The sequence below is a fragment of the Nelumbo nucifera genome, chromosome 2, assembly GCF_055504915.1.
Source record: "Nelumbo nucifera cultivar China Antique chromosome 2, China Antique-T2T, whole genome shotgun sequence".
NCBI lineage: Eukaryota > Viridiplantae > Streptophyta > Magnoliopsida > Proteales > Nelumbonaceae > Nelumbo > Nelumbo nucifera.
In genome coordinates, this window is record NC_142650.1 from 66,074,582 (window position 1) to 66,205,245 (window position 130,664).

General features: G+C 39.7%; 5 protein-coding genes, 1 long non-coding RNA gene and 2 pseudogenes across 8 annotated transcripts; 3 read left to right on the plus strand and 5 right to left on the minus strand.

Moving 5' to 3' along the window:
* The first annotated feature begins 6,862 nt into the window (after positions 1–6,862).
* LOC104601373 (Nuclear transport factor 2 (NTF2) family protein) lies at positions 6,863–10,393 on the plus strand. Of its 3 annotated transcripts, none has more exons than XM_010264671.3 (7): positions 6,863–7,134; positions 7,297–7,402; positions 7,932–8,015; positions 8,681–8,720; positions 9,191–9,259; positions 9,383–9,492; positions 9,877–10,393. In XM_010264671.3, the coding sequence occupies exons 1-7, from the start codon at positions 6,876–6,878 to the stop codon at positions 10,010–10,012; spliced, it is 804 nt and encodes a 267-aa protein (XP_010262973.1). In that variant the 5' UTR covers positions 6,863–6,875; the 3' UTR covers positions 10,013–10,393. The 3 variants fall into 3 exon arrangements, with proteins under 3 accessions (XP_010262973.1, XP_088755567.1, XP_019053972.1); XM_019198427.2 differs by having other exon boundaries at positions 7,084–7,220; XM_088899441.1 differs by lacking the exon at positions 7,932–8,015.
* Positions 10,394–20,685: 10,292 nt separating this feature from the next.
* LOC104601374 (NDR1/HIN1-like protein 10 pseudogene) lies at positions 20,686–21,561 on the minus strand (annotated as a pseudogene).
* Positions 21,562–34,814: 13,253 nt separating this feature from the next.
* Positions 34,815–41,314, minus strand: LOC104601498 (NDR1/HIN1-like protein 10). The gene is made up of 2 exons (XM_010264854.1): positions 40,887–41,314; positions 34,815–34,965 (listed from the first exon to the last, which is right to left on the minus strand). Exons 1-2 carry the CDS (start codon positions 41,312–41,314, stop codon positions 34,815–34,817), a joined length of 579 nt encoding a protein of 192 aa, XP_010263156.1.
* Positions 41,315–53,542: 12,228 nt separating this feature from the next.
* On the minus strand, positions 53,543–56,810 carry LOC148802293 (uncharacterized). Its single transcript, XR_016083102.1, has 2 exons — positions 53,890–56,810; positions 53,543–53,786 (listed from the first exon to the last, which is right to left on the minus strand). It is a non-coding gene; the product is annotated as an uncharacterized LOC148802293 (long non-coding RNA).
* A 346-nt stretch (positions 56,811–57,156) lies between these two features.
* On the plus strand, positions 57,157–68,289 carry LOC104601499 (universal stress protein PHOS32-like; annotated as a pseudogene).
* Positions 68,290–74,844: 6,555 nt separating this feature from the next.
* LOC104601375 (NDR1/HIN1-like protein 1) lies at positions 74,845–75,864 on the minus strand. The gene has a single exon (XM_010264674.3). It carries the CDS (start codon positions 75,776–75,778, stop codon positions 75,146–75,148), a length of 633 nt encoding a protein of 210 aa, XP_010262976.1. The 5' UTR covers positions 75,779–75,864; the 3' UTR covers positions 74,845–75,145.
* Positions 75,865–88,271: 12,407 nt separating this feature from the next.
* On the plus strand, positions 88,272–89,276 carry LOC148802294 (uncharacterized). Its single transcript, XM_088897860.1, has one exon. The coding sequence runs from the start codon at positions 88,272–88,274 to the stop codon at positions 89,274–89,276; it is 1,005 nt and encodes a 334-aa protein (XP_088753986.1).
* Positions 89,277–113,204: 23,928 nt separating this feature from the next.
* LOC104601376 (NDR1/HIN1-like protein 10) lies at positions 113,205–114,426 on the minus strand. The gene has a single exon (XM_010264675.3). It carries the CDS (start codon positions 114,228–114,230, stop codon positions 113,451–113,453), a length of 780 nt encoding a protein of 259 aa, XP_010262977.1. The 5' UTR covers positions 114,231–114,426; the 3' UTR covers positions 113,205–113,450.
* Positions 114,427–130,664: the final 16,238 nt, after the last annotated feature.

Below are 130,664 nucleotides of genomic sequence, written 5' to 3' on the forward strand. Positions count from 1 at the left end.
ACACCTTGATGTCATCGGTTTCCCATACTGATATATCTGAGGATTCAGGCAAGCGGAGAGATTTGGGGTGGGTTAAAGGGGAAGGAATTCAGGCAAGTGAAGAGAATTTAATTGTTTTTGAAATCCACACTGAGGTTAATAAAAAGACGTGGTCGGGAGGGGACAGAAAATTTTCTATCCCTAGGGCAGTATGGGACATCTATATATATATTTATAAACTGGTCCTGCCATGTCAGCATAAGCTCTTCTTGCACGAAACCCCCTTCCTAATTTTCTATTTTTTGAATTTTTTATTTCTTTTAGTTATACATAATTATCCATTAAACTAATAAGTAAATCACATATACCTAACTATTTCTAACAACCATAAAGCTTTTCTAATGTTTAGCCGCCACTTTCCCCCACTTCCTCCTAAATTGTCTCTAATTCCTATTTATCTCTTAAATTATCTCGAACTCCTATTTATCTCTTAAATTATCTCTAATTTAGTAGAGAGATTCTCTCCTAAACTATCTCTAAATCCTATTTATTCTCTCCCCCACTTTTTATCTATATCTATCTATCTAAAGAAAGTTTCAATTAAAAAAAGATTTAATAATATTCATATTATTAATAATTCAATGAAATTATGTACAAACAATAAAAATTATAATTTTACGAATTATTCAGTTTAAATGTTATTCAACTAATAAGAATTTAACATTAAAAAATAAAACAATATTTAAATATTTCAATAACTAAAAATCTTAGATAAAAAACATTAAAAATATCTAAATAATATAACAAAATATTTAATATTATGTAATAACATTAAAACAAATAAAATTCAAATAACGATTTTTTTAAATATTTTACATATTATTTAAATATTTAAATAACAAAATATTTAACATGAAAAAATTTTCAATAGTTAAAATAATGAAATTATGTAATAAATTTAAAAAAATCTTAAAAGTAGAAAAATAATTATAATAGAATTCATAATATTCATATTAATAATAATTTAATATTATACAAAATTAATAATGATTTATGTAATAATAGTACAATTATAATTTTATGGATTATTAAATTCAATAAATAATTAATATTTTAAGAACTTAAATAACAATATTATTTAAATAAGTAACTAATATTGTAAATAACTAATTTCAATTATATAAATTAATACTTATAGAAAATAACTATCAACAAAATTATATTATTAGTAATAATTTTACAATAATAGTGTATATTCATTATATATTTATATTTACTACAATTAATATTTATTTTATTTTTAGTAATTATTTATTGCTTTTAATAAATATGCTTTCATTAATTATTTTTAAATGTATTTTTATTTTGTTATTTAATAGAAAATTATCAATAATTATTGGAGATTAAAAAATTATTATTTAACTTTTGAAATTTAATTTATCTTACTTATTATATTTTTGTTATAAATTTATTTTTAGTAATTATATATATTTTTTTAATTTATAGATTAATACTTATTAGAGATTAAAATATTATTTAAGATTACACTATTTATTAACTAATTTAGTATATTTTCAGTATTTATTATATTTTTATAATTATTGTATTTTTATTATATATATATTATATTTTCATTATATACTAATTTTCAATGATTGTGTACGTTTGCTATAAATTTTCAATAATTATTGGAGATTAAACTATTGTTATTTATTATATATTAGACTATAAATTTAGTTGGAATTAGGAGTGTTCAATGATTGGTTCAGTTCAGTTGCAGGCTGTTTCGCCAACCAAATCGATCTGGTCAAGTCCACAGTTTGTCACTCGAAACTGATTTACCATTAGCGAAAACCCAACAACTCAGGTTGTATCGATTTGGGTCTATTTTAGGTTTAGCTTGTTTGTTCAAAACATTTAAACTTAAAAAGTTAACTTTAAATTTCATAAATTACAATGATATTATTAAAAAATAAATTACAAAAATTAAATCTATGATATAAAATATTTTAGACTAACTTTAAATTTAATTATATTTTAGGTTTAGACCCAAATCGATATTATTACAATGATATTATTAAAAAGTAAATTACAAAAATTAAATCTATGATATAAAATATTTTAGACTAACAAATAGGGGAATTTTCCTACTTTCCCGTATTAAAAAAATTAAATTTAAAATATAAAATATTAATATAAATTTATTAAACCAAAGCCGATCTGAAATACTAGAAAATCGACTAACTCAGGTTGAGTTTGATCGGATTGTTTGTTAAAAATTTCAAATATAAAACAATTACTAGTACCCGTGCAATGCATGGGAAAAATCTGAAAGATTTATTAATTTTATTTTTCATTTAATGTTGATTTATAAAAAATAATAATTGTTAATTGAATATGAATAAATATTTTTTAATAAATTTAGTTTTATTAATAATTTGTAGTAATTTTAATAATTTTTATTCTTTTATTATTTTTAAATGAAATTTTGATTACTTTTAAAATAAATATAAATAATTATAAAAGCTAACATCTTTATTAATTCCACTAATAATTAACAATTATATAGGAATGACAAAAGGGTGGATTCAAGGTAAGGCACCCCATTCCCGCCCCATCCCCAATGTTACGCGGGTTCAGGGCAAGGTAACCACTCCTTAATGTCGTGCAAGTTCAGGGGCAAGGCACCACACTCGTCATCAAGGATAGAGAATCCTCGAATTTCCCTGCCTTGTCCCCAGTATTGGGCGAGTTCAAGTAAAGGTGTAAATTGGGTCGTGCTGGGTTGGCACGACACGACTTGACCCACATGTGGCCCGCACAAAGTGCGAGTCATGTCGTGCTGGCTCGTTAGGTGTCTCGGGCCGTGCCTCCCTCTTCTAGGATAATTTGGGGGTTGGTTCGGCCGGCCCACGACCTACGGTTCGGCATGACCCATAGCTCAAATATAAAACAATTATATACTCTTATGTATTTCTATTGTTTAACTTTCTCTTAACAAAGCATGGTCCCCGTCAACATGCCTCTCCTTCCTCCATTATCCCCACCTTGCATTCTCTTTGACTTTCTCTCCTCTCCCCTTCCCACCACTCCCATTAAGTCATGTCACCCAACTACCTAAAAATATTCCTATAATCTCTCTCATAAGATATCTCATTTAAACTAATAGGAAAGTATCATGTTGCCCCACTCCCAAATGAATTCCTAAAATGTATCCCCCAATCTATATCCACTCTCCCTCATTTAAAATATTCATATTAATTAATAAATAGTTAAATATGGTTAATATTTAATCCCACCCATATTCAATGAGTATTAAATAGTGTTATTACCAAAAGTTAATAAATACACTTAGTAAATGACCAAAAAATTAATAAATATTGTTATTAATTAACTCAATAACAACATTTTATAGAAATTGAAAACTCTTTAACTAATTCCTATAAAATTGAGAATTATATTTAACAATTATCAAAAAGTATAAATTTTTAATTATTGTTATTATTATAATTAATAACCAAATACAAATGGGGGAACACAATATTATAATGTTAGAAAATGAAACTATTAATTAATTTATATAAAAAAATAAAAGATAAATTAGTGTAATTTTGTTAGTAAACTACCAAATAAAAATATATATTTAATAACAATTAAAAAATTTTAATAAATCCCCATAGTTACACAAATGTAATAAATTTTTCAAAAATTTTCATAAAACTATATTTTCATAAAATAATATTTTTGAAATTAAAATATATAAAGTATTTGAAAGTTCATTTAAAATGCATTAAATAATTACTGAAAATTATTAGAATATTTTGGAAATTTATTACCTTTGATAGATTTTGGAAAATCATTGAAAAATTATGTAATTTTCATTGAAAATTATTAAAGATAAATGACTATGGGAAATGAAAAACTATAATTTGAACAAATAATTACACAAATTATTAAGATAAATTAGTATAATATTGGAAAAAGGAAATTATTGGTTAGTTTATATTAGAAATTATAAGATACATTAGTATAATTCTGTAAGTAAACCATTTAAAAGGAAAATAAATTATTTAATATAAATTTAAATAAATTTGAATAAATTTCCGAAATTACACGAGTACAATAAATTTTCAAAATTTTCATAAAACTACATTTTTGAATATTACAGACAATTTAGTGTACTTTTAGAAATTTACTATGTGGTTGATACTCAATATATCATTTTGATCATTTCTATTATCAAATTGAATATTGAGTTGACAGGGACAGTGTTTTCAAATCTAGATCAAACCAGATGGTTAGACCATAAAATTGGGAACCAAACATTGTTTCTCCTCAAAACCTCTTTTTGTCCAAAAACCGTTTATTTGGTTAGCGAACCACTGACCTGGGCGGGCGAAACGTCAACCCAAACAACCGTTTTTGGCCTTTTTTGTTTTTCTATCTTTTTTTATTTTTTTTGTTAGAGGTCATCCGTTCCCTATCCGGTCCAATTTTAAAAACCGTGGATGGGGAGTGGGTGCCTTGCCTTGAGATTGGCTTGGGGTGCGGCATGGCTTGGCCCATGGACCAGCTTGACCCACAGCATGGCACGGGCTCGAGCCATGGGCCGTGCTGAACCAACCCCCCAAATTATCCTATAGGAGGGAGGAATGGCCCGGGACACCTCGTGGGCCAACACGACACAACTTGCACTCTGTACAGGCCACATGTGGGTCATGTCGTGCCGACCCAGCACAACCCAATTTACACCTCTACTTGAACCTGCTCAATACTAGGGACGGGGTAGGGAAATTCGAGGATTCTCCATCGTTGATGAGGAGTGTGGTGCTTTGCCCCTGAACTCGCTCGACATTGAGGAGTGGTTACCTTGCCCTGAATTCGCATGACACTGGGGACGGGGTGGGGGTGGGGGTGGGGTGCCCTGCCCTGAATCAACCCCGCTGTCATTCTTATATAATTGTTAATTATTAGTGGAATTAATAAACATATTAGCTTTTATAATTATTTTTATTTATTTTAAAAGTAATCAAAATTTCATCTAAAAATAATAAAAGAATATGTTATTAAAATTACTAAAAATTATTAATAAAACTAAATTTATTAAAAATATTTATTCATATTCAATTAACAATTATTTTTTTTATAAATCAACATTAAATGAAAAATAAATTTATTAAATCTTTTAGATTTTTCCCGTGAATTGCACGGGTCCTTGCTAGTTGGAAAACTACAAATCTGATTCAAGCCAGAGATAATATATCCTTAGCATTCACATCAATGGCTCAACTTCGCAGGACCATCTCCTTTGGATGGCTTCCAACAACGGTTCCTTTACAATTAAATTGGCCTACTCTGTCCTCCTACAAAATGACAGAAGGGAGGAAATAGGCGGAATCAAATGGTCAAAAATCTGGACCAACAAAGCCCCGCACAGATGCCAACTGTTCATCTGGAAATTCCTCCATGAAGCTGTCAAAACCAAAACCTGGGGAACTCTTAGAAGCAACGACACAAGCTGCGCCTTTTGTGGCAACGAACCGGAGACATAGAATCATCTCTTCCTTCAATGTCCATTTGCACGGGCGGTCTGGCTGCAAGCCCAAATAGGCCTAAAACTAGAAGCCTTCTTGCAATCAAAATCAAGAGACATTCTGACATGGTGGTTAACCTACAACAAAGACACCATCAGGCAAGAAGACTGCAAACACTATCAGGCATACATCATTTCTATCATCCGAGCAATGTGGGATACTAGAAATGTAGCAATCTTCACAAACAACAAACCGACCCCATTGACTGTTCTTAGAAGAGCCAACCAGTACTACAAGTTGCAATATGCTGATCCCCTTGAACAGCAAACCCCAGGTCAGGAGCTGAACGTAATTAATCTTCTTGATGTGCATGAAGATATTATATTGGTTGATGGATCCTGGGATCCAAACACTATGGATGCCTCTACATGATTTTATTTTGTTTCTCATACTATAAATCACCTTTTTTGCAGAAGGACAACCATGTCTGGCCGCTTCCTCAACAGTAGCGGAAATGTGGGCAATTGCAAGAGGGCTAAGATATCTTCTTCAGCAGAACATTACCACAGTGGCCCTCCTCTCAGATGCTAAAGCAAGCCTCTCTTCTCTAAAAGGAACCAGAGCAAACATGAACGGAAATGCCCAGGCCTTACAAGAACATATCAGACATCTGCTCTCTTTTTTTGTCAATATCAAACTGATTTTTGTTAGTAGATCTGTGGCCATGAAAACATTAATACCTACTTTTGACAGTTGTCAAAATATTTGTCAAGTATTCATTTAAGGTGGTTAGTTTATTGTACCTACTAGATCCGGTTCCCCCATAGGGACAGACAATCTGAACTCTCACCCAGCAGCCGTGGTTTTCTATCCCCTAGGAACAGATAACGTGTCATTTGTATGCGTGTGTGTTTTTCTTCAATATTTTTGTTTTCTTCGACTGTGGTCTTGGCCAAAAAAGACTGAAAGAGTTTGATAAGGATATCTTTGGACCTGATTTGATTCACTTCTCTCCTGTTCTTTTCTGTTATGTTAAGGATTCATGAAACCATAGTTTTGAAAAATGGACCGGACCGATTGACCCGAGAGTTTTAATTTTCTATTTTTTAGAACGGGCTGTTCATTTGAAGCAGATGCTCAGCCCGTTTGACTTAAGAACCAATGGCCAAAACGTTTCCATCTCAGATACGATTTTCAAAGCCTTGCATGAGCATGAAACAATGAAGTTCATATATTGGCTTTTCTTGGTCGGGCAACATGCTGGTAATTAAAAGCTAAATCAAGTTCAACTGTCCGGTCCCCCTGTGGCCCTGAAACAAGACCCGACCCGTTGATTGCTCTAATCGACTTATTAAGCATCAAATGATCTCAAAATTTATAGTTCAAGTTCTAAACCCGCTTTCGGCAGTTACCCAGTTGGTTCCTCTTGGTCTCTCTCAGCCAAAACTCAAGAAGGCCACGAGGAAGGTCGTTGCAGGGGGTCGAATGGTCATGCTTTTGCCACGAACCCGTCTCTCAACCATCATTCTGGTACCTTCGACGTTGCAGTTTCAGCTTCGGTCTTCAGTGCCTCGTCTCTTTCTTTACAAGCTTGATTCATCCATGCCTGAACTCGCACCAGGTAAATGATATATGCCCATTAAGTCTTTCTTCTTACTTTCTGCTCATTTTCTTCAGGAATGCTTTCTTCATACCGAAAGAATCAAGGTTTTTTCTTATAAACCCTCAATTTAGCCTTTCGCTCAAGTTTTTTTTTTTGATGTCCGATAAATTGGTTCTGAAGGTAAAGTGGAGATGGATCAACTCAGAGAACAGAACCAGAAGGAGTCAACCGACTCTAAGGATTCAAAACGGCTTTCAGGTCACATAATCCCTCACATTCTCAACTTGTAAGTCTTTCTACAACTTCAAGAGCTTAAATTCTTCACCTGACCCACCAGCCTCAGAAACGGCTTCTGTTGTTCAATAAAATTCATCAGAAGCCACTTCAGTCTCGGCAAAACAAGCCCAGTACTAGCTACAAGAACCCACCAAGTTTAAACAGTTTGATTCGTTATGACTCGTCCGAGTGTGCTCATACTTGTTTGTCTCTGTAATTTGAACTTTGAAGTAGTTATATTTTCATGGGCAGGTTATTCAAGGTTGCAACTGCTACATTTCTAGGGTTTCTATTATTGACTCATTTAGAATTTAGCCTGTATTTGATTTCTAGTATATTTCTATTACGAATTCATGACTAGCCATGAAATCTCAACTCCATGGTATTAGCTCTGATATAGGAGGTTGACACAGTAAATTCATTACATGGTGCTGATATACAAGGGATTTTTATTTGATGTCTGGCTTCTGTAAATGCTCATGGAGATTAATCCCTGTTTCTGTTCATGGTTTTTGTGACTTCTATCCTCACTCTTTTAGATATGGATCTTCTGCAACACCCCGGGACTTTGAAATCTATGCTCCAAATGCAACTTTCGAGGACCCACTTATGTGTGCCCATGGGTATGTCCATGCGATTCTTTCTCTAACAAAATAAGGTCCAGGAGTTACGAAACAGAATGCAAAATTGTATGTAAATAGTCTGTACATCAGGACAGAGGAACAAATATTTGATGGGTATTACCCAGGAGCAAGGGCCCATACAGGGCATATCTATCGTATCTTTGAGTGCAGATACACCTGTTTACAGGTGTTTTCAGGAACTCCGTTTTTATTAAATAATATATAAAATTAAACTTAAAACTGAAATTAAAAAAAAAAAACTAAAAAGAAGGTGCATCAGTTAAAGTTCCCATACACCTCTGCCGATACAGAGAGGTGTATGGATACTTTGAACCTTGCACAGGAGCTGTAGGCTACAAACCTACTTGATCTAATGATCGTTGGCATCTGGTCAAACGTGCTCCTTTGTTGATTTTCTTGGGTATTAATAGGTAGAATAATCTATTTTAGGATAGGTCATGCTCCTCCAATGTAATAGTTTATGCATCTAGGCCATTTTTGGCTATGACTATGTTCTACAACAAAATCCATCTTTACATGTCATCTCTTTGAAATCTATAGATTAATATTCAAATGTAGTAGCATTTCCAGGTGAATATTTCTTCCTTGACTCTAAGATGGCTGTTTTGCCTATGGGTTTGACTTGAAACTTACATTGCTCACAGGGTGAACCAGATCAAATCTGCATTCTATTCCGTTTCAAAGGTTGTGTGGACTTCACCATATAACCTCTTTATGCTTTGATTTTGTTCAGAATACCTTTTCAAGTTGTTTTCGTGATGATTCCTACTCTGATACCTTCCCCCTCCTCTCTATTTAGCTTAATCATTTAGAACAAATTTTCTTGGTTTGCATTATAGTGATTACCTGCCTTTCCAGTCCAACTCCTATGATTGCTTCGGGCTTGTCTTGGTTTGAAAGACAGGGCTTTGCTTCTTGTCTTGTCAATCAAACTCCCATGATCATAAGATGGACAATAAATGGAACTTTTCCTATGATTGTAGGAGTTGATTGCTCACATTTGTGGTACTTACCCATCTGCAGCCATGGGTAGTTCCTGTAGCTATTTGGATTCTTATGATCAACCTGTACCATAAACCTTAATACTACTATAATGTTCCATTGATTTCCTCGTACAGGTAAACAAAACTCTGATTTCTCATCTTCCCTTTCAGGTCTTCAGTGAATCAAAAATTGTGGATTATAGCATAGAAGAAAACGTAGTTGCACCTGGGAAAGGAGAGGTAAGATTTCTCAATAGCAGATAGCCAGATACCATAGGAATTATTAATGTCTACGCTGTTCTTTCCATTTGTTTTCCTTCAGCACTTCATTTATTACTTCCAACCTTTGTATTGAACCTTTAGGTACTAATTGACAACAAACAACATTACAAGTTCTTGGGGAAGGACTTAGATGTGATTTCACTAATCAAGCTACGTATCGAAGAAGGGAAAGTGGTCCGCCATGAAGATTGGTATGTATATTGCCTTAGAATGCTCTTTCTTAAGTAGTTTATTTAGCCTTAATTGGATAAAGAAAAGAAAATGTCCTTCAAGATTGAATGCAATTCTTTTATTTAAAGTAGAACCCTAAGATGCAGTAGACCCATGTAGTTGGGAGTGGGACAAGACTTTGCTGAAAAGAGTGGAGAACCCCAAGATGCAATCTCATTTACTGCCTTATTGTTGGGATAGTTATGTAAACCACAAAACCAGATTTGGATTTCGTGATTTCATCAAAACCAGATTTCAGTTGTTATCCTTCTTTACTTCTCCGATTGAAATCTCTGTTTTAATTATTTCTGTATTGAACTGCATCTGTGAGAAATGTAAAACCAAATTCTCTGACATGTGTACAGGTGGGACAAGAAACCACTTTGGAACAGAGACACTGTTAAACTTCCATTAGTTGGTCGAGTTTTAGAAATGACCCGCAGGGGATCAATGCTAGCAACTCATGTTATGATGGGATTTGGAAAGGATCCAAGTCTGTAACTGTTTTATCATGTGTCAATGAGACATGGACGAGTGATGTTTCTCACTAAGTTTGTAATTATACTTTTCTTTCGTTAGTTTGTCTTCTCATCTTTCAAAAATAATAGTGAAAGTAAACTTGTAATGGATGCAATGCACTAATTTGAAGATAGGTCCTTCCTCCATTCCCACTTCTCAGATCAAAGGACTATCAAGAGCTGTCTAAGGGCCAATACCCAATATTAGTCCTGGTTTTGTGGCATTTTTCTGGGTCTTGGGAGGGGTGGAATAGTACAATTATTTCTATTTGTGTTATGAACGCACACGAGTTGATGATTTTTAACTTCTTGTGTCTAGGATTGAATGAATTGAATTGTATTTATATACAAAGCTAATTTGAAATAACAATATGCGGCAATTTACAGATATAATATAGTTAAATTTAAGGCAAATCTATGGTGAATCTGTTGCATAGTGTCCATAGTGTAGCAAAAGGCATCATTGGTCGAACATGATGGTACGAGACCGGATCTGCTCCTCACACCTGGCGCCTCACACGCACATCCTACCATGCATTGGGAACATCTCCCACACTTATTGGTTATTATTCATGGGAGGTGCTCCCAATGCACAGTGGATGTGCCTGTGAGGCGCCCGTTTGTGAGGAACAGATCCCGCTTCTGATGGTATGTATACATTGTTAAGCATGTCAAACATGAAAACATATTTTTTGAAAAGTAAACTAATGAAAAATAAGTAGATTTTAACATGATTGGTAGAGATTTGGATTGGGAGTTCACATCTGCGCCCCATAACGTCCCACAGAACATCCCCGCCATGTACTGAGAACATTTCCCGATGATGTACCAAAAATGATGATGTCATCATTGAGAGGTGTTCTCAATACACGGTGGGGATGTGCTGTAAGACGTTATGGGGTGTTCCCTTGTGGGGCGCAGATCTAAATTCTTAACTGCAACCAATTATAATGAATGCACGGTAGTTGAAAGTCGAAAATAAAATGGATACATCCATTTTTATTATTTCACTTTTCACAAAGTGTACTTTAATGTTTAACGTGTAACCAATATCAACGAATGCATCGTAGTTGGTGGAGCTTTGGATTTAAGCGAGTTTAACACCTTCAAGTAAGCTTGTTTGCTTTATGTTTATCAGCACAAAAATCACATGGATACGACTTTTTTCTCATGACTCTATCTGACATCCCTCTCAAATGATGAAACTAAAATGGGCACAACAATCATACACATTGCCGAGGCGAAAGCTAAGGGTTTTGGAAAATATTTGGTTTCTACTTGGTTGGAGGATATGCCCTCCATTAAATACATTTTATACCTTAATTTTAAGGTTCGGGATTAGGATTTATGGTTTAAGGTTCTGAGTTGTTTTAGAGTTTAAGATTATGGTTTAGGGCTTAATTAGGATTTAAGTTTAAGTGTGAAAACCAAGAGGTAGGAGTGAAATAAAGCACCAACCATGATAGAAGCGAAGCCTAAGGTCTTTACGATTAGGCTGTATTTGGTTTGAAAGAAGAAACAAGAAACTTGTACAAAACTTGTATAGGTTTCCCTTCCTTTCCTTCAAACCAAATGCAGCCTTAGTGGCCACATTTGTGATTTGATTATGAGCTTGAAATAAACTGAAAAAGTGACTTGGGTACAACTTGTTTGGGCATAAAGCAATAATCACTTGGCATGAGCATGAACAACTCCGAGGCCCCCACAAAATCACAACAAAGAACGGAAGCATCAAAGGAATAAATATGTTTTCATTTAATGAAAATTAAAATATTAATTAATATTATAAAATTTGTAAGATATATCATGTGCAAATTTATAAATTTTAAGTTGTAAGGTAATTATTCCAATATTAATATTTTACTTGTATAAATTTTTGAGATTAAAATCATCTTTTGATGTAAATATATTTTTTTGGGTACTCGTTTTGATGTAAGTATAGAATTGATAAGATTATCTATTCCATTTATTTATAAAATACTAATTTTAAATATTATTTATTTTAATTTTTCATTGGGGTTGTTAAACATAAATACTGATTATTTATTTGGATAGATATTAACAAAAAATGTGTTATTTCGTTAAATATCATAATGCAGGCATGGCCAAGTTGTTTGATAGAGAGTTTAAATTCCGAGTTGAGATCTTGCTATTAGCAGCATTTGCCTTTTTAATCAAAGACGTTGTGTATCAATTTTTATCGGTGCGCATCAAAAGATATAATGCGATACGGGCCGATACACACTCGTAGTGGTCCGATACGTGTGATTTACAAGATATGTTTCTATTCGTAATGTATCTTGTATTGCCCTAATCCGATACTGATACAATACGCCTCGTATCGGACGTATCATATCGATATTTAAATCCTTGGTGCCACTTTGGTCTTTGAACTGCCATTAACCACCTATTAACCCCGTTAAATGGCATTTAAAAAGGGACAAATACCCTTCAAGTGTCATTTAATTCTCTTTATCAACCATCCAAATGTTGATAAAAAATGAACAATCCCAAATCCTTGCCTCATCTATTCAAGAAAGTTGGGGTCATGTCCGGATTGGTTAATGGAAAATACTGGGTTGACACGCTTTGAAAGTTTGGGGACCAAAGTGGCACTAGGCCCAAAGTACAGAGTACTAATCGAAAATTTTTCCCTTTTTAAAAATTCAATAAAAAAGAAAGATGAATAATTTAGGGAGCTTGGATCTACTGTTCACACGAATGTCTTTAGGCATTGTCTATCTCCTCCAAGGGGTGATCATTTTCACCCTGGCCTACCTGTAATTCATATGATATATATATTCTCGAATTTTCACAAGACATTTTCTACCCTCTTATCTAAGCATATAGTGGGCACAAACAGGACATATGCATCCTTCACTCTCACTTCATAAACCACCCACTTATAATCGTTCAAAAAACTGCTCACTTATAATCGTTTAGAAACTGACACGTGCAAATGCACATACATGGAGTCGAAACTGGTCGACTATATGCCTTGGATCGAACTTTTCCAATCGGTTTCTCTCTCAGAACTGAGAAAGAAGACCTTATTTCCCACAAAGTCTCCCACTACTATGTTTCATTTGAGAAAGAAGACTTAGAATCTAATCGACTTCTACGAATTCATTTTCCACTTCGCCTTAAATCTAATCAACTTTTGCATTTTTTAGGATTTCATCTCCCACTTTGCCCTAAATCTAATCAGTATTTGCATGAATTTATCTCTCACTCCACCCTATATCTAATCCACTTATGCTTTTGCATGAAATCACTTCCCACTAACTCCAACGAAAGAAGGTTTTTATTCCCATAACCTCGAAGGTTCTTCAGTCACGATTGGGGAGTTTGGTTACATTTGGAAATCTATATAAATGGATGTTGTGATTCCCTTGGAGTACGCATAACTCCAACAGAGCAACCAGAGGAGTCTTTTTTCAAAGAGGAAAGCAATAGGAGGATTGATTATTCGAATAGGAGAGCAACCGGAGGAGAGCAACTTGACGAGAGCAACTGGGGAATCTATAATGGTAATGTTTACTATTAATGTCCTTAGTTTTCATTATTGTCAGTTGTTCATGTAATTACAACATTTAGATTTATCAAGCAAATTGAAAACAGCAGGTTCCATTTTCTATTCAATGTATTGTAATTTATTTTAAGTGTTACAGCATTTAGATTTATTAATCAAATCTAAGGAGAGCAACCCGTTTGCACACCTGGCAATATTCAGGCCCAGTTTGGTTCATGGGAATAGCGGTCAGGAACCATGATATAAAAACACAATACATTAATAATTTTGGTATTAATTAATGTACATTAATAAATTGGTTCATGTGCATAGGCCCATTTTAGTTCATTAGTTATATAGAGAGGATGGAAATTAGATCTTGGGACATATCATCCAATAATTGGATAAAAAACCATAATAATTGAAAAGTTGAGATGATTTGTTTTGGAGAGGATACAAATCTTAATGAGAGGGTATTTTCATGCTATTGCAATGTTTATGGTACTAAAAATTTTAATTCCCATATTTATTATCTCTTGGAGTTTATTTTAACTTCCAATAAAACCTTCTTAATCATATCATTTGAATACTGTATCGTTATGTTATTCAAAGATTTAGGATTGTCTCTACTACACGGTTTTGATATATTAATATAACTAGAATAGTGTTAAATAATTAATTTTCTTAGCCTCACCTTTTTTTTTTTTTTTATTTTTCATTTAGCACACAAATAGAAATACTAAACCCGATGAATATCTCATTTAAGAACGTACTTAATGAGTTCTGCTCCAAATTGCACATGTCCCGTCTCATATTCTTAGTTGAAGATGTGGGCAAGGATTTCAAGGCTTCTATTCTTATAACAATCTGAAATTTTATGGAAAGGGATCTACTTCTAAAAAGGAGACGGAATAAGATGCTGCTAAGAAGGCAGTGAAAAAAATAGTTGAATACTTCAACATGAAAATAGATGATGTAAACTATGAAGAGTTGTAGTACTATATGCATAAGTGCTCAAAGTTAGAAATGTACATTTACGATTTGAAATCGGAGTTGTGGGAAATGAATGCACCCGAAGAGGAAGAATATTTAGTTGGAGGGAACTAGTTTTTAGTGGTTTTTCTTGTGTTTGGTTTATCAATGATGTTAAAGTCAGTGGTAGTTTTTAGTGCATGTTTAAAGTTTTATTAACAAGATTGCTCATGTTCTAGGACAATATATGATAGAATTTAGATTTATCATGTTATTTTTAGATAATGAAGTGTCTCTAAATTACTAAATTTGTCGTATTTGGATCCATTATCTGTGATGATGAATGGAGTATATAATGATTTCATAAATTACTGAATGAAACATAAAAAGATTGTATATTCACCACCTGAATTCTTTATACAACTTGTGGATAGGTCGATAGTGATTCAATATATGCAAATATATCAGAAAATAGGTTGGTTCTCTTCGATGTAAATATTGAATGAAGTGACAACCACATGTGGGTTGTCTTTATTTAATATGTAAATATATTTATTGTTAACTCCTATGTAAATATTCATTCAGTAGATTAATGTTAATATATGATGTAAATATATTGTCACTTCATTGTAAATATAAATATATATATATATATATATATATATATATATAGTTACAGATTCTGCACCTTAACTAAATTTATAAATTGGTCAAAATAACTTCGATCCCGAAAACTTATTGGGAAATTGACCATTAGATTACCAAATTCACCGGTTCAACTATCTGATTCTATATATTTGATGTTGATAGCATTTATCCATAGAGTGAAACCAATGCATTGTATCAGTTCAGCCTCAGCTGCTATCAACACCAAGAGAACTTAATGGCATGGCCTTACAACTTACAAGAGTCAAACTCAATTTTATCAAAATTTCATTAAATTCAAAACTAAGCGATTAACTGAAATTTCGCATTGAAGATCCTTTATAACCAGAAAAATAAATAGCAAATTAACAAATTGAAAGAAAGGTAAAAGATTTAAAATACCCTTTAAACATAGATTTTCCCTTTAAATATACCTTAGGTTTTCAGAAATTGACTTGAACATACAAAAGTTTTATAATAAATTTAAATATACGGGGTTGACCCCACTGGACTTGATCTCCATCATAAAAAAATTGAAAAATTCTATTTTAACCTACTATACATCTCAAGAGACTTGTTCGAAAATCTAAAACCTTATTTTCAGATTAGACATGGCAACAAAGTATCTCCTCATAACTCAAAGAGTTTTTGGGTGAAATCATCTGCCTTGAATCACACAACTCAAGCTCAAAATTATTAGAGTAATAATATCTTTACATCAACAATAAAAATTAAGTATGAATTAGAGAACTTTAGTACCATATTGGTAGGGGTGTCAATTGGACTGGGTTTGGTCCAATCCGATCCAGTCCAATGTGAGTTCATTACAAATGAATCAGGTCCAATCCAATTCAATGAATATTTTGGACCATTTTGAAACACTCTAATTCAATGTCTAGACTTTCCAATCTGTTTAAATTCTTTTTAATTTAGATTGGTTTCAACCCAAACCCAGTTCATTGACATTTATATTCTTATTTTATATCAATGGACTAGATAGTAGCTTAATCCAACCTAATTCAATGTAAATTTATTACGTACGGACCAGGTCCAATGCAATCAAATAAATATTTTGGATTGGATTGGTCAAGTCCAATATATCTTATTGGTCCGTCCAATCCGTCCAAATTGATTTTAAAATAGATGGTCCAGTCCAATACCGGTCCATTAACACCCTTTCATCTTGGATTGCCTCAACCGGTGAGTTGTATTAATCATGATTTTAATCTACAATCAAGAACAAAGAATACATAGGAATTGAAGATCACAAAAACCTTTGCTCATTGTTGTTGAACAAAGAGGAAAATAGTATAGGAGACAAAGGCTCAGCCTTTACGTTCAATTGATTTGGGATGGGAACCTACAATAGTTTCACTTTGATTGCCAATCAGTAAGGCTATGCTTGGTTTGAAGAAAAAAAAGTAGGGAAAGGTAGGTGTTGATGCTTAGAATGAGCTGAGGACAACTCTGCAGCTTCGCTTTCCGGACGAGCTGGCAGATGGAAGAGTCCAAGGGATGCTGAGGCCGAGGACCAATGGAGTCTAAGGTCTACTATGGTCGAGGACCTATGGAGTCCGAGGGCTGGCAAGGGCAAGGACTAGTGGAGTCTGAGGTCTGCTGTGGCCGAGGACCAGTGGGGTTTGTGAACTGCTAAGGCCGAGGACCAGTGGAGTCCAAGGTCTACTGCGGCTGAGGACCTGTGGAGTCCGTCCTGTAGGGAAGGGAACGTCAGAGGCCTCGGGTCGATGCCCGATGCAGGGACTCTGACGGTCAAGTTAGTAGGAGTGTGGCAAAGAGGGCGGATGGGACTTGACTATAGTAGCTCAAACGAGGTCGCCAAGAGGCTAAAGAGCTTGGGGTAGTGGGTTTCCAGCTGAGATTCCAAATGATTACCTTGAGGAGGTTTGCTCCCATTTATACTTGAGACTGCCTGGAGGTAGATGGGCGGGGACGGTTGGGATGCGATCTGACCTTGGGAGCAAGACCATTCGAGGTTGCCACGTGTGGTTGCGCCATTGGTCCCATGCAGCGCACCGCCCTTCGTGTGTCGGCGTGCTACTGGCCTACCTAAAGTGCCTAAATCATTTGCCCCCCACTCTCGAGGCCGCGGTGGAGGTCTTATCTGAGGACCTTGGCTTCGGTCGAAGAGAGTGTGTCATCCTTGCTGGGAGGCGTCGAGTGACCTTCTATGGCGAGGGCCTCAACAACGATTGAGCTGGTGAGAGCGGTCTTCGGGCGTGGAGGTGTTGGCCTTGATTTTGGAGATGTTGAGGATAACCCGACTTGGGAGCATGGAGACGTCGACTTTGGCTTATGCTACTATGCTATCCGATGAGCAAGTAGATGTTGTCCGAAGTGATGATGCCTCGAGCAGAGGAGGTGAGATCTCTGGAGAGGAGGGGTGCATGTCCGTCGAGAGGTGGGCAGAGGGAGCCGCTGAGGTGTGGCCACTGTCTGTGACAATGCATCAAATCGAGGAGGTGAGATCTCCGGTGAGGGGGGCGCACGTCCATCGAGAGGTAGGCCGAGGGGAACGCCGAGGTGTGGCCACCGTCCAAAGTGATGATGCCCTAAGCCAAGGGGTTGAGATCTCTAGCAAGGAGAGCGCGCCTATCGGGAGGTGGGCAAAGGGGGCCGCCAAGGTGTGGTCACCGTCCAAGGTGTGGCCGGCTGGCCGCCATCTAAAGTGACGATGCCCCGAGCCGAGGCAGGCAAAGGGGGCCACCGAGGTGTGCCCACCATCCGAAGTGACGATACCCTAAGCCGAGGAGGTGAGGTGTTTGGCGAGGAGGGGTGAGCGTCTGTCGAGAGGCGGGCAGAGGGGGTCATCGAGGTATGGCCATTGTCTGAGGTGACAATGCCCTGAGTTGAGGGGGTGAGATCTCTGACAAGGAGAGGTGCTCGCTCGTCGAGAGACAGGCAGAGGTGGTTGCCGAGGTGTGGCCGCTGTCCAAAGTGATGATACCCCAAGCCGAGGCGGGTAGAGGAGGCCGTGGAGGTGTGGCCTCCGAGATGTGGCTGCCGTCCAAAATGACGATGCCCCGAGCCATGGAGGTGAGATCTCTAGCAATGAGGGGCGTGCGTTTGTCAAGAGGTGGGTAAAGGGGCCCGCCGAGGTGTGGCCTCCATTCGAAGTGATGATGCCTTGAGTTGAGGAAGTGAGATGTCTGGTGAGGAGGGGTGCGTGCCCGTTGAGAGGTGGGCAGAGGTGTGGCTGCCGTCCGAGGTGACGATACCACAAGCCGAGGTAGAGGTAGCCGCTGAGGTGTAGCCACTATCTGAAGTGACGATTTCCTATGTCGAGGAGGGGCACGTTCGTCGAGAGGTGGGCAGAGGGGGCCATCGTGGTGTGGCCACCGTCCGAAGTGACGATGCCCTATGCCGAGGTGATGAGATCTTTGGTGAGGAGGGGTGTGCGTCTGTCGAGAGGCGGGTAGAGGTGTGGTTGTTGTTCGAAGTGAGGATGCCCCGAGCTGAGGTGATGAGATCTCTGGTGAAGAGGGGCGTGCATCTGTCGAGAGTAGAGTAGAGGGGGCCGCTGAGGTGTAGTTGTTGTTCGAAGTGAGGATGCCCCGAGCTGAGGTGGGCAGAGGGGGCCATCGAGGTGTGGCCACTGTTCGAAGTGACGATGCCTCGAGTCGAGGAGGTGAGATCTCTAGCTTGGAGGGGTGTGCGCCCGTCAAGAGGCAGGTAGAGGGGGCTGGCGAGGTGTGGCCGCTGTCCGAAATGACGATGCCCCGAGCCAAGGTGGTCAGAGGGGGCCACTGAGGTGTGGTCGCCGTCCGAAGTGATGATGCCCTGAGCCGAGGGGGTGAGATCTCTATTGAGGAGGGGTGCCGAGGTGTGGCCGCCATCCGAAATGATGATGTGCCAAGCCGAGGCGGGAAGAGGGGGCTGCTGAGGTGTGGCCGCCGTCCGAAGTGACGATGCCCTGAGCCGAGGGGGTGAGATCTCTAGCGAGGAGGGGTGTGCGTCAAGTGTCATTGTTCCCTTCAGCATGTTTGTTCTGCCATGATTTGTGCTAAGCGGAGGGTCGATGCCAGCTCTTTAGCCCGAATAAGTACTTGCTCACTAGGAGGGTCTTCCAAGGATGAGGCTAGTATCAAGGGCCGCCCCGTTAATTACAGCCAAGGTCCCTTAGATCCCTTGCAAAAAAAGGGCGAGCAGGTGTGTGACCTCTAGAGGGTCATATGCCTTGGGTTGATGTCCAATCCCGGTGTATAACCTAGGCTCTTTAGCCTGGATAAGTACTAGCTCAGTGGTAGGGTCTTCCAAGGATGAGGCCAATATCAAGGGCCGGCCCCTTAATTGCGACCAAGGTCTCTTAGATCCCTTGCAAAAAAAGGGCGAGCAGGTGTGTGACCTCTAGACGGTCATATGCCTTGGGTCGACGTCCAATCCAGGTGTATAACCCAGGTTAAGGTTGTGTGCCGCGGCTAGTCGTTCAACCAAAGGCTGTATGCTTGGTGAAGGTTGTGCCTTGGACTAATGTCCAGTCCAAGCGTGTAACCTTGGTGAAGGTTGTATGCTATGGCCGGTGGCTTGATCAATGCAAGAACGCATACACTAAGGGTTTGAGGTGAGGTGAGAGAATCTTGCTTTAATACAAATTATGGGTACTTCTGTTGTTTTTAGCCATTTCATTGGAAGCTTAGCCGTGGATTAGGGGAACTCTTAGCAGTCGTTCCCACAGACGACACCGATTGTTGATGCTCAGAATGGGCTAAGGACAACTCTGTAGCTTCGCTTCTCGGACGAGCTGATAGATGGAAGAGTTTGAGGGCTACTGAGGCTGATGACCAGTGGAGCCCGAGGTCTATTGTGGCCAAGGACGTGTGGAGTTGGAGGGCTAGTGAGGCCGAGGACTAGTGGAGTCCGAGGTCTACTGTGGCTGAGGACTTGTTGAGTTCGGGAACTGTTGAGGCCGAGGACTAGTGGAGTCCAAGGTCTGCTGTCGTCGAGAACTTGTGGAGTCCATCCTATACGGAAGGGAACGTCAGAGGCCCTGGGTCGATGCCTGAGGCAGGGACTCCGATGGTCAAGTTAGTAGGAGTGTGGCAAAAATGGTGGGACGAGGCCTGAGTATAGTAGCTTAGATGGGGTTGCTAGGAAGCTAGAGAACTTGGGGTAGTGGGTTTCCAACCTAGATTCCAAATGATTACCTTGAGGGGGGTTAACTACTATTTATACTTGAAATCGCCTAGAGGTAGACGGGCGCAGACGGTCGGGATGCGATCTGGCCCTAGGAGCGTGGCCATCCGAGGTCGCCGCATGTGGTCATGCCATTGTTTCCGCACTGCACACCGCCCTCAACCACGTCCGCGTGTTGCCGTGCTACTTGCCTGCCTAAAGCACCTACATCAGTAGGAAAACCTATACAAGGTTCTTAATTGTATTTTGATTGAACCCTATATTTTCGTGAGTTGCTAGGATCTTGCTCTTTTGATGTAGCAAGAAAAATAGTATTGAACACGGGAGATTGTTTTTTGTTTGGTTCATTTTGAAAATTTGAAAAGAAATAAAGGGCAAAAAAGTGAGAAGGCATGTTATAGTCCTCTTGAAAAAACGAGGTTATATGTTTAAGTCTTTTACCCTTGAAAGAATTACATGACAAGTGTATATAAATTATTCCTTTCCTTGTAGCAAAAACCATCAATAAATATCGTCATTCATTTCTTTACATGTTGTAGTTTCGAACGCTCCGGCGAAGCTGCGATTAGAAGCCAGAGGAAGCCTTAATTTGCAAATGACCTCTGGAGTAATTGGCCCGAACTTCAACGATCCCAATTTGCGCATAATCTTAAGTGGGAACTTAAGCTGCAATTCAAACACGCCTGCGCTCTTCTCCCGCCTGAAATCCTCAAGTTTGGAGCTATCACGCAGCGCCCATGATTGGCCCTGAAAGACTGGATTGAGCATGGAAGTGTTCTTCTTGCCCTGGTAGAAAGGATCCATGCTCACTCCACCGAGCTTTTTTCCACGGTAGTAAGCATCAACGGAGATCCTCTCGTAATAAACACTGTGTTTCTTGTCTGGGTTTCTGAAAGCCATGTTGAGAGCCAGATTGTAGCGAACAATATTATCGGTGGTGAGATTGAATTCAATTAGCGATGCATTAACCACTCGGTATTTGAGCTTTGCTGGGCCAAGTACTGCCATGACGATTGCTAAAGGATAAGCAGGATTGCTGCTGTTGCAAGAATGCCTATTAGAACCTTCCAAATCATCTTCATCCTAAACACCCGGAGAGGTAGAGAGAGATGGGATTGTAAATTGTAATGGTGAGTTTAGAGTTTAGACTTTAGAGGGAGCGAGAGGGGATAACTTATAGCCCTTAGCCCTTTTTTATGTATTGGACTAAGAATTTGTGAATGCCACCGGTGGGCGGTGGCCAATCTTGAAGCTACCATGAATCTTCAGTTGATCCTATAAAAAAATGGAAAGAAAAATGTGCTGAGAATTAATCGCGTGGGAGAAAACAAAAAATTAGGAATGCTAACACCTCGATAAGTCGAAAAAGTTTTATTTGGCTAGTTGCAGACCAAAGTTCAGCGTATAAAGGATTCGATTATAATATGAAAAAGATATGATATCCGAAAAATAACTGACCAATAAAGTAGAATCATAAACCTGATAGCAAATAAAGTTCGATCTTTGTGGAGTCCCCTCCCACCCTGAATGAGGCAGGGATGGGAATGATTTTCTCCTATTGGGATGGAAAAATTTTTGTGGGACAGGGAGTATTCCCTTGCTTATATATGTATGCAAGTATGTATGTATATTAATATTTTTAAAATGTGATTGAATATATTTAAATTTTTTTAATAAGATGGATAAATTTTATTTTAATTTTTTAAATGTAATAAAAAATAAAAATAAAATAATTAAAATCATAAAAAAATTACAGAGAGTAAGGATGGGGAGGAAGATAGGGTAGGAATTTTCTTGGAGACGGAGATGGGGAATGGCTCCCCATACCCGCCCTACCCCGTGCCATTCCTACTATAAAACGCTTGAGTAATAACTAATAACATCAGCTGTTTATAATTAATAGTTTTGCTAGTCGTGGGGCTAGCATTTCTTAAGAAAAATAAATTAAGATGCATTGTAGTAGGTGGGCCGTGGGCCTTCCGCCTACACGCTAACGCGCACGATGTAAAGTTTCAAATTCAAACTCTTGTGTTTTATTGTTGGGTCAAGGTATTTAGACGTTGACAAAGAAGTCAAGGCATTACTGCATTAGCATGAGTCCGCGTTCTGTGGGTGCACAGGACGCAAAAATGCAACACGTCGGCTAGCTGAAGAAACCGAGCTCGCATTCTGTGCACCGACCGAGTGCACCCGCGAATGAGAGACGAATATGTGTTAATTACAAATTAACGGAAGTTTTATCCGTTATTAATAATTTGACTGGTTGAACCGACTACTGTTTATTCTCTCCTCCACCGAATGCACTTAGCAACGACGAGACGAGCGGAAATCGTTGGGCTTGCCATTGTTGAAAGCTTGCCTCTACGAGAGTCCATGAGGGCTTTATCCTCCGATGGCCTGGGACTCGAAGCACTCCCCCACCTCCTAAAAGAAAAAGCAAAATTGCAGAAAAAGAAGAAAAGCAGGGAGCGAGTGAAAACCAAGGGCATCATCAACATAAACAGATCCCGCCGTTCATCTCACTAAGCCGATCCAGAGAGAGAGACAGCGATGGTGGTCTCCGTCTCAGTTTTGGCCATCGTCACGTCCCTCTATCTCGTCGCCTTTGTACTCGCTGTAGGCGCCGGATGTTGTCGGAGCACAGTAACAATCTAGTCTTCTTCACAGGGGCTTCGAACGTCCCTCCATTTGGATGGAACGTTTTAGGGGCCGAACGTCCCTCCATCTCTTCTTCACGTCGTCGGGCTACAACAAGAAGGACCAAAAACACGTCCCATCCAAATGCTAGACATTATAAAGAAGAATTCAATGAAGAGGGTGCCGAATGGGAGGGTTCCAGCTTCTAGGACTAATAGCCAAGATGGGTAATTCTGAGATTGAATTTCCCGAGGGATCTGATTGGTTTGAACTGGACACTCAATGTGAGGTGCTTTGGCCCCAAAATACCCACTCAGTCACCCACAAGAGTAAGGGGTACTCAGATGCAGAACCAGAGCAGAATGAGAATAACGAACAAAGAAATTGGAATGAGCCCTGTGCTGTAGGTACCCCACAAAAGGAAATTGAGAGTGGTTAGTATCAGGAAAGCAATACCAGGGAAGAAGCAGGAAACACGCCATGAAACAGAAACCCAGAACATAAGACACTTGTGGGATGTGAGATTGATAGGTTTGACAACTGAACTATAAGTCTCTTTATAATTGATCCCTTCACCATAGGCATACCCTTTCTCTACAAGATGTGCTTTGTAGCGTTTAACGGTGCTATCTGGGTTGTGTGCATTAAATTCTTCATCCATGGCATTATGGCAATGATCATGTTTCACTGCCTAAGAGAAACAATTGACGAGATGCAGCCAAACTAATTAAGTAGAATATGGGGCTTACGAATTCCATGCTTTGATTTAATCTCCATGGGGTGAACATTAGTAATGCCATTGGATATATCCTCATTTGGAGGAGAATAAGGAGATGGTGCTGCAATGGTGGCATGAGAGGAAGGCATGCTAGAATCTGCCATATCAATGGGTAGAGCAGAGGGGAAAATTGAAGGAGGGATGAGAGAGAATAAGGAGGAATTGATAGAATTAGTTCTTTGAGATGAACATGTAGCATGGGCAAATGGAAAAGCTAACTCATTAAACATAACATGATGAGATATGAAAGTTTTCCTAGTGGTAATGTCAAGGCATTAAAATACTTTGTAATTGGGTGGATAACCCACAAAGACAAGAACAATGGTAGTATGACGAACAAATAATGAGGTATCGGCAGCACACATATTGAAGCCAAGACGAAGAATAAATGAGCTGAGTCGATGATACCATGCACGGGGAGCCTGTTTGAGGCCATACAATGCTTTTTGAAACTTGAAAACATGATGGGGATGAGCTGGATCTATGAAGATAGGAGGTTGAGCCATGTATATAGTTTCTTGAAGATCACCATTTAGGAAAGTAGTAATAACATCAAGCTGTCCAACACTGCCATTAGGATTATGTTTGATATGAAATATCCATTTACAGCCAATGATGTTTGCATTGGAAGGTGGAAAACAGAGGGTCCAAGTGTTGTTAGTAGTGAGGGCAGCCATTTCTTCTTGCATCGCAGTCTGCTAATGAGGATGATGCAGGGCTTGGGTTATGGTTTTGGGTTCAATGGAGGTAGGGGCAGAGAGTAAGAGGAGGCAAGGAATAAGCGGGGTTTAAGTATCCCATCACGTGATCTAGTGATCATGGCATGGGTACGATGAAGTAGGGGGAGCTTACGGGAAGAGGAATATCAGTAGGGTGGCTGGGTTCAAGTGGATTGGGAGATGGAGGTGGCTGGTGAGGTGTTACAGTTGTGGAAGGGAGGAAGCGAGCATCATGAAGAATATCAGATAAAGGACGAGTTCATTGTGGAGGTGAAGATGTGAAATGGGGCAAAGACTGTGAAGATGATGAGATCGGTGCTGGTGTGGATAATAGCTGAGAGGGTATATGGGGAGATGAAGGGAAGTGACAATGGTGGTGGGGGAGGTTGTGATAGTGGCAAGGGAGCTGAAATGATGGAAGGTGGTCCAATGGGCATTGATGGTAGAGTAGAGGGCTGAGGTGGCAGATTTTGTGGGGATGAACAATAATGAAAATTGAGTTCATTGAATACCACATAGTGGGAGATGTAAACCTTACTAGAAGGTATATGTAGGCATCTAAATCCCTTGGATTTGTCACAATACCTGATGAATACACATGAGAGGCTACGATAATTAAGTTTGTGAACATTATAGGGCCTTATATATAAGGAAAGCACTCATAGCCAAACGCACGAAGTGTTATATAGTCAGGCTTCTTGTGAAAGAGATATTCTCATGGTGTTTTATGATTCAATACCTTGGTGGGCAACCGATTGATGAGGAAAACAACAGTGTGGAATGCATCATACCACAGAGAAGGAGGCATAGAGGCTCTGGCCATGAGTGTGAGCCCAAATTCAATTATATGCCAATGTTTATGCTATGCTGAACCATTTTGTTGAGGCATGTGCGGACAAGAGGTTTTGTGAATAATACCATGTCATTCAAAGAAATGCTTAAGTGGCTTCTTGTGAAAGAGATATTCTCATGGCATTTTATGATTCAATACCTTGGTGGGCAGCCAATTGATGAGGAAAACAGTAGTGTGAAATGCATCATACCATAGAGGAGGCATAGATGCTCTGGCCATGAGTGTGAGCCCAAATTCAACTATATGCCAGTGTTTACGCTATGCTAACCCATTTTGTTGAGGCGTGTGCGGATAAGAGGCTCTGTGAATAATACCATGTCATTCAAAGAAAGGCTTAAGTGGCTTGTACTCAGTACGCCTATCAGTTTGTAGGATTTTGATTTTTTCTTTTCAACATATTTTCAACTTGATTTTTAAATATTATAAATGTAGAAGCAACATCATTCTTATGAGCAAAAGGAAAAATCCAATTGAATTTACTAAAGGTATCGACAAAACTGATATAGTAATTGAAACCATGTCGAGACATCACAGGGGCTGGTCCCCATAGATCAAAGTATAGGAATTCCAATGGTTCTACTGCCTTGAAAGTGCTAGGGAGAAAAGGTAAACAGTAACTCTTGCCTAACTAACATGCTGAACAGAATGATAAATCTTTATTGGAAGCCACAAGAAGCTTATTCTCAGATACGACTTGCTTTACTGTTCTGATTGCCAGATGCCCTAAATGTCGATACAAAGTATTCAGTTCTACTCTTTCACTGAAATGTGCAACATGACTGATATTGTCTTTTGGGAGATGAAGTTTGTAAAGTCCATGGTCAGTGGTTCCTTCCAATAGAGTTTTCCTTGATTTCCGATCCTTCACATAGCAATTAGAGGGATGAAATTCAAAGAAAACATCATTATCAGTGGGGAACCGTGCAACATATAAGAGGTTCTTAGTGATATCCGGAACATGAAGAGTATCTTTGAGAACTAGATTCCTATTAGAATTTGGAATAGATGAAGTACCAATATGATTAATTTTCAAACCTGTGCCATTGCCAATTTTTAGTTGATCTAGACCCATGTACTCTGAGTGAAGTTTAAGATTGTGCAGGTCATTGGTGATGATGGATGATGATTTGGCCCGACCTCGTAGCTCGGATACACGTGGGCGTGACCTTGCTCAAACAGTGACTCAACATGACAGCGCAACGGGCGTGAGCACAACTCGGAGGGAAAGTCCCGCCGAGTTCAGCACGACAACTCGACAAGTAAACTACTTGCCGAAAGCTGCCTTGCCCGCACCTCCTCCCCGGGGTTAAGGCACTTCGGGGGGTCCCGAGTTTGGGGTACCCTAACCCCTTTTGAGACCCGAGCTCCTCCCAATGGGCCTCAGGTCATTCCCAAGCAAGAACGCACCGATTCATCTTCGGACGCCCCGAGGCACAAAGACCTCGGGTCGGATAGCTTGGCATAACCAGCTATAGGCAGCCCGTCACTCAAAGGACAGCCCAGCTCAGGGTAATTCGCAGGAGAACAGTTCGGTATACCATAGGAGGGCTTCCTGTCCGACCGTTGTACCTGACAAACCTGTGGACAGCAGGCATGTCCCCTAGCCGCGCCTGCCACCTTTAGAAAGGCGTCCCACACCTGACAGACACGCACCCTGCACGACGGCCCCGCGCGTGCCACCTCAGCTCTGCCTGTAACGGCTGTGGCAGATTGACAGTGGCGGTTATACCTGCCCTGTCAGAAGTCAGAGGGTCTGAAGCAACGGAATTCAGTTATAAGGAACTTATTCTCAAGGAACAAGGTATCTGGAACCATTAGCGCAACCTGCACTCTTAGCTTTCATTTTCCTTCAGCTTCTTGCACACAATACTAATTTAAGCATCGGAGCGTTCCCGCTGGGATACCCCCCGGGAGTTCTTCTTCTTTCCTCTCGTTTCAGGTACCTCTCAGGAGCCACGCGAGCACCAGCCAGGAGTGACCGGATTGTGCTACATCATTTGGAGCTGTCTGTGGGAAATGCTTCAAAAGGCCTTTCTCTCCAAACTCTTTCAAATTTTTTCCCTCCTTGAAACAATCCAACGCTCATGGCTTCCTCTAGCAACGTCGGACGAAGCTGGGAAATGGATAACTCCAGGGAACGACCCCAAATTCCTACTATCTGTATCGGGCAGTTCACTGTCCCCCTCTCAGCGGACGGAATCCCCAGCTTGAACATGCCCCTCACAATGGCACATGTCATCGCCCCACTCCCTGCTACAGTCGGAACGACGTTCACAGAACCTTCGGTCGTGCCCCCAGCGGCCAGCCTGAACTAGCTGGAGGGCTTGATGCAGTGCATGAGGGCCATGCAGGCTCAAATGCAACAGTTCCAACAACTTCAGCTCTACCAACAGCACGTACTGCACCAGGTCTCCCAGTATCAGTATCAGCAGCAATTCCCCCAACTGCCCCAACCTCAGCTTCAGCTCCCGCCTCAGCGCCCAGCCTCGCAGCAAGGCAAGACTCGCAGCCAGAGCGAGCACCCCTCCGGCCAAGGAGAGGCCCCCCAAAATCTCCCAAAAAATTAGGCCTGCCCCACAGCAGACGGGAGAATCCGGCTACCCCAATCTCGCCGCAGGTGGACAGGTCGGGAGGACCTTGGCTCGATAGGTCTTCGTCACCTCGACAGTCGAAGTTTGGAACCCCGGTCCTTGAAAACCGGTTCGAGATCCTGGCAATAGACTCCAAACAGGACCCCTCTGTCCACAGCCATCACCAGTAGACCAGGCTACTCCATGCGCAAACCATTCCGGACAACGTAGAGGTGAGCAGCACGAACGCCAAGCCCACCAAGAAGCAGAGGCGTCACCGCCGAGCTCGCCGATCTGTCACCCGCGATTTGCCTAAGCTCATGGGCAAAGAAGAGGTAAGCTCGGTGCCCGCAAACTGAAGAAAGCCTCTTCAACATAGCGCAAAGAGAGGGAGAGTCCATCCAGAGCTATATCAAGCGGTTCAACGACGCTTGTATGCAGATACCGCACCTGGACCCCGCCGTACACCTTGCAGCAGCCAAGAAGGGCATGACGCACAAAGAGTTCAAATGGCACATGGTCGTCAACCAACCCGCGACCATAACTGAGTTTCTGAAGCTTGCGGACAAGTTCATAGCCACCGAAGAAGAGATCAACCAGAAGGGTGAGGGCGCACCCGAAAAAAGAAAGAGAGAAGGAGAGCCTTCCAGTCAAGGGGACACTCAAAAAAAAAAAAAGGAAACAATTCGGGGGGCAAAGCCGGGTCAATTGTTCCGAGCTCCTGTAGCGGACTGAGCTGATTACACCCCACTGAACACAAAGCGGGCCGAAATCCTGATGGCGATCAAGGACGCCCCGTACGTGAAGTGGCCACCCCATCTGAGGGGAAATCCCAATGAAAGAAACAAGAGTTTGTATTGCAGTTTTCACAAAGATCATGGTCACAGTACCGAGAGTTGTAAAAACCTCCGCGACGAGATAGAGGAGCTCATCCGTCGTGGATATTTGAGAAACTTTGTACAAAATAATATTAACAATGGTAATAGAACATGTTGGCAAGGGGAGCATGGTAAAGATGCTCCCGAGTCCAGCAGCAAGCCGGCCAAACAACCGTAGAGGCAGCCTCCAGAGGAGAGGCCAGTTCGGGGGACCATCCACATGATAGTGGGAGGTTCGATCGTTGCGGGTTGCACTTCAGCAGCAGCTCGGACGTTAGTTCGTGAGGCCACCCGGGAAGGGCAGAACCCCCCAAAGCGGCCAAAGACGGGAGACCCAATTTTCTTCACAGAAGATGATGCGCGAGGGGTCCACTACCCCATGATGATGCACTCGTAATAAAGCTAAGAATCAACGACTTCGAGGTCAGGCGCGTACTCGTGGACTCAGGCAGCTCAGTCGACATCCTTTTCAAAGTTGCGTTCGACCAGCTTCAGTTGCAGAGAAGCGACCTGAAGCCTATGGACACCCCTTTAGTGGGCTTCAGCGGAGAGGAAGTCCGCCCCCTTGGGAAAGTAACAGTACCTATAGAGATCGACACATGGCCTTGTGTGGTCAGATTCGAACACAACTTCCTGGTGGTAGCGACCCCCTCCCCCTACAATGCCATAATAGGTCCACCGATCACCCATGTCCTATGGGCGGTGGTCTCCACTTACCACTTGGCTATGAAGTTCCCAACAAACTTCGGTGTGGGAATAGCGCGGGGCGACCAACTCGAGTCCCGCAAGTGCTACGTTGCCGCCCTGAAGGGGAAAACCAAGGTGGCCGATGACCTCGAACCGGAATGACCCACGGAGTAAGGCGAAAAGCGAGCCGCACCTACGGAAGAAATAGTCGCGGTCCCGACCTTAGCATCAGACCCAGCTCGGATGCTTCAGATCGGCGCTTCCATCCAGGAGCCCCTACGATCCGAACTGGTAAGCTTTTTACTTCAAAATTTAGATATTTTTGCATGGTCCGCGGCAGAGATGCTCGGTATAAACCCCGAACTCATAACTCACAAGCTGAATGCTGATCCTGTAGTTAGGCCCGTTAGATAGAAGAAACGCAACCTAGCCCCGGAACGGTGGAAAGCGGTCAACGAGGAAGTCGAGAAGCTCCTCGCAGCGGACTTCGTAAGAGAAGTCCACTACCCGAGCTGGGTAGCCATCCCCATCCTGGTAAAGAAGGCCAATGGCAAGTGGCGTATGTGCGTCGACTACACCGACCTGAACCGGGCTTGCCCGAAAGACTGCTTCCCGCTCCCCATAATCAACCATTTGGTGGACGCGACCTCAGGGCATGAGTTGCTAAGTTTCTTGGACGCCTATTCGGGCTATAACCAATTCAAGATGGACTCGGAAGACAAAGAAAAGACTGCCTTCATCACGGAATTTGGCCTGTACTATTACAAGGTTATGCCCTTCTGTTTGAAAAACGTAGGGGCAACCTTTGAAAGGCTAGTAAATAAATTGTTTGCGTCATTAATTGGCAGAAAAGTAGAATGCTATGTAGACGACATGGTCGTCAAAACTCAATTCTCACATGAATTAATACAAGACTTGCATTATGTTTTTGAAATTTTGCGTAAGTTTAATATGAGATTGAACCTAAACAAGTGTGTGTTCGGTGTGACCTCGGGTAAGTTCCTAGGATACATTGTTAACCGGCACGGCATTGAAGCCAACCCGGATAAGGTTAAGGCCATCTTAGACATGAGACCACCCCGTAAGTTGAAGGAGGTTCAGAGGTTGAATGGCCGCATAGCCGCCCTGAGCCGCTTTATGTCCAAATCGGCGGACCGCTGTTTGCCATTCTTTAAGGCAATCAAGAGCAAAGGGTTTGAGTGGACCCAAGACTGTCAGCTCACGTTTGACGAGCTCAAGAAATACCTCGCTAGTGTGTCAATCTTAACCCGGCCTAAGGAGGGCAATATTTTAGAACTGTACCTCTCGGTGAGCGACGAAGTGGTCAGTTCGGTATTAATAAAGGAAGCAGATCGGGTCCAACGACCCATCTATTATGTTAGTAAAGTATTGCAGGGAGCAGAGACGAGATACCCGGAGATAGAAAAGCTAGCGTACGCACTGGTAATTGCAGGTCGGAAGCTCCACCCGTACTTCCAGGCTCACACTGTTATTGTTCTCACCGACAAACCTCTAAGGCAAGTCTTACTTAAGACCGAGGTCTCTGGTTGGTTGACGAAGTGGGCCGTTGAGCTCAACGAGTACGATCTCCAGTACAAGCCGTGAACTGCCATTAAGGCCCAAGCCTTAGCAGATTTCATCGTCGAGTGCACATTCAACTCTGAAGCCCCCAGGCCGGTTGAGCACGAGGCCCCCAACTCGGGTGAGCCCGAAGCTCCCAGGCTGGTCGAGTCCGAGCCCCGTGAGGTAGCAACTAGTGTGGCATCTCTCCTAGTTCGGCCAAGCCCGAGCTGTGATGAGGAGCCCTGGATCCTTCACGTGGATGGCTCCTCGAACCAATAGAGCAGCGGAGCCGGAATAGTTCTGCACGGCCCAAGTGACACGAAACTAGAGTACGCGCTACGCTTCGAGTTCGCAGCATCTAACAATGAAGCGGAGTACGAGGCATTGATAGCTGGTCTAGCTCTAGGCAGAGAAGTAAAAGCCAAGCACATCGTTATCTGCAGCGACTCCCAACTTGTGGTCAACCAGGTCACCGGCGAGTACGAAGCTCGCGAGCCAACCATGATTGCTTATTTAGCCAAAGTCAGAAAGGCCCTGCTCAACTTCCGGTCACACTTTATCAGACAAATCCTTAGGTCAGCGAACGCTGAGGCCGACGCCCTGTCCAGGTTAGCCAGCACCAGCGACATCACCATGAGAACCGTGTACATAGAGGACCTGCCTCGGCCTAGCATTCTCAGGGGGGCAGAGGAGGTTGCTCCCGTCGTTCAAGCACAGATGAGCTGGATTGACCCGCTCACGAGCTTCTTGCTACACGGGACCCTCCCTGCAGACCGCAATGCAGCTAGAAGGGTGCAGCGCCAGGCAGCCAAATATGTCATGATAGACGAACAACTATGCCGGAGATCTTACACGCTCCCCTACTTGCGTTGCTTGCAACCTACCGAAGCCAAGCTTGTACTCCGTGACCCCCATGAGGGTCTGTGCAGTGAGCACTTGGGGGGCAGGGCCCTTACCCAAAAGGCACTCCGACAAGGGTATTATTGGCCAACAATGAAGGCAGACGCTATTGAGCTCGTAAGAAAATGTGACAAATGCCAGAGACATGCCAATATTCACCACCAACCCGCTGCCGACCTCAAGTATCTCACCAGCCCGTGGCCCTTTGCGCAGTGGGGCATCAATCTACTCGGGTCATTCCCGCCAGCAACGGGTGGAAGGAAGTTCTTAGTAGTAGCAGTGGACTATTTTACCAAGTGGGTAGAAGCTGAACCCCTTGTGACGATCACAACCTGAAATGTCCAAAACTTCTTTTGGAAGAATATCGTGTGCCGCTTCGGACTACCTCGGGTATTGATCTCCGACAACGACAAGCAGTTCGAGGACATCAAATTTCAAGACTGGTGCCGAGACATGGGGATCCAACAGAATTTTACTTCAGTCGTGCACCCTAAAGCAAACTGTTAGGCAGAAGTCACGAACAAAGCCATCCTCCGCGGACTAAAGGCACGGCTAGACCGAGCTAAGGGATTGTGGGAAGATGAACTACCTAGTGTCCTATGGGCCTACCGGACCACGGAGAAGACCGCCACGGGAGAAACACCATTCAATCTCACCTACGGCACCGAAGCAGTGATCCTCGCAGAGATCGAAGTACCTACGTTGTGGCTAGAAACATACAGTGATCAGACAAACGAAGATGAGCTACGTACCAACCTCGATCTACTTGACAAAGTAAGGGACCTCGCGTACATTAGGACTGCAGCCTACCAGCAGAGAGTAGCTCGGTACTATAACGCCAGGGTCAAGAAGCGAAACCTCCGCGTTGGCGACCTGGCCCTTCGTAAAGTTATGGTACTTGAGCCCGGCGTTGGCAAGCTCGGGTTCAACTGAGAAGATCCTTACCGAGGGAAACGAGTGCTCGGGGAAGGAACATACGAGCTCGAGACCCTCGAAGGGAAACAAGTACCTCGAGCATGGAATATTGTCAACCTAAGGCAATATTATCTGTAAGAATCGAGTAGGCCACGAGCCACTCCCTAAGCCAAAGGGCCAGAACACCGAGCTAACATGACCCTGGCACAACAGGACCCAACCACCTCTATGGCATGAGCAGACCCCGAGAGTGGGCCACGAGCCAACTCCTCCAGCCTAAGGGCTAGAACGCCGAGCTAATGAAAAGACCTCGACAGCGTACAGGACTTAGTGGCCTCATCAGCATGAACTAAGTACTTACAATGCCCAAAGTGCAGGCGGTTCGGGCACGAACCTTGTAACGAATAGCCCGCCCTGGCATGCAACGAGTCAAACTCGTTAAGGACAGCCGATGTCAACTTAGCTCAAGTACAGACAGGTCGGGCATGTACCCTACTTTGTCACTCACTTCGGGTGCGCAGCTCTAATAGCTTGGGTGTTGAGATCGCCTTAGCAAAAATAAAGAGTGCGCAAGGAAAGGCCAAGTGCCACTCCAGCATGGGGAAATTCAGGAACGGACTACGAATCCCTCCCGAAGCCTAAACGGCCACGAAACACCAAACTGACGAAACCTGGTTATCTCTAACCCTTAAGGGAAAGACAGCTCGGGTATGAACCCTACGGCGTCTACACCCCTGCTGCTCTTACGCAGCTCGGGTAACCTATACATTAAATAAACCAGCTCGGTGTCCACTCACACTTGGAAGGGTTTTTGTACTAAGAGATACTCGAAAGAAACTATGTTTCATTAAAAAGAGAGTTCAGGTACAAGAATTTTTACCCGAGCTCAAAGGCTCAGGATATGTACATTCACAGTTTAGAAAGGAAAAAGACTAAGTTACAAGAGCAAACTACTTCGGGGGCTCGCCGCTTCTATCAGGGACCCCCTCGGGGACAGTGTCTGGACCGGCATCCTCTGCTCCATCTTCGGGACCTTCATCCTCGGAATCGGGGTCATCTTTTGACTAACGCACGATGTCGTCAGTAATCCGCGAAGTAGTAAGGGCGCTCGTGTCCAGCTCGGGGTAGAGGTGCCTGATCAGCCACCGGCTGAGCTTGAAGCCCTTACAGTAGGCCTCCGTCTTCACATCGTCGAATCCCGAAGAGTTGACGTAGTAAATGACGGCCTGGGTCTTGGCCTCCTCGAGAGCACCTTCGAAGATTGCAGTCTTCTCCCTTACGTCCTCCTGGAGGTACCCCACTTCATGCTCCAGTTTTCCCTTCACCTCCTTGAGGCCTTGTACCTCGAGCCTCAGAGCATCCCGCTCAGCCTTGAAGCTGCTCACCTCGAGCCCTAAGGCCTCCTGACCGACCTTGAGACCATTCACTTCGGCCCTCAACTTGTCTTTATCTCGAGCCAGCTCCCCCTTCTCTGACATTAACACCTCGATGAAACTCCTTTGAGCCGAGGCGTCGCTCTCCAAGCGGTGAACCTAACAACGAGCTGCCCTCAACTCAGTATGGGTTGCGCGAGACGATTTCTTAGCCTCCAGAGCCCGCCTTAGATGTCGATCTGATTGGAGGGTCAAGGCTCGGGCGCCGAGCTGACCAGGAGTGAGTTCGGCCCACTTGATGACCTCCCCCGAGTATGCAGCCAGCTTACTCTTCTTGAGGCTACACTTGGGGTTTAGGACGGTTTGGCTCCCCTGACCCTCCGAGCTGGAAGCCGTCATCTCCACATCGTTAGTAGAGCTCTCGGAGACCTCGGCAGCAGCTTCGGCAGGATGAGCCTCGACAGCAGTAGCGTTGGTCTCGGCAACGCTTTCTCTAGCAAGTCTGGTGGGCTCGGTAGCAGGCTCGGTGGGCTTAAAGGTAGGTTCCACCATCACCTCGGGCCCCTTAGGCATAGCCCCCTCTTCCAAGTCGATGACGGGCGCGACTGCCACCTCGGGCCCCAGGGCAGAAGTCTACGGAAGTCGAGGCTTGGCTGAAGATTGCGGGGACCCAATGCGCGCCTTCTTTGCCACGCGTTTCTTCCTCTTCATCTGGTGGAAGAGCTTCTGGTTGTTTATTTTTTCCACCTCCATGGGACCTATGGTGAAACACGACGTCAGCAACCTGAAGCAAATATATGAGCAGAAAGCTGAAGTGGGGAAAACCTACCCGGACTCAAGCCTGCTCGGATGAGCTTCTCCTCAGAAGTGAAGTCTTTATAATGCAACCCGAGCTGAGCCAATGACTGGAGCTCCTTCTTGGTCTTCCCGTCCAGGATGACACCAGGGTCTTGAACTGCTATCCTCCAATCGGTGGGGAAGGGCCACCCCGTACTGCTCCGGACTACGAAGTAGTCCTGCTTCCAAGCTGGGACTTTGCTCGGGAGCTTGTGCATGAGTTTGAAACCCGGGTGGGGGGATAGGTAGTAGGACCGCCTATGCCCAGGGAGAGCGCCCGAAGCACTCTTCTTTAAAGCCAAAATTGTACTAAGAACATCTAAATCTATGGAGGTGTACCAACACCTCAACAATCAAAGGGTGAAGTGGAAGTCTGAGCCCAGCTATCAGTTGCTCCCTGAAGATCACGATCTTGTTGGGACCGTGCTCCCATGGGATGTTGCCGGTGGGTAGACTATATGAGTACTCGCTAGGGAGGAGGAACCTCTGCATGAGGTCCTGAAGCCTCTCCGAGGTCATTATGGAAGGCCCGAACTGATCTGGTTCCCGACCTCGGTGGGAGGTGGATGCCAGATGACCCGAAGCCACCTGTACTTCGGACGGCTGGGCAGCAGAGTGGATATCCCGAGCCGAGGTACCTACCTTGGGCTTGTCGATGAGACTGTCTACACTAGACGACATACCAAACTAAAAGAAAGAAACGAACTAGAAGGGAAAAGAAAGCTCGGGAGGACTCACCAAAGAACCGCAACCGGACTGGAAGAACAGAACGAATTGGAGGACCTGAGCTAGGAGACCCCTGGCACGAGCTCAAACGCTAACGACGAAAGCTTTGTGGCGAAGAAAATGGCCAAGGGACCCCCTATTTATAGCCGCGACCGTGGGTTCTTCGAGGCGAAAACGATTTAGCGCATTTTTGACGTCCGTGAAGTCCAAGTCGCGTGAAATCCGCGCGTAATCTAGACGCGACTTGAATCTCTTTTTCGATCGAGCCGGGTGCTAGACCGGTATAGCTGGACGGAACGCGCGACAACACAGCATAAATACCGACGCCAAATCCACCCGCCATGTCATGGCCTCCCCGTGCTGGGTCAGCGTCGCCAACGCAGGGAGTGGGGGGCAATTGATGGAGGGTGATTTGGCCGGACCTCGTAGCTCGGGTACACGTGGGCGTGACCTTGCTCAAACAGTGACTCAGCATGACAGCGCAACGGACGTGATCACAACTCGAAGGGAAAGTCCTGTCGATTTCAGCACGGCAACTCGGCAGGTAAACTACTCGCCGAAAGCCGCCTTGCCTACACCTCCTCCCCGGGGTTAAGGCACTTCGGGGGGTCCCGAGTTCGGGGCACCCTGACCCCTTTTGAGACCCGAGCTCCTCCCAATGGGCCTCGGGTCATTCCCAAGCAAGAACGCACCGATTCTTCTTCGGATGCCCTGAGGTACAAAGACCTCGGGTCGGCTAGCTCGGCATAATCGGCTACAGGCAGCCCGTCACTCAAAGGACAGCCCAGCTCAGGGTAATTCGCAGGAGAACAGTTCGGTATACCATAGGAGGGCTTCCTGCCCGACCGCCGTACCCGACAAACCTGCGGACAGAAGGCATGTCCCCTCGTCGCGCCTGCCACCTTTAGAAAGGCGTCCCACACCTGACAGACATGTACCCTGCACGTGCCACCTCAGCCCTGCCTGTAACAGCTGTGGCAGACTGACAGTGGCGGTTATACCTGCCCTGTCAGAAGTCAGAGGGCCTGAAGCAACGAAATTTGGTTATAAGGAGCTTATTCTCAAGGAACAAGGTATCTGGAACCATTAGCGCAACCTGCACTCTTAGCTTTCGTTTTCCTTCAGCTTCTTGCACACAGTACTAACTTAAGCATCGAAGCGTTCCCGCCGGGAAACCCCCCGAGAGTTCTTCCTCTTTCCTCTCGTTTCAGGTACCTCGCAGGAGCCACGCGAACACCAGCCAGAAGTGACCGGATTGTGCTACATCAGGTGATATGGTGTGTCGCTCTAGAATTAGGGTACCAACAGAGATCAGCAAATGAGTGTTGATTCGATGGAGTTTAAAAAGCTTCAGTGTTGTAAACAAGTGCTCGTTTGGGGGTATATTTGATAGATGCATCATACCTGTTGAGACATGTAAGAGTAGAGTGATTGGGTTGTTTGCAGATTTGGCAAGGACTACCTTTGTATCTACGATTTGGATTTGAGTTGGATTTTTGGTTCTGTTCTTTTTCAGACCTTTCAACTGGAGTGTTGGAGTTGTTGGGCCGATTTCCTTTGTATTTGTGTGCCATGTTGGCTGAAACTTCAAGTTCTTGAATCTTCTTCGTTCGCTCAAGTTTAAGATCATGTTGTAAAAGTAGGTTGTGCAGAATGCCATAAAAAATACCATGTGATCGGGTGAGTACTGTTGTAGTAAAACTTTCTTATTCAGATGGCAAACCTTTTATAGTCTGATAAACAAGATCAGAGTCAGACAAGGGTTCTCCTGTTGTTGAGAGTGCGTCAACAATATTCTTTATTTTAAATAGATAATCGCTCATGGACAAGCATCCTTTCTTTAGAGCATTTAACTCAAAATATAGTTGCATGATACAAGCCTTTGATTTTGGTGCATAAGTGGTTTCTAGTAAAGACCATACCTGATGAGAAGTAGTGCATCCTACTATCTGAGAGAGTACATGTTTTATGAGAGAGGATAGGGTCCAACTTAGTAGAAGTTGGTCTTGGGACGCCAAGCTTTGTAAGCTAGGTTCTCAATTTGGTCTCCTGTAGTGCTAGAGGGGGAAGTGATGAACTGAGCAGGACACTTGAGAGATCCATCAACATAACACATTAGTTGATGTCCATCAAGTATAGGGAGCATTTGAAGGCGCCACAAAAGATAGTTGTGACGATCAAGCTTAACAGAGATAAGTTGAGTCACATTGGTTCAAAGATTCACAAGTTTAGGTATGGATAGAGTATTTTGAGTAATACGGGTTTAACTGGAAGTGTTGGAGGTCAACATGGTTTTCGGTGAAGAGTATTCATGCGTTCTTTTGCTCTGATACCATGAAAGAAATAGAGAGAAGAATTCTCTGATGTATTTCATTCAATGTTCTGTACAATATTTATACATGTTGTATACGTACAGATAAGAACAGAGTAACAAGATAAATAGGATAAAACAGAGATAAATACAAACAAAAGACAGGATAAATACAAGAGATAAATGTATTCGGTTACAACAGTATAGGAGTTTGTTGAAATCTCAAATACTAGGTAACCGATTATACTAACAATCACACTCAAAGTGGATTTGCATTTTACACAAATCAATAGCCAAGCATCAATCGGTTTTGCACTCAAGTTCAAGTAGTAAAAGTAGGATTTTATTGCTCTTAGAGTTCCACAAATTTTGTAAGGAGAGAGAGCAATTTCCTGCAATAGTTGGCAGAATGATTCTTACCACCATAGATCTAGCATGGGTTCTTACTGTATTTGGAAGGCTTAGAAGCAACATTAGTAGAAGGAGAGATATCTATAAATGAAGAACAGTTCTAAAGTAGACGACCCTCAAAGGTGAGCAACATACCTTGTAAAGAAGAGAAGGATGATTCATTAGTACGTGTGGTGACTACCGTAACAAAGGAAATCCGTGCCCAAGCCATGTAACACATGATGAATCAATTGGGAGTTAGTGAGTGGTTCGCAATTGCTGCTAGTAGAATAGAATAAATCTTAGCTTGTTGCAAGTAATCTGTGATTGAGGATTCATTCTTGTAAAGAGCACTGAGCTCGTTTCTTCTCAAGTTAACAACAATACTTGCAGTACCTTTGGGGAAGTACAAGTGTTCTAAGGTATTCCAGACCTTGTTGTTGGTCTTACACCCAACAACTTGAGCTAATGTAGTTTCAAACAAAGAGGCAAGCAACCAACTGAAAGTAAACTATCTTGCTTAACCCAAGAGGAGAAGCCGCATTCGAACCTTAGGCTGTGTTTGGCTGTAGTGCGATTTTATTTGCACTAGTACAAATGCATGGGAGTGCAAATGAAAAAAAAATGCAATATTTTGTTTAATTTTATTTTATTTTGCTTCATGTTTTACTTCACTCCATTTGTATTGCAATCAAACAAATTAAATACGCTAAAATTTGAAACAAAAATAGGTTAGAATTTACACAAATAATTTGCACTGCTATAAATTTGCATCAGTGCAAGTTTATTTGCATTGCAATCAGACACAGCCTTAGTCAAGAGTTTGGATCTCTTGCACTGGAAGTATGTGGGCGGGGGTGCACTTCCAATAACAAATGAACACGTCTTGTGTTCAGAGTGTGGACCCCACCCACATGCGTGGAGTGAAATTAAACGGTAAAACTTTTGTTAAATTAATATTTTATTTTTTATAATTTAAGAAAAAGATTTAAAGTGAGCAAAAAGGAGTGGAAACTGACCCTGGACTCCAAACGATGAAACCCTCATTGAAGCTAATCTTGAAAGATTCAATTCGGGATGAAGAAAACACCTGTGACTTGTTTATTTGAATCTCGCTCTTGGCCGTAGATGGAAGAAGAAAACTCAGTCTTGACGAAACAAGAATAAAACTCAGATTTGTCTTGAATGAAACCTCCAAATGCCGCTTTTGATCTTGACTAAGGACGGAAGAAGAAATATTGAATCTCACAGTTCAAAAGGTTTCACTATGAAGATTCAAGGAACCAACTCGCAAATGAGTGCTTTCATATAGACTTTTCACCCTTGGCTGAAGCTCGGAGGTCTTCTTCTGATTGTTAATGGCTGAACCTTGAAGAAGGGTTTCATCGTTTGGAATCCAAGGTCACTTCCCACTCCTTTTTGTTCACTTTAATTATCTAAGTTTAAAAAAATAAAATATTAATTTAACAGAAGTTTTACCGTTTGGTCTCACTCCACGCATATAAGTGGGGTTTATATTCTGAATAACACAAGACGTGTTCATTTGTTAATGAAATTGCGACACAAGAAAGGAGGTTATAGTGAGGTGGAAAGTTTACTCTCCTTAGATGAAGTTGGCGAGGCCTTCAGGTTTGGGGAGTCCAGATCTCCTACACTCGAAGAGTGTAAGTATGTGGACGGAGTGGAGTTTTACGTCTTAAACCGATGTAAATGTTCATTAAAGCAGAGTTTTACATAGATTATCGAAATCGATGTAAAACTCCACTTTATCAGCACAATTTTCGAAATTCAAACAGTTACTTTATTAACGGTTCGGAGTAAGATCGAGCCGGAGGATTTTCATATCGCGTTTTGACAAGAAGTAGCTGAACAGAATGGCTAATTGCTTTTTATTTTTATTTTTATTTTTTTATTTGTTGAAGAAGGTAAAGAATGACTAATTTCAATCTATGCCCTTATGATTCTCTAACCTGATAAATTCATTAAAAAAACACATTAAAATTCGGTGGTAAAGCAAACGGATGGATTTCTTGTCCAACCTTCCAATCCTTAATTAAAATTTAAAAGTATTTGGTAAGATTTGATGAGTTAGCCATATATAAATCAAGGAATTTGTTAGTTAGAACATGGGCAAGGTCTATCATGCAATCGTGTGATATATTACTTGCAGAAAATAATAAGAATTCTGGATATAATGTTCCTTTTACATGCAACAAACACTTTAAAATATAATAGAAATAGAGATCTAATTATGCAACAAATTAAGGCTTTCTATGCAAAATGAATGCAATCTGATCTGGGTTATTTGCGACAGTGCCGCTTCATGCATGCATCAGTTCATAAGGCAAGCCCCAGCAGTGCTTCTAGTTCTATTCAAATGAAACCAAAATTTACAGTTGATCTTCTCGTGTTGATGCGTCGTGTAAAATCTTAACTTGTACCTATTCCAGATGTAGAGCTTAACAACAACTGTCAAAGTCCCTTCTTTCTCTTCCCTGTTGAACTCTTCAATTATGGAACTCTGGCCCAGTTGATCAGTTGAGTTGCCATGGAGAACGGCATGGAGATCGGTGTCTGTATCGCCTTGGTAGAAAGGTCCGAAGGTTGCATTCCCCAACGTTACGCCATGATAATAAGTTTCAGCTTCGATCTGATCGTAGTAAACACTAACCCGCTTGTTAGGTTTCTCAAAAGTGATGTGGAACGTGAAATTGTAACGAAGAATGTTGTCTTTTGAAACACTGAATTCCACGAGATGGGGTTTGTGAAGATGGTATTTGACCACTCCTGTAGGGGGAAGGAATTTCCATAACAAGATCAACTCACCAAGAAAAATGAGCAAGACGCAGAAGCAAGGACGTTCAGCCATGAGAGAGCTAGAGAGGGAGAGAAGAGTAAGAGGCAATTTGTGATAGTGTGCAATAGGATATATAGAAAAGGAATGATTTATAGATGGGCTAACTAAAAAGGGAGAATCTTAGTGGTGGTTTATTTATTAATATAGAATGATTAAATCCAAACAACTTGTTTGCTTCAAGAGATTAACAATAATACTTATTTGTGTCAAAGATTCTTTTTAATGGAGGCTTCCTTTTCAACGATTGGAATTTCTAGGTCAATTAATGGTTATGGGATGTTGTATTGGTGCCTTAGATTTCAGTTACAAATTGGCCTTATGCTTTGACCTGATAAATCTGATAAAGTTGAGAAAAATCTGAAGGCATGCAAAATTCCATAGTGTTCTATGGTGAAAGCTGAGTCTACCTCTGTTATAGACTCACAATCACAGTTGAGTCAATTGCATTTGGAACTCGCAAGTTATCCAAAACCATAGACAGGTGAGAATCATATGGCATCTGTACTTCTGTACTCATATGACTCTGGACTGGCCTGTGGTCTGGAATCTCAAGTTGGGCTCACAGATCCTAGAATTATAGGATTCTGAGATCGGATTCAGTCCTCACAAAACCGTACTTACACTGTATGCCCTCACAGTTACAGCCACTTGCAACAGTCTCCTCATGAATAAAAGCATACAAGTACGGAGATAATCTTAATACACGTTGCAAGTGATTGTGAGGATGGTGTGAACATGGTTTTGTGAGGACTGAATCTAATCTTCAACCTGATTTGTGGTTTCTCATAACCTTGTATGGGTGGATGTGTGGGGCAGTATGGAAACAAACCACATTATAAGAAATTTCAAAGAAAAGAACAAAAGCCGACTAAACAAGAAGAACAACTCTTCACTGAATAATTAAGAGAAAATCAACATCAAAACTGTCATAACTTTGTCCTATCTATCTTTTATATAGACTTACACCATTATGGCTCCTACAAGAAAGTTTTATAATCCATAAAAACACCCCATAACAGAATCCTACTAAAACTCATCAAAAAGAAAGTTCTAATTGATCAAAAAATCAATTATCAGCCTCGTCATGAATTGGGCATGGCCAAATACTAGTAGCAAGATCAAGGATGCTACAGGTATTGGCCCCATATACTATGTCAAATGGGTTGTATCTCGTGCTCCTATTTTTTGACCTATTGTAGGTGAATTTGGCTTGTGTTAATAAGAGATGCCACTGTCGATCATGACTACCTACCTACAAGGGTTCTCAAAACATTTCCCAAACTCCTATTGACTACTTCTGTTTGGCCATCATTTAGGGATGATATGAACTACGGAATTGTAATGAGGTACCCATGAGCCTCTAAAGACTTCTCCAAAAGTGTGTTATGAACTTGAAGTCTCTATTTGAAGTTATCGAAGATGGTAAGCCATGGAGTTTGACAATCTCCTTGAAGAATAAACTAGCAATAAGTGACACATCCATTGTCTTCTTACATGCCATGAAGTGAACAATTTTTGAAAAATGATCTATGATTATCATTATAGAATCTACTTATCGCTGGTTACGTGGAAACCTGAGAACAAAATCCATGGATATATCTACTTAATGTCCTTTAGGAACTTGGAGGGGCATGTATAATCTAGTATTGATTATTGTCTCCTAGAAGCATGGCATATGTGACAATATTCTACAAACCTCGTGATGTCTCTCATCATCTTGGGCTAATAGTAACTTGTTGAAACGAATTAAATTGTTTTGTCTTACCCAAAATGTCCTTTATTGTGAAGCTCTTTGACAATTTTCAGCTGCCATGAGCAATTAGGTATACATAGGTGTGTTCCCTTGAATAGGAAGCCATCATATACAACAAAGTCCGTCCTACTACCTACTTGCACATCCTCCATGATACTAGCAAAATAAGGGTCAGTGAAATAATTCACGGAAAGTATCAAACCTTGGTACCTATGCTCAGAACATGGATAACATGGCCTTCCTTCACCTGAGCGCACTACAACTTGATTGTGCACACCCGACTTGTGTTTCAGCATAAACGAATATTCTTAGAAGTATGCTACACATTTAGCATGTCTTGCATTCAATTTATGTTGGCCCCCAATATGCTTAAGTGCTTCATGATCTGAGTATACGATGAATTCTTTAGAGATGAGATAATGTCGCCAACACTAGAGCGCTTGTACCATAGCATAAAATTCTACATCATAAGTTTAGTAGTTGAGGCGTGATCCATTTAATTTCTCACTATAATAGGCTATGGGCCAACCACCTTGGCTGAGAACAACATTGATTCCAACCTTAAAGATATCACAATCAACGTCAAAGGGTTGTTCGAAGTTGGGAAGGGCTAGCACAGGTGCAGTTGTCAATTGTGCCTTAATCTCAATGAAGGCCCTTTCGGCTTTAGTGGTGAACACAAAATTGGTATTGGTCTTCATACAATTTGTGTATGGTGCCATAACAGTGTTGAAGTTGCTAATGAATCGTTGGTAAATGCTAACAAGACCATAGAAATTTTGTGCTTTAGTATTTGGGAGTGAGCCACTCAACATTGGCACAAACCTTCTCTGGATCCATAGAAACTCCTTCCCTTGAGATGGCGTACACAACAAATAAGACTCGATCTATGGTAATGATACACTTCTTCATAGTTGCATAAAGTTACTCCTGCGCAAAGTAATAAGTATATCTTGAAAATGCAACAAATGAAAGCTCATATTAGTGTTAAATATGAAGATATCATCAAAGTATACCACAACACTTTTACCGATAAAAGGTTTGAGAACCTGGTTCATGACTCTCATGAAAGTGCTTGGTGCTTTAGACAAACTGAATGGCATCACTAGCCATTCATACAAACCATCCCATATTTTGAACGCTGCCTTCCACTCATCACCAGGACGAATTTTAATTTGATGGTAACATGACTCCAAGTCCAACTTAGTGAATACCTTGGCCCCAAAAAGTTGATCCAACATGTCCAAGCATGGAATTGGAAATCAGTATTTGATGGTTATCTTATTAATTGCCCGACTGTCAACGCACATCCTCCAAGTGCCATCCTTTGGCACTAACAAAGCAGGAACTGTGCATGGGCTTATACTATTCCATATGAACCCCTTAATAATCAGTTCATCTAATTGTTTTTGTAACTCCTCATGTTCAATGGAGTTCATTCTATAATGGGCCTTGTTGGGGAGACTACCATTCGGTGTTAAATCTATGCAATGTTGGATATCGCTTAATGGTGGTAATTATAGAAGCAAGTCCTCGGGAAACACAATTCATCAAGCAAATGTCTCACCACTTCTAGAATCTCCATACCTTTTAGCTCAAGCCCCTTGTCAATTAAAGCATACACAACAATTGTCTCTTTTAAGGCATTTGTGAATTCAATCATGGCAAAGAGACTATAACCCTCCCCGGGTTTCGGTTTAGGTATAGTCTCTTGTGAAAGACATAAGGTCAGCCTTTTCCCTTTAAACTCAAAAGAGTAGGTGTTCTTTCTCCCGTCATTCACTACGTGGCGATTAAATTGCCACGAGCGCCCAAGTAGCAAATGGAAAGCATCTATGCATACATCACACCACACATGATCACTATAATTACTATGAATAGAAAAGCTTACTAGACACTGTTGTATGACTAAGATCTCATTCTTTCTTTTCAGCTATGCAAGCTTATAGAGGTGAGGGTGTTGTTGAGTTTTTAGGTTCAGCTTGCGAACGACTACTACTGCTATAACATTTTCACAACTCCCACTATCAATTACAAGGCTTGCTACCTTCCCACCCATAGTGCATGTGATGTGGAAGACATTATTCCTTGGCCAATCCAACAATTCATCCCCAAGAGTTAGAAATGATCGCTACATCACCAAGGCCTTTTCCATAGCCCCATACATTAATTCTCCCCCTAAGGTTTCTTCATTAAAAGAGTCAAATACAAGTGGGGTTGAATAGTCAAATGCTTCTATTTGATGTTTACTCTCATCTTCTACAAATATCGTCCATTTTCTTTTGTCACCCCTTGAGCAATCAACAAATTTATGGCCTGGTTCAGTACACTTAAAACACTTCAGCCCAGGGGAACCAACCTAATTTTGATTAGGTCCATGATCTTGGTTTTGGTTCAGCCCATGACACTACAACTAAGTGGTTGAATTTAGGGGTGGAGTGGGATTACTACGTGGGGGTGGTTTGGCCACATTCATTTGGGTTCGGCCCAATTGGTTAGGTCGGTTGCTTTATCTTTCTATGGTCAGAGCATGTTGGTATGCCATAGAAACATAGCAGTCAAATAGGTCTAACACATCCCGAATATTTGGTCTTAGCCCACCTTTATACCTAGCCACCAATTGGTTTTCAGTTTTAACCAACTCATTCTAAGCCACTAATAGATGAAACTTCTTTGTATATTCATCTACTATATCAGTTTCTTGCCTTAGATTTTGTAATTCTTGATAAAGTAAACGAATATAATTATGGGGTATAAATTCTGACCTCATCTATGCTTTGATTTTCTCCTATATCTTAATCTTTTCCTTGCCTCTTTTCTAGCACATAACTTTCAATTGATACTACCGTGTTGCCGCTCACCCTTTAAATTGAGGGGTTATTAAGGACACAATCTTATTTTCCAAAACCTCCTTGAATTCAATGACTTCTTCCACCACGAATAGCCAATCCATGAATTCTTCTAGGATCATACCTCTATGGAATTTTGGGATCTCAAACTTTAGATCTGCTACCCACCATCTTTGGTCACTACCCGCAACTACAGACATCTTGGTTGCTTGCCTTGATGATAAAAAATGACTGCATGGAGATACTTGCATCAGAGTTGTTGTCCCCTATTTCCGAACGGGAGTGTAGCGATTTCAACTCTTGAGCAAGTGTCTCGACTTGTCTTCTCAGCTCCGCCACCTCTTCTTGTGTTTTGTTGTTGAGTTCCTGCTCCATGATGTGAGCCACTTGTTTCTTCTTAGGAGCCATAATCCAAAGAATGATCAAACTTAAGCTCTAATACCAAATGACATAGTACGGAAACAAACCATGTTAAGAGAAATTTTAAAGAAAAGAGCAAAAGCCGAATAAATAGGAAGAAAAACTCTTCACTAAATAATTAAGAGAAAATCAACATCAAAATTGTCATAGCTTTGTCCTAGATAGTCTTTATATAGACTTACACCCTTATGGCTCATACACGAAAGTTTCCTAATCTATGAAAACACTCCATAATAGAATCCTACTAAAACTCTTTAAAAATAAAGTTTTAATTGAGCAAAAATTAGGAAATCATGACCTAATGCTAACTTGGTAACTTTGAAGTAGAATAGAAGTCTTATGCTGACATTAGCTTGGTAATTTCAAACTAGGATAGAAGTTTTGTGTTAGCGCTAACTCGTTAATTGATTACTCAGTTAGATCAATAACATCATTCATGCTTCTTGTGTGTCTTGGAATGGTCCCAACTTGCATAGAACTTATTGGCCTTCTCCTGTACTGCATCAATGTGTGAGATACAAAGAGATGGAATTTTGTGTGTATTTGAAACTGGGGTTTTGGCGAGATAATTGTAAATGCTGTAAATGACATCTCTGTTAATAGTGGATTTATTCTCTACTGACACCTGTGAATATAGATTATAAGCCAAACCAAATCGGGATTTTCTCCTCAAAGAGTACACCTCACACCGACCTCACAACCCCGTCCTACTATGCATTGGAAACATCTCCCCAAAAATAACGATAGAAAATATGGGAGATGTTCCCGATGTGTGGCTAGGACGCATTGTGAGGAACAGATCTAGACTCAGCCAAACCAGATAAATCTTTGTATATGCTCTTGTGTATATTTAGCATTTTTCTTCCTGTTTCTCTACTTCCCTTTATTTTTTTTCTTGTTCCTGAATTTATTAGCATCTCAAATGGCTTTCAAGAAATTGTACGTACAAAGAAGCATGACTCTAACCTACTGAGAATGATAAATTTTCATTTGGTGCCATTGATCTTCAAGAAAGATAATTATCAATAAAATTCTGAAACTGGGCTTGTTGGAATAGAAATCGCTGGGATTGAGCTCAGCTTCAGAGCTGGTCAACAACAAGAAGCCAGAATGTTAAAGGAATGAGCATGGGTTGATAGTTAGCCTCATCCAGCCCAACAACTATTTTTTTTTTTAAAGCTCCGGCGCTACATAACGGGATAGTCCATCACCCAAACCCATACCCCAGCAAGAGACCTTATCAACTAGTTAGTTGACACCTTGCAAATGAACCTTATCACCTAGCCAGTGGTCAAGGAATTGACATCACGTCCAAAAACTATATCAAAAGGGAATAACATTGCAAGAAAACTAAGGCGGTGTTTGGAATCACGTTAATCTCGTGGACCGTTCATGGGATTTGGTCACGTTCAGCTGGATATGGATGGGACTGGTCCTGTCTGCACTCTAATATAGCATGGACAGGTTTCATCCATGGTAAAATCTCGTGGTTAGGGACCATCCACACTTGATTTTTGATCCCCTACTTCACACTTTCCCTAAAATGTACCCTATTGTCTGTTTTACATTTTAATATTTTTGTTAATAAAATATTAATTATTTTACTTAATTTTTAATTTTTTAAAATTTTAATGTTTTATCAAGAACATTATATTTAAAATATATTTTTTTAAATTTTAATTATTTTACTATTGTTTTTATAAAAAAAATTAATATTTATTGGTTAACGTTAAATAATTGATGCATTTTTTAATATATTTATCATATAAAATGCAAAAATTAGATATTTATGATTAACTGTGTAGATCAAGGTTTTCGAACCGCCCGTTGACCCAGACGGTTGGACCATTTAGCCCAGGAACCGTCCAGGCAAGTGGTTCCATTTTACCCCAAACCCGATTTTTGGCCAAAAACCATTGAAAAAGTCAACAACCTGTTGATTTGGGCGGTTAAACCGTCAACCCGTTCAATGGTTTTTTATCATTTTTTTATTTTTAATTATTTTTTATTTTTTTAATTTGTTTGTTAGAATGGACCGTCCGTTTGAATTGGACGGTCGGACCGTCAACCTGGAAACCGATGACCAGAACAATTCCATTTCTGTGTCTTCTTTTAAAGTGTTGGTGTAGATCATTATAAATGTATATGAGATACATGGAATCAAAAAGTGTGGTGTGGATTGATCCACACCACGCCTAGAATACCACTATGAGTGTGGACTAATCTAATCCACACAATTTATCCACACCACACCCTATGGTAGGGATCAATCGACACCATACCATAGTCCATAATTGTGGACTAGTCCTTCCCCACCAATTTTCCATCCACACTATAAAACACCCCCTAAACCACCCTAAGAATTCGTTAATCTCTATCCATTTCTTTTTTTTCTTCCACTAATGCTCAGTAAGCCAGAGATAAATAATTAACAAGGAAACTCTACTGGAAAACATATATATTTCATTATGTTCTATCAAACACATCAAGAATTTCGATGTGTTCAGTGATCAGAAGACGAAGGCCCAGGAGGATATGTTCGGTGATCAGAAGTCGACGTCGCATTGGGTGCTCTGAAACTCTCCAGCTGAGGTGCCATTGGAAGAAAGAGGAATCCTCAATTTACACTCAATCTCTGGCTTGAAGCGCCTGGTCTTGATTGATCCAATCTTAAACCTAATACGAGAGTAGATCTTAATATCGATATAGAAAAACCCAGTACTCTTCTCAGCGTTCAAAGACATGACATCTGATCCATCTAGGATTACCACCGAAGATTCATTAAAGTTGAGAGAGATGTTAGGTTGTGTTCTTATGGCCTTGATAGAAACGAGGAAGACTCTCCCAGGAGAACCTCTCCCAAAACTACACCAATTGCGATCATCAATTTCATGAAAGTGCTAAGCACACAACATGGGCGCCTAGTAAGCTCCATTTAATGGGGAATAGGAGGGCCATAGTAAGCTCCATTTAATGGTCATTCTTTTCCTTGATACATGTTAAAGGGCTTCCTGGGCTTGTAGAGAGAGAGAGGAAATTTAAGGCTGTGTTTGGTACGAAGGAAAAAAGTAGGAAAACCTTTACAAAACTTGTATAGGTTTTCCTACCTTTCCCTTACTTTTCCTACTTTTCCTTCAAACCAAAGAAGGTTCCATACGTGTTGGCATAGAAGACATTACGCAGTAGAGTGACGGGATCTGTTCCTCACAAATGGGTGCCTCACAGGCACATCCACCATGCATTGGGAACATCTCCCATGAATAATAACTAATAAGTACGGGAGATGTTCCCAATGCATGATAATGATAATAGGATGTGTGTGTGAGGCGCCAGGTGTGAGGAGCAGATCTGATCTCCGTGGTAGAACCCCTTAGGCCCTCCTCAATTTTGAATTGTTAATTTCTTCGCCTAGTTGATCTAACTGAACCCTGATGGCCGATAACAATTACGGAGTTTGGGCTTGGGACTAGGGGTGATCATTGGCCGGGCCGGGCTTTGCACTAATGATAAGGGCTATAGCTTAGGCCCGGCCTGGGGTTCCGGATCTGAAACATAAGCTCTAGCTCAAGTCTACGCGGGCTCAAGCCGGATTCCGGGCCAATGCCACTCATATATAAAACATTACATATCTATATATTAAATGACATAATATGCATATAAACTTATTTTATACATTATATAATATAAAATATTACATATAATATAAATTATATATGTCATGTTATAATATTTATATATAAAATATATAATATAATGTAAAATAACATGTATACATTATACATAAAATATGTAAGTTTAAATATATGTGGGCCAGGCCCGGACCAACCTTGAAGTATTAAGCCTAAACCCGACCCTAAAATTTACGGGCTTGATGTAAGCCCAGACCTAAACCAGACCTGAATATAAAACCCAAGCCCAAGACCAGAATTTCCATATCGGGCTGAAATGATCACTCCTACCTGAGACCACAGAACATGGATAGTTAAACTGGGCCTCATAATGCAAATATTATATTCAGTGTGGGCTCTAAAGGAAATTGGTAACGGCGGTACAACAAAAAATCAGGATGTTCAGATGACTTTTCAGAGTTTTCTAGATTGGTTAAATATTCATTGCATAAAGTGCTTTTGTTTTCCATAAAAGATAGCAAAAAAGGCACTTGCTGAGCACGAGTAAATGGGAAGGTAAGGAAACAACTTTAAATAATTCTTTATTGAATAATTAGGAGATTAAAAATGAAGGAAAAATTCATATAATTTTCAATTAAAAATCGAACTTAAGCAATTTTCACTAATTCTGTGCTACCTCATTCTTTGGGATAAATAATTCAATTATTCATACTTGTTACCAATAAAGTTGGAGATGGTTCAATAATAATACCATGCAACATTTTTTTACAATTAAAAAAAAAAACAAAAGCATAAATGGTTATTAATTATCAGCCAATTCAAGATGATAAAACTTGTCGGTCTAATATGGTTTCAGGATTCAACCCAGTGATACTTTTGGCAACATCAATTGAATCAACATTTACTGCAGCAAAAGGTTAATATAGGATTAGGTGCACCACAAAGGGAAAGTGTTATTAAACAACAGAACGTTAAGCTACCAAATTAATAGCCACTATGTAGCATACAACACAAACTATAGAAGGCTTTTTGACCAAATTACATAGAACCAGAGCTACTTGAAGATGAACCCAATAAACAACCTAACAAATATGCAATATTCATTTTAACTAGAGATTTAAAACGGGTCGTGCCGTGCTTTTTTTTTTTGTGATATTTTGGGGGTTGGCCCGAACCCATATAGGCCCGTGACATGTAGGCTGGGCTGGTCCATGGGCCAAGCTGGGCCATCGACTGGGCCAAAGCTATGAAAGACTTATTTAAAAAATTGAAAAAAAATTAAAATTTTTATTTTATATGAATTTTGATGCATACAATTGTTTATATATACAATAATTAAATAAAATAGTATCATAAAATTGAAAACAATTATTTATTTTATTAATATATTATATAGTATATATAATATATCATATAGTATATATATTATATATAAATACATAATATAGTGTATATAGATAGGCTCAACACTGCCCGCATGACCGTGTCGTGCCTAGCATGGCCTGCGTGCCGTCGTGCCAGGCTAGTCCAAATTCGTGCTGGGTCGCAAGTGGTACAACCCGATTTACACCTCTAATTTTACCTAATTAGTAAATCATCTAAATAGTAATACACAATCTCCAAGAAATACTTTGTGTAGGAGGGATAAGGCGTAGTTAGGGAATGGTCTCTTTGAAAGACAGAGAGGCTTGTGGGTAGGGAATGAGTTTTCTGGATCAAGGATTGAAAATGGGGGAATTGGAGAATGAGTGTACTCGGGAGTGCTAGGTGACAAATGCAAAGGATTGGATGATGAATTTCAGTATGAGGAGGATTTCTATTTATGGGAGAGACCTCGAGATCCTAAAAGGTAGGAGATAAGGGTATTTGCACCGTATCGGGAAAAGGGATATTGGATCCGCTGTCAATTATTAGGTGCGCTATTAGGATTTCACCATGTGTTTCATGATGATGTTTTCGATGATCAGTTTTCCTTGTCTTCAAGATCCCTCATTACTCACGTGTGCTACTTCCTTTCGTACACTTTATAAAATCCTAACTAATTTAAACAACTGTTGAAAAAATTCCAAAATAAATATATTAGCAACTTATTATTATTTAACTAAATAAGCGTATAAATAATCTACTTAAGTTACTTAAATAGGTCAAATTAGAGGGGCGGTTGGTCAAGCTACAGAGGTGGCTTATATAATTTACATTAAGTAGATTGTCTTCATTTATATCAAAGTTTTGTTTAGAAAACTTATTAGTTAATTACTACTAATTAGGAATAGTAATAGACAGGTTTCTAGTGGAGACCATATTCTTCCCATCCTTGTCCCCGACCTTTATCGAGGAGAAAAATGAACTTCCATCAACAATTTTCAATGGATGAAGGGTTTTTCATCAAGGGGTTCAAATCCTCAAAATTTCTTTTTTTTTTTAATTAAAAGCTTGCTTTAGGATAAAAGATTTACTTATAAGAAAGAAAAAAAATCATTAATATAAATTGATTTAACACTTAACTAACATAAAAATAACCAATATGACATGAAAAATTTGATATTTATCCAATATTTATAATGGCATGTTGTCATTACATAGAACTGTCTTCAAATTTTGATATTCCAAGGTTGGCTTGGGGTGGGGACTTCACTCCCCATCTCAGATCAAGTCATCCTAATTAACATTTTTTTATTATTTTGTATTTTTTTTTTGTTAATTTTGAATGACTTTACATTTAATTATAAAATAAACAATTGTTGTTGTATTAATAAATTTTAAAAAACAATTTTAGAAATTTAAAAAATTAAATTTGATCAAATTTAAATGGGTTTTAAATTATCGATATTTAATTCTAAATTAGCAATTGTAAATGGATTTAACAAATTTAATATACATTAATAATTAAATTTGATAGTTACAAATGATTATAAATTAACTATTAATAATTTATAATATTCAATTATAAATTAAATTTTATAAAGTTATTAATTATTATTTTATTTTTAAATGGACTTAAAAAATTAATTCTAAAATCAATAATTGTTGTTTTATTAATAAAATTTAAAAATAATTATAAGTTAATTTTAGTTTGTTCAAATCTAATTTAAATAATTGACAATCTAAGATAATTAATTAACTAACTTATGGGATTTACTTATTAATCTAACTTTATTAAATTTATTATAAATTAGTACAATAACTAAGTTAAGAAAATCTCTAATTTAATTAATTTACGTTAACTAGTTAGTTGGCTGACCATGTAAGTTAAGTGAAATTGTTTTAAACGAAATCTAATTTAAGTTATTAGGTTGTGGGTTTTTGGGCTAACCCTCGTCATTAAATTAAAATCATTAAATTTTAGGCCCAACAAACAAATTTGAGTTATTGAGTTGAGCCTCGTCATTAAATTATTGGGCTTAACAAACAAATGGAAGTTATTGGGTCATACATGACCCGTTTAGGGTCACCTTCTTGACCCGGAAAAGAACAAGTCATTCGCTCAACAGAGCGACAACAACAGCGGCATAGCAGAGCTCGTTGGGTGGCTAAAATAGGCTGGTTTTCCCCCATTTGATGATATTTTTAGTGCAATCGATACACAAAGGAAGAAAAAATAATAATATTAATTGACTTAAAAAATAATATCATGGGTTTCCCCCATGATATATATACATGGGTCGCTGATCACAGCCGGTAAGAGGAGTTGAGTAGTGGAGTGCATCTCCTCCCTCTCTCTCTCTCTCTCTCTCTAAAACCTTCAAAACAACCATAAGGAGTGCGTATCGTCCTTTGAATCACGCACAACTAATCCCCACGTTCAAGGAGAACAGAGTCAATGAACTTGGATTCTGTTCAAAAACGTTGAAGGAGAACACATTCTTAGAACCAAGCACTTACCTGTATAGAAAAGATGATGCAGGCAATGAAGTTCACTTAGGTATAGAAGTTCACCTTATGGAAGAAAACTGAGAAGTTATCAAAACAGGAGCATCAAGCAATCCCCCTTGGACCTGAACGAGTCGCGCTACTCTCTCTCACCCTCCGTCGCAACAACGGAAGACAACCTCGCCAGTTAAAAAGTTTCAATCGGTTGAATACTGATTGACGTGTCAAAAACGCACCGGATCTGAAGTGGAGTGGGAAGGAAACCTTCTTAGAGGATACGTGTCGAAAGCAAGGGGGTTACTGTACACCCCCAATGCCTTAAGTATAAAGGAAACAATTATGAATAATTCTTTATTGAATAGATGGGAGATTAAAAATAAAGGAAAAAGTTAATATAATTTTCAATTAAAAATCGAACTTCAACAATTTACATTAACTCTGTGATATCTCATTTTTGGGATAAATAACTCAATTTATTCATACTTGTTAAAGAAGGGATACAAGAGAGAGCCTTTTAAAGTTTAAAATACCAATAAGTTGGAGAATGAACTCTAAAGTTTAAAGTTGGAGATGGCTCAATAATAAGACCATGCGACATGTCAAATGTGTAAACATTTTTTTACAATTAAAAAAAAAAAAAACTAAAAGCATAGATGGTTATTAATTATCTGCCAATTCAGGATGATAAAACTTGTTTGTCTAATATGGTTTCCGCATTTTTTCTAAGTCCATTTACTTTTTGCATCTTTTTAGGAATTTGTTGTTCTTACATACTGAGGGCCTGTTCCTTTCCTCGTCAGAGAAGGGCAATCACTCATTCTTAAGACTAAAGAGTCGAGCGGAAAGGGGGAAAAAGCTCTTCGTTATTGGTTCTCCTATAGTTGGATCCTTCGGAACCACAAGAATCCTTAGAATGGAATGGGATTCAACTCAGCACCTTTTGAGTCAACTCTTATCTCTTAAGAATAATCTTTTAACTTTAAGAGAAAAATGGTTGTTCATTTCCTCTTAAAGTACAATCACACAACTTTTTGTTTTCCAATGATACCCCCAAAAAGACAAACAAAAACTCTCATACGTAGGGTCAAAATGGATATTTGATAATTTTCAGAATTCAGAATTCAAAACAACACTCCCTGCATTTAAAGTACATTCAGAGTTCAGAGGAACGAAAAGTTCACCAATACCAATATTCCTCTTAGTGTAATTATTCAACTTTCAAATGACAAACCTCAAAGCAAATGAACAAGCCCTAACACATAGAGCCCAATAACTATTTAACTGGTCCATTGCTAACCTGGGATGGAGAGGGGAGTTGGGGCATCCCCGAGCATTGACAAAAATTTCTGGTGGTCCTAGAGTGGGCCTTTACAACAACCTCATACAAAATGTCCTTTCATTTCTGTCGTCATATTGGAATTGATTCACCTCCACCTTGTACTGAGTTAGGTCGTCCATCAAAGAGAGAGAGAGCTCCTATTCATCAAGTTGCCTGAGGTATGTTTAGCCCCCTCCCATTCATGGGTACTTATAATTGTTTCCTGAAATTTTACTGTAGCTATTCCATTGACACCTCTTTAATATTCATCTAATCTCATTAGTTTTGTTTAAATAATCATCTCTAGTTCTTTTCTTCATTTTATCTGCAAAGTCTCTCCTCTAAGGCCCCATTCATTTTTCGGTAAGTTACTTATTTGGGTAAATGCAGTTACCTGAGTAAGTTTTTCTTGGGAAACACTTACTCGGGAAAGTGCATTTACCCATGTTCTTTTATTTCTCATGCAAATAAGACAATGACCATTTTAGCCATACAAAACTATTATTAAAACAGGCATTTTTGTCCCATTCAAGTATTGGCAACTTTCCCCCTAAGTGGGAAAGTTATACCCACCTAGGAGATGGGTGTCACCTACCCGGGTAAGTAATACCCAGAAAAATAAACTCTCTGATGTCCACGTAAATTTAAAAAAAGAACATAAAATTTTTGATCAATGAAAACCAAAATTCCATTGACCAACTTTCCCCCTCTAAAAATCCGAAAAAAGAACACTAGGTACTACCACAGATCGGTGCCGGCAGACCTGGGAGAAAATCCCATATGAAAAAATAAAATAACTTCTTTTAATGGATGGATGATCTATATACTTTTGTTGCCCCTCTCGTTCCATATCAGGAAACGACAAAACTTGGCTCTAACTTGTAGTATTAACCTTTTGGTGTGCTTTGATGAGTAACTTGGGTGCTATGTATACTTCTATTACTCATTTGATTGGATGTGCATACTTAACGGATAGCATGGAGTGCATTACATGTTTTATTTTTAACTCTATCATGGACTACCATTTTGAATTACTTTGCTGGAGTGGCCAGATTAGGATTTAATGGTCGAATCTTCCTCGGCATCAATCTTGAGTTCCTTGGCCTCCCCCTCCATCACTCCGTCCATGCTGAGCAATTCATGATCATCAATGCTTGTAGAAAAATTTTTACAACCACCAATGACAAAATTCCACATTGTTCCCCTTATTAATCACAAAACATTTCAATATCATCGTTACAGGAGTCTAGAACTCCAAAACTTTTAAACTTTTAATCCCTCTGCTTTGTTTTCTTTCCCTACTTCTCTTTTTCCTGAAGTCTTCAACCCAACACTCATCACTCAAACCGGAGCCACTACTATCAGAACTATCATTGGCTGTAAGAACACCAGCGTTTCTCTCTCTCCCCTTCCTTATTCTTCTCTCACTTGCTCATTTCTCTTCCCCTTCTCCATTCCCCCTTTAACTATGACCATCACCGCGTGAACCATTACAACAACTATTGTTTCTCTCAATATTCTCTTTCCCCTTCTTTATCCTTCTCTCTTTCTTCTTTCTCTCCCTCCTCCATTCCCCTTCACATATCATCGTCATCACCCTAACATTCACAAAAACAAACCATCCTCCATTGGCCAAAAGTAGGGAAGAGAAAAATAAAATAAAAAAACCGACTAAAATCAAACTGACCGAAAAAACCGACTGAAACCGAATTGACAAATCGGTTAACCGAACTGATCAATTCAGTTTCGATTCAATGTTTTTAAAAAACCAAAGGTATTGGTTTGATTTTGGTTAACCAATATAAAAAATCGTTAACCGAATTGACCGATATAGATATATTCCTATATTATATATATATATATATATATTATATTATAATATATTTTTATATTATTTATATATTATAAATTAATAATTATGCATTATATATACATAGATAGATAGATTGCTTAATCATCTTTCAGAGTTCATTAGGAAAGTGATTATTTTACAGCAGAAGAGAGAATAGGGTAGTATGGTCATTTGGAAAGATCCAAAATATTGTATAGCATCTGTTCCTCACGCGGCCAGAGCAGCATTCTTTCTCGTCGAAGAAGGAAGTAGGAAACCCGTCAAAGTTCGTTAGTTCCCCAAATAATCCTCTCCGCCGCTTTCTCTTTCCCCCGCTCTCTGTTCTATATCATCATCATCCCCCCTCTTTCTCCCTGTTATACTTATACACACTTATACACGCAGAAAATCAACAGCAAGAGAAACAAGAAACACACTAGAAAAAGAAGAAAGAGAAAAGAGATAAAAGGAAAGTAGTAAGAAAATCCCGGTACGATGATTCTCTCTCTCTCCCTCTGTTATACTTATCGGCATGCTTCCACAACAAAACCCAGCCGGAATCCGACCGTCCGGCACTTACTATCCAGCCTTCTTCCCCACGCTTTCTGCTCCCCTCGGTTGGAATGAGCACCCACCTCTGGGGCCCATCGTAAGATCGCGATCGCAGTAGATCTCATAGACAAGAGTGCCTTCACTGTGTAATGGGCCGTCCAGAACTACCTCCGCCCAGGTGACGCCGTGATCCTACTGCACATTCGGACCACCGGCGTTCTTTATGGTGCTGACCGGGGCTCCATTGACCTATCCGTCGACACCGACGAGGAGTCCTAATGAAGGAAGATTTGGCCCGACCTCGTAATCACTCAACACGTGGCAAAGGCAAATAGCTCGGCACAACAGCGCACCCAGGGTGCAAGCACCAAAGGGAAGAAATCAGCAGTCCAAACTCCCTACTAGGAGCCTGAACTCCCTACGAGGAGCCCGATCTCCCTACTAGGAGCCTGAACTCCCTACGAGGAGCCCGACCTCCCTACTAAGAGCCCGACCTCCCTACAAGGAGCCCGAACTCTCCCTTAGGCCCCGAGCCACACAAGGCAGTGACCCGAACTGGCCCGCCTCATGGCAGTTTGGGACACTCCCCTATCCGAACTCAAGACCACCTCGTTCGCCACTCCAGCACTTCGCCTCCGAGACGCCGAACTGAACAAACATACCATACCTTACACCGAGGAGGTTCGTATCCAAGGGTGGTGCACCTGAGTGACTTGGGATCTGACGCTTGACAGCCGCACCTCAACGGTCACCTACCACCACCACCTGCCACCGTCATCGCCAGTCGCAGAGACGGCTCCGACAAAAGGGAGCAGTGGCGGTTCTGTCCAGCAGAGGGGATGACACTCGAACTGGCAAGAGACCAGAGGTAATCGTACCCGACCTGACAGAAGCTTAGGAGTGAGTGCACGAGGTGGCTATAAAAGGCTCCCTACCCCCAAGAACAAGGTACGTGAACTTTGCGCCATCTGGTTTTGTCTTGCCTAAGAATTCTAACTTGAGCTTCGGAGCATTCATATCGGGTTCCCCCCGGAGCTTCCCCATCTTCTCTGTTTCAGGCTCCCTGTAGCTCCGTTCAGAGGCAAGGTCGTTGATAGCTAAGACTAGCCGGATTGTGCACCATCAATTGGCACCGTCTGTGGGAACGCTTCTAAAAGCCTCCCTCTAAACTCTCATAACCTCTTTTCTTCAAAAACCCCAACACTCATGGCTTCTTCCAACAACGCCGGACGTGGCACGGAGACAAACACCACCGGGGAACAACTTCAAGTCCCTGTGGTGTGCATCGGACAGTTCACCATCCCCTTTTCGGTGGATGGGATCCCCAGCTTGAATGTGCCACAAGCAGTGGCGCCCGTAAACCTTCCTGCCATGAGCATCCCCTTTCCTCCCCCTATCAAGACAACATTTACTGAACCAACTGTCGTCCCCCTGGCAACCAGCCAAAACCGGTTGGATGACCTGATGCAATGCATGCGGGCAATGCAAGCACAAATGCAACAGTTCCAGCAACACCAGCTCCAGCAGCACCAAATACTGCACAACATCTCCCAGTATCACTATCAACAACAGTTCCCCCAACTGCCGCTGAACCAACCACTACTTCCACCTCGGCACCCTGCTCCGAGGCCGGTTAAGGCCTCCCCACAGGATGGATGCCCCCACCAGGGAAAAGCCTCCCGGCCCCAGAACCCCCCTAACAGCCAGGCCTCGTCCCCAGGTCAAAGAGAGAGAAAAATCACCCCCACCTCGCAGCTCACAGGCGGGTCAGGAACCTCGCCCGCAAGGTGGGCACCTCGGCGCTCCAGGCCCGAGTTCCCGCTTACGGAAAACCGACTCGGCGCCCTGGCAGTAGACTACCAGCATTTCGGGCCCATCGAGCTTGGCAACACAGAGGCCAGCAGCGCCAGTACCAGGCCCACTCAACAACGAAGGCACCGATGAAGTCGCCGAACTGCCACCCGTGTCCTGCCCGAGCTCAGAGGTAAGGAAGAGACGAGCTCGGACGAGGTAAGAGCTGCCCCGATTCTCTCAGTTCCTTTTCCCCTCGCATCAGAACTCGTCACGGTCCCCTTGCCCATAGATTTCAAGCTCCCACCTTTGGACAAGTATGATGGGTCCTTCGACCCCAACGACCACGTTGACGCTTTTCAGTCCCAAATGCACCTCGCCAGGGCCAGTGAATCGTGCATGTGCGTGGCCTTCACCACCACTTTCAGGGGGGTAGCCCGCACTTGGTACAGGAACCTGGCCCCCGGGTTGATAAGATGCTGGGCCCAGTTCGTGCAGGTCTTCACCGCACACTTTGTCACTAGCAAGCGGTGCCTCAGAACAGAGGAAAGCATCTTTGGAGTAGTCCAGAGAGAAGGAGAATCCATCCGGGGCTACATCAAGCGGTTCAATGAAGCGTGCTTACAGATACCGCGGTTAGATGCCGCGGTGCAGCTCGTGGCGGCCAAGAGAGGAGTAACGCACAAAGAGTTCAAATGGCACATGGTAGCTAACCAGCCCGCAACCGTGGTCGAATTCCTCAAGCTCGCGGATAAGTTCATGAGAACAGATGAAGAAATCAACCAACGAACCGAAAGCGGGAACGAGAAAAGAAAGAGGGAAGGCGAGCCCTCCAACCCAGTCAACAGAAAAAACCCGGCCCAAGAGCCGAAGCCGAACCAGTCGTTCCGAGCTCTCTTAGCAGTTCGGATGGATTACATGCCGTTAAACACGAGGCGGACCGAGATCTTAATGACGATCAAGGACGCCCCATACGTAAAGTGGCCACCTTGCCTAAAGTGAAATCCGAACGAGAGAAATAAAAATTTGTACTGTAGTTTCCATAGAGACCACGGTCATAGTACCAAACAGTGTAATAATCTCCGGGACGAGATAGAGGGACTCATCCGTCGCGGATACTTAAGGAATTTCATACAGCATGATAATAATAACAATAAGGCAGGTCGGCAAGGGGAGCACGGAAAGGATGCCCCCGAATCTAGCAGCAGACCAGCCGAACCGTTGTAGCGACAGCCTCTGAAAGAGAGGCCAGTTCGGGGAACCATCCATGTAATTGTGGGAGGTTCGGTGGTAGCAGGGTGTACTTCGACAGCGGCCCGGACATCAGTTCGCGAAGCGGCCCAAGAGGAACAAAACCCCCCAAAAAGACCAAAGACTGAAGAGTCGATCTTCTTCACGGAAGACGATGCACGAGGGGTCCACTACCCCCATGATGACGCGCTTGTCATTAAACTAAGGATCAGCGACTTCGAGGTCAGGCGCGTACTCGTAGATTCGGGCAGCTCGGCGGACATCCTCTTCAAGTCAGCATTTGACCAACTACAGTTACAGAGGAGCGAGCTGAAGCCCGCGAACACTCCTCTGGTGGGTTTCAGCAGAGAGGAAGTCAGGCCCCTCGGAAAAATAACAGTACCTGTGGAAGTCGGCACATGGCCTTGTGCGGTCAGACTCAACCATGATTTCCTAGTGGTCGCGACCCCCTTCCCATACAATGCCATAATAGGGCGGCCAATTACGCATATCCTGCGGGCAGTGGTCTCCACATACTATTTGGCAATGAAGTTCCCTACAGACTTCGGCGTGGGGGTAGCGCGGGGCGACCAACTCGAGTCCCGCAAGTGTTATGTTGCTGCCCTGAAGGGAAAAACCAAGGTGGCCAACGACCTTGAACTGTAGCTACCTACGGAGCAAGGCGAGGAACGAGCTTCGCCCATAGAGGAAACAGTCGCAGTCCTAACTTTGGCTACAGACCCAGCTCACACACTACAGATCGGTGTTTCCGTCGAGGAACCACTACGAGCCAAACTAGTGAGTTTTTTACTTCAAAATTTAGATATTTTTTCTTGGTCCGTGGCCGACATGCCCGGTATTAACCCCAGCCTGATAACTCACAAACTTAATACTGACCCTGTAGTCAGACCCGTTAGACAGAAGAAACGTAACTTAGCCCCAGAGCGCTGGAGGGCGGTCGACGAGGAGGTCGAAAAGCTCATCGCAACAGATTTCATAAGGGAAGTCCATTACCCGAGCTGGGTAGCCAACCCAGTGCTGGTGAAAAAGGCAAACGGCAAGTGGCGCATGTGCGTCGACTACACCGACCTGAACCGAGCTTGCCCAAAAGATTGCTTCCCCCTCCCTAGAATTGACCGCCTAGTGGACGCGACCTTGGGACATGAGTTGCTAAGCTTCCTGGACGCCTACTCGGGCTACAACCAAATCAGGATGGACCAGTCCGATGTGGAAAAAACCAGCTTCATAACCGAGTTCGGCCTGTACTGCTACAAGGTCATGCCCTTCGGATTAAAAAATGTCGGGGCAACCTTCCAAAGACTTGTAAATAGGCTGTTTCAGCCCTTGATTGGCACGAAGATAGAATGTTATGTAGACGACATGGTCGTCAAGATGCAGTTTTCACAGGAATTAATACAAGACTTAGATTCTCTCTTCCAAATCCTGCGTCAATTTAGCATGAAATTGAACCCTAACAAATGTGTCTTCGGTGTCACCTCGGGCAAGTTCCTAGGGTACATTGTCAACCGGCATAGTATTGAGGCCAACCCGGACAAGATAAAAGCCATCCTAGATATGAGACCACCCCGGAAAGTAAAAGAAGTTCAGAGGCTAAACGGCCGCATAGCCGCTCTAAGCCGCTTCATGTCCAAATCAGCAGACCGCTGCCTGCCCTTCTTCAAAGCAGTCAAAGGCAAAGGGTTCGAGTGGACCCGAGACTGCCAGCTCGCGTTCGATGAGCTAAAAAGCTATCTCACTAGTGTGCCAACCTTAGCCCGGCCCGAGGATGGTGAGGTCTTAGAACTGTACCTCTCGGCAAGCGACGAGGTGGTCAGTTCGGTACTAATAAAAGAAGTAGACCGGGTCCAACGACCCATCTATTATGTTAGTAAAATTTTGCAGGGAGCAGAGACAAGGTACCCACAGATAGAAAAGCTAGCATACGCACTAGTGATAGCAGCTCGGAAACTCCGCCCGTACTTCCAGGCTCGCACCATCATCGTCCTGACTGACAAACCTCTGAGGCAAGTTTTACTCAAGCCCAAGGTTTCTGGTCGACTGACGAAGTGGGCCATCAAACTCAGCGAGTACGACCTCCAATACAAGCCAAGAACTGCTATTAAGGCCCAAGCCTTGGCAGATTTTATTGCTGAGTGCACATTTAGCCTCGAAGCCCCTGAGCCGGTCGAGCCCGAGATCCCCAGTTCAGGCGAGCTCGGAGCTCCCAAGCCAATAGAGTCTGAACCCCGTGAAGTAGCAGCCAGTGTAGCATCTCTCCTGGTTAGGCCAAATGCGAACTGGGATGAGGAGCCTTGGATCCTTCACGTAGATGGCTCCTCGAACCAGCAGGGCAGCGGGGCTGGAATAGTGCTACACGGCCCGAGCGGAACGAAATTGGAATACGCACTACGCTTTGAGTTTGCGGCATCCAACAATGAGGCGGAGTATGAGGCACTGATTGTCGGGCTGAACCTAGCGCACAAGGTCGGAGCAAAGCACGTAGTTATCTGCAGTGATTCCCAGCTCGTGGTCAACCAGGTTACAGGCGAGTAAGAAGCACGTGAGCTCACTATGATTGCATACTTGGCAAAAGTAAAGGAGGCTCTGCTCAACTTCCAGTCACACTTCATCAGGCAAATCCCAAGGTCAGAGAACACTGAGGCCGATGATCTATCCCGGTTAGCCAGCACGAGTCACAATGCCATGAGAACCGTGTACATAGAGGACTTACCTCGGCCCAGCATTCTCGATGGGGCAGAAGAGGTCGCTCCCGTCCTTGAAGCAGAGCCGAGCTGGATCGACCCACTCGCGAGCTTCCTGCTAGATGGAACCCTCCCTACGGACCGCAATGCAGCCAAGAGGGTGGAGCGCCGGGCAGCCAAATACGTCATAATAGACGAACGGTTGTACTGACGATCCTACCGCTCCCCTACCTGCGTTGCTTGCGACCTGCCGAAGCCGAGCTCGTACTCCGCGACACTCATGAAGGTCTGTGCGGCAGACACCTGGGGGGCAGAGCCCTCACCCAAAAGGCACTTCGACAAGGATACTACTGGCCAACGATGAAGGCAGAAGCCGTCGAGCTCGTTAGAAAATGTGACAAGTGTCAGAAGCATGCCAATATCCACCATCATTCTGCTGCCGACCTCAAGTACCTCACCAGTCCATGGCCCTTTGCACAATGGGGCATCGACCTTCTGGGGCCATTCCCGCTAGCAACAGGTGGGAGAAAGTTCCTAGTTGTGGCAGTAGATTACTTCACAAAGTGGATAGAAGCCGAACCTCTGGCAACAGTTACAGCCCGAAACATACGGAACTTCTTTTGGAAGAACATAGTATGTCGCTTCGGGCTACATCGGGTATTGATCTCCGACAACGGCAAACAGTTCGAGGATATCAAGTTCCAAGAATGGTGCCAAAATATGGGAATTCGTCAGAACTTCATGTCAATCACACACTCGCAGGCAAACGGTCAGACAAAAGTAATGAACAGAGCCATCCTCCGCGGACTGAAAGCACGACTAGACCGAGCTAAAGGGTTGTGGGCGGACGAGCTACCAAGTGTCCTGTGGGCTCACCGAACTACAGAAAAAACCGCCACGGGAGAGACCCCCTTTAACCTCACCTACGGCACCGAAGCGGTAATCCCGACGGAAATCGAAATACCCACACTGCGACTAGAAGCATATGACGACCAGACAAACGGAGAGGAGTTACGCACCAACCTCAACCTACTGGATGAGGTAAGAGACCTCGCGCACATCCGAACAGCGGCCTACCAGCAAAAAGTAGCTCGATACTATAACGCCAGAGTAAAGAAGAGGAGCTTCCGCGTCGGCGACCTGGTTCTCCGTAAGATCATGGTACCCAAACCCGGTGTGGGCAAACTCAAACCAAATTGGGAAGGACCCTACAGAGTAAAGAAAGCACTCGGGGGGGTATACGAGCTCGAAACCTTAGAGGGTAGAGCATGGAACAGCGTCAACCTAAGGCGATACTATCTATAGACCACCAAGCAAAGTGGATAAAATCACCACCAAAACAGGCCGCGCGAATGCAGTAACCCAGGCAGGAAACAGACGGACATATGGTCAGTTCGGCAAATACGTTTAGTTCAGGAGAAAGAACAACCAACACTTAACCAAAAGAAAAGTCATTCCATTTCAAAGTAAGGTAGTACATTTCAAAAAACAAAAAAAAAAATTACAAGCCCGGAGCTACTTCTTCATTATCAAAAGGCACTTCAACGATACCCGAAGGCCCTGCCTCGCCCTCGGAATACGGGGTACGTATTCCGGATCATCCACCGGCTTAGCTTGAAACCCCTTCGGTACGAATCCACCATTAGGGCGTCAAAGCTTGGCGAGGCAATGTACTCATCGACAGCCTTTTTCTTGGCATCTTCAATACCTTGAGAAAAGATCTGCGTCCTCTCCCTAATGTCCTCCTGAAGGTATTCGACCTGATGCTGCAAATCCAGCCTCAGGTCCGCCATGTGCTTCACTACGACTCCCATGGCCTCGGCATCTCTCTGAGACCTCACCTGCCTGGCCACTGCAGCACGAGCAGCCGCCTCAGCAGCTCGGGAAGCCGCCTCAGCAACTCGGGAAGCCACCTCAGCAACTCGGGAAGTCGTCTCAGCAGCTCGCGCCTGCCTCGAGCTCCTTTCCACCTGGGCCGCCAAGGCGTGAATAGAAGAGTTCACCTACCAAAAAGAACAAGTGAGTAACAGCGCGGCAAGAAGGATAAAAGCAGAAGAGCTCGATAAAAAGTCTAACTCAGTCCACGCCGCGACCTCCTTGGGGAAGATGGCCTCCTTACTCTTCTGAAGAGCGTAGGTCAGCGACAGCACACTCTTGAATTCCCCTGGGGCCCCCGAGCCCGAGGGCCCAGCTCGCGTATGAGCAGACCCAGAGTAAGCAGGAGCACCAGAGTAGGTGGGAGCCCCCGTGTAAGTAGTCTCAGCATACGAGCCCCCTGCCGCTTCTTGCATTGGAGGAGCCATCTCGGGCTCCCTGGGCAGATCCCGCAATGGGTAGTCCGGTACCTCGGGCTCCGCATCCTAGGGCAGCTCGGCGCGAGTTCGCTTGGCAACTCGCTTCCTCCTCTTCATGCCTTGAAACAAGCGCCCACCACGAGTCCCTCCTGAGTCCATCACACCTGCAAAAAAGAGTCCAGCATCAGAAAAAAGCCAGACAGAGCAAAATAGAACCTCCAAGTAGCGAACCTACCCGAACTCAGGCCGGCCACAATGAGCTTGGCCTCTGCCAAGCATAACACTGGAGTCAGGGGCGGCCATTCCCCACCCGATCTGAAACGGTCACCCCAGCACACTTCGCACCCCAAAGTAGTCCCGCTTCCACGTCGGGACCTTGTTAGGAAGATCATGTAAAAGCTTAAAACCCGGGCGAGGAGACAGGTAATACGCCCGCCTACGCCCGGGGAGGAGACCCGCTTGCTTCTTAAGCATGAAGATGGAAGAGAAGATCTCCAAGTCTAAAGGAAAGCCCTGTTCGCTAAATAGGGAGATTGTCCCCACCAAATTACGAATGGAGTTCAGGTGAAGCTGGCCGACTGTAACGCCGAAGTGATTCAAAACCTCGACAAAGAGGGGATGAAAAGGCAGTCACAACCCCGCAGCGAGCTGCTCACGGAATATCACGATCTCATCAGGACCGTGTTCCCAAGGAAAGCTACCCGAAGGTATAAAATAAGCGTACTCCCCAGGCAAATTGTAATAGGTAATAAGGGATTGGAGTCCCTCAGGCGTCATGGTTGAGGGGCCAAACTTGTCTAACGTCCGACCCCGACAAGAGGTGGACGCCAAACTACCCGAGGCGACTCAACCTACGGGTTCGAACTCTTCCTCGAGCTCTACCTCCGGCTCGTTAGGACTATCAGGGGATGCGACTCGGTTCGTAGAACCTGCATCTGACCCACTTGAAGGACCGTCTGAGCATTCCGAGCTAGACATCGAGGAAAGAAGGTGGATTCCAGGGAGGTACTCACCCGGAAAAAAGCTTCAACAAGACCGGGAACTTGAACAAGCGAAAACCTGGAAACGCGAACTGAAAGCCTAGGCGCGAGCTAAAACTTGGACGCGAGCTCAAGAGGCAGCACAGAAGTGAAAGCGACTGGGGTCCCCCACTATTTATGCTCACAGTGACCAAGAAGCAATGGCACAGATCAAAGCCAATCCAACGGCCCGCAGTCGCACTGATCGCACATCCCCTGAGACCGAGACGTGATTGGTGCACGTCTTTTTGAAACTGACAGAGCGCCGGTGCACGTCTTTCTGAAAATGACAGAGCGTCGACACACGTCTTTCTGAAACTGACAAAACGACAACGCACGTCTCCTCACATTAAAAGCGGTAGCGGCACGTTTTCAAAATTTGAAAGGACGCCTGCTATCACGTCTGGTAGCATTTATAGGCAGGTCAGCGCGTCTTCCATCTTCTGGGCGCTCAAAGAAACTAACCCTGACAACGCACCTCACGCTATCAGTCAACCGAGATTCAAAGTACAGGACAAATCCACCTGCTACCTTGCGAACTCCCCGCGCCAAGGCAAGACCCTTAGCACGAGGAGTGGGGGGCAATTGATGAAGGAAGATTCGGCACAACAGTGCACCCAGGGTGCAAGCACCAAAGGGAAGAAACCAGCAGTCCGAACTCCCTACTAGGAGTCTGAACTCCCTACGAGGAGCCCGATCTCCCTACTAGGAGCCTGAACTCCCTACGAGGAGCCCGACCTCCCTACTAAGAGCTCGAACTCCCTACGAGGAACCCAACCTCCCTACGAGGAGCCCGGACTCTCCCTTAGGCCCCGAGCCACACAAGGCAGTGACCCGAACTGGCCCGCCTCATGGCAATTCGGGACACTCCCCTATCCGAACTCCAGACCACCTCATTCGCCACTCCAGCACTTCGTCTCCGAGACGCCGAACTGAACAAACATACCATACCTGACACCGAGGAGGTCCGTATCCAAGGGCGGCGCACCTGACTGACTTGGGATCTAACGCTTGACAGTCGCACCTCAACGGTCACCTACCACCACCACCTGTTACCGTCATCGCCAGTCGCAGAGACGGCTCCGACAAAAGGGAGCAGTGGCGGTTCTGTCCAGCAGAGGGGATGACACTCGAACTGGCAGGAGACCAGAGGTAATCGTACCCGACCTGACAAAAGCTTAGGAGTGAGTGCACGAGGTGGCTATAAAAGGCTCCCTACCCCCAAGAACAAGGTACGTGAACTTTGCGCCATCTGGTTTTATCTTGCCTAATAATTCTAACTTGAGCTTCGAAGCATTCATACCGGGTTCCTCCCGGAGCTTCCCCTTCTTCTCTGTTTCAGGCTCCCTGTAGCTCCGTTCAGAGGCAAGATCATTGACAGGTAGAACTAGCCGGATTGCGCACCATCAAGTCCCAACAGAAGTTCGAAGATGACTTCGACGCCTTCACCACCACCAAGGTCACCGATCTAGCTCAGCCCCTGATAGAAGCACGGATTCCTTTTAAGCTTTATATCGTCAAGGACCATGATATGAAGGAACGGCTTTGCTTGGAGGTCGAGAGGTTAGGGATGAGTGCCGTGATTATGGGCAGCCAAGGGTTCGGTGCCTCGAATAGCACCAGCAAGGGACGCCTTTGCAGCGGGTGGACGGACTTGACGGGTGTGGAGAGGATGCCCTTGCATCGCTGAACCTGAAGCCATCGAAGTTTTATTTGTGGAGAGGATGTCCTCCCCTGTTTGTTTGTAGTGAAATTTTATTTGTACTAGTATAAATGTAAGAAAGTGCAAACATAAAAAATGCAAATTCTTATTTAATTTTGTATTTGATTTTAATTTATTTTTCTTCATATCTTAATTTGCCTCATTCATTTGTACTGCAATCAAACAAAATAAACTAAAATTTAAAATAAAAATAAGTTAAAATTTACACTCAAATTATTTGCACTATCATGATTTTATATCAGCATAAATTTTATTTGCATTGCAACCAAATACAGCCTAGATTTATTCTAAAAAGAGGATGTTCTACTGGATCTAAGCTACCTAATCTATTTATATTATAATGAAGCAGATATTTATCTTGGGTTGTGGTCATAAAAGTTAAATCCAGAAGCCATACATCATATATGAGTAATACTTGCACATATGCATACCTAGTATTCATACATCAAAAACTTTATCTTCTTTTTTTTTTTTTAATACCCCTAAATATATTCCAAGTGGAGGGGGGCCACCTGAAAATTTTATTAATCATTATTAAAAATGGGAGGTGAATCAAAACAGGGGAGGACATAGACCATCTTGCCCTAAAACCCAACAATAGAACACACAACCTTACCCTCTCATCCCAACTCAATGCAAGACTCAAAAAACATAAAATAATAATCAATCAAAACACAATCAAGACTATTAACCTATACGAAGAGACGGAATATCAAAAGCTTTATCCTCCATGATTGTAACTGAATTTTATGGTGGATAATGTTAGTGATTCATCATATTAAAACATATTCCTAATAATATATATTCATCATATTAAAGTAAAAAATAGTGTAAGAAAGTAAAAGTATTATATTATTAATGATGAAAATGCTTAAAAAATAAAAAAGATAAAAAAATAATGAGTATTTGATCCATGACCTAACTGAATCAAGTAATTCAGTGGTTCAATTAGCCAGATCATTGGATAAATCAATATTTTCTTGTGGTTCAAGGTGAAAAGGATTCACCTTTTTGGAAGCATGGTGTATATTGGTGAAACTGATAACTTTTTTGACCAAGTCAACAGGTTATGGATGAGTTTTTTTTTTATTTTTGGTATTTAAACTATTTCCATCATTAATCACAATAGTTCTCATTTTTTTTTCAACACATTCTTGTTTAAAATGATGAATATATAATATTAAAGATATGCTTATGTTTGTAAGTTTCATAATGTTTTTTATGTTTATATTTTTATTATTTAATTCATGGCATCACAAGTTCACTTGTTTGACTAAGACTGAAATGTGGTTTATTCAATTTTTAGAATATTTATTTGTATTTCATGTTCAAATCAACAGGTCAAATGGTTGACCCATCATCAAACCAATATTTTGGGTCTATTTATCATTAAATTACTTGCATGTAAAATATCATTAGCTTGATCACAAGATGTCTGGTTCAACTCTCATTTTTTCTCCTATCAAAAAAAAAAAAAAAAAAAAAAAACTTTCATTCTTTCTCATTCTTACCCAAGATGAAATTCTAAAATGGAGAAGGATGGGGAAAAATGAGAAAACATTGCCATGAACCAACCACTTTTTTCCTAAAAAATGAGAAAACATTCCTAGAAAGTCCCTTATGTTGCTCATTTTCGTTCTTAAAAAAAAGTGTTAGCGGGCATAAACCACTGACCTAGGTCTCCAAAATCATCGGCCTAGATTTTACCAGTGGATGAATGGTAAGTTTCCATGGCAATTTGCCAATAGACTTTTATGGTGGTGGTTTTGTAGACCTAGGTTGGCGGTTTATGATCACTAGCATAGACTTTCTTTAAAGAATGAAAATAAAAAGATGGGGCATGATTATTTTTCATGGCTATCTCAAATTTTATGATATGGGCAGATTTTTCATTCTGAAAAGAATGGGGCCCATGGCAAGAGTTTTGTAACCAAACTCTCTAATATTATTCATTCTTCCCATTTTTGCCCAGAATGAGTAAAAAATAAAAAAAAAATGATGCCTAGAGTAGCTAACCAAGCATGACCTAACTTTCTTTTTTTCTTGATATTTGTATCCAATTGCCATCATTAATAAGACTAATTTTTATTTATCATATTATGTTTTTAATATGACGAATATATAATATTAGATATGTGCCCATATATTTTATACATGATTTTAATATTCTATTTTTTTAATCTTTATTATTTAATTATGTGACATCATAAGATGACCCAATTGACCTAGATGGTTGAACTATTGCCCCACCACTTGCATAGATAGAAAATTTGGTTTAATTTTGGGTCAATTTTATTGTATTCCATTTTCACTATTAAGTATTAGCAAAAACAAATATTATTTTTTCATACTTACTATTATTTAATACGATGAATATATAATATTAGGAATGTGCTCAAATGTTTTATTTACAGAACTTCTATACTTTTTTGTATTTTTTGTGTTTCTATGTTTTAAAAATTTATTATTTAATTATGACATCATTAGTGGATCTATTTGGTCCAAAAGTTTGGACTGTTGAGTCACCATCTAGATAGGAAAATGAATTCATTTTTTGATCAATTTTAAATTGTATATTCTATTTACATCATTAAGAAAGATAATTACTATTTATCACACTTTTTTTATTTAATATGGGTAATATATAATATTAGAGGTGTGTCTAAATTTTTCTTTTTTTTTGGTGTTATTCTTTGTATTTTTTCTATTTAAAAACTTTATTATTTAACCATGACATCATAGGTTGATCCATTTGACCCAAATGGTTAAACCAACTAACAAATATGAAATTGGTTTCATTTTTGTGTCAGTTTTAAACTTTGTATTTTATTTCCATCATTAACAAAAAAACTTCTTATTTGTCATACTTTTTTATTTAAAATGATGAATAGAATATTAGAGATGTGCCATTTTTTGTTCTTGTATTTTTATATATTTTAAAAGTTTTAGTGTTTAATTATGGAATAATCGACTGACCTGTTTGACTCAATTGTTTGAACTACTTACCCATCGCTTGAAAAAAAAAATTTATTTGTTAGTCCATTTTAAAATATATATTTTTATACCACCGAAATTATTATATATGGGTTTAATTAATAAAATTTAATGATGACAAACAAAGATAACTTAAGATAAAATTCAGAAAATTGGATCAAAACCATAAACCACAATTTTAAAACTTTCAACATCAGACCAGACCAAACCGCCAATTTCAGCTTACTTCAGTTTATATATGGTTCAGATTTACACTGAAAACAGAGTATAAAGTCCAAACGCACTATTCCAGACTGAAATGAACTTCAATAAACAAACAATTTATCTATAAAATTAATTAGGGTTCAACTATGTGACTATGATGCCGAAAAAATGTGATACCGGAAAAACTTATAATCAATCAACTGTCATCATCATAAAAGTGGTAACTGGTAACCAAGGAGTGGGTTTCCGCCAAAACTTACTGGGGTTTGATTTTTTTGGAAAGATGAACAAAAATTTTACTCAACAAAAAACATTACACAAAAGGGGCTCAACCCAGAAACGCGCATAACACAATGTATCCCTTTGAGGAGCTTGAATTTGACTGTAACCATAAAAAATCAGGTTAAAACCATATTGCTGTTCATGATTTACATCAAAGACAACCGATCCATGAACACCCAAACCTACCAACCCTTGTGATGAGCCCAAACTAACAGAGGAATCGTTGATTCTGACTGACCGTGGGGTTTGGCGGTTACTTAAGAGATAAGTGTAACCATGGTTATAGCAGGTTCCATCCAACTCACACCTGAAATAGACCCAACCAGCTGGTTTTGAGCCTGATCAGCAACAGTCCAAATGGTCGGAACAATTGGTCCGTTTGGGTCTCAACACCCTGCCTAGACATTCCACACAAATCCAAATAGAAAATTCAGGGATCCAGATCAGAAATGAGCTGATCTGATTGTCCCCATGCTTGCAGTGTCCCCGGTAGGACCCATTTCCTGATACCCGATAAACCCAACATTGTACTTAGAGACAAGAAGGTTCTATGGATAAAAAATGGATCAGAGTTGAAGTGTACAAATGGGTGCAGGATGAAACCTCAAAGTACCAGACCAGACCACTGGAAGAGCACCAGAAAAAGCATTGTCAGTGTTTGTTGGAGTTTCCCAATTGGACAGTTAATGAGTAATGTCACTGTGATTCCTTCTTTTTTATATATGTAGGTTAGTTGGGATAAGATCAAAACAAACCTACACTTACATTGGATAACCCAATCATACACCTGCAATGGATAGCCCAACAATAGCACATAGCCAGAGAGTAAAGTAGGGGATGACATCTGCCTCTGCAGTAGCAAGGTCCCACCCACCATACCTCTCTCTCTTTCTCTCTCTCTCTCTGTACCAATTTTGTCAGCCTGTATTGGGATGGTTACATATTTGGGTCCAATTATAAATGAATCGAAGTCTGATCACCTTAATTGAATCATTTGGAGCTCTATATGAGACTTCTATTAATTACCTTACAACCTTCAAGGTGTTCGACAAAGTAAAGTAGGGAATGACATATGCCTCTGCAGTAGCAAGCTCCCACCCACCATACCTCTCTCTCTCTCTCTCGTATCAATTTTATCAGCTTGGTTTGGGATGGGTACATATTTGGGTCCAATTATAAATGAACCGAAGTTTGATCACCTTAATTGAATCATTTGGAGCTCTACTTGAGACTGTTCTATTAATTACCTTACAACCTTCAAGGTGTTCGACAGAATTTCTGGTGGGACAATTCGGGTCAAAAGCCCTACCCCTATCCACCCACCGCCACCCTTGAAGAAAAAAAGACCTATCATGATAAGTCTTGGTACATGGGTGAGTTGTGTTCATTGAATATATGAGACAATCCATGTGCAGGATCATCAGTAGAGACAAACATCATAGATTTATAGTAGATAATCCAGCGTTTTAACTTTCCATCTTCCCCACCTTTTAACAAACTTGCTTCAATATATGATTGGCCAAAAGTCGGTGAGATTGACTGAGCGGATGGGATTAAATTTAAAACGCCGATGGATGGTGACTTACATCACAGCGCATCCCATGACCAACTGCCTCCACATGCCTCTTGGAAAAGATGGAAAGCCTCTTCAAAAACTGGTACCTTTCATATTGTCCATGGAATGAAACATGAGAGAAAGAGAAACATCCCCCATCCTCATCAATCACTCACAAAACCACACCGTTGCTCAGAGTTTACGCTTAAGTTAAGACTTAGTGGATGTCTTACAAAACTATCAATTTCCTGGGGCGTGCCCTTACTTTGAGAAGCTGGGATAGAGGAGATGGATTCAATTTTAATCCATTTTGACCGGGCAAAGTCATAGAAGTAATAAAATAGAATAAATGCAGATAAACCTTTCGACGATTTGCTCCCTACATTCACCTTTGGATCCTTAAAACATGACTTTGTGTCTTGTGGTTACCAAATGAGACGTTATTTACACTGTAAAATCCATAAATGGACAATTGGGTATCCCTGTTACCTACTTATTTTGACTAGAACAACCCAACCGAGCTTAAGGCCAATTCCATTGCCCCTCTCAGGAATACCATTTTGGGTCATTGGGAAGAATTAAGAGGCCCAAGAGAAACAAACAAACAGAATACTGTTCTCCTCATATCACAGGAATCATCACAAGATTTCAAAGTATGGATTTGGCTCTTCAAAGTTCAAACAAATAATTATTTACCCATTCTACAAAAAAAATTGTCTAATCAAATTACCCATCAAATTTTTTATTAGAAATTACCCATAAATAAATAGAAAAGGTAAAGACGAATTTTTCTAGAACCTTGTCAATTCCTCCTCTAATATGTCTTGTCCATTGACAAACAATAGGTTGATACTTAGAAATAATTAACACTCAGAAACATCATTGCTTCTTTTATTTCTTTTTCCTTTTGAGAAGTATCACTGCCTCTAAATCAAACCCACCCATCTCTTTCCAATCTTCCATCACAACATTAAGTTAGGCGGTAGAGCAGGTATAGGGACAATGACAAAAGTAAGTGGGATGACTCACTGGATGAGAGTAGAGATACCCCTCTCCCACTCAACTCACTCCAATTTCTAATAATTCAGAGTTCACTAATGAATTCAAATTCAAGGCCTCTTGAAGTAGGTGAGGCTTAATATAGCAATCCAAACTCACTTTTCCTTTTCCATAGTGGACTTTGGCTGCAAGTAAAACTACCCCTAGTTTTCCCTACCCCCTACCCAAATCCATATGTTACGCCACTCTGTAATTCTCAATCTAAAAGCAAACCCACCTTCTCTTGAGTTCATCCTAATTGGCCCAACCAAGAAGAAAAATTAACCACCCAAACCCTTTTTGTTTATATTTACCTTTAAAAAGAAATAATAAATAAAAATCTCCTTTTGTTTATTCACCGTTGCAGCCCTCAATTAATGTAATTCGAGCAAAAACAGATGAAAAAACGAAAGAGAAAATAGAGCTATTTTCAACGGGGCATTCCTGCAAATTCAAAGAAATCAATGAGTAATCAATATAGCAAGCAATTTAATTTCTCACAATTAAATATCATATTCGAAATATTCTTTTGATAACAAACAATACAACTTGTGACAACCGTTGAATTTCTTCCCTTTTTATCTTCTCATTTTATTCTTTAATAAAATGTACAAATTACAGCCCTAAATTACCTCTTATAACTACACAGGGTGGAGTTTCGATGAAGAGCACAATTGAGGAAAAATAAAGAAAAAAGACTAACGACGTCCAGAGAGAGAAACGGAGATATAAGGATACTAACGGCGATGGCTCCTCATTCGGGAAGTAAATTCCCTGACCGACCCTTCATCAGACATCAACCCCACAGGGTTGCACCAGCTGATACTTAAAGGCGGTTCCGACCTGAATACCGGTGTTCCGGCTGCCAAACGTGATATACGCCGGACAATTGACGTGGATATGGTAGTTGCCTGAGATCCAAGTACCCACCTTCCATCTGACCCGTCCATCGACCTTGATTTTGATCAAGACCATCCCGATGTTCTGATCCTGAGACAGCGAGGCCGCCAGATAAGGCGCAATCGGCACGTTTGACCCGTAGACGAACGGCGACCAGATGTTGATGTCTTTGTGACCCTCGTACGTCGGAGGCAATCTAGTAGGGAGAGTGATCTGCTGGTTGCTGTACTCCGCGAACACATCGAGCCTGTCGTAGTATATGCCGATCTTGTCGTTGGGGTTCCTCGACGAGAGGGTTATCTGCATATTCGAGTTGAGCAAGTTCGAACCGGTGACGTTGAACTGGAAAACCGTCACGTCTTGGAGCGTGAACTTAGGCTTGGTTGGCCGAAGGATCGCCCATACGAGGAAGACGACGAACAGGATTAATAGGATGAAGAAGAGAATTCCAGCACATATTCGCTGGATGAACTTCTTCCTCTTATGGCCGTGTTTGCCACAGTCCCCCTTCTTCTCCGACATCGCTTCTCGCCGATTTTCCTCTCAATTCTGCACCGGAATCGTCCCGATGGAGTGAGCTAGTGGGAGAATTCTACTTCTCTGGACCGAAGATTTATAGACGATAGAGAGAACGAGAGAGACGTTGGCCTTGAGTGAGTGTTGACGGGGGACGTCAAACCCGTTATAGAGAACGAGAAATTATTAATTATTAAACAAATAAATGAGTGAATTATCATCTAGATTCTAGAGGGCCTCCTGGCTCTTGCAACGGTTAGATGGTGATGATGATTATCAATCTGACGGTGGCGGAGGTGGGTCTCACCTGAGTGGCATCTCAGGTGAAGGAGTGGTGGAAAATAACGCATATTTATCTCCCCCATAAATAAATAATTAATTTTGTCTTTCAATAAATAAATAAATAAATAATTATTTGGGAAGTGTGCGTCTGTATTGGATCACTAGTACTCACTAGTAATTAGTGACAGTGTTTAATCATTTAATTAATTAAAATATTGTAGGGTAAATTAGTCATTTAATAATAACGGGGCACTTTCGTCATACTAAAAAGAAGTATTATCTGAAAGTGACACCTACTGTCCATACTCTATACGTATTCATGATCTTTTATCTTGATTAGTGATTGCGAAAAGACGGAAGTAGCCTTGGGTGCTCAGCCGGAAAAGGGCAAAAATGTAGGAAAAGGCGGGAGAGAAAGTTTAAGTGCTTTTTTGCTGGGGTTTTGATTTGATGTGATTTTAATCAAAACGGAAACGGAGTTGTTAATGGGAGTGATGATGCTTTGACCATTCATCGTTAGGTCGGAGAGGGTTGATGGAGAGAACCGTGGCCAACACGTCATCGTCCGCAAGGGGGGACCCACTAGATATGACGAGAATCTCCCTCTCTAACCGACCTAATTGTTTCTTTATATTTTCCCCTTTTGTTCTTTTGGGTTCGAGAATATACTTGGACCAGAAAAAAATGAATAAACAAGTAATAAAATCTTGTAAATTAAGGAATGATGGGATACTCCCATTAATTGACCAAAACACCCTCCTGCCTTCTCAAAAATAACAAATCTGTGATTCCCAGCGCCCTGGTGCATATTATCTCCTGCAATACCAAAATACTAACCTCACCAGTTTTATTAAAGGAAACAAATTAAATCATTTGGTGGAACAGTTTCGTGGAATTGTGGGTTATGGGCTTGTGGAGGAAAAATCGGTCCCTCAACAAACTTCATCTCCACCTATGGTTTCTTTTTTTCTTTCTCAGTTTCTCCTTTATTATCTTTCTTTCACAAACAAAAAGTGTGATTGACATGAGAGGTCCCATCCTCATCTACAAACACCACCCACCATACAGTAACAGTACTCATGGCCCCACCGCTCTGGGCTAAATACATGAGAGCCCAAAGTTACAGATCAGGGAGCCCAATTTAAGATAATGGGCCTTCTTAATAGCTGCATTGCACGTTTTTTGTAGTGTTGAAACTTCAAAAGTCATGGGCAATACTGCAATAGTGGGTGAAAAACAACTATCAATATCAACCCCTTGAGTTATTTATTATGGGCTGGCTTTGAAGAGACATGATGAGCCCATAAGGCTCAATATTGGCTTTGTGAGTTATATTGCAAAGGTGAAGCCCTTTTTAAACGGGACTACTATTATTTGATTATGTCCGTGCTACCTAACTTTGTCCTATATCTAAGACACCGGCGCATTGACACCACACCATTTGCTTTTGGGCCCCCATTAATCAACCATCGTCCACTTTCTTCCTTTTATTAATGACTTTAAGCTCAACCCATCTACAAGCAAAACCTGGTGTGTTAACCAATGAATGGGCAAAGCATAGCTGTTAATTACTTCTTTATTTCTTTTGTTTTTTGAATGCAATACGATATGCTTGTGATGTCATGGTGTGGTCATGTCTCCAGCCGGGTTTGGAATTAGGGTGTCAGCAGATCGGGTCTGGGCCAAGTCCATATATAGTAGACCGATAGACCCAATCATATGCATCGGTTCTGGGTCTTTGTTGGGTTGGGGCCCGAATTTGACAACCCAGACCCACCAAATAATCAGAATATGATTAATTGCATGCACAGAATTAATAAGAGGAAAATTGATAGACCATACCCAGGCTCTACTAATTGGGGCCAGGGATGTCAAGCATCCGATTACTTACCTGACCAGGATTTCGACATGAGCTGAGAAAAAATAAATGTAGAAAAATTGTCAAGTTGGGAATATATCCAAATCCCAACCAAAAAAAAAAAAATTGTTAATAAAAAAAGTAAAATGGACAAATTATGGCATATTGGCCGGTGACTTGAATGAATGATGGCTAATGCTGACACATCAAGAGAGAGGAGGATAAGCACAAGGTCTTTCAGTGCACCAAAGTAGATTTCTCCCCTAAAGGAATCTGGCCCAACTGAAGGATCAAGAGGACTTGATAATATATTGGTACTTGTTTTCTGGCATTTTCCTTTGCTCATTGTAGGACTTTCTTTGCCCCTTATATTCATCTATTGCATTTGAATGTTCATTAACTTAAACCAAGGTGAAAATGGGTTCAAAAACTTCAACTAGAATCTTAATTATATTAAACCAGTAGTGGGATATATCTCTCTGAAAATAACAAAACTCTTTTCATCTTTAAGCTCAATTTAAAAAGAGTACAAATACAATATATAAAGTACAAAACCTTGGCAGTAGAAAATGCCAAAGTAAACGAATGGAGAATCATAAGAAAATTGTAAAACCATGTCCAATTGTCCATGTGATTCTCATGAATTATGAATTTTGGGCATCTATCTGTGATTTCTCATTTCTCCTGTTTACATTATTTTTCCTTGTCTGTTTCTCATTTCCTGGAAAGGGTGTCCAAATATCAATCAGAAAGAAAAAACCACATTTCCTATTATATAAATAATGTTTTGTAAATAGTAACAAGTATTCATGAATGAACAATTCAAACCAGTACGCAATGAAAAAAAGTGTAAAAATGGAGAGATAAGTGGAAATAAAGAAAAATAAATAGACGAGTTCGTTTTTTGGTAAATGGGGGTAAGTTAAGTTGGTGGATTTCCTGGAAAGGAAAGAAATTTATATTCATGTTTTTATATTAGTGTATCCTATGGAAAAGAATAATTCTTTTAAGCCATGTTTGTTTGGGGTGGAAAATCGAATTACACCGATAATTTATGTAAGATATACATTGAAATTATTGGTGTAGTTTTACAATGCCTCTCTCTCTCTCTTCTCTTTATCTCTTCGCAGATCGGATCCCAAGGCGGCAGTGACAGGCGATCTAAAACCAGTTGCTGCAGCTGGTTCCCTCTTCTCCTTCACTGAAACCAGTTTGCAGCGATCTGAAACTCTTTTTTCTCTGCTTCCGTCCTTTTCTTTTTCTTCTTCTTCTTTCTTTGCTTCCCTCCTCTTTTGTAAATTTTCATAGAATTTACACATCAACAGCCAAACATAAGAGGTGTAAATTTTCAAAATCTATCCATCTCAACTTTCATCAACAACTAAACCGATTCACATTTTCTGTCGGTGTAAAATTAAATTTACACATAAAACAAATACAATCGTAGTGATTTATTTACCTTGGTAAATAATATCCTCCTAAGACTTGAGTAAATAACTTTCTTATTGATATAAAAAATTATTAAAATATGATGGGACGATATTATCACTTTAATAATAATTTTTTTTAGATAAAATGATCATTATATAACTTTACCTGAAACATAAAAGAACACTGATATATACATTCTCATCCCAATAAATATTTCTCAAAAAATACATACCCTAATAAATATGGAATCAAACCAATAAGGCTATGTATTCCATTTATAAAAAATGGGATGTGCCCAAATCATTTTCTGTTCAATGGGTTCAGCTTGGTTGACTTGTCCTTGCCGACAGTCTGAACTCTGGAGTCTGTCTGTCTATCATCATGCAATAATACAAGGTTAGTGAAAATATTAAAGCAAGGGCATTCTTGTCTTTCTCCCCCAACCTGACAACCAATGGGCGAGGGCCGAGCCGCCGAGCGCGTCCAAGAGCAAGAAGTTAAGACGTAAACGTAATCGCGTCGATATCACGCAGGTCAATTCCCACGAAATTATCAATTATTTACTCTCTGCTACTACTAGGAAGAAGGCAACGCCAGCCAGACGACAAAGCAATAAAAGCACAAACGAACAAGGCTTAATCGATAATCATGAGTGTTTTCTTGTTAAGTGTATTCACAACTAATCCTAAGCCCACTGTTACTTACTCCTACTGTCCTACAGTCCTACTGCCACAGAACAGGCTTAAGGTGTAGAGGTCCTAGTTGACCGAATGACCACATGGTACAAAATCAAAGTTGGTGAGCCTGGAATCAGACCACCCCACCGTCCATTTGTTGCATACCCTTGACTTACTGAACAGAGTCTACCAATCACATGGAGATTAGTCACCTGAGTAGTTCAGATTTCACACTAGGAGATGGGCCCCATTAGTTAATATCACTTCATGACCCCACACCTGCCCAAAGCTCACTGATCTAGTGCTTTTCTTAATTACCCTATTCTAAGGTGGGTTTTTTGGGTTGAGTACTTTGGTTTGCCTAGATCAGTTCACATGTATCTGTCGCTCAGTCTGCACCGGGTCCGGTTTTGAATTTAGGGTTTAGATTTAATTGACCCAGCTGTCAACCTTTCCCAACCCTGATGAATTAGGGCTTAGCTTTTTCAGATCCAAGAGGTCATGGTTTCATACAAGGTCTACATCTGGTTATAATTGTGAGTTGCGACCCATCAAACATTTTTGTTTAATGTATTGGGAACCTAAAAAGGAAGAAAAAGGCTATCTGGGTAGTAAACAAATCGCACAAGTTAGGGATATCCATCCCTTTTCACCAAGAGAATGTGCATCCCAATAGCTCATATCCAAAAAGTTTTAGAAGCTTAACGAATCTCCTAAGTAATACCATGTTGTACTGATAAAGTCCTAACAAGATCTTATCTGACAATTTAAGCCCTGTTATTCAGTTGGGTTTACAGTATCTTTATCTTTCTTTACTTTTCTGTTTTTTTTTTATTTTTCTTTTTTTTTACCTATATGGCCTTGCTATTTGATTTGAGATATACATATTTGAAAAGTTAGATACTCTTACTTCTTCCATAATCAAATCTGTTGAAAAGACAAAAATCTAAAAGGATGAGAACTTGAGGAGAAGAATAAAGGAGGGAGAGAGAACACTTCATGCATGGGAGATTCTAAAGTGAGAAAACCCAAAATGTAAAAAGAAGAAAAAAACAAGAATAGAAAAGGAAAGAAAAGGATACGTGGAATCAAAATTTCAGACACCAACCCTAAGCCATCAAGCGTGATTCTGAGAGCCGCTTGAGTGAAGGATGAGTGAGTCATCAGTAGAGTTGAAATCAACCCCCCACAAGATAATTTCCCACAATACACCGCAGATGTTTTCAATACACGGCAGGGATGTGATGTGGGATATTGTGGGAAGCTGATTTGAACTCTTATCGTGGTTGAATTTTAGGCCTTTAATGCATTCATGCTGCCACTATCCATGTTTTTGAAAAAAAAAATAAAAGGTGGGAGAGGAGTAAGGAAAAAAAAAACATTATGTAAGGATAGAAGGCATTGTAAAAAGATTATTCCTTCCCACCTCTGAATTTTTGAACCCTTCTCCAAGCAATAGAGGGAAAAATATATGTGGTGTGGATAGAACATTCTCTTTTCTATTTGCTCATATTTTCGTTTTATTTATTATGCATGTGATCCTATTTTTTGTCCATAAAGAGGCAGAAAAGAAGAAAAAGAGCAAGGGAAAAGAGATGGAGATGACCCCTATCCATGTTGGGAGGTCTGGTTTAGTTCCTTTCATGCTTGTTCAAGGACCTTCCGAATTCTCTTTCTGTAATTTCAAGAAAAGTCAGTGGATCATGAATGTACAAGAAATATTGTTAGAGAAATTTTATATTTAACCATTTATATGGTGTTTTCCATCATGTATGATTTTGCTTTTCAAAACAAAAACAACTGCTGTACCAGCAAAAATATATTGATTTTGCTGATGTTGTAGTTGTATCTGTTTAGAAAACAAAACCAATCATATTGCCAAACACCCCTTTAGTAAATGAGACTGGATCAATAGGCACACCATTGTGAACAAAGTAATTATATTGATTTTGGCTTGAAACCAAGGTTTAATATATCAATATCTAAAGGCACTGATATTGATATTAGATATATACAACTACCATGATACACCAATCAATACCTATGAGTATTGGCATGTATCGCAACATATCAGCCAATATGTGCCGATACTCAATGACAGTGACCAGCGAAACTTGAAGTCAAGTCATCCTAACTCCATGTCACTTAGCGCCCCACACTTTAAGCCATTAAGCCACCTTTTAACTTGTGGCAACAAATGAAATAAAATTAATTTTATTGTCAACATACAATATAAACCAATACCATATGTTTATTCCAACTTAAAATTAAAAAGAATAATATATATTGAAAACTAGTATTTTATAAACATTAATGAAATAATTAGTCTATCAAGTCTACGTTTGTATCACAAATTGATTTTTACTCTCAATAAATTTATACAAATAAAAATATTAATAATAGAACAATTATTTTACTACTTAAAAATAAAAAAAAAAATTGTACATGATATGTATCTTAAAATTTTAATATATTTTTATAAATTATTAATTGATTTATTAATTTAAACTAAATAATGATATATTTATTATTTACAAAAATAGTCTTTTTTACAAAAATATTCAAGAATATTATATTAAATTGAATCTATCAAATCCACTAATTTATATTTATATAAAAATGACTTCTTATTGACTTTTTTTATTAATGTTGAAAAGTAAAAATAGTAAAATAGAAAATAATTGATATTGCAATTAAAATATAATAACTGTATATATTTAATCTTAGACTTAAATAGAATATAACATAGCAATGCCTTTGTACATGCATTAATTTGTAAATATCTATATAATATGAGTCTTGGACACTTGATTGATGGATTGTCAACAAAATTGTATGATATTTATACATCTCATTATATTAATTATAATATATTTCTTCATATATACCTTTAAAATATACATTTCTTATGTATTTATACCTTATTTGTGGCTATTTTGACCTTACATTTAGTGTTATTGATATATTTAAGAAATTTGTATATATTTCTTCATATATCTTCATATCCATGAGTTTCCAAAGCATATCTGTATCCGTATCCAAGCTGTCTGATACGATACCCGTTACCAATACTTTGATCCTTGCTTGGAACAACTATTCTTTGTCTAAAATCAAACTTTATGAGAGAACCTAGTAAAGATTTATGGCATAACGCCTTGTTATATACTCAAGATTTTTTGTTTTCTAAAACAAGTAGAAGTGGTGTTAATCTCCTTTAGAAAAGAAAAGTTGAAGAAAAACCCATCATAGCAATAATTATTCATATAATATGTAAGTACATTCATGTACCAATCCATATCTATCTATATTTATATTTATACTACAATTAAAAGTGGAACTGATGTTTATATCATGGACTTTTTCTTGACTAAAATACCACTATATTTGAATTTGATCCTTCTTAATTATGGGGGCAAAAGACATAATTTGAACTATTACTTTTAAGTTCAGTTTATTCCCTCTCATTAAATCTTATATTTAGTTAAGATATTAACTCACATTCCCTCTCATTAAATTCTATATTTAAGGTATATTAAATGAATTTATGGATTTTTTTTACTAAAATACTCCTACTTTTCAATATTCTTCCTATAATTATGTTTAAGATGTTAACTCCTGTTATACTAATTAAATTTATATTAGGGGTGCAACCGATCCGATCCTATTTGGTCAAATTCAAATCACCCCTATTTGGATCTTTGGATCAAATCAGATCGGATAATAGGATCTGATAAGAAATCGGATCAGATTCGGATCACCCCCTATCCGACCCAAGAAGATCCAATCCGATATATATTATATACTTATAAATATATATATATATATAATATATGTGTTATTTTTTTTATTTTTATAAATTTGTTATATTATTTATTTTTTATAAAAATGTGTATATATTATGAAAATAGTTAAAAAATACTTATACTTTTTGTTTTTACTTTATATAAATTAGTATATTTTATTTTCTTTTAATAATTTCTATTTTTAAATAAAACAAGCAGGATCGAATCAGATCCAAAGATCCAACTTACTAATAGGATTCAAATTCAAGTTGAGTCCTATCAGATCTGATTGGATTGGATCCAACATGAACAATGTTGGATTGGGTTCAAATATACCTTGATTTGAATCCGATCCGATCCATTTGGGTGGTGGGTTAGGAGTTCAACCATGAATCATCTAAGTCAGATGGATCAACCCCTGATGTCATAGGTAAGTAATAAAATATTAAAAACAAATAAAATATAAAATTACCAAAGCCATAAGAATTCTATGAATATGTTATAGCACATCTCTAATATTTTACAATTATCATATTAAAAATATGGTAAATAAGAAATATGTTTATTGACGATGGAAATGAGATACAAAATTTAAAACTAACTAAGAAACAAAACCATTATCTTATTAGTCAAATGGGTCAATCCATAATGTCAATGATTATATAATAATTTCTTGTTAATTATAGTCATAGAAAAATTATTAAAGATACAAAATTTTGGTAGAAAATATTTGGGTGCATCTTTAATATTATGGATACATAATATTAAACAAAAATGAATGTAATAAATATGAATTACTTTTATCAATGATGAAAAATGGAATAAAAAATTAAACTAGCTCAAAAACAAAACTGTTTTGTCATCAAAGTAGTGGTCAATTAACCAATCATTTGAGTACAATAGGCCAACCAATGAGGTTATAATTAAAAAATAAAAATGAAAAAATGAATATAAATACAAGAATTACCAAAAAACATAAAAAAAAATTATATAAAATTTTGACATATCTTAAACGTTACACATTTAAAACATTAAACAAGGATAAGTGTGACAAACAAGAATTATGGTTATAACTAATTATGAGATTAGAATAAAATATTTGAAGTCACCAAAAAATGAGATCATTTTTTCTAGTCAAATGGGTCAGCACATGATATCATAATTATATAGTATAAATTGAAAAAAAAAGATAGAAATAAAAATTATAAAAAATAAAAAAAATGTTGAAAAAAATTGGTATGCGTCTCATATATAATATATTTATAATATTAAATAGAAATAAATATGACAATAAGAAGTATTTTTATTAATAGTTGAATTGAAATACAGCATTTAAGCTGCTCAACACACTATGCATTGATTACTTGATAAGTTTTGATAAGGATATTGAAATTGTTATTGCTATTTAAAGGTTTGTTTTGTGAATGATCAAAATTGGAGTGGGAATTACCTATTCCCAATGCTTGCTTAGTTTATGTAGAGTTAGAATCAGAATCAACTGAAATTTTTATTTTTGTATTAGTCTATTCATATTTTTATTATTTTTATATTAATATTTTATTAGTCTTTGTTATTAGTTTTTTTTAGTATTTAATAATTAATATCTTATTATTTATTATTAATTTATGGATATTTTGTTAATATATTATTATTTTGTTATTACTTTAATAATATTTTATTGTTTTGCTAATATTTTATTAATATTAGGACTTGGGGGCTTTTCTGTTGGGAATTCTTTACTTCTTGAGACTCTGGAATGAGAATGAGGAGCGTGAAATGGCCATTCCCCCATATGGGGGAATCCCATTCCGCCAAGAATGATCGGGATCCTATCTGACAAGAAAAAAGGTTGAAATCAGAATGAGCCTTTTTTATTTCAATACTAGCTAGGCACCTATTCCATGAAACCAAACACACCCTGAAATTATCACATAAAACAGAAATACACATTTACTAGTAAAAATAAATAAATAGCTCTTCATGCCTTGTATGGTGAGGACTGAGGAGGCTGCTCTCTATTGGTCTCTTTGATCTAATTTGTGAACCCCCACACCAAACCCCTGGCACTGGCAGGACCAGAATGCATTGCTAACTTAAGGCTAAACATGAACTTTGAAATTATCATCTGCAGGTACGTAGAGAAATGTGATCATGAGTATGACTTCTGGACCTTTGGGTCCCTCATGGAATATAATTTCCACCTTTCTTTTTCTGTAAACGTTGGGTCGCTCTCTCTTTATGTCATGGATCCATGGCTGTGCCAACCAATATTGTGATTGACTCATCGACATGATTCAGGCTCATCATTCATCAGCGTTTAAAGAATAGGCCACCGATTACCAACAACCATCGGATGGCAACCGTTCTAATGTCTTGGGGCCAAAGCTTACGGCCTGGTCTATCACTTTCTTTCTAGTGGTTGGCAAGTCACGGCCGTGGCCCGTGAAAACAAACAACGGAACTTGACTTGTAAGGTTAACTGTGACCTCTACGGAATGGGTGTATCGTATCGATGTTTTTATTGACAAAAAAACTGAGAGTCCATTACGAAATTCAAGGCTGAACTGAAGATTCAGCTAAACAGACAGTTCTTAACGAACTTTGGACGGAGATGGTGTGCCTGTACAGGTACAGATGCTGGCTTTGAGGATTGAATGAATCAAACCAACAACGTCAGAGTTTATCCCTGATTCATTTTTTCATTAACATAATCTGGAAACACTAAAACTTATGGCTGTGTTTGCTTTGAAGGAAAAGATAGGGAAACCTGTACAAGGTTTTGTATGAATTCCCTACCTTTCCCTTCAAACAAACACAGCCTATAGGTCTTTCTTTCCTAATGAGCATCCTTTGGCTAGACATCATATTTGTAACTTTTGCTTAAATTATGAATGTTAGAAAATACCCATTAGGGTAGGACCCGGGTTGTGGCCCATCTTGGTGGCAACGATCCAGATTAATTGGTCCAAATCCAAACACCCGAATTAGATCTCATTATGTGGGTATTAGAACTTGAACAACTTCCTAAAACAACCCCTTGATTAGGGAATTTGAAAATCCAAATTTTGAATTTGAAATGACCCATTAATTTGGTAACAATGGGGGCTGTTAATTGAGAGAAAATTAAGGGAATTAAATTCCATCTAATTAGGTAAGCTTTTTAATAGGAAGACTGCCTAGAAAGACAAGAGGACCCCTCTTCCCTAGGCGTGTGGTGTGTATTCTCTGACTACTTATCTCATTCTAACCTCCATTAGAATGCTCCTGAGAGAGAGAACACAAAGAAATCAGTTGTGGCCCAACTACTCAAGGGAATAGTTCAGTCCTCGCAATCATTGATTATCATATTGGTGAAAGACTGTTATTGCACTCGGCTACGTTGATTTGGTGAAGAAGATAGCGTGCACGTTGCTGGACTTTGCTTCAAATGTCAAAGGCTGAACCGCATACAAATTGATTTCCAAGAGGACATTACCACAGTGGTTATGACGTCTGGAGGTATGCACTAAACTTGCTTTATTTTGATTCAGCCGGTCAGTCCAAGAGTGATTATTATTCGCGTGAGTTGTAAAACTAGGGGATATTCCTTGAATTCAGGGATAAATCTCATCCCAAGTTTGTATGTAACTAGGAAAAGTAGAATAAGAATTTATATATAACTAGGAGAGGTGTGTATTATGCATATATATATCTCATTCCTTGCAAAGGAAGAATATAAGAAAAAATGAAGAAGAGTTTCTCATTCTACTCGAGTTATCATGGTATCAGAGCATACCGATCCGCGATAAACTCGACGACCTGATCGCTGCGAAATCCTAGTCGCTACGAAATCTTGGTCATCGGGAGGTGCTATTACCGCTGCAAATCCTAGTCGCTACAAAATCTTGGTCATCAGGAGGTGACTGTTGTTATCTCCGCTGCAGGTCCTGATTGCTGCGAAATCTTGGTCGCCGGGAGATGACCACTGCAAGTCCGGCGGTGGCTCTATCCGCTGCCATTACCGCTACAACTCCGGCAATGGATCTATCCAGAACTATCAACCCCACCGCAGACCCCGGTGGTTGGCTACTATTACTGTCGTTGCAAGACCGACAGGTGCTCTACTGCATTCTCGCCGCCTCATCGTGGTCAACGGTGCTACTGCCGCTGCAACCCACTGATATTGCCGCTGCGAACTCTTGCTAAGCGCAGCCCTCATCTCCTTCACACCAGAGCTGTGATTCCACCGTGGTCGCCGGTGGCTGACAAATGTTACTACCGCTGCAATCCACCTATCTCTTCGCGATCGGCAACGACCGAACACCGTTCCCCAACACTCAGCGTTGGGGGAGATTGCTGACTTCCTTCTACTACCACGACGCCATCGGCAAGAACACCCTTCGACAGGCACAATTGTGTCTGATTCGGAAACCTCAAATCCGTTTGGAGAACAACGACCTAATCCTACTCTCACTGAATTGACCACCAAAATGACTGAACTCCTGCACAGACCGATCTCAACTTCAGAAACCTCCGTTGCTCAGATCGGTATTAAGTTGGACGGCACCAACTATGCCCTTTGGTCCCAAGTTGTTGAGATGTATATCTCTGGTAGAGACAAACTGGGATATATTAATGGCGAACTTCCTCAGTCTCCACAGACTGACCCAACCTTTCGAAGGTGGCGCACCGACAACGCTATTGTCAAAGGTTGGTTAATTAACTCCATGGACATATCCTTGATCGATAACTTTATTCGATTCCCTACAACAAAGATGGTGTGGGATTTTGTGGCTACTACGTACTTTGATGTCAGTGATACCTCGCAAGTATACGATCTCCGGCACCGTGTGACCCGCTTGCGCCAGTCTGGAGGATCTCTTGAAAAGTACTATAATGATCTCCAAGGATTGTGGAGAGAAATTGATTTTCGTTGTCCGAATCCGATGGAGTGTGTGGTGGATATTCAACGGTACAATACTCTCCTTCAAGAGGAGAGAGTGTATATCTTCCTAGATGGCCTTGATGACAGACTAGACAAGATTCGGGTAGATGTACTCCAAATGCATCCGTTTTCCACTATTGAACAAGCTTACGCACATGTTCGGAGAGAAGCTATCCGACAGAGGGTCATGATAACTGGCAACCATATTGAAACTCTAGGAGTAGTTTTGTCCTCTAAAGGTGTTAAGACTGGGCAACCTACGCCCTCTTCAACGGGCTCTCTGCCTGCAAGCAGCGAAAAATCTGGTGGTACTAAATGTTCTCATTGTGGCAACTCAAAGCATACCCGGGAGAACTGCTTCAAGCTACATGGCTATCCCGACTGGTGGCATGAACTCCAAGCTCAGAAACGCCAAGACAAGGCTGAAACTAGTGGTAAGGCTGCAACAATTACAACAGAATCTCAACTCTCATTCACACCACAGGGAGAAGTTCACATCTCGGATTCAGGTAACAATCTTCCCAACAAGACCATTGATAACAAGGCATAGATACTTGACTCAAGAGCTACTGACCACATGACCTATGATGCTACTGATTTTTCAAAGACTTCACCACCAAGACAGACTACAATTGCTAATGCCAATGGGGCAATCTCTCAAGTCATAGGAGTAGGCACTGTGACCTTGTCACCTACGATATCCTTGAAAAACACCTTGTTTGTTCCCTCGCTCTCCCATAAATTACTATTTGTTAGTCAAATCTCCTCTGATTTGAATTGTGTTGTGTTCATTTATCCCACTTTCTGTCTTCTTCAGGATATTCTGACCAAGGAGATAATTGGGCATGGTACTAGGCGAGGGGGGCTCTACTACATGGATGATCTTAGCACGGGTCAAGTGCATCATACACATCATCAAAGTAGCACCAAGGAACAACAGATTTGGATTTGGCATCACCGGTTAGGACATCCATCATTCAGTTATATGAGACATTTATTTCCAGAGTTATTTTCAGATATACAGCCGCATGTTTTTCAATGTGACACTTGCATCCTAGCTAAGAGTCATAGAACCATATATCCCTTAAGTATGAATAAAAGTCAAGTTCCATTTTCTTTGATTCACTCGGATGTGTGGGGGCCATCCCCGGTGACTACAGTTTCTGGATTCCGATGGTTTGTAATCTTTGTTGATGATTGCACTTGCATGACATGATTATATCTGCTAAAACATAAAGATGAAGTGTTGACTGTCTTTCAATCCTTCCATATAATGGTGAAGACTCAATTCAAATCACAAATCTAGGTACTTCGGTCTGATAATGGCGGGGAATACATGAATCAACAGTTCCAAGATTATTTCCGGGTCCATGGATTACTTCATGAGACTTCATGCCCCCAAACTCCACAATAGAATGGCATTGCTGAAAGGAAGAACTGACACATACTCGAAACTGCCCGCGCCCTGTTACTTGGAGCACATGTACCTAACCGACATTGAGCTGATGTTGTTGCTACCGCCGTGCACCTCCTTAACCTAATTCCATCACGGGTCTTACAGTTTAAAACACCATTACATGCTCTTTCATCTCATGTCTCATTGCCCTCTGTTTTGATGATTCCACCTCGAGTTTTTGGCTGCGTGGCGTTCGTGCATCTACATCCAAATCAACGTACAAAACTGGATCCACGAGCAGCTCGATGCATATTCTTGGGGTATGCGCTACACTATAAAAGGTGCCGATGTTATGACCTAGTCACTCACCATACCTATGTTACCATGGATGTCACCTTTCTGGAATCTGAAACCTTCTACTCTCATTTCACAACCAATTATTCTCTTCAGGGGGAGAGTTAGAGTGAAGAACAGAATTGTTTTTACCCGACTGACCAAATACGAGTGCTTCAACAGAAATGGTGGTCAATGAAGCAACCGGTAAGACACCTACAGAGACTACACCAGAAATATCTACAGAGACCTCAACGTCGGCATCGCCGCCTCTACCAGAAGAAGAAGTAGAGACCCCAACCTCACCAGTACTGGAAAGCCCACCTCCTGAGGATATCCCGGAAGCACGTGAGAGCATCCACGAGGTAACCTCCCCTACCACACTTTCAAGCTCTAACGATACTTCGACTGGCTACACCTTACCTTTCAGGCATAATCGTGGCAAACTGCCAAACAAATATTCTCCAGATGTTGAGGATAGGAGGACAAAGTATCCAATTGCCAACTATGTATCAACGAAGACACTCACCAAACCTCTAAAACCATTTGTGCAAGAATTGTCCTCTAATCATATTCCCACCAGTGTCCAAGAAGCTTTGACAAACCCGAAATGGACTCGGGCCATACAAGAAGAGATGGAGGCACTACTGAAAAACAAGGCATGGACTCTAGTCACTTTGCCTGAAGGGAAAAAACCGGTAGGGTGTAAATGGGTATTTTCCATCAAATACAAGGCAGACGAGACAGTCGAAAGATACAAAGCAAGGCCGGTCGCAAAAGGATATACCCAGACACAGGGCGTAGATTATCAAGAGACTTTCTCCCCAATAGCCAAGCTGAATACGGTTAGAGTCTTATTATCTCTTGCAGCAAATCTTAATTGGCCACTACACCAGTTTGATGTGAAGAACGCCTTCCTCCATGGTGATCTTGAAGAGGAGGTATACATGGACATCCCACCTGTTTATAAAGCAAACTCCAAGAACCAAGTTGTGTGTAAGCTACAACGAGCACTATATGGACTAAAACAATCTCCACGGGCATGGTTTGGGAGGCTCAGTCTTGCAATGAAAAAATATGGCTTCCAGCAAAGCAATTCAGATCATACACTATTTTTGAAGCACCAACGAGGAAAGGTGACAGCCCTAATAATATACGTAGATGATATGATTATCACAGGGAATGATTCAAGAGAAATAGCAACACTACAGAAACAATTGGCAACCGAGTTTGAGATGAAGAACTTAGGTGGGCTCAAGTACTTTCTAGGGATTGAAGTTGCTAGATCAAAGGAAGGCATATTTCTGTCCCAACGGAAATACACCTTGGACTTACTCTCCGAAGTGGGACAGTTGGAGTGCAAACTGGCAGACGCACCAATCGTTCAGAACCATAGACTTGAAGAATACCCAGACCAAGTACCTACCAATAAGGAGAGATACCAAAGGCTGGTGGGTAAACTCATTTACCTTTCCCATACTCGTCGTGACATCGCCTACGTTGTCAGCGTAGTAAGTCAATTCATGCACTACCCAAGCGAAGATCACATGAATGCTGTAATGTGGATTCTTCGATACTTGAAGTCCTCACCTGGAAAATGACTCATGTTCTTAAAAAAAATGATCATCTAAAGATAGAAGGCTACACAGATGCAGATTGGGCCGGAAATGTCTTAGATAGAAAATCCACCTCGAAGTACTTTACATTCGTCAGTGGAAATCTGGTCACATGGAAGAGTAAAAAACAGAAGGTCGTGGCCCTATCAAGTGCTGAAGCTGAGTTCTGAGGAATGGCTAAAGAGCTATGCGAGCTACTCTGGCTGAGAAGACTGATGACTGGAATTGGTTTCCCCCCAACCTCTGCAATGGACCTATTCTGCGACAACAAGGCTGCCATTGACATCTCTCAGAATCCCGTCCAACATGATCGAACAAAGCATGTGGAGGTGGACCAGCATTTCATCAAACGAAATATCAAAGACAGAACCATTTGATTTCCCTTTGTCAAATCTGAAGACCAGCTAGCAGATATACTTACAAAGGTTGTATCCAGTAAAAACTTCTACAGCTCACTTGGCAAGTTGGGCGTCCAAGGTCTGTACGCACCAACATGAGGGGGAGTATTGGCGTGAGCTATAAAACTGGGGGATATCCCTTGAATTCAGGGATAAATCTCATCCCAAGTTTGTATGTAACTAGGAGAGGTGTGTATTATGTATATATATATCATTCCCTGCAAAGGAAGAATATAAGAAAAAATGAAGAAGAGTTTCTCATTCCACTCGAGTTATCAATTACTAGTATGAATGAATCAGTTTAGAACTGTTTGCTTTTGGTTTACAGTTAAAACAGTCCATCAATTACAAATTAATCACAGTAAATGGGGATTGATATTCAACTAGTAACACCTTGACCGACCAATAATGAATAGAAGAGAAAATTATTGACTTGAATTTTCACTTACAATTAGCCAAGGTAAAACAAAATTTGCAAACCTCCTGTGGCCTATGGAAAGTTATGCCCAACCTCTACCCAGCTATTTTCAAGATCATGTAAGCATCTAGCTAATTTTCTATTATATATATATATATATATGATTAATTTAGCTGAGAGAACAACCAAGATCAAGAAGATTGCACACGTACAGAACTTACTTAGACATCACCTTTAACCAATAAGTTTATGTTGTGGGTCAATCCTTATTCGGGGTGCTCATGATTCGGTTAATCGAACTATGGGCTATATTTTGAAACAAAACCAATTCTACCAATTTTAATAATTCCTCGAATCAAAACTAAACAATACCACCGGTTCATTGGTTTCAATTTTTCAGTTTTTTATATTTATAACATATATTATAAATAAATATTTATAATGGGTAGAGTCATGAGAATTTTTATATTTATATTTATAACATATATTTGAGTACACTCAAGAGTGGGTAGAGTCATAAAATCACCAACTAATTTTGCAAACCACTCTCACGAATCATTCGATCATGGGGAGCCGAATAAGGCCATTGAACCATTCTCTTTGATACTGCTATTGTAAAAGAGTTCACATTTGCACCTAATAGATCATGCCCCATGGGCACCCTATAGCGCATCCTAACTGTGTATTTGGAACATCTCCCATTGACGAGTATAAGAGATGTTCCCAATGCACATTGAGATGTGCATGTGGCTAAGGATGCAAACAGATCGGATCATATTCAAATCAGGGTATATCTGAATCCAATCTGACATTGTTCATGACAGATTTGATCTTATCCGATTAGATCTGATAGAAAAGGATCTGGATTTGAAGCTGATTGGGAAGTTGGATCTTCGAATCTGATCTGATCCTATTTGTTTTCTTTAAAAATTAATAAATTATTAAAAGAAAAATAAAATATACCAATTTAAATAAAGAAAAACAAAAAATACAAGTATTTTTTTAATTATTTTCATCATATATATACACATGTTTTTATAAAAAAAAGTAATATAACAAATTTACAAAAATACAATATAAATAATATATTTATAAATAAATAAATAACATATATGTATTATATATTTCTATAAATAAATATATAACATATATCGGATTGGCTTTCGAATCAGATATGGGGTGATCCAAATCCGATATGAAGATCTAGACAGGGGTGATCCGAATTCGACCAAATAGGATTGGATCTCGGATCAGATTGAATCATGATTGATCCATTTGCACCCTACATGTGGCATGTAGGGTGCCTATAGGGCGCGCTCTATGGGGCACAAATGTGAATTTACTGTAAAACCGGGGAGCTCATACACATGTACAGAACTTACACACAAGAGTTGAACACCATCTTTAGCATAAAATCTTAAGCCATTGGTTTTTGACCCAACCCTTCCATATAAGTCCCTTCTCTTATTTATTTTTAATGTGGGATGCACCACTCTTTTATTTCTTTTCAATGATGATGATGATGATGATGATGACAATGATAATAAAATTGAACATAAAATGAGATTTATGATAAACATGAAACTTAGCATAACTTTAGAAATGCATATGTTGATATAGATGAGTGAAAAAACTAAAAAGGATAATATAGGATAAAAAATGAAGTCATTTGGAAGAACGTATGAGTAAATCCAATAGATGATAAAATGAGAAAAAAAAAAGACTAAGATGGTTTGGTCATATGCATAGAAGACCATTATAGCATATGGAAAAAGCAACAATCTATTGCAAATTAAAAGGGCTAAAAGGGCCAAGGGCAAACCAAAAAGATTCATGTATCCAACCCCATATAGTTTGGACAAGGCTTACATAATGATGATGATTATGAGCACAATTTTAGAAGAGAAAAAAAGGAAATGAAATTTGTGCAAAGAGTTTTCTACACCATCATTGTTTGTCCTAAGTAATTAAAAATATTCATTTTTTTTAGCAATTTGGTTTTACTTAAATAAAACCTAAATAAGAAAACCACATTTGATCAACAATTTTGAGGGATGAAGCCAAACTAATATCTAAATAGTTGAAAGCAATGTTTTCAACCCATTGTTGATTGAGATGGTTGAATAGTTCAAACCATCACCCGACCACATTTCTAGGTCTAGTTCCCCCAAAACTTGGCTTTTGACCAAAAACTGTTGAATTAATCAAGAATCGTCTAACCCGGGGCAATTGGACTATTGATTGTTCAACTTAATCATCGGGTCACAGGTAATACACTAGAACTTCCAAAGGCCATACCTTTGTGTTCGATTGTCCCATTGGGGTGATCTTTATATCAATTTGGAGTAGCTCTTTCATGATTTATTTATTTTTGCCAAAACAAAAACTTTTTTGGCCTCAAATCCTAATGTTTACCATTTTTTACAAATAAAAAAATAAAAAACTAAAATAAAAATATAATTTGAACATATTTTATATTCTAATGTGTCCTGATCTAACCCTTTTGATTTGGAAAAATGAATTGGTGGCCCCCTACCTAGAGGCAAAAATAGTTCAGCCTCAGGGTTGGTTTTTAAAACCTTAGTTGAAAGGATGCAGTTGTAGTTATTGCCATAAGTGCAATAGTTGCAGACTAGTGAACAAAATAGGGTACAAGTTTAGAAAAGAGGATCCAAGACACGAGCCCATTAATGCATTGTGAAATAGGGTACTATTAGAGCGATGGTTATCCACACAAAGAGTGTAGAGGTTATTGGGCCTTACTCAAATCCAAGGATTAAAATATCGATATGGTACATCCAATACAGGGCATATCTTATCAGTATTAGACCACACCAGCATAAGATACAGTGATACAATACGACTAGAGGTGTATCCTCTCAGTCGTGTGTATCAACCCGATATGCCATTGTATTGGCCAACATAGTCCGAATATGCACCAATGTGAAAGCATATCGAACCATGGTTTGACAACAAATGTGGACTCCATGACTCACTATAAAAAAGGGACCTGGCATGCCCAAGAACCCAAGTTGCCTAACACTCAATAGTGCATGCATTTTTAACCACCAAGCCACCTTTTACTTCATGCCAATAAATGAAATAAATTAACTTTTATTAACATTAGTGTCTACATGCAATACAAACAAACAACATACACTTATGTTCAACAACTCCAATTACAAATTAAAAAGAATAATATTCAAAATTAATATTTTATAAACCAATGGAATAAATAATTTATCAAATCCACATTTATATCAAAAAATGGTTTTTAATTTTAAGAAATTTATACAAATAAAAATATTAATAATAGAATATTTATTTTAATTTACATTTTATAATAACATATTTATTGTTTACAAAAATAAAAATATTGTTTACTAAACATTTGAAAATTAATTTTTAGTTGACCTTTTTGCTAATGTTAAAAATTAAAAATAAAAAATAGAAAAAAAATTGATATAATAATTCAAATATAGTAGTTGCATACGTCTTGTGCCTTGGACTTTAATAGAAATAAAATAATAATTTCATTCATGTATTAATTTGTGAAAATCTATATAATGTGTCTTGAACTCTTGATTGATCAATAAAATTGTATGATACTATGCATCCCACTGTATTAATTATAATATATTCCTTCATATATACCACTAAAATATATAATTCCTTCCTATGTATTCATATATTATTTATAGATATTTATGGACAACCCCATTTTCTTTCATATATACCACCACTAAATTGTATGATGCTGCTGATCCACTGACAAATCAACCATCAATCCCATCAATCGGATTTTTGCTTTTAGCCTATTGCCAAACTACCATATCGCCCAGAGAGGGAAACTGAAAATCTAGCATTTGCAGTTAGCTCCTTGTATGCACAAAGGAATCAGCATCATCTAGATAACCATATTGCCTATTGACCCAAATTTGTTCAGAAACTGAATCAAAGACAAATTCATTGAAAGAGATCAGTAGCCTGTAGGCAACAAATATCGGTTGCACAAAGTTTCAGTTGCCTCTTTTCAATGCTTTAACTCTCAAATAGTGCTCGAGATAGCAAAACTACTGACTTGAAATGTGGGAAATCATATATGCCAATAGTACAGATCAAAGGGAGAAAAAAATTATACCTACTTTGTGTCCATGACTCTCAGATCACATGGAAGAAAGAAAATTCATTTCAGGATATCATTTGAACACAGACTAATCACCCAAAATGGAATCTTGACATGATTGTCCAAAAAATCAGTGTCATGCCTCTAGGATCATCTGTGACCAGTCCCTATAATGTTGGATGCATAAAACTGCATTTGCATAATTGTTCTATGAACTCCATCTTTTAGATGACGAAACTTTCCATAACATCAACTCCATTTTAGATGATGAAAGTGTGCTACTACCAAATGCCAAAGAATAAAATCTACATCTAGAAAATTTTTGCACAAGATGGCCACCTTCAGAGCTATAAAGAATAACCAAATTAAGTGATTGATTCCAAGTAACTTTTACATTACCCATTACAAGTTAAATTCAATGTAACAGAACTACCACCATTTCATCAACTACATTCAAATGCATGGCATTCGTCTGCACTACAAGTTCAGTCTTGAACAACTATAATATTGAAGTACTTCTAACCTCTCTCGTAGGGGTGCAAGTCAAGCACCTAAATTGAGGAATTTACTGTGCCGGGCCTAGGATTTTGAGCAACGCCCATTCAAATTTTAACAAATTCTCAACCCGAGCTCACCCAATTGCACCCCTAGCCTCTATCATTGTTTGTTACCAGCAAATATGCCCTCCCATGGCCACCTGGTAAGGTTATATGATAGAAACATCCAAGTGCCTTGTAGAATTTGCAGGAACCAATATCAACGTGGCAGAAGCTACCATGACACCACCCCCTATTTTGTTAGGCAAATGAGCTTGAACGATATATGCGCATGCATGGAAGATACCCCCCTCACCCTCCCCATATGTTGATGAATCTGGCTACAACCAGACAGGCTTTATCAGCAAGCTAGCTTGCACCTTCAGGCACCATGCTAACTAAACTGCATTCTAAGTTGACACTGGGAATTAGAAGTTTAGAACAATGAGCTAATTTGTTATGAAATAAAATAGATTTAGGCGATGCTAATGGAAAGAAGTTCAACCAAGAAGACGATTGTTACAACACCCTACCAAGGACATCTTTATTTACTTGGCTATACAAGAAATATAACTTTTTTTTTTGAAAGGTAAAAAGAAAAAAGGATAAATTTCTTAAACTATTCTTATGGTTCAGCTAATTGAGTAAGTATATCCCTACTGTTTGACTATTGTCTACTGTTTCAGATAATTACCATTACTGTTAACATATTAACAGAACGGCTGAAATGCCCGTTTAGTCCTTAGGTCAAATTAAAAGCTCCTTTGGTTCTTCATCTTCCTCGGTTTGTCTTCACCGCGCAGGTCCAGATCTGGATTCCTTCATCTGAGATGAGGTGGTCACTGGCCAGGTATGGAAGAGTTTTGAACAGATGCAGAACAGCACTGGCCTCTCTCTCTCTCCTCGTCCCCTTCGTTCTCTCTCCCTCTCGCCCCTGTTTCATCACCGCTGCTGCTGCTGCTGCAAGTTGCAGCGGCGGCGGACCCCTCCACATCTGGCCTCTCTCTCTCCGCCCCTTCTTTCTGTCTCCCTCTATGCCTTGTTTCATCACCGCTGCTGCTGCAAAGCAGAGGACCCCTCCACATCCAACTTCTCTCTGTCCCCTTCGTTCTCTCTCTCTCTCGCCCCGGTTTCATCACCACTGCCGCAGCAGCGACGGATCCCTCCACATCCGGCCTCTCTCTCCATCTTTCCATCCCTTTCGTTCTCTCTCCCTCTCACCCCTGTTTTGTTCTTTGAGATAGATTTTTTGTGGGACAGGTAGTCCGGGGGAGGAAGAAGTAGAAAACAGCATTAAAATTGTAGATCTACACTAAATCTAACGTTAGACTGACTATTGAATCAGTTAACGAGTTAGATCTAGCCGCTTTTTTTGAATATTTGTCTCCCATTATAGAATTTACAACTCAAACCATAAGAAGGAATAAAAATCTGATTATATTGCCATTGATTTGTGCAATTCTTTTGTTGAATCTGATTTGTTAAACCCGCGCATACATACTTGATGCTCGAAGAAATTGAAATCCTCTTTAAACGAGTTGGCTTAGATTGCGATCTCTGCTGCTGTCACCTTTGTGTGAGTTAAATCAGCTTAGATACCAGAAAGACTTGCGGCCAATCAAACGGTATAATAAAAGAGATTATCACGTGGCTGATTCTGATTGATTAGCTGTAAGTTTTTGTGGTATTACAGTTGAACCCTAGTTAGGGTTTAAAAACATTAGCAGGTGAACTATCATCCGAATGAATAGTTTAATTGTTCTCCCTCTAGCCCCTATTTCATCATGTCAACCCCTCCACATCCATTCTTGAACCCGGAGATGTCTTTGTAGGGAGCCATCTCTCGTGAGATTGAGGCTCGGAGGCCAACGAAAAGGGGGATAACTCTTTTTGCTGTCAAAACGGATTTTTTCTTCACCACAAAGTGGAGCTTCTAGGTTTTCATTGGCAGATTGGTAGGAGGTGCTGGTGGCTCTCTTGAGGAAGACGTGATGAAGAGGGAGAGAGAGAGAGAGAGAGGGACGAAGGGTATACTTGGGTTTTAAGAAAAAAAGGTAAAATCTCTTAAACTACCCCTACTGTTCACGAAATTGACACTGTATCCTTACTGTTTAGATATTGTCTTGCGGTACCTTTAAGTTTTCTGACAATTGTCTAAAACCTCATTTGCCCGTTAATTTTCCATCACTCCATTCACATGTGACATCACGTGAGTGGTAGTCATTTTAAAATTCCTAAAATATCCTTATTGTTCACCACCACTGTTAGAAGTTACAACGGTAGCGGTGATTTTGGTGTCATTGTCTTTGGTGGGAAGCTGAGCCTCCCAAGAAAAATGAATCTTCTGTTCTGTTCCGAGTCCACGACAAATTCAACATCGGAATTCACGAATGCATGAAGCACTCGAGGATCTGCATCGTAAAGCTTCACTTTCTTGACCCGATCAATCAGAGCAGCGAAAGAACATTTGTGATTTGAATATATACGTTTTTTTCCTTTTTTTAATGAGAATATGAAGCCAGGGCCGACATCAGAGAGAAACTATGGACAAAACGGGGGAGAGAGAACGGAAGGGATGAAGAACTTGCTTTCAGTTCCTTTCCTGATTCTGTGCCCCAACATCAGAGAGAAACTATAAAGCCAGGGCCGACATCAGAGAGAAACTATATACGAGACGACGTTTGATAGGTGACGGAGACGCCGCTGCTGAATCAACATTTTGGTGAAGCCTGGCAGCTTTCCTCTTCGTCAAGAGGCTGTGGGTGGAGTACTGGAGTGTGAAGGTGTAAATGAATTGAGTTAGGTCCAACTAGTCTCGTCGACTTCCCTTCAGCAAAATATCAAACCCTGTAATATCTACTTTCAGACGTAATGTAGAATCAAAAGTAGTTGTACTTGTTAGAAGAGTGGGAGAAAAGACATTGGGTTGCAATTAATGTGGCTCAAGCTAAGAGAAACTTGTCAAATAACATAAAGAGAAAGCTATCGGGAACTTGGCTAAAGACATCTTCTCTACGGCTTCTCTCTGACGATGAGGTTGTTTTGGAAGACGACAATTGGTTGCAAGGACGACTTGGGCGTAGCTCGTTTTGGAAGACGACAATGCAGGCTAATGGTGGTAGAGGTTGACGGTGACCGGTGGCGAGAGCAGAGGGTAAAACAAAGGGAATAAAAGAGGCGAAGAGTTGTTAGGGAAGAAACCGGCGGGGAGAGCAGACGGGACTAAAGCATAATACCATAATCCAACTGCACAAGGACCTCCTCACAAGCCGGGTTTGAGCCCGACTTCTATTCAAATTTTTCCAAAAGCCAAGCCCGAACCTGGTCCATGAACGAGGTCGGATCTGCTCCTCACACAGGGCATGTGAGCTCTGGAGAAGATTGCTTCTTGAGTCGGTTAAAGAAGTAGAAGAAAATATGAAGATGGATGATGGTTGATAAAGAAGCTTTTCAGACAATGTAAGAGTTGAAGCTTTCCAGAGGGAGAGAGAGAGAGCACGAATGTGAAAGCTGCTATTTGTCATGGCAGAGGCGATGAATGTGAAAGCTGGTGGCGGTGGGAGAGGATGGGTACTTTGCACAAAGCTGAGAGCCGAGGTCTGTACAAATTTTTGTAAAGAACCTATGTTGTGGAAGAACAGCAACGGTGGCATCTGGACGGGATTTAACATCAGAAATCGCGAATGAATCAGTCTACACAGTCAATTGGGTTTTATTTTGAAAATTTGATGAATAGTGAAGGGCAAATTCGACATTTCATTTCCTTCCGTTGGCACTTAAAGACAATGACAATTGTCAGAAAACTTAAGGGTACTGCAAGACAATATCTAAACAGTAAGGGTACAATTTGTCAATTTCGTGAACAGTTGGGGTAGTTTAAGAGATTTACCCTAAAAAAAATTACGTCACGTGTGACAGAATATTAACGGATGCTAACGATAAGGGTAGAGCTAGTCAATTGTCAGAAACAGTAGAAGTAGAACATTATACAATAGTTAAACAGAAGGGATATACTTAGTCAATTAGCTAAACCATAAAGGTAGTTTAAGAAATTTGCCCAAGAAAAAAATGATCGGGTACAAACAACAAACAAAGGTGTTAAGATAATACCTTCCCACCAACACAGAAAACAAAAATTAAGAGGGAAACAACAGAACGCCACTCCAAACAAGAGCAACCTTAAAAGTCTTCTTGCAGCATATCATCTTGTCCAACTCCTTCATTTCACACCTCTCCTCCTCCCCCAACTACGATCTTCTTTGAGATTTCTTCCCTCTTGCTTCTTTCAAATGCTTTGAAAGTCTTTCTAGCAAATTCCTGTCCACCCCAATAAAACAAACCTAAGCTCTTGCCCACCCTAACATCCCTATCTCTACTCTTGCCCCCTTCTCACTATCTCTATTATCCCCTTCCCCCTTATCCTCAAACTCTGACCTCGACTCCAAACCTTCTTTAGTAGCCAATGTCCGTTGCAACTCAACAGCTTCTGAATGTTGGCACTTGGTTCCCCGGATCTCAGCAATTTTCACCTTCAGAGCCTTGTCTTTTAAGCCTTTTTTCTTATAAACTTTCCTGAATTTATTAGTAGGACCAGCACCAGCCAAACCATTTTTCAAGTATGAAAAAACTTTTGACATGTGAATAAGCTGGAACTTGCTCGGCTCTCTTGCTCTCTCGAAGTCTGAAGCAGCAGCCTCCCTCTCCTTGGCCTCAGAATTCCTTTTCCGGCCTAAATCAACTCTAAGCAAAATCCAATTGGGACTTCAAAACATAAATGCTCTTCTCGAACTTCTGACCCACCAATCTCATCTTTTTTGCCTACTTCAGGTTGACTACTTGTTACCGACCTCTTGGCTTTCCCTCCTTCGAGTTCCTCCCCTCCTCTCCACCCCTTCTAAGGACTTTCATCCCCCCTTACAACCTCCTCTTCTTCCTATAACCCAGCCTCCTTTCCTCCCCTTTCTCCCTCAGCCCTCCAATCTCCCAACACTTCCCCCCTTGGGACGAGAACGGCTTCATCGCATGCAGGTCGACAAATCCCTTTCTCATCAGGTTGGCTCTCCTTATTCTTCAGGCTCACAGTTTTTCTTCCAGAACTGTCATAATGAGAAATGACCCAAAACCCATTCGTCCACCTTGCCGGTTCAAAGCCTGTGGAGATCCCTCTTTTCTCTTTCTCCTCTTGAACTGCAAAACCTTGGTCCCAAATCCTTTGCCCTGCCTTTATTTTGTTGTGCCTAATACCACTGCAAACCCTCTTAAACCTCAATATCAAAGAGTGGTCCCCACTCTCAGTACCTGAAGTCTCAAACCAACCCTGTGCCCTTCGCATATCCCCTCGATCCCTTGTTTCTTCCCCCCACCCCACATTGTCTTCCTCATTTGAGCGACCCTTCAGCCTCCCCTCTTCAACAGAGCAATCCTGAAGCTCCAGCGAAAGGTAGAACTAAAATCCTTGGGTCGCATTTCTCACCAGCAAAAGCCAGAACTAAACAATCTGGAATGACAGAGACCTCATCGACCTCCACCAAAATTCTCACACTGTCGATCTTCTCCCAGCTACTACTCCTTTCATCAGCAGTCAAGAATTTACCACAGGCTTCCCCAATCATTCCCAAAGAATCATCACTCCATGCATGCAGGGGGATTCCCGAACTCCAATCCACATCACCCTCCTTCTTTTGCCTTCTTTTAACAGACCTGCCGCTGGAAACCACCAGCTTAACTTAGCTTCGGATTCCAGAATCCACTCTGCCCCCTTCCTGCTATGAAACACATAAACAAGAACAGTCCCTCGTTCAGCCTTCTGACACCCAAAGTTCTGTCCTCACCCCATTCAAGAAAATATAACTTTGACCAAGACAATGTTAAGAACCACGTACACCCTATGTTTTACAATTCTAGTAGAATATTTCAGAATGTTTCCAAGATAGAATATTTGTACAAAATCTGTATATGGCGTGCAGAAACAGGAAAAAGAGAAGAAAAGAATGTGAAAAAAGAAAGGAAGGAGAGAATAACAGAACCATGAACAGGCCTGCCAACCTAAGAGAATAACCTTTTCTTGATCAGTAATTGAGAAGAATAACTTAATCTTTCAGCCAGACAGGCCTCTTTATATAGATTTCTTATAACCAACTAAAATTATAAGACAACCCCTGTTTATGAAAATATTGTGATTCCTAAACTACCCCAATTAAGTATCAATGAAAAGACACAAACACCCCCAGGTCTAAATAAGAATACACAGAATACAAATAAAGAAAATAAATAAGAGCTACTCTCTAACACTACCCCTCAATCTGGTATCTAAATGTCAAATAGACCCTGCTTGTTAACAAGGAAGTTATTCGAGGTCGATGTAGTGCCATGGTGAGCATCACCACTCAAAATTTTTTCTCTGATGAAATGGATGTCAACTCTGATATGCTTTGTCCTTTCATGGACAACAGGGTTTTGACACAATGCATCCGGAAGCTTGGTTATCATAGTGGAGGTGCATTGGTAGTGTGACTAGTATCACTGTGATCCCCATCTCCTCAAGTAGATTCTTGAGCCATACTAGCTCACTTATATGATTCATCATCTATATTCTGCTTCCACACTGGATTTAGATACCACATTCTTCTTCTAGCAGAATGTGAAATACCCTATAGTAGATAGTCAATCTCTAGGTGAACTAACCCAATCTACGTTAGTAAAACCAGATATGGTCAAGTATCCATGATCCCTATATATCACTCTTAATTCTGGTGAGCCTTTCAAGTACTTTAACACTCCAAATACCATTTTAACATTAGGTACCCTAGGTGAGCTAATAAATTGACTAATAAAATTGACAACAAACAATATGTCTAGAAGAGTGGTTAAGTAATTCAGCTTTCCAACTAACCATCTATACTATGTTGGGCCATCTAGCAACTCCGCCGGATCCAATGCAAGCTTAGTGTTTGATACATGGGCATTGGTACAGACTAACACCCCATCATACCTGTCTCCCCAATTTAATCGAGTGTGAACTACAATGATACTCTCCTCTATTTTTATCTTTTTGGGTATTGTCCTTTTGCAGCTGTTGAATCAATACATGCACCTTTTATGTTTTATCATGTAAAAATACCAATATCAAATAAATTCCTTAAAACAGTGCAGGTGAGACCAAGGTATGATACGATATGCCCAATACAAGGCATATCATATTGATTCTTTGAACCTTGTATATATATAGAAAACTTAATGATTTCTTCTCCCAAAAAAGTGTTTTAACTTTCTAAGATGTTTGGTATGAACTTGTGTTGTAAAAGCAACTTCAGATCAGCAATAACCCGAGTCACTTCCTTTAATTAAAATATCATCTTACATACCAGCAGGACAATGCTTAACCTAGCTGACATCCCACTTGCACTTCTATTTATATTAAAAGAACAAAAGATGTACAATGGCCATCATACCCCCGATCATTCCAAATTAATAATATAAATAACCTCAAGGTCACAAAAGACAGCAATAAAACTAGAAAATTAAACGTTAGTATAATATCAATAAATGCTGGAAATTATCCCTCAACAACTTCAAAAACTCTAATTTTACAAAAATATTTATTAACTTCAGTAATATTAGAGTGCAGCATTTAATTAAGATTTTAGACTAAATCAAAGAATTTGGTGAAAGATTTTCTTTTTAATTGTTAATGCTGTAGCTTTATTAATTGTAGTAAAAGAATGCTAAGTAATATGTACACAAGGGTTTGTCTTTTGTTAGACTAGATTTCACTACCTAACCCCTTCTCAATACTGACTTTAAATAGAACAGGTACCCCCAAAACATTTATGCCTTGTCTTGCAAATGAATTGACTACATTGTTAGCTATTCTTGGCACCTATTGGATTGTTGCTCTCAAATCCCTTACTAGGATGATGCTTATCTCTCTCAAAGTACCTGTAATTCCATGTTCCTTGATAACATTCCTTAACCATCCCACAACTCGAGAATTTCCTTGAGTATTGTATAATTCAACTTTAACCTTTTACTCATCCTTAAGCCTTGTAGGACAGCCATCAACTCAGCTCTTGTAGAGTCCCCACAGCCTATGTGACCTGAAAAGAGAGCCATCAATTCAACTCTTGTAGGGAGGTTCCAATAGCTGTCTCTGAGCACACCTCCAATACCTGAATTGCTAGGATTAACCAAGGAACACCCATCAAAGCTAAGCTTCAGTTGATTTTGTCTACAGTGGACTTCTAGAGAGAGATGAATGTGCTACAACCTATCATCCTCTAATAATATCATCTATAGAAAACCACTTTGGTTTTGTGCTCAGTAAATGTGAGATGCAACTAGTGAAGGACACACTATGATTAGAGGATAACTAATGGCTCGTAAATTGAATTCCACAATTAGAGGATCATAGTTGTCTCTAAGGTCCTGATTCTCTTGTACATGATTCAAGCTGGTCTTGGAACTAGGGATAGCAACCCTGAGGAAGAGGTAGAGCATTTCCCTAAAGAGAGAGTCTGCCACCCTGAAGGAACCACAATCCAGAGCAAATCTCCAAATACAATTTTCAATCATGGTGTTGGTGAAATAATTGACAATTGGCATGATATCACTGCCAGCACCTAGAAGGGAGGAACTAGGGTTTTGTGAGGAAAGGTGATGAAGGGGGGGGGGGGGGGGGGGGGGGGGGGGGGGGGGGGGGGGGGGGGGGGGAGAGAGTAGTTTCAATTCCAAAGAGGTGGGACCAAAAAAAGTGCTCATCCCTAAACATTGGTGGACCATATCTTTAAAATGAAATCTAATTCCCAAGTCTCAATCAAAACTGAATTTCATGCCAACATTGGAACTCAAAATTGGGACTAATTCCAAATTCATATCAAATCTGGGAACCAAATGCACCATATAATTAGGATTTTAGACCAAATCAAGGATTTTGATGAGACAACTTTAGCTAACCTTTTCTCCACAACTATAATAGGGTTAATGGGAGAAGACTGAAAGGTCGATAATAGATGCTCAGTAAAATGTGAAATGTAATTCATGGAAGCCAATATAAATGGAAAGCCTTGTATCAATGCCCTTAACTGCAATCTTGGCAAGAGCAATGATGAGGATGCCAATCAGCTATTCTACTCTCATTAACCACTTTCGTCCTTTGTTTCACTCATGGTGAAGACCCCCTCCAAAATTATAAAAGTAACGATATAAGATCTCATTTTCTCTCTACTCAGCTATACCTACTAATCATCATAACAAACAGCTGGACTTCAGATCGATTGAGGTAGAAAGGGACTCAAAATTAGTTATCTCTTGGGCAAACACAAACAGGCATATCCCATGGACTCTTAGGCATGTGACAAGGGAAGCGGAACAGGTTGCAAAGGACAAAGGGGCGGAATTTAAGTAGATTAGTAGGACTGCAAATGGATTTGTTGACTCTCTTACTAAGCAAGGAGTTACAAGACAACACTTGTTTTGGGCTTTCTATGTAACTTGGGTACAAGGAAAGCATTTGTCTACCATATATTCATTGTACTAAGCACCACTGTCACTATTTTCTTTTGAACAAAATAAAACTAAATTTCTGCTGATAAAAAAATCATAACTCATTAAACACAAGAATAGCTCATTCAGTTCTCAAAATGAGTGGTTTCTGTAAAAGCTTTTTTTTCCTATTTTTCTTAAACTAATAAACATAAATTAAAGTGGAATTTGTAATAGCCATCATGACTACTTGTAGGTTGTAAAGTAGGGAATATAACGAGAAGGTTAAGCCATAGAGAGGGTTTTGGTTAGCATTTGAAGTCCAACCATTGAGATCTGGTTTTTGTTGGCACTTAGCATCAAGCGTTAAAGGGTTTCTAATGTAGGACCAGCTCAACTCTAGTCCTTAGAGAATGTTGAATCTTCTTTGATCAGAAATTTATAGCTGTTGATGGCTGTAATGGCTTCTTGAAGGAATAAGAAAGAAAATACAGAGAGCAAGAAGAGAGAAAATACCTGGAATCACTCATGGGGTGCCTAGAATCACTCATGGGGTGCCTAGAATCACTCTAGGGTATGGGAATCACTCACCATAATTAGCATAAGCTGAAGAAAACTCAATAAACTTCATTGATTTTTGTGTAAAACGTGCATACATATTCATAGACTCTAAACTCAAAATAATCCTAGGAGTCAAACTGTTAGACTCATAATAGTCCTAGGAGTCAAACTATTAGACTCAATAATCCTAGTACGACTCAAATTAAGTTGTCATATCCTATTTCAATTCAAAGAAGACTCAATAACTCTAATCTTACTTAGAGGTGTAAAACGGGCTGTGCTGGGCTGGCACAACACGGCCCGCACAAAGTGCGGATCGGGTCGTGCCTCCATCCCCTAGGATATTTTGGGGGCTCAGCCCAGCATAGCCCACGGCCCGAGCCTGAGCCTGGCTGGTCGTTGGGCTAGGTTGGGTCGTGGAACAGGTCAAAGTTATTTATTTAAAAAAATGAAAAAAAAAACTTAAAATTTTAACTTTATATGAATTTTGACGTATACAATTGCTTATATATACAATAATTAAATAAAATAGTATAATAAAATTGAAAATTTTGTTTATTTTATTAATATATTATATACTATATATTATTATATAATTATAATTATAAATTATATAATATATAATATATAATATATTATATATATAAAACATATATATATGGGTCGTACCGGGTCGTGCCAACCTGGCCTGCTGACCTGAAACCCCAAGCCCGACACGGCCCATACAAATCGTGCTAGGCCGCGACACGACCCGTGGACCATCGGGTTGGGTTGGCTCAAAATCGTGCCGGGCCGCGGGCGGCGCGACTCAATTTACACCTCTAATCTTACTTATGAAATGACTCTAAAATTTTAAACATAAACAAACTATAAATAAACAATCAAACCCTATTATTGGACCCTACAAAAATATTATAAGATAACAAAATTATCCCTAGTGTCCAAAAATACATAAAATTTCACAAAGTTTTAACTGTTTCAATCTTAACTTTAAATAAAATACGTGTTTATTGATCAAAAATAAAATAAAATTTCACAAAATTCCAATTTTGACTCTTTAGCTCCTGCATCAATTTCTTTACATGTAGTAGAGGCAATGAAAGAAACCTTTTTTCCAAGAATGGGAAGGGGTAGGAGTAGAAGTCAAATAATGGAAATCTGGCTTTGCAAAAATCTATCCTTTAAGTATTGAGAACCTAAATGGGCTTTATTAAGGAAATAAGGGCGTCCAAATAGGTTAGGCAGAGAGGAAAAAGCAGATAAAGAATTGGAGGGGTGATTAGAAATGAGGAAAGTAATATTTGTGCCTTATTTTCAGGTCCAGTTGAGAAAAATGATGTGGCTACAGCAGAACTTTTAGCTGCTGTCTTTGGCCTTGAGAAAGCCAAGGAATTGGGATTTGAAAGGCTAATCATTGAAGGACATTCCAAAGTGGTGGACTAGTTAAAGAAACGAGGAGTCTCTTGGCATCTAAGGAACGACCTTAGGAGGTACAAATGGCTTTCTAGGGACATGTCTATTCAAAGTCCAATGGGTCAGAAGATCTACTAACTGTTTGGTGGATGGTCTTGCTAAGCAAGGTGTACAAAGACAGTCTATGTTTTGGGCTCAGTTGTAATGCTTGGGGTTTAGAAACTGGTGCCTATTTGTATCCTCCGCAACTTCTTGTTGTACTTCATTATTTTTTCTTAATGAATTAATTTTCTGTGTTTCTGATCAAAAAATAAAAAACAAAGCAGATAAAGAATTTCTCCACCATCATTGCAGTGTAAATAATCTTATTATTTAACTTTTCTTAAAACAAAAAAGATCCTACAACCACCAAATCATTAAGGTTTCTTCTACATTGGAAGTAAAGTTGTTACTGTGCTTCTGAACCCCAAAAAAGAATAACTGGTAATTACAAATGAAGATGGAGAAACATATTTCAAAGGTTCTTCCCTACATGACTTCCCAAAGCAATACTTGTCAACATGACCCACCTTCAATTTTATGCCATCAATAAGCTCATCATACAACCTTGAGATTCCACCAACGTGCTTACTCAGCCAATGCCTTACCTCATTACCATTCTAACTCTTCTTTTTACAACCATAGCTTTGCCCCAAGAATTCTTACCAGTTAATCATACTAAACATGATAAACCCATGGTTTCAAATGTCGCGAAATGTCGCTAATGTCACCCTACATATGTCGATGTCGAGGCTCACCGACATGAAAATGGATGGTAATATAAAAATTACATTATTTCGGTCGACATTTCCTATATTTTGGAAATGTCGACCAAATCGGCCCAAATAACCAAAAAAATGACAGTTTTTCCTATTATGTCAACAGGATGTCGATAATGTCGACAGGATGTCGACTAATGTACATTAATAATATAATTATAATACAGTATATTAATATAAATTATTCCATTAATAATTTCTATTTAATATTTCAAATAAAATATTTATAAAAAAGAATTAACAAAATAAAAAACAAAAGAATAAATTAATTACTTTACAATATAAAACATAAAATATTTTTCAAGTAATAAAATATTAACTAGTTAGCATTTTTTAAAATATTTATTAAAATCAGAAAATGTTTATTAAATTTTATAATAAATCATAATTTATTATAAGTTTAGTATTAAAAATCATAATAAATTCATTAAGTTTTTAAATTTATCATAATCTTAATACTACAAAAAGGAGAATCAGTTTATTAAATTTATAATAAAACATAATGTATTATAACTTTAATATTTAAAAAATCAGAATAAATGTATTTCTATTTACTAGAGTGAAATAAATATATTAGAATTTATAATAAATCAGAATTAAAAATAAGAAAAGAAAATATCAGATAACCTTGTAAAAACATCAAAATGCATAATAAATCAGTAAATCGTCATTTACTAATTTGTTATTGATCTTACTTTCTTAGCTTTATATAATGGTTGGGAATAAGATAATAGTCTAGAAATATGTATTAATGCTTCTTTTATCATTTTACAAAATATCATTGCATATTTTAACATATTTCATAATATTTCCACAATGTCTCTAATTTTTACAATATTTCCCCTCGACATTTCCGACATATGTCCTATATTTTGGTAAGCGACATTTCCATCGACATCGACATTTTAAACCTTGGATAAACCTATAAACCAATTGCCAATAGTCTTTAACAAACAAAGAATCAAGCTCACCTTGTTCTTTGAAACTTGGAAGTGCACTAATTTCCCCCACGCCACTAACAATATTTCTTTTTTTCCTCTGAATTCTTCAAAGATTTATATTCAAGTGCTTCAAGTTTCTATGCACATGAATAATAATGAGAGGATAAAGAACATTGGAGACTTGACAACTTTTAATAGATCAACTTATCTCCACCCACCCCAACCCACCATACAACTGGATACCAAATTGATTTGGAAAAGTACCTCATCCCTAAAAGGAGAGCAAAGGAATCACATGGAAAATGAACCACCATTAGCCCAAAGACCTTTATATATTTCAATCTAGAATAGCAACCTCCCCAACCATAATAACCTCATTGTCCAATAAGTTGATCTCGAGATCTAAAACAACCTGAAAACATTGTGGAAATTAATCTCAAATGAACCACTTCACAAAAGACCCAAATTATCTACAAATTGAACAGAAAGTATGGTGAACCTTCAAATACAACCGAAAAAAGTGTGAACTCTCCCCCTTATGCTATTCTAAAGGTAATTCAGTAAAAAAGATTAGTAAAGATTGTGAAGCATAAGTATTCCTATCTCATGCCTCTAAAGTTTCTAAAGAACTCATTGAGAAGCCATTCAACAAAATGGAGAAAAAGGAGACAGATGCAGAATTTAATGTACCATTTCCATTTAAAACCAAAACGTCAAATTGATAATTAAGGTATTGGGGCATAAACCCTCACCATGTCAATTTTCCACATAAAACCGTTCTCATTTCACAGTCTAGAGTCCAAAAATTATACAAAATGACTAGACTCATGATGAGGGACACAAAGGATAAAATCTTTCATTCTTCACTCTACATGCAGATAGAATTAGAAGTGTCAAAACTCACTCAATTGGCTTGATCTCGATGTCATTACTCATTAGAAGGCTTATTTGATTATTACAAGTCCAAGATCATAGAATTGGACATGAATTGACTAATTGAGCAAATCATGGCCAATTTACAGGTAGCCCAGAAATCTATGACAAAATTCTTTCTCTTTTGTTATTTTGAGTTTTGAATTAGAGTTTTAGCAGCTTTAGGATTTACTTTGGTTGGTAGTTGTTTCGGAAGTTGCTACCTTATTAGAAATTTGTGAAAAGTTGTAATTTGTCAAGAAAGCGATTTTCAAACATTTTAGTTCTAATCAGTTTTTATGCCAGTCCAACTACAAATGTGTGATTAGAAAAATTCAGTCTTTCCAAGGTCTATATCATTGCTATAAAAGAGGAAGATTAGAATCTGGAATGAAGTTTTGCCTTTGGCTTAGTTTTCTTTGGTGTTAATATCGATATTTTTTTATGGTGTTGATTCCTTCAAGAAGCTACCACTAAGTGTTGACTGATTGACTCCTAGAGAAGCCTAGAGTTTGATTCCTACATTACTCTTCTTCTCTTTTTCCAAGTTTAGGTCCATCTTATATCAATTTGATATAAAAGCAGGAACTAGGAAGTTCTAAATCAGATAAGTACAAGAGAAGTTAGTCCCACAACACATCAAGAATTTGCCTGTCTAAAAATAAATGATACTAAAAAGAGATTTCGGCACTAAATTGTGACCATGGGCTATGGGTGTCTTCATCCTTGAAAATAGCACTGCAGCATTAAATCTGTACATATACTTCTAATAATGCTGGTTGGCCTTAAATCCATGAAATATTCTTTTTTTTTTCAGATAAGTACAATGAAATCAGTGATCCAGATAGGCTGAAGAGCTTACCTTTTTATAATCAAATCTTCAATGGCACTTCTTACAGAAGTCCTCTGTGAAACCATCAGACATTAGGGTTCTATTCCCTCTCAGCTCTTCCATGGCTTGGAGAACTTCAGTAGTTCATTATGTTCAAATAGAAATGGAGAAATTCAATGATTCTCAATGATATAGCTGTGATAAAACAATACCTCAAAGGATAGAAAGATGTTTCATGAAGCGAACAAAAACAATTAATGAACTGGCTATCGTTGGAGCCACAAATATAGCTTATAAGTTTCCATTATTTTATGACCGCCAAGCAGAAGAGGAAAGATATATCTTAATGACCCAGAACCTGACCAATTCAATTCTCCAATGTCAACTCCTCGTACCACCAACAAAGAAATCTCCAAATGGGCCCAAAACGACTGAAGTTATCTTTTGAAAGACTTTTAAGTCCCATTTTACCAAAATAGGAACACTAATGCAGTATAGTTGATTAACTGAATCTAGCTGAAATTGAAGCAAAGACTGCTCTCACAAAACTTTTCACAAGCTCTGCGAATCAAGATTGCTTATTTGCTTCAAAGCTATTAACCCCGCAAAAATGACAGAATAAATAAAAGAAAGTCGCACATAAGCTAACCTTTAGAGACCCTTTTAAAGAAAAGAGAGACCAAGAACACATTATAGTATGCCACAGAACATATACAGACATTCATTAGATATTAAATCCATATAACCCTAAAATCATGCATATCATCATGTAGCCACAAATTTGGCTGGGAAAAGAAAAGAAAAAATATCACATCACTTATCAGGAAATTACAGCGCTACCATCGATCCACCCACAACCAATTAGATATTTAGAACATCTCCAAGAATGAATTGAGTGTGGAGAAGATCAGAAGAAGATCAAGAAAGAGGAAAACCCATGTTACTCACAGATAAACCTTGCAGTTCGTTGGTCCACCAGACAAAACCCCAACCCCTCTGTTGGACGAAAATCCGATCTTCACGTTGTCACAGAAGACTCTTAGATAATGCATTCTCGTCCGCCAGCCCCCGCACTTAAACCAAACCCAAGCCCAAATTCTGACATTGAAACCCACCTCCCCGCTCGACCGATCAGAAGCCAAGGCTTTGGCAGAGGATTCGGGTACATACTGGGACGCGGCCGCAAACTTCACCTGCATCGTGGTCTCGTTCTTCTTACCCTGGGAGAAAGGCGCAACAAACGTATCGGATAATTGCGCCCCACGGTAATAAAATGTTGATTCGATGTGGTCATAGTAAACGCTCATCTTCTTATTAGGATTCCTAACGGTGAAGTCGAGGTTCCAGTCGCCTGTGACTTGAGTAGCGTTGACATTGAAGGAGGAAACAGAGGCAGAGTTGAGCCGGAACTCGGGTAGATGGGGACGGATAATGAGCCACATGATAAAAGTAATGCCAGCCATGATGAGGAATACGACGACCATTAGGGAGATGAGACGGCGGAGGAAGGCAGTGCGCCGCTGGTCGTAGAAGGGTGTAGAGTAAGGGTTGGGGTTGTAGTAGACTGCGGGCGGTGGCGCGGCATATGGGTAGCCAGTGCCGGTGGCAGTGGTTGTGGCGGAGTAGCTAGACTGCGCCGGGGGGTAGCCATTGGGGTCGTAGCTGGGTTGCGCCTGGTTGTACCCTGTTGGGTAGCCTGTTGCAGGTTTGTTCCGATCTTCCATTGTCGAAGTGAAGTCGATCGGTCGAGCGAGCGAGTGAGCGAAAGAAAGAGAGAGAGAGAGAGAGAGAGATGGGAACCGAAAGTTAGGAGGAGAAGAGTGGAAACGCGTGAAGAGATTCCTGCTGACTAGTAATTACAAGGAAACTTGGGAGGAGCGTGGGAGGAAAGACTCTGGTCTGGTTATTATTTCAGTGGTCTCAGATTCTTCAATCTTCGTGCCAAACCCGAGATTACGATTGGACGGTATTACGTGCATATTACTGAGTCAGTGACCGATTTGCTTACGTAGAGTTAGATCTGTCAATTATCTGGGCCAACCCGATAGACCTAAAATGACTGGACCCTATCACATAGACCCCATGGTCTCGGACCTCTATTTCTGATCTACATTCTTCTTCAGAAAACAGAGCAAGATCTTGATTCTCCTACCTGGGTCGAGTTCGCCCATGTCTATTTGTCTATTGTATTTTTATGGGACTGGCTTTATATCTAGGGCTGCAAACGAGTCGGATTCGAATCCGATATGTGAGATTTTTACAAGCATGATTCGAATTCGAATTAGAATGTAATATTGGATATCCGATTTGAATCCGATTCGATTAGAATTATATTTATATTGTGTAATATAAATAATATATCATATTATTTATATAATATAATAATATATTAAAATATAAAATATATTATATAATTATATAAATAATATCTAAATAATATATAAATATATAATATATAATATTTCATAATTAATAGATTGAATCCGGTTATAGCAGAGTCAATATTCGAATTCGATCCATTAAATTAATGAACCAACCTTTCCAATCCGATCCAATTTATTAAGATCAAGAGAAATATCCTAATCCGCTTCTTAACAAATTTGTATCATATTCTGATCTGATTTTTTTGCAGCCCTATTTATATTCTTAGCAATTAGGGGTCATTGAATTAAAGTTGCCCCAATTTAAATTGAAGAGGAGGACGTTACATTATGTACTGCTACAAAGAATCCAACCCAATTTCATCCACGTGGAATTTCAGTGGAGGGGATATCGACCGTTGCCATTTGCAGACAAAAAATAAAATCAGAAAATTGAATGAAGTACCTTTGCAACGTTTAATTGAAGCTATACTCTTCAGCCATTTTGCTGGAAAACTTTTTTCAATTTAATTTTTAATTTATTTCAAATGGACCTAATTCTTGTACTCCTGATTTCCTTAAAGCTTGTGGGGGTGTTGTGTCCCTGGATTTGGAATAATTGAATGGAGTTGGCCCATGGGTTTCAGAAAAAAGGAAAAGGATGAGTGTTGAAACAGAAGAGACAAGACTTGCTTACCTGGCCGGGGCCCATAGGCCATAGCGTGTCACTTGTCCCACATTTGGAAATGCAGGACCACCATTCAATAAGATGGAGAGTTGGAGACTAGTTAATTGCCTAATTGAGCCAAATAAATTGGGAAAGTATTGTAACAGTGTGATTTTGTTAATGTAATATGTGATAAAGTTTTTGTTACTTAATTTTCTATTTTATTAATGAATTTGTAAATTACTAATTATAATAAAATGATTTGGTGCCACCAAAGAATATGGTTTAACTTAACTGGCACCGGTGTAGTAGCCTTAGGAAGCAAAAAAAAAAAAAAAATCACACCCATATACCATATGAATAATTGAGTATTGTACAATAAATTAAGTTATTACATTTAAGTTAATTAAGTTATTAAGTAATTTTTTTTGTTTAACCAAAAATTAGTCTTCCAAGTTTCATTCATGTATTTGGTATTATTCAAGAAAATACCAACCTAAATAAAAATGGCTATTGATTTCAATACTTCTAGATACAAGTAATTAAGCACATGCGTTGTATGTGAGAAATTTTTTTTCATATTAATTACTTGAATTTTAGATATATCATAATTAAAATAGAAATTGAAAATTAACAAAAGTAACAATATGATTAAAAACAAACTTAAATATTTATTATTCACTTATGACAACATGGATTTCTTTGAAAAGTTGGATCGTTGACCCACCATCTAGATAAGAAAATAGTTTTGTTTTTTGATTAGTTTTAAATTAAATAAGTTATAGTCAAAGTCGGTTGTACATTTAAAATTAGGCTACAAATTAGTCTATAAACCAACAAAACTCTGACAACTCGCTCTACATTTCAAATTATAAAAACCATCGCCATGTCATTGGAGGCTTATGTGGTTGTTGCCAACATGGGACTCTTAATCCATGTTGGACACCAAAAAACTTATACTAAAATTTCCCTTTAATGTTGGGTGATTGGAAAATAAAAAAGGGTTTTTAGTCCATCCCTCTCTCTCTCTCCCCCCTCCCTCCCTCACACTCTCACTTACAGTCATCTTTGTCTACTCAACGACTATGTGATTTGAAAATAAAAAAAAAAATGTTTTTTGGTTTCTATATTTACGTTCTCTATATCAATTTCTCTCATTCTCTCTTTACCTATCTTCTCCCTCAATCTCTCTTATTCTCTTTCTCGATCGATCTTTCATTCTCCCTTAATTTCTATTGCTCTTCCTCAGCTTCTCTCCCACTCCCTCTCTCTTTTTTTTTTATTTTCTTACACCTTATATGGTATTAATTAGATCATGTAAAAGAACATGAAACCAACTTGGTATGGTTCAAAAATTATTACACTAATTTGATAAAAATTCACAAGAAGCTCTTGGCTATAAAATTTACATCAACTCGAGAATGATAGAAATTGAGGAAGAAGGAGATATTGACCGAGAGGGAGAGTAAGGGAGAAAAATGAGAAAGATTGAGGGAGAACAATAGAAAGAGAGAGATAGAGGAAGAGGTTTTGATTTGGCTATAGACCAAATAAGCTAAGAGAGTGGAAGAGACAAAGGCAACGGGAGATCGAGAGATGACTATGAAAGTGAAAGAGAAGGGAGGGAGATCGAGAGACAAAGAGAGTGGGGGAGAAATTGAAAACCTATTTTAGGTATAGTTTTTTGATGTATCCAACATGGACTAAGAGTATATTGGCAACAACTACATAAGCCTTTGATGACTTGGCGGGGATTTTTATGATTTGTGTAGAGCCAGTTGTCAAAGTTTTGTTGGTTTCTGGACCAACCTGCAACCTAATTTTAAATGTACAACCGACTTTGACTATAATTTTCCCTTTAAATTATATATTTCATTTACATTATATAAAATATTTTTTACTTATCACACAATTTTTGTTTGTCTATGGTATCATTTGACTCAAACCACTAACCCACCGTCTAAAAATAAAAATTGTTTGATCTCTAGGTTGACATTAAATTTTGTACATTTCCATCATTGATATTTTATTTTTTATATAATGACAATATTAGAGATGTACCCAATATTTTATTTTTTATAAATATATGACATTAGATGTGTGCCCCAAATTTTCTCTATCTTTTTTTTTTATTTTTGTGATTATTTGTATTTTCTATTATTAAAAACTTTATTATTTGACTATGACATCATTTCATTTCTAGGTAGAGTTTGAATTTGGCATTCAATTTTCATCATTAATAAAAATACTTCTTACATTTCATAGTTATTTATTTTAATTTTTTATTATTTAATTATAGTATTATTTATTAATCTATTTGACCCCAAATGGTCAAACTGCTTACCCACCACCGGGAGGGAAGAAAATGGTTTTGTTTTCAAATTAATTTTCAAAATATTTATTTTTATACTATTAATATTAATATTGTGGATTTAATTACAGGAATTTAATGATGAGAGAAATATATTTTAAATATAGGATTAATGAGAGAGAATAGGAAAATATTTTATTTCCAATTGGTTTTAAATTTTACATTCCATTTCCATCACTAATAAAAACATTTTTTATTTATCATACTTATTATTGTTTAATATTATGTTAAAAATGTTTCCAATTTTTTTAATTTCTATTTTTTTCATTTTATCTATTTTTTTATTTTATTATTTAATCGTGGCGACATGGATTAACCCATTTGACCCCAAACTGATTTAATTTCTTACCACCACTTAGATGAAAACACTATTTTTGCTAGGTAGATTTTAAAAGTATAAGTCTTTTATGTCATTGGAATTATTAATTTATTAAAAGTATGGATTTAATTAATAGAACTTAATGATGTGAAGAAACAAAAATGACTTAAATATATGATTCAATGAACATGAATGCAAGTTAAAAGTTGGATTTAATGAGAGAGGATTGAATGCATTGAATATCATTACCTCTTTTCAACTCATTTAATATGAAGAACTGATTATCCTATTTGCCCTCATTTTTTTATCAATAAACTTAAATATAGAGGGATAAATTTTGTCCTTATAAAATTCCAGAAATATTCTTGAGGCCATTTGTGTTTTTTTAAGTAGTATAGAGAGGATTGAATGCATTGAATATCATTACCTCTTTTCAACTCATTTAATATCAAGAATCGATTATCCTATTTGCCCTCATTTTTTTATCAATAAACTTAAATATAGAGGGGTAAATTTTGTCCTTATAAAATTCCAGAAATATTCTTGAGGCCATTTGTGCTTTTTGAAGTAGTATAAATTTCAAACTATATTTGGGCGATAAATAAATTTTCAAAAGTCTAGTCTCTAGTTTAGTCGAATACTCCTATTAGGGAGCAAAGAATGCTAAGACTACAAATGAAAATTTACCCTCTTCATTCAAACTATAAATATCTTGGAGTCCCTCTACTATGAAGAAAGAGAAAGCATGAACCTTAGAATTTGTGCTAGATATATAAATTATAGGAAAGACTAATACAGTGGAAGGCTTCTTGTGTTTCATATATAGGCAGGAGGACTTTGGTTCAATCAATGCTACAAACAATCCCTATGTAGTGTATGTCATGAGGTGGGTAAGCTGGGATAAGTTATCTTCTCCCAGAGTAAGGTGATTTAGCCTAGAGGTTTATTGTAGAACCTAATGCTTTGTGGGTGAAGTTATCAAAAAAGTAAATATCTCACCAATAATGAGATCATTCCTCATGTGTCATAAATTAGCTTCTAATCTTTGGAAATGTACTTGCAAATCTCTTTAGATTTTGTTTTCAAATATGGGTGTTTTTTTCTACAAAAGGAAAACTACTTCATTAAAAGATGATAAATACAATCATACAAATGCGTATCTTGCCCTTCCTCTACAATTTGTAGTTGATGCTCATCCCATAAATTATCTTGCAAGACTTCTAGTTCCCTCCCAAACCTTCGAACCTTCTCAATCACAATATTTGGTAAAGGACACCCATCATTAAACAGTATTTCATTCCTTGTTAACCAAAGCACCCACAACATGCTGCATCTTTGCAACACAAAAATAATGTAATAACCATCATGAATATTTAATTGTTGAATAGTTTGTTGAAGCCATTCTGTCACCATATATATCTTCTTGAAGGCCTTTTAACCTCCACCTAACACTTCCAAACCACATTGCCTTGGAAAAATTACTCCACCAAAACAAATGCTCCACAAATTCATCCTCCTCCCCACACAACACAACAGACATTTCCTATCTACATGCCCCCCCCCCCCCCATCATCATAAGGGAGCTCTTCATCGTGCTATCACCTTGCCGCAATGTGTCATCACAACGCCATCAATTGTGTCTTAGGTGGGGTAATACATGTATTTTGTATGAAGGGAATGCCCATGGCATTATTGTAATTATGTAGTAGGATTTTTCACCATTTTGATGTTTTCTTATGTTATTCTCCCAAAAGCTTAACTTACTCTTTGAGGGAAGGTAGGTAGTTGAGTGAATCAAGGGTGTCTAAAGATTAAGCATGAGATCCCCTTGACACTAAATTGTGTGCCTGTGCTTGCCACCAATTTATGCAATACAAAAAACCTTTTGATTAATTTGTATGCCATCATTTTGAACTTTATTGCTTGTTTCTTTGTTTCGTAGGCTTTCTTGACACAAAAAAGCATCGCACGAGGCCTAATCGACTAACCCCGTGATAGTTGGTATCAGAGCAGAAGCTCACTACACGCTGCGAACCAAGCACAGGACCCTTGATGGTAGCGACCCCATGAAGAACACTCAGGAGATTGAGGAAGAGATACAACAGGGACTCTTCCCCACCCATGAAGCCAGTGATGCACCTGAAGATGACCCTAGCAAAGGACAAGGCCCCAAAGGGCCGGGCATCAAAATCCAAGCGTGAGAAGTCCAAGGATATGCTTTCCAACATTGACACCCGCATGCTACGTTGTAAAATAACATTGGGTGAGACACGCGATCGAGTGGAGGAGCTCCACCTCACCATGGAGACAGTTGAATCCATGGTGGGGGAGTTGGAGGGGCACTTGAATGGTGCCTTAGAGGAAGTGTGGAATGTGATGAATGGAACCCTCAAGAAGGTCTTGAGTACCTCGCATCAACAAGAAACAAGCTCATCCCAATCGTACATTCAAGACGTGCTTGACAAATTTTAAGCGCAGCTCGAAGAAATCAAAGATGAATGGGCAAGGTGGAAGAGAACCATATCTACATCCTTGTCCGTCCAGGTCCAACTCGAGGCAAGGAAGAAAGAATGGGTGACCATGAAGTCAGCCATGTGCACCTCAACCAACATGCAGGCCCAACTAGATGAGATTAGGGGGGGAGTGCAACATCTTAAGGAGAGTAGTCGCCAATTTGGTGATATCCGCAATGACATCAATTCTTGCCCACATCAAGATCAATGAGCCAACTCCCTATTTAGGCACACATTATGCGTGTGAGCTTAACAACTTCTTGTGGCAGATGGATCATTTGATGAAAGGACCAAAATTCACACTGTATCAATGTATTTATTTAGCATTGCTATGTTGTGGTGGGACAAGAGATGCAAAGATATTGAGCATGGCACATGTACCATTGATACTTGGGTCGAGTTCAAAAGAGAACTAAAGAGACAGTTCTACATGAAGAACATAGAATACCTAACCCACAGGAAGCTGAAAGGACTCCTACACAAGAACTCACTCCATGAGTACGTCAAGGAGTCTTCTGCTCTCATGCACAAGATCACTGAAATGTCAGAGAAGGACTTACTCTTTAACTTCATGGACGGTCTACAACCATGGGCGAAAGTAGAGCTTCAACAACGAAATGTTCAAGATCTTGCATCAACTATGGCCATAGCCGAACTCATTGACATGAGAATATCAGATGATGAAAAGCTGGAAAACCCGCATGCCACTGATTTGAGTGGGGGAAAATGACAGTCAAGTCCCTCACAAGAGAAGTGGCCCCACTACAACAAGCCAACCGAGTATCACGAAGGGAAAAAGCTACAAGGAGACCACAACACTTACAAGTACAAGAGGTCAACCACCCCATCACAACCATGCTTCATTTACAATTAGATGCACTAGAAAAGCGACTGCCCTACAAGGAAGAAACTTAATGCCCTCATCGCCAAGCTCATTGATGAAGAACAAAGTGACGAGGATAAGCCTGCTCAGGCGTTGAAGGTTGGTGCCCTCCAACTACTCAATGCCATGGTAAAGAAAGAAGTCACATCCAAGTGGCCCAACAAAACCCACAAGGGGCTCAAATATGTTGACACTACCCTTGACGGGAGGCCAACATAAGCCCTAATAGACACGAGAGCAACATACAATTTCATTTCACTCATTGAGGCCAAGCAACTTAACTTGGCTACATCCAAGCAAGCAAGGTGGATCAAAGCGGTCAACTCTGGCGCCAAAGTAGCAGAAGACATAGCTTGTGGAGTAGAGCTCCAAATAGGACCCTGGAATGGAGAATCAACTTATCAGTGGAACCCCTAGATGATTTTCAAGTTGTCCTGAAGATGGAGTTCCTAACACTAGCGGAAGCAGCATTGATGTCATACATTGACAGCCTCCTCATCCTAGACAAGCACTCACCTTACATGATCCCAATGACAATTGCAATAAAGATACTTAGGAAAAAGACACCATCAACACTGATGCCACGCCAGCAACAGAGAAGACCCCCACTCCATCATAGGGACGAATTAGGAAATCATCAGGAAGCAGTCTCCACCATAGTCGTTCCAACATCAGCGTCAATGCAACAACTACATGGTGAGGAAGGCATCAAGAAGACCCAAGGCCATCCCCAGCAACTGGCCCATCTACAACCAACCCAACATGGGAGGGAGAGTGTCAACCACCGAAAATAGGGACCATAACCCGACCTGGCCTCGACCCAACACACCTAGTAGCCTTGTGAGGAAGCCCCTTTGGGAAAACATTCATGGGCACCATTGCCCCAAGCATCCAAACCATCATTTTGACCCGGCCCTGGCCTTAACTTCTCCAATCACCAAAGCAGACCACCCAAATCCTACCTTGAAGCAACCAAGAAGGGACTTAACTTTGGAACTAGCCATAGGTTCCCCTATCATCAAGAGCACCTTCAAGCCATCCACCCAACCTTATATCAAGGCCTTGGAAGAAACAGAGTTCGCGAAGTAGCTGAAGAATCATCCTTCACAAACAACAGATCTAGGAAACAAGTAGAAAATAATCTTCAAGGATAAAGACTAAATTGAGTGGGGGAGACTATCACAAGGGAGCTTTTCATCGCGCCATCAATTGTGCCTTGGGTGGGGTAATACATGTATTTTGTATGAAGGGAATGCCCACGGCATTGTTGTAATTATGTAGTATGATTTTTCACCATTTTTATGTTTTCTTATGTCACTCCCCCAAAAACTTAACTTACTCTTTAAGGGGAGGTAGGTAGTTGAGTGAATCAAGGACATGTAAAGGTTAAGCATGAGATCCCCTTGACATAAACTGTGTGATTGTGCTTGCCACCAATTTATGCAATACAAACAAACTTTTGACTAATTTGTGTGCCACCATTGTTGTCTTTATTGCTTGTCGCTTTGTTTCGTAGGCTTCCTCAACACAAACGAGTACTGCATACGGCCTTGTCAACTAGCCCCATGACACTTATGCTCTATCCATCATTAATTTCTCATAAACAGGCTTGATAGTTAATAAATTGTCATCATTGGAGTGAACCCATAACTAACCACCTCATCAATCACTTAAGCAAGTAAACCAATTCTCCCAATGGCATGTTGCTCCTCTGGCATATAAAGTGAGGTAAGTAGTTAAGCATTCCATTGTCAAGTGTCCAACATTAAATCAATAACAAAATAAACATTTTCTCTAAAAACAACAAGTGGATTTTGCAACACAAAACCCTCAATATCTAGAATGCATGGATCCTCCCATTACCCACCCTCTTGCAACAACCACTTCTCAAAATCCCTCTAACTTTGCAAAGACCCTTCCAAAACAGAGAGCAAGTGCTACTAACTTTTGTTGATAGGAAATCAAAATGTTTAATATATTTATGCATTAATAGCTTTCTCCAAAATGACTCATTTTCAATCAATAAATGCCAATCAATTTTGGTGACAAAAGCATCATTGGTTGTTTTAATTCTCCAACCTCCTTTAGCTTTAGGCTTATAACCTAGACTTTCCATTCTAGAAGAATGTATTCATAATATTTTCAATATGGTCACAAGTGTGAACAAGCAAATTAAGAGTGAACTAACATTGTGTATGATGGGATAGCAGATAACACTATTAATTAGAACCATTCTATCCATCTGTGAGATAGGCGTGATCTTACTCTTTCAACATCTTTATAAACCTTTGTCTTCATTCTTCCAATGAATAAAGGCATTCCTAAATGCCTTTCATTCATTTCCATTCTCACCACACTTAATCTACGGGAGATTATTTTTCCTTGTCTATGTGGTAAATTTTTACTAGAGAATATACCTAACTTCCCATAATTTACTTCTTGGCTCAAGCAACTCCCAAACTCATCTAGTATCCTAACCACCTGATTCACCTGTACAAGAGAAGCCCTCCCAAATATCAGCATATCATTTGTAAACAAAAGATGAGACACCACCAGACACCATCTCCCTATTCTAACCCCATGCAGTTTTCTATTCACTATTGCTTGGTCTATCATTAAGGAAAGAACATTCATACCAACAATGAAAAGGTATGGGAAAGAGGGCCACCTAGTCAGAGGCCCCAAGTAGATGAAAACCTTAATGTATCCTCTCCATTCACTAGAACCGCTAAACTTGTAGTTGAGATGCACATCCTCATCAATTGTATCCACTTTTGATCAAATCCTAAACATTCCTTCACTTCCAATAAGAAATTCCACTACATTTTATCATATGCCTTTGCCATGTCAACCTTTAGAGCAAACACCCCCTGTCCTCCTTTCTTCCTCTTCATATAATGAACAACTTCATGACCAATGATGATATTGTCACCGATTTGTCTACCTGGTAGCTGGTACAAAAGCATATTGTCGCGGTGATATAATTTTATCAAGTATCACCCTAAGTCTATAAGCTAGAAGTTTTGAAAATATTTTATAAACAATATTACAGAGGCTAATAGGACTAAAGTGATGAACTACCTCAGGATTTAACCTTTGAAATTAGAACAATATTAGTAAATTTAATATCTTTGTCTATATTTTCACCATTAAATAAGGATTGCATCAACATAACAATATCATTACCAATAATTTTCCAAGTTTTTTGAAAAAAGAGAGCAAACATACCATCAAGTCCAAGAGCTTTGAGGGGACCTAAATAAAACACCACATTCCGTATCTCCTCATACATGGGAGTTGTACATAATTCTACATTATCTTCCACTGTAAGTTAAGGACTTAATAAATCTCTGATAGCAAGGGACATGACCAGATTAGAGGTTGTAAAAACATCTTTAAAATATTGGACAAAAATATTATGTATTTCTTCTTCATTCTCCATCCAACTACCATCCCCTTTCTTCAACCTATCTATAGCTAATCTCCTTCTATTGATGATTGTAGACAAATGGAAATACTTCATATTTCTGTCTCCAAATCTCAACCAAGACTCCCTTGACCTTTGCCTCCAAAAAATCTCCTCCCTTTCTAGTAACTCATCCATCTCCCTTGCTAATTCTCCCTTTGTAACACCTCTGATGTAGGAAATTTATACTGAAACTTCGCTAGCTCTTTGTATTTTTGTTTATTTGTTGAAAAACATTTCCAAAATTAGAATGTTTCCACTTACTTAAAGCAATTCTCACATTTCTTATCTTATAGAAAACCTATTGGCCCACTAAACTATTACCTCATGAAATGCTTCATTCCATCTCGCTTTTCCTTACAATTCCATCAAAGCCTTCATGTTGCGTCTATAGAGATAAAGAGAGTTAGTCAAGGAGCTACGGAGGCTATTTTTGTATTTTTTACCTCTTGCTGTATTTTATTTTATCTTGTATACTTTCTTCTCTTGTAAACTAAGGACAATTTGGTCCTTTTACAGTTTAATATAAATATCTTTCTTAGGATATCGATCTCTCTATTGGACACACCCATAAATATGCTATTGTCTCTCCTTTTTTTTTGGGTTTATAGACTTAGATTAGACTCTGACATGGTATATCAGAGCAGGTCACGATCTAATCTATTGAGTTTTCTTCTCTGTCCTTTGAATCTTTTGGCATCTACAGGTCTTCCTAACAATACTTGGGAACCCTTTAGTGCCCTAGAATATTCTCTCACAAGGTTGTTTCGATCAGACTTTGACGGGTCTGAAATCTAGAAGTTTGTGCCACTAGATTTACTTCTTTTTTTCGATTTGGTTAAAACTCAAGATCTATGTCTCCTAGAAGAGTTCTTGTGATCCTCTTCAGCCTGGTTGAAATCTGTTTGGTTTAAGAAGGGTTTTATTCTTCTCTTGGTTTAGCATACTGTAACAGTTTCCTTTTTTGGACATCTGAGTGAAAGGTAGTAAAGTACCTTCCCATCATCATCTCTTCTTTGATTTTTGATATCAGTCTTGGAAATCAGCAATTTTTTTATGCTAATGGCTTCAAAAAGAATAAATGTCCTTATTAAATTTAGTGGATCAAACTATGCCTTATGGAAGTTTAACTTCCAGTTTCATGTTGAGGCAAAGGGTCTTTGGGGCTATCTGGACGGAACTACACCTAAACTTAATGACTCAGACATTAAGGCTTTAGATTAGTGGAAATTTGATAATGCAAGGATTACATCATGGATTCTTGGACCGGTTGAGGTTGATACTATCATTCCTATGAGAGGTTATATAATAGCTTATGAGATGTATGAGTATCTCAAGAAGGTATATCAACAATCAAACACCTCTAGACAATACCAGATAGAGGTTGATATCTTCCCATACTATCAGAGAGAGAGAGAAAAGTCCAGGAATACTATGCAAGGTTTATTAACCTCTGGGCAGAAAATGAGTTAGTACACCTAGGAAATGATCTGTCGGATTGTTGCATGAAGTATATGAAGGAACACTTTGATAGAAGGAAGGTTATGCATTTCCTAATGCATCTTAGACCTGAGTTTGAAGTTGTCAAATCTAATACCCTGAGTCGAGGAATACTTCCTAATTTAGACACTATTCTTGGGGAAATTTTGAGAGTTGAAACCAAATTTTCCATATAGACCACACTTGATGGGAGGAAAGACTCCAACATTGATGTTGTTTTCCTGACAACTAAATCAAAAGGGAAGAAGAAACTCTCCTGAATATAGTGCTATGAATGCAAAGAGTTCAAACATGTAGTCTCACACTATAAGAAGAAGAATACCTACACTTATTACGAGAAGTAGGGGCATATCATTATAGAATGTCCAACTCGGCCACCAAAAGAAAAAGGATCTAATAAGAAGAAAAGGGTCTAATAAAGCCTACCGGACATCCATAGAGAACTCAAATGCCTCATCTACCATTACTTTAGTGGCTTTAGAAAATGATACCTCTTGTGGTATTTTTGAAGAACGGATTTGTCAGCTCATGTCCTCGGCTACCTCTTTCGCTTTCTTAGCTATTGGCATGTCTGATAAGTCTTCTACCTTCTACCCTTCATCAAAACACCTTTGGGTTATAGACTTTGGTACATCTAATCACATGACAGGGGCCTCCATTGGTCAATCTCCTAAACCCCATCTTTCTAATAGACATATTGTCACTGCAAATTGTGAAAAACTATATATACTTGGTTGTGATGATTTACAGTTATCTACCTCTAAGTCATTTTACTTTCACCTACCCAAGACCTTATTTGCACACAAATTAACCACTAATTTGATTTCTATCGATCAACTTGTGAAAGATGGTAACATTGTCTTATTTTCCTCTAGTGGTTGTTTAATACAGGACCAACAAATTGGGGAGGTGAAGGGAAAGGGGCGTAGACTAGGTCAACTGTTTGCTCTAAAATTTAAGAAAAAGAAAGCTAATTCAATTTCTACTTTTTGTTTACTCTCTACTACATCTAGTTTTGAATCTTTTAGTTATAATAATGACTAAAATTCTAGCATAGAGGCCTCGGTCATCATTTTTTTAAGAAACTTGTTTATCTACTTGCTTCTGGTAGTTTATCGAGTTCTACTGCTTCCTTTAAGAATGTTAATAAATCTTGAATTACTTTTTGTTTGAGCAAAATTTATATTTTACCCTTTTCTTCTCATTTTGAACATACAACAATTCCTTTTTATTTAATACATAATGATGTTTAGTCGTCTCTAGTTCTAGACTATGATCTAAATATTTTATTACTTTCATTGATGACTACACTCATTTCACTTGGATTTATTTTCTCCGCAAGAAATCTAAAGTTTATCATACATTCAAATTATTTCAAGCTTATCCTGACACTCAATTTAAAGAAAAAATATGTGTCCTATGATCTAATTAAGGGGGAGAGTAATTTGATGGGGATTTTCAGGCTTATTTGAAACAACAGGGAATCTAATCCCAAAAATCCTGTCCTGGTATTCCTCAACAAAATGGAGTAGCAAAAAGAAAGAATAGACACATCCTGAGTGTAGTCCAAATCCTTTTGCAGGATTCTTATATTCCTTCTTAGTTTTGGGTGGAAGCAGCCGGCATTGTTGTTTATCTAATAAATCTTCTTTCATCATCTGTTTTGAATAACACTTCATGATCTCCCTTCCAATCCCTTTTCACAAACCTCTAAACCGATCCTTGCTCAAATTTTTTGGTTGTGTTTTCTTTGTTCATCTTCCACCCCATGAACACACCAAGTTGACTGCATAGGCAGCTTTATGTGCCTTTGTGGAGTACAATCCTGATCACAAGGGGTTCCTTTGTTATGATCCCAAAGCTCGTCATATTAGGATTTTTCGTAATGTCATCATTCTTGAGCATATATCTTTCTTTGAGCATATTGTTAAATTTCCTACTTATGTTTCTTTGTTGCACAACTTTGATTCGACAAATCTTTCAAATGCTTCGGCATCACCCATGTAGCAACTCCAGACCTACTTCAGAAGACAAAAGTCTACATCAGCTCCTATGCCCCTTCTGTCTTTTCCAACATCAGCTATTGATCCAATTACACCATCAATTCCTGTAAGTTCTCCTAATCCACCACCTGAACCCACTGCACCCACTTTGTGTCGTTCTAGAATTTTCTGCCCTCCTGACTGCCATAATTATTTTCCAAACCATAGTTCATTTTCTGTTGTTTTATCCACCACAGATATTCCCAAGACTTATGAACAAGTTGTAGCAATTCCACATTGGAAATATGCAATGGACTCTAAGATCCAAGCCCTTCTTGAGAATGACACCTGGATTTGGTTAAAGCTCCTCCTAAAGCCTCTCTCATTGGGAGCCACTGAGTTTACTCAATAAAATTGAAGTTAGATGGAAGTCTAGATAGGTATAAGGCTAGACTTGTTGCTCAAGGCTATAAACAGGAATATGAGATAGACTATGAGAAAACATTTGCTCTTGTGGCCAAGATGACTATGTTCAAACTTCTACTACAAATCCTCAGCTTGTTTGTTGTCTCAAGAAGTTTTTGTATGGTCTGAAACAAGCACTTAGGGCCTGGTTTGAGAGATTTAGATCTATAATCACTGATGTTGGATTTATCCAAAGCTCTTCTGATCATTCACTCATCTTACATTGGAATCAGAGTGTGACTCTTATTCTCCTATATGTTGATGATATAATCATTACAGGGAATGATGTGGAAGGGATCATTGATTTGAAATGACTCCTTAGTGACTCCTTTAAGATGAAGGATTTGGGCCCTTTAACTTACTTCTTGGGACTTGAGGTCAGTCGTAATTCTCATGGCTATTTTGCTAATCAGCATAAGTATGCAATTGATCTTGTCAAAATGGCTAATCTCGGTGACTCTATAAAATTGTTGATACTCTCTTAGAGGTTAATTTGAAACTAAACAATGATGATGATTCCCCTCTTGAAATCCTACTCTTTACCGACAATTGGTAAACAACTTAATATATCTCACAATGACTCAACCAGATATATCATATGCAATTCAGATAGTGAGCCAGTTTGTGTCATCTTCGTGACAACCCCACAGATTTATAATCTATTGAATTATTAGGTATCTAAGGGGAACCTTATCTTATGGCTTACACTTCTCCTCCTCTCCATCCACCAGCCTTACTGCCTATGTCGATGCTGATTGGGCTGGTTGTCCAAACACTTGATGACCCACTACAGGCTAGTGTGTCTTTTTTGGTAACTCTCTCATTTCCTATAAGTGTAAGAAACAATCTACAGTTTCAAAATCTTCCACTAAAACTGAATATAGAGCCATGTCTTCAATATGTAGTGAAATTATATGGCTCAGAGCTCTTCTACATGATATACTACAAGAGTCACCACCATCAATTCCCCTCTTTGCGGATAATGTTAGTGCAATCAAAATTACTTACAATCCTGTTTTTCATGAGTGCACAAAACACATTGAAGTTGATTGCCACTTCATTCGCGATCTTCCTCAAGTTGGTACTGTTTCTCTTTCCCACGTGTCCTCTGGGCTCCAACTTGCTGATCTCTTGACAAACACTATGTTGCAGGCACGAACTTATTCCTTATGGACAAACTAATGCTGATTCTTAGGCATTAATTTGAGGGGGAGTGTAGAGATAAAGAAAGTTAGTCGAGGAGCCAAGAGGCTATTTTTGTATTTTTACCTCTTGTATTTTATTTTATCTTGTACACTAAAGATAGTTTGGTTCTTTTACAGTTTAATATAAATATCTTTCTTAGGGTGTCAATCTCTTTATTGGACACACCCACAAATCTATTGCTATCTCTCCCCTTTTTTGGGTTTACAGACTTAGATTAGACTCTAACAACATCCACATCATTTCAAATTTGAATCTTTTTCTCCTAACACCCTTATCACCGACTAAATTGATAAAAATAGGATTGTGGTCTGAACAAAATGTAGTTAGATGTTGGATGGTAGCATGAGGAAACAACAATCTCCATTCACCATTGGCCAACATTTGATCAAGCCTCTCTCTTACATTGGCCAAACCTGATCTCTTATT

Bases quoted from the DNA above. Each gene is read 5' to 3' on its own strand.
- LOC148802294 (XM_088897860.1), top strand. From the start codon at position 88,272: ATGACTGAACTCCTGCACAGACCGATCTCAACTTCAGAAACCTCCGTT.
- LOC104601376 (XM_010264675.3), bottom strand. From the start codon at position 114,230: ATGGAAGATCGGAACAAACCTGCAACAGGCTACCCAACAGGGTACAAC.
- LOC104601498 (XM_010264854.1), bottom strand. From the start codon at position 41,314: ATGGCTGAACGTCCTTGCTTCTGCGTCTTGCTCATTTTTCTTGGTGAG. The intron at 34,966-40,886 runs GTACAAGTTAAG...TATTTGCTTCAG, and splicing joins AAGCTCTACATCTGGAATAG to GTTGCTGACGTCGTGTTTCA.
- LOC104601373 (XM_010264671.3), top strand. From the start codon at position 6,876: ATGATCTCAAAATTTATAGTTCAAGTTCTAAACCCGCTTTCGGCAGTT. The intron at 8,721-9,190 runs GTTGTGTGGACT...CTTCCCTTTCAG, and splicing joins CATTCTATTCCGTTTCAAAG to GTCTTCAGTGAATCAAAAAT. The intron at 9,493-9,876 runs GTATGTATATTG...ACATGTGTACAG, and splicing joins GTGGTCCGCCATGAAGATTG to GTGGGACAAGAAACCACTTT.
- LOC104601375 (XM_010264674.3), bottom strand. From the start codon at position 75,778: ATGTCGGAGAAGAAGGGGGACTGTGGCAAACACGGCCATAAGAGGAAG.